The sequence below is a fragment of the Lithobates pipiens genome, unplaced genomic scaffold, assembly GCF_037356315.1.
Source record: "Lithobates pipiens isolate NorthernLeopardFrog02 unplaced genomic scaffold, aLitPip1_a1.2 Scaffold_27, whole genome shotgun sequence".
NCBI classification, from domain to species: domain Eukaryota; kingdom Metazoa; phylum Chordata; class Amphibia; order Anura; family Ranidae; genus Lithobates; species Lithobates pipiens.
In genome coordinates, this window is record NW_027507788.1 from 184,281,985 (window position 1) to 184,426,163 (window position 144,179).

Genomic DNA, 144,179 nt, shown 5'->3' on the forward strand with positions numbered 1-144,179 from the left:
AAATGTCCCGTGTACATGAAGTCTTAATCATCTCTAGAAATTACTTTTCAACTTGAACAGAAAAGTATCTTCCCAAAACTGTTACCTGGTGGTGGGAACAATTGCCTAAAATGTCTTTGTATACAGCCCTGGCCAAATGTTTTACAAATGACACAAATATTAATTTTCACAAAGTCTGCTGCTTCAGTTTTTATGATGGCAATTTGCATTAAGAATGGTACAAAGAACAATTTGGTGACGAACAATGTCTTTTCCAGCATGATGCAGCACCTTACCATAAGTGGTTTGGGGAACAAAACATCAAAATTTTGGGTCCGTGGCCAGGAAACTCCCCAGACCTTAATCCCATTAAGAACTTGTGATCAATCCTCAAGAGGCGGGTGAAAAAAAAACCTCCAAAAATTCTGACAAACTCCAAGCATTGATTATGCAAGAATGGGCTGTCATCAGTCGGGATGTGGCCCAGACGTTGATTGACAGTATGCCAAGGCGAATTACAGAGGTCTTGAAAAATAACAACAGTGCAAATATTGACTTCAGTATACCATAGTAACATCTGACAAAAAAGGTCTGAAAACACTGAAGCAGCAGAATTTGTAAAAATGAATATTTGTGTCATTCTCAAAACTTTTGGCCAGGTCTGTACTCTACTTTAACAGTACCCTTTACTGGAAACACTTGAACTCCAACAGTTGAAGTGGTGTCAACATACTTTGGCCATATAGTAAATGCGATGGTCAAGTATCCACACACTTTTCTCCACATTCTCTAATGCTGCTTACACACGACCGGACTTTCTGGCAGAAAAGATCAGACAGAATCATTTCATCTGATATTCCGATCATGTCTGGGCTTCAACTGACTTTTTTTTTCAAAAAATCTGAAGGACCTAGAAATAGAACATGTTTTAAATCTTTCCGAAGGAATCAATTCCTATTGGGAAAACCGTTCGTCTTTATGCTAGTCTGACGGAACAAATACGACGCAAGAGCAGCTATTGGCTACTGGCTATTGAACTTCCTTTTCTAGTCCCATTGTACGTCATCGCGTTCGAAACTAACAGACTTTGGTGTGATCGTCTGTAGTCAAGTCCATTCGGTCAGAACTCCGTCGGAAACTCAGTCGGATAAACCATCAGAGTTTATTCTGACAGAAAGTCCGGTCGTTATATTAATCAGCGATTCTCAGCCAGGGTTTCATGGAACCCTAGGGTTCCTCCAGAGGTTGCTAGGGATCTCTTGAGCTGGGACTAATTGACCACCCATTTAATGGTGTCTAGTCTACATAGTTCCTGGACCAGCACCACCTGGTAGAGCAAGTGGCATGACATCAGTGATCCTTTTAGCTAGCATTCTGACCATTACTGTATAGGGGGCATTCTTCTTGCTTATTACCAATGTAAGGGCTGTTGTTCCCACTGACTGTTAATGAATTGATTTTATCTTGCGTTTCCTGGGACTTTAAATCTATTTCAAGAGTTCATCCAGGGCTAAGAAGATTGAGAAATGCTTGCATAAGCAGAATGTACCCTTACATACCCTTGTACCATCCAGATATCATTTTAAAGTAACTCTGACTTGACTTTTAAGTGTAGGTCCATTTTAAATTGTTGCTAATGATGCCAGGTCCCTGGGAGGCCCGACTCCGACCTTGATTTAAGAACATGTCTTGCTGTCTCACTGGAAGCATTATCTCATTGTATTTATAAGCTACCAGAAGCTTTCATGCTCACATTTTTGTTATATTGTATGCGGCAGTTGTGTGTGTGGTAAAGAGGAGATGTCATAGGGTCTGGTTCATATTTTGCACCAGGACCCAGAGGAGTTAGCTATGCTGCTGGCTGTATATTGAATTTCCGCGACACTTTCACTGGCTGGAAGTGAAGCAAAACTCTGGTCTAAATAAAAATCAGGATAGTGTTTTAATAAAGAGCCATTGAGACCACTAGATATATCCTAGTAACCTAATACCGTACTTGCATTGCAGTAGGAAAACAGCTATATCTGCAAACGTGCCGTGTACTCTCAGGCCCTGGCCATTGGAGCTAACACCAAGAAGGGCTTTTCCTCCTCAGGCTTGGGTGTTTCCTGGTTTAGACCTCCTTAAAATTAATGTAAACTAATTTATTTTATTTGGACCCTTTTGGTGTGATAAATGTAGTATGTCATTAAAAGAATTTTGTTATATCTGCTAGATAGTTTAAAAAAAAAAACTGCCCTCCCAGAATTCCTTCTGTGCTCTCTGCCTCTGCTGACTATTATCACTTGGAATATTTTCCAGCTCCCTCTTTGGACTATACCTCCCTCTGTCGGGGGGTCGGTAAGCCGTCAATCGTGTTCCACCCATTGACTGCTGGTAGCCGATGCTTTGCCAGTCTTTCTCCTCAGCCTCCATCTCTCTCATCTTCACTGCAGGGCAGAAAGCAGAAGGCAGCATAGTACTGGATTTAGGATGGGAGCAGGAGCTGCTTCAGTTGACCTTGTGGCTTAACCAGCAGGTGACTGGTTGCTAGGGCACCGGACAGTCCTAGCAACCAGTCACCGTCTTCTTATGTAAAAAGTTAACTCTGGCAGCTCTTGCTCTCGCCCTCCATCCAGTACTGCGCTGCCTTTCACTCTTTGCTCTGATGTACACCTGTGTAAGGTAGGAGAGTGCTACCTACACATTGGTGTGTGTTTTAGAGTTTGTGTGTGTGTGTGGGGGGGAGGGATGTGGAGGGGACAGAGGACACTGTTTTGGGGGGGCACAGGACACTACTGTGGGGGGGGACAGGACTCTACTGTGGGGGGAGGTCATGTAAAGTGATGTTGGGGAGCAGAGGATACTACTGTGGGGGGAGTGATGTGAAGGGGGCATAGGACACTACTGTGACACACTATGTCTTCATGCCAACTTTTTATTTGGGGTTTGATAGTTTTCGGAAGGGGGTGTTCAAAAGACGGGTGCCTTTGATTTTCTCCATGTTGTCCAGGTAGATCTCAACCCTGCTCTATGTTATAGAGAAAAAAAGAAGGGATGTAGTTCTGTAGATCTGTTCCAGGGAGACAACACTGTTCTTCCATACATACAGCACAATAAGTGATTGTTGTCACCTTTGGACAGAAGTATGTACTGGCAGGATCATTAAAGGGGTTGTAAAGCTTTGTTTTTTATTTTCTAAATAGGTTCCTTTAAGCTAGTGCATTGTTGGTTCACTTACCCTTTCCTTCGATTTCCCTTCTAAATTATTTTTTTCTTGTCTAAATTTCTCACTTCCTGTTTCTCCTCAGTAAACTTCACACCATCATCCGAGCGGTGTTTAGTCAGCCAGAACAGCTTACTGAGGAGTAACAGGAAGTGAGAATTTCAGACAAAGAAAACAAAGAAAAAAACATTTAGAAGGGAAATCGAAGGAAAGGGTAAGTGAACCAACAATGCATTAGCTTAAAGCAGTGATGGCAAACCTATGGCACGCGTGCCACGGCTGGCACGCAGAGCCATCTCTGTGGGCACGCGAGAGGGTCCTGGTTCACGGTGGGGAGAACATGGCAGCAAACTAACTAACATGGCAGGAAATTAACTGCACGAGTGAGTGGGTGGCTCCGCAGCCTCCGCGCGGAAGGCTACAGACCTGAGAGCACGCGAGGGAGAGAAGCAAGCAGCGGTGAGGTGCAGGAAACTGTCTGCACGAATGAGTGGGCGGCCCCACATTCTCCGCGTGGTAGGCTACAGGCCTGACAGCACGCATGGGAGGGAGAGAAGAGCTTCACTGCTTCATTGTATGGTTGAAGAGGGGCGCAGCAGCCCTGGCGCCTTCTGGAGCTTGGACTCCTCAAACCTCCTTCAACAGTGAGGCCCGGAGAACAGACTGACCGTGGGCCCAGAAGACAAGGACAGGCGAGAGGCGCAGGCTGTGAGGGAGCCGCTGGATGGAACAGGGATGGAGACAGGTACTGGGCACAATTATACACTGAATACCTGCAGACAAAGACTGGGGCAGGGAGGCAGAGCAGGGATTGCAGATAAGGACAGAGCTAGAGGTCTCCCTTTCTCTCAGCTCTCCTCTTTTTCAGCCCCCGTGTCCCCCTCTTTCTGCTCCCCCTCTCTCTGTGTCCCCTCTCTCTCTGTCCCCCCCCTCTCTCTCTCTGTCCCCCCTCTCTCTCTTTCTCTGTGCCCTCCCCTTTATCTCTGTCCCCTCTCTCTCTCTGTGTCCCCCCCCTCTCTCTCTCTCTGTCCCCCCCCTCTCTCTCTCTCTGTCCCCCCTCTCTCTCTTTCTCTGTGCCCTCCCCTTTATCTCTGTCCCATATCTCTCTGTGTGTCCCCTCTCTCTCTTTCTCTGTGCCCTCCCCTTTATCTCTGTCCCATATCTCTCTCTCTGCCCCCTCTCTCTCTCAGCATCTCTCACACTCCTCCCCCTCTGTGTCCCCCCTCTCTCTGCCACCCGTGTGTCCCCCCTCTCTGTGTGTGTCACCTATCTCTATCTGTCCCCCCCCCCTCACTCTCTGTCACCCTTCTCTCTCTCTGTCCTCTCTCTCTTTCACTGTGCCCTCCCCTTTATCTCTGTCCCATATCTCTCACACCCTTCCCCCTCTGTCCCCCCTCTCCCTTTTTGTCCCCCCTCCCCCTCTCTGTGCCCCCATCTCTCTGTCCCCCCTCTCTCTGCCCCCCATGTGCCCCCCCTCTGTGTGTGTCCCCTATCTCTATCTGTCCCCCCCCCTCACTCTCTGTCACCTTTCTCTATGTGTCCTCTCTCTCTCTCACAGCCCCCTTTCTCTCTCTCTCACAAACCCCTATCTCACAACCCTCTCTCTCTCTTACACACACCCCCATCTCTCTCACACACCCCCTCTCTTTTTCTCAGCACCCCTCCCTCGCGAATTGCCGTTTTGGCACTTTACAACACAAAACCAACTTATTTATTTCAGTTTGGGCACTCAGACTCAAAAAGGTTCGCCATCACTGGCTTAAAGGAACCTTTTTAGAAAATAAAAAAACGAACCTTTACAACCCCTTTAAGTAAAAATAAGGCTTGAAAAACTGAACTAAAGCAGCTACCTTATCTTAGTATAAATTCCTATGGGGCATCCACTAGAAGGCTAGTGACACCAAAATCTTGTCAACTGGTCCCCTAGAGGTCTCCCCATAGGAATACTAGGAGGAGAAACACTGTTGCAGCAACGAAGACCAAGAAGGAGACACACTTAAAAGTAAAGAGGAAAAAAAGGTGTTGAGTAGAGGTGCAATTTAATATTTCTGACTAACTTGAAGATCCTTCTGGCAGAACACGTCATTAGTCTTTTTTAATAATAAAGTGGCTCTGCTATGTGCAATGCTGCATTAAACATACATACTATTTGTAATACAACAGTGGATGCCACATAGGAAAATCAACCAATCCAGTGTCTGCATTTACTAAAAAAGACATCAAGGGACTGGTTGCTGTAGATGACACAGACACTTTATACTTCCCCCAGTTTATAAAAGGCCTTAATTTTGAATGAACCTATCTGATTCTGATACGTGGAGTGGGTGCCATATATAAGTGATCAGTTCTTCTTTTATAGTCTTTCGTATATAAGGCCCAGAGTGAAGCCGTTTGAAGACCTGAGGAGATGATTCAGTCAGCCTGTGAGAGGTCTGAACCCCCCCCTGGACAGGCCCTGCAGCCCCCCCATAACCTGAGCGATGTTGGCTAAACATGGGTAATCTTGACCTCCTTTTATCTTTATGTTTAATGGTGAAGTGGAGTCTTTTACTCAGTGCCAGTACGGGGTTCCCTGCCAAGCTCTGTTGAACATATCAGCACACAGATGTGACTTGGTGGGGAGCAGCACCTGGATTTAATGAACAGATGTTAATAAATACTCAGATCTGTGATGCCATTCCGCGTATCCAGCTCTTTGATCACACACTAATGGCTGTCAGTCTTTTCTAGACTTTGGCTTACATTATGACGGCTGGAGCAATCGTTAGCGTTGTTTGGGAAAGAACTGTGCCAATAATATATATCTGCTTATTAACCTGGTCACTGGGATGAAGGCTGTGCATCCTACTTAGCATGTAGGAGTGAGTAAGAATATGACAATCCTAAAGGCCCATTTAAACTGCAATGTATTACCGCATGTTGTGTTAACATGAGTTGTCTCCTGCGTTACTTCTATTCTGGCACAAGATGCCTGATTTTTACAGGTTAAAAAACATTGAGAGTCATTCAGCCTGAAAGACTGAGGATAAACTACACATGGCCTGCTCCCTGCGAGGGTGTCATCGTGTTGCCCTTCATTCTTTGTGTAGTTGCACAGAAAGCGACACTAACACCATCACATCATTTGCACTGCTCTCTGCAATCTCTGGGGACTCCAGGGGGAAAGAGGGGCACCTGGTTGCTGTAGTTCTAAATGAGTTAAATGCGTTATCATCTAATTTACACATTTGAGGCTCTTTTTCTTTTAATGACGCAATGTCCAGCACTCACTAGCGAGCCTGTCATAGGCGTGAGGACCGGATGTGCCAGGTGTGCCTTGGCACACCCTAATCCCCCTGCTGCTTGGCCTTGCCTTTTGCAGAGAAAGGGACTGGGGAATCTGTGTCCTCACTCCCTTTCTCTGCTTCAAAAGTGAGACTCAAAAGCTAAGACCCCTGACATTTCACCAAAGCCCCCAAATGGGGCTCCTAAAAAAAATTGTAAATAATTATAACTACTGACACCGTCCACTGCTCTACTGACACCAACCTCTGCTCTACTGACATTGTCCACTGCTCTACTGACACCAACCTCTGCTCTACTGACATTGTCCACTGCTCTACTGACACCAACCTCTGCTCTACTGACATTGTCCACTGCTCTACTGCCATATACAGTGGGGGAAATAATTATTTGTTCCCCTGCAGATTTTGTAAGTTTGCCCACTTACAAAGAAATAAAGGGTCTATAATTTTTATCATACGTGTATTTTAAATGAAAGAGACAGAATATCAACCAAAAACCCATTAAAAAAACACAATACAAATGTTATAAATTGAGTTGCAGTTCAGTGAGTAAGGTAAGTATGTGATCCCCTACCAACCAACAATAATTCTGGCTCCCACAGACTGGTTACAGTATGTGATCATGTGGTACACAGATTAGTCCTGTCAGTTTAGGAAGGTGCTCCTAGCAACAGCTCATTATGTGTATAAAAGACACCTGTCCACAGAATCTCTTTCTTTCATTTCACCATCATGGGCAAGACCAAAGAGCTGTCAAAGGACATCTGGGACAAGACTGTAGACCTGCACAAGGCTGGAATGGGCTACAAGACCATCAGCAAAAAAGCTTGGTGAGAAGGAGACAACTGTTGGAGCGATCATTCACAAATGGACGAAATACAAAATAACCATCAATAACCCTTGGTCTGGAACTCCATACAAGATTGTGCCTCATGGGGTAAGGATGATTATGAGAAAAGGGAGGGATCAGCCCAGAACTACATGGGAGGAGCTTGTGAATGATCTTAAAGCAGTTGGGACCACAGTCACCAAATAAACCATTGGTAACTCAGTACTGTGCTATGGATTTAAATCCTGCAGCACCCGCAACGTCCCCCTCCTCAAGAAGGCACATGTACAGGCCCATCTGAAGTTTGCCAATGAACATCTAAATGATTCAGAGAAGGATTGGGAGAAAGTGCTGTGGTCAGATGAGACCAAACTTGAGCTCTTTGGCATTTCCTCGATTCGCCTTGTTTGGAGGAAGAAAAATTCTGACTATGACCTATCCCTACAATCAAACACAGAGGTGTAAACATTATGCTTTGGGGCTGTTTCTCTGCTAAAGGTACAGGCCCTCTTTGCCACATTGAGGGGCCAATGGATGGGGCCATGTTTTGTAATATCTTGGATGAGAGCCTTCTTCCCTTAGCCAGAACATGGTTCTGGCTAAGGGAAGAAGTCAGCATGACAATGACTCAAAACATACCACCAAGGCAACAAAGGAGTGGCTCAAGAAGAGGCACTTTAAGGCCATGGAGTGACCTAGCCAGTCTCCAGACCTTACTCCTATAGAAAATGTATGGAGGGAGCTAAAACTTTGAGTTGCCAAGTGAAAGACAAGAAACTTTAAGGGTTTAGAGAAGATCTGTAAAGAAAAATGGAACAAAATCCTTCCTGAGGTGTGTGCAAATCTGATAACCAACTACAAGAAACGTCTTATCTGTGCTTGCTAACAAGGGTTTCTCCACCAAGTACTAAGTCGTGTTTTGCTTGGGGATCAAATATTTATTTTACTTACTGAACTACAACTCAATTTGTAACATTTGTATCATGTGCTTTTTCTGTATTTTTGGTTGATATTCGGTCTCTATCATTTAAAATACACCTATGATAAAAATTATAGACCCTTAATTTCTTTGTAAGTGGGCAAACTTACAAAACCTGCAGGGGATCAAATAATAATTTTCCCCGCTGTATGTATATATATATATATATATATATATATATATATATATATATATATATATATATATATATGTAGCGCCAGCTCCTGAAGAGCATGCGCTATGTGTTTTGTCATTTAACCTTACCCTTGAACTGCAGTTTGGTTTTGGGTTCAATTATTCTAAATTTAGACCTCTGCACCAGTCTAGCTGGACTGCCTGGTGTTCTGCCTGACCATAGGTGGCGCTGTCATCATGGCAGGGTCCATAACACAGTCTAGTTGGGTGCATTAAGGTTATTCTCTCTCGCAACCAGCCCAGTGGGAGTTTCACTCTTGCTGTGTCTTCTGGGAGAGGGTACTTAAGGTGCGCATAGCACACTTTTCGGGGTTCTGGTCCAGAAGTGCTTTCTGACTGTTTGGTCCTGGTCCTCCTGACCAGCCCACAGGACTGCCATGGCCTGGGGTGCGGATCCACCCAACTTCAAACCTCTGGGCTGGCTAGCCCAAGGTAAGGAAACTGAAGGAAGGATTCCGAGTGGGTCCGGTGCCGTCTCGGTTAGTGGCGAGTCTCAGCATCTGTGAAGGTTTCCAGGGGAGGACTCTTAGGGAGAAGGCCACGCAAGGGTTGGCTTCTCAACAAGAGCCTGGACAAGTTGGAAGACCCCAAGTGAATCCAATCTCATGTGGTATCGCTGGACCGGCTGCAAGACACTGGTACCATACGAGGGTTCTACAAGTTGTCTACAACCTTTCAGTTTTACTATGTGGCAGAGACTTGCTTTGATTTAAACACCTTTTTGGCTGCTAGACCTGGTGAGAGAAGGACTATCCAAAAAGGGTGAGGATCCAGCTGTGAGTGGCTATTCTCTGGATTTCCTGATATGAGAGATGTGTTTTTCCATACTGACTTAGCACTAAGAGTACCTGGACTTTTCCTACCTAAGCCCTCTAACCCTACGTTGAGAGACTGTGTTTGTTAACTATTTTTTGCAAATAAACATCCCTTTGAGTGGAAACCCCTAGATGCGCACAAGGTGAAGAAGGTAACGGTAAGCCTAATTAAACAGCCGCTCCTTCGGGGGTCAGTGCTACATATACACACATATATATATATATATATATATACAGTATGTCACAAAAGTGAGTACACCACTCACATTTTTCTAAACATTTTATTATATCTTTTCATGTGACAACACTGAAGAAATGACACTTTGCTATAATGTAAAGTAGTGAGTGTATAGCTTGTATAACAGTATAAATTTGCTGTCCCCCTCAAAATAGCTCAACACACAGCCATTAATGTCTAAATCGCTGGCAACAATTGGGCCCAATTAGCCATTTTCTCTCCCTAGTGTCATGTGACTCGTTAGCGTTACAAGGTCTCAGGTGTGAATGGGGAGCAGGTGTGTTCAATTTGGTGTTATCACTCTAAAGCCCCGTACACACGAGAGGACTTATGTCCGACAGACTTCCGAAGGAGTTCCGTCGGAGTTCTGCTGGAATTCCGACGGAGTTCTGACAGACTTTTCGGCTGAGCGGACTTGGCCACACACGATCACACTAAACTCCGACGGATTAGAACGTGATGACGTACGACTCGGCTCGAATAAGGAAGTTCATAGCTAGTAGCCAATAGCTGCCCTAGCGTCGGTTTTAGTCCGTCGGAGTAGCATACACACGAGCAGATTTTTCGAAGGGGACCGGGTCCGGCGGAGTTCCTTCGGAAAAATTTTAAGCATGTTCCATATTCTAAAGTCCTTCGGACTTTGGCGAGTCAAAAGTCCGTTGCAGCCCACACACGATCGGATAGTCTGACGGACTCAGTCCTTCGGACTTTGGATGTTGAAAAGTCCGCTCGTGTGTACGCGGCATAACTCTCTCATACTGGTCACTGGAAGTTCAACATGGCACCTCATGGAAAAGAACTTTCTGAGGATCTGAAAAAAAGAATTGTTGCTCTACATAAAAATGGCCTAGGCAATGAGAAGATTGCCAAGACCCTGAAACTGAGCTGCAGCAAGGCCATACAGCGGTTTAACAGGTCAGGTTCCACTCAGAACAGGCTTCGCCATGGTCGACCAAAGAAGTTGAGTGCATGTGCTCAGTGTCACATCCAGAGGTTGTTTTGGGAAATAGACGTATGAGTGCTGCCAGCATTTCTGCAGAGATTGAAGGAGTGGGGGGTCAGCCTGTGAGTGCTCAGACCATATGCCACACACTGGATCAAATTGGTCTGCATTGCTGTCATCCCAGAAGGAAGCCTCTTCTAAAGATGATGCACAAGAAAGCCTGCAAAAAGTTTGCTGAAGACAAGCAGACTAAGGACATGGATTAGTGGAACCATGTCCTGTGGGGTGATGAAACCAAGATAAACCTATTTGGTTCAGATGGTGTCAAGCATGTGTGGCGGCAACCAGGTGAAGAGTACAAAGACAAGTGTGTCTTGCTTACAGTCAAGCATGGTGGTGGGAGTGTCATGGTCTGGGGCTGCATGAGTGCTGCCGACACTGGGGAGCTACAGATCATTGAGGGAACCATGAATGCCAACATGTACTGTGACATACTGAAGAAGAGCATGATCCCCTCCCTTCTGAGACTGGGACAGAGGGCAGTATTCCAACATGATAACGACCCCAAACACACCTCCAAGATAACCACTGCCATGCTAAAGAAGTTGAGGGTAAGGGTGATGGACTGCCCAAGAATGTCTCCAGACCTAAACTCTATTAATCATCTGTGGGGTATCCTCAACCGGAAGGTGAAGGAGCGCAAGGTTTCTAACATCCACCAGCTCCGTGATGTCATCATGGAGGAGTGGAAGAGGACTACAGTGGCAACCTGTGAAGCTCTGGTGAACCCCATGCCCAAGAGGGTTAAGCCAGTGCTGAAAAATAATGGTGGCCACACAAAATAAAGACACTTTGGTCCCAATTTGGACATTTTCACTTAGGGGTGTACTCACTTGCCAGCGGTTTAGACATTGATGGCTGTGTGTTGAGTTATTTTGAGGGGACAGCAAATTTACACTGTTATACAATCTGTACACTCGCTACTTTGCATTGTACCAAAGTGTCATTTCTTCAATGTTGTCACATGAAAAGATAGAATAAAATATTTACAGAAATGTGAGGGGTGCACTTACTTTTGTGAGATACGTTATATATTTATATATATTATATATACACGCATGTGTGTTTGAGCTTTGAGGTGCATACTCTAATACAATCGGCTGCGCACACCTAGGGAGCCTGTCCTGTTTCTAGTGAAACAAACACATGGACAAAATAAGTCATTTTGTGTTTCTTCAATGTAAAAGCTTGTACAAATGCTGGAAACTTTCTGCAAGCATTTTATTTTCCTCTTGGCCCTAGACTGATGTAGGACAGTTCATGGTTTGGGGACCTGCCAGACAGGTGTGGACAGAGCAGGTGTTCCTAGTGCGTTCTGTACCATAAAATGGTTAACATAGAGCCATTAACAGTGAACTTATATGGAATAAAAACACCTGACGTCTTTCTCTTAATGGCAATAATTCAGCAAATGGCTTATGTGGCCTACAACATGTCATGTAAAAAAAGAGTTGTGTTTAAGGCTGACATCAAGTAATATGCTGAATGTTCATGTAAAATGCAGCTGCTTTGCTGACTCTTGCCCCACAGGATTCTGGGTGTGTATTTTTAATATGGGGTTACTATGTAGCACGTTTACAATGAAGTAACTTCATGTGGCTGTTTTGTGAACTTTGCTGTGTTCATTTGGGTAGAGACTGTGTGAATGGCACCAAATGTTGAACACACTGCAGGCATATCCATTTGTCATCGTGTAGCAGTTTATGGTCAGGATTGCATATGCTGCCTCTTGTAGGCAGGTGCAGTCTGCTTTCTCAAACAAAACCAAAGAGAGTTCCCAGCTCAACTTACCAACCAGCCTTCAACCAACCACATTTTCCTGTCTAACAGTATCCGTAAAAGTAGGGGTTTAGTTTGCACACATTTGCAAATACATGCGTAAGCTGCAGAGCCACTTCACGGCACCCCAGTATCATCTGCAGTCCTAACGCTATACATTTTTGTGAGCCTCCATAGTAGAAGCACATGCAAAATAATGGATAGATAGAGGGCAGGTGAGCCTGGAGGGAGCCCACCACTCCTTAAAGGTGTCCAGTGGATCCCCTCACCAGTATTCCAGCAGTAAAAACAAATGGCCACTGCCCCCACCTATAACTGGCCTTCGCAACAAGGAGCAAATGGAAGGGCGATGCAATTATCAAACAAAATCAAAGAAAATTCCTTTCTCAACTTACCACCCAGCCTGCTTTCTCCACTGTAGGTGGTGAGGAATTCAAGAGGAACATGATTCCTCTATGTTTTTCTGGGTCACCTTCCCGGTTGGATGCTGCTGTCCCATGCCACTCTGGTGGCCATCTTGGGTTAGGCAAAGTCTATTTAACCTCCCTGGCAGTATGATTATTTCAGATTTTAGGTGCTGAAAGAGGTACAATTATTTTGCATGAAAATTTGTCATTTTATATTGTAGTCCTGTAATTCTTAGGAATAACTCACTTAAATCTGTCCAAACAAGAGTCTAGTAGACATCCCGGGTATGATAAAGTTTGAACAATGAAATCATAAATTATATTATAATAAACAACTATAAATAATTATACCAAATAATAATATAATAATAATAAAAAATATTCAATATTTGCTCAGTTGCAGAATTATCGCTGTCATTACTTTTCAGTATTTGATGACGGATCTCCCCACAAATCACTATCGCTCGATTCTGTGAGTGATTATAATTTATTATCGCTGTTTTCTAGCTGGTCTAAAACCACTTTTGATGTAAAGGGATGGTTTTGGTTGCTATGGACAATCTCCCAGTTTCCAGGCAGAAAGAACAGTTTTTAGAATATAAAACTGAATGCAGGGCACTGGACAGAACACTAGGGACAAAGGGGATGTGAAATAATTACATACAGCAATGTGATCTGTAAGATTACATTATACTGTATGTAATGTGTGTGTTTTACTTTTTGAATTTGGCTCCATTCTCCATTCCCATGCGTCGCAACGCTTGCAGGGAACGGAGCTCGGCTCTGTGATAGATCGAGCGGAGGACGAGCCGCTCACAGTGCGGGGAGACATCGCTGGATCCAGGGGACAAGGTAAGTATACTCATCCTGGATCCAGCGATGCGATCCCGAGTCTGGCTCGGGGTTACCACTAATGGTACTGAATTTTCACCCCGAGCCAGACTCCGGAATACTGCCAGGGGGGTTAAGACCCTGGCTCCTGGGCCTTGCACGCATTTCGCGTATGGATAATGCAGGGACAAGTCACCCATCTGACAGGGACAGTGATTAGCAGCAGCAAGAGGTTCGAGATGAGTAGGGAAAGGATAGGGACACACCATCTTTCCTTGAAAACCATCCCCACCTGGGTACGGACTGGCCAGGCCAAATTCTGCTCTTCAAAACAGACGCTGTCTGCACATCTGAGACCTGCTCCAATCTACACTGCTGTTATATGCTGTGAGTATTGCCGGTCAGGTGCCTTCCCGACAGGTTGTTATGAATTACTGGATTCTGCATTAATACAAGTTCTGTTCTCTTCAATTGCACTCTGTGTGTTAAACCCCAATCGGTAATCAATTTTAAACTTTTATTGGGAAAGTCACATTTAGGAGCTGGCTTTTTTGTGCTTGATTTCATGGTAGTGGTAACCCAACTCTCCCCTCTACCTCCAGTGGGGGTTTCATTACTTGCCATTCAAATGCATTTATTGGATAATTGGTGATTGAATAGTTGACCCACTCAGCCCTTCTGCTCCCCGACTACTCAGGTACTCCATTACAGCAAAAAGTCCTAACCCTATGTAAGGATTATGTAGGAAGGCTTGGGAGCTTACATGGGGTTAAATTCTACCTCTTTGGCAGGTGCCAATGTTCAGGCCTGGAGATTGGCTGGGATTTACCCAAGACACTGACAGAGCAATGGAGGGGGCAGGGAAGGTGGGTATTTGTGGGTGTGTGCATATGCCGATAGATTCGCTGTAAAGCAGAACTGAGCCTCCAGGATGAGGTCAGAGGCTGGTGAGGCACTGGCTAGTATCAGAGCCAGATACACACAGGTTACATACACCGTGAACATTAGAGTGAGAGCAATAATTCTAGCACTAGACCTCCTCTGTAACTCTAAACATGTAACCTGTAAAAATGTTTAAAGCGTCGCCTATGGAGATTTTTAAGCACTGAAGTTTGGCCCCATTCCATGAGTGTGCACAAATTTAAAGAGTTACATGTTAGGTATCTATTTACTTGGCATAACATCATCTTTCACATTATACTAAAAATCGGGCTAACTTTAGTGGGTTTTTTCATATTCATGAAACCACCATGGATTACTGGAACCATGTCCTATGGTCTGATGAGATCAAGATAAACTTATTTGGTTCAGATGGTGTCAAGCGTGTGTGACGGCAACCAGGTGAGGAGTACAAAGACAAGTGTGTCTTGCCTACAGTCATGCATGGTGGTGGGAGTGTCATGGTCTGGGGCTGCATGAGTGCTGCCCATACTGAGGAGCTACAGTTCATTGAGGGAACCATGACTGTCAACATGTACTGTGACATACTGAAGCAAAACATGATCCTCTCCCTTCAGAGACTGGGCTGGAGGGCAGTATTCCAACATGATAACGACCCCAAACACACCTTCAAGATGACCACTGCCTTGCTAAAGAAGCTGAAGGTAAAGGTGATGGACTGGCCAAGTATGTCTCCAGACCTAAACCCTATTGAGCATCTGCGGGGCATCCACAAACGGAAGGTGGAGGAGCACAAGGTCTCTAACATCCACCAGCTCCGTGATGTCATCATGGAGAAGTGGAAGATGACCCCACTGGCAACCTGTGAAGCTCTGGTGAACTCCATGCCCAAGAGGATTTAAGGCAGTGCGGGAAAATAATGGTGGCCACACAAAATATTGACACTTTGCGCCCAGTTTAGTCATATTCACTTAGGGGTGTACTCACTTTTGTTGCCAGCGGTTTAGACATTAATGTCTGTGTGGCAAAAGAGAGAAGGGGCGGGGCTAGTGGGACTTTATATGAGGTAACGAATGGGTAAATTCATCTACCTCCATCCCTGTTATATGCAAAGAATTTGCAACATTGGCAAAAAGAATGTTGGGACTTTATATGAAGCGCAGCTAAGAAAACAAAGGTTAAAATCACGTGATCATGGGCTCCAAACACATAAACATTACGTCAAAAAATGTATAATAATAATAAATAGTAGTATAGTTCAATAGAATCTAAATAATTTAATTATAAATAATAATGACGTATTGCATGACAAAAATGTAAATAAATATTGAATTATAATAAATAATAATACAGAATGATAAATATCGTAGTATACAATTCATGGACAACATGATTTGGTTGATGATAACATTATAAAGTCAGTCTATAGATAAACGAAACATTGGTACGCGATAATGTAAATATATTAATTCATAGACAACAATCATGCGCTTCATATAAAGTCCCAACATTCTTTTTGCCAATGTTGCAAATTCTTTGCATTAATGTCTGTGTGTTGAGTTATTTTGAGGGGACAGCAAATTTTCATAGTTATATTGTAGGTGAGGTTGAAAAAAAGAGTCCTTCAAGTCCAGCCTATGGAATTTACATTGTTATACAAGCTGTACACTCACTACTTTACATTGTAGCAAAATGTCATTTCTTCAGTGTTGTCACATGAAAAGATAGAATAAAGTATTTACAAAAATGTGAGGGATGTACTCACTTTTGTGAGATACTGTACTTTGTGGATGAAAGGTGCTGATGCCTGAGCCTTCATCCTTTGGTGAGTGAGTATTTACCATCTGTGACTGAAGTCTCCCCCTTCTCTCACAGAGAGTGAGTACACTAAGGTGAGGGGGACTCAGATGTAAGGGGTGCTCTGCAGACTCTGATGTAGGGCTTGCTCCTGTTTTGTGTTTTCTTATACAAAAGGCATTATTCAACTTTACTAAGAGCTGCACAGTTTGTTTTCATCAACAGGTGTCCCTTATCTGTATAGGCAGTTTTGTGGTAAAGGTCCCCGGACCAAGTCTGTCCCCAGTTTTGTCCCCAGATTCAGGGCCGGATTAACGTAGACAAGGCAAGTTTTATGTAGTCCTGTACCCAGAGCTCTGTGTATTATGAAGTCCTGTATCCAGAGCTCTGCGTATTATGTAGTCCTGTGCCCAGCGCTCTGTGTATTATGTAGTCTTGTATCCGGAGCTCTGTGTATTATGCAGTCCTGTGCCTAGTGCTCTGTGTATTATGTAGTCCTGTATCCAGAGCTCTGTGTATTATGCAGTCCTGTGCCCAGTGCTCTGTGTATTATGTAGTCCTGTATCCAGAGCTCTGTGTATTATGCAGTCCTGTGCCCAGAGCTCTGTGTATTATGCAGTCCTATACCCAGTGCTCTGTGTATTATGCAGTCCTGTACCCATCGCTCTGTGCATTATGCAGTCCTGTACCCAGTGCTCTGTGTTTTATGCAGTCCTGTACCCAGCGCTCTGTGTATTATGCAGTCCTGTGCCCAGCACTATGTGTATTATACAGTCCTGTGCCCAGCGCTCTGTGTATTATGCAGTCCTATGCCCAGCGCTCTGTGTATTATGTAGTCCTGTATCCAGAGCTCTGTGTATTATGCAGTCCTGTGCCCAGCGCTCTGTGTATTATGCAGTGCTGTACCCAGCACTCTGTGCATTATGCAGTCCTGTGCCCAGCGCGCTGTGTATTATGCAGTGCTGTGCCTATCACTCTGTGTATTATGCAGTCCTGTGCCCAGCGCTCTGTGTATTATGCAGTCCTGTGCCCAGCACTCTGTGGTACCCAGCGCTCTGTGTATTATGCAGTCCTGTGCCCAGCGCTCTGTGTATTATGCAGTCCTGTGTCCAGCACTCTGTGGTACCCAGCGCTCTGTGTATTATGCAGTCCTGTGCCCAGCGCTCTGTGTATTATGCAGTCCTGTGCCCAGCACTCTGTGGTACCCAGCGCTCTGTGTATTATGCAGTCCTGTGCCCAGCACTCTGTGGTACCCAGCGCTCTGTGTATTATGCAGTCCTGTGCCCAGCGCTCTGTGTATTATGCAGTCCTGTGCCCAGCACTCTGTGGTACCCAGCGCTCTGTTTATTATGCAGCCCTGTGCCCAGCGCTCTGTGTATTATGCAGTCCTGTGCCCAGCGCTCTGTGTATTATGCAGCCCTGTTCCCAGCACTCTGTGTATTATGCAGCCCTGTGCCCAGCGCTCTGTGTATTATGCAGCCCTGTGCCCAGCGTTCTGTGTATTATGCAGCCCTGTGCCCAGCGTTCTGTGTATTATGCAGCCCTGTGCCATTTGCCAATAAAAAAAAAAATATATATGTCCCTGGATTTAATTTTAAAAATCTGGTCCCCTTAGGTAAAGGTGAACTATTTCTTTAAGAAAAAGCAGAACATAAAAAAATGGAGCACAAAATGAATCCCACATCGGTCAATTATCTTCCTTGTTTTTGTTTCTGTAGTGAAGCCATATTGGTTGCTATAAGAAAACACTTGCTCCTGTTTTGTGTTTGTTTTGCTCTTTGGGACCTGTTTTCCATCCAACTGCTTTTCTGTTACCTGCATTTTCCTAAATCATTCCCATTCTTTTTAATGGTAGTGTTTTGAATAAAAAAAAAAAAAAATGAACTTTCCTTTGGCCTCATTTTTATCAGCAACATATTTTACACCGTTGCGTTCTCTCACTTCGCTGGGGGGTGTAATAACTAAAAGTATACATATTGGCGCTGGCGAGAGAACGAACGTTTCTCCTTGGAAATTATCAGCAGGGGCTCCCTCCATCCAAAACACATGTTTTTTTTTTTTTTTACCACTGTTCCTGTTATCTTGAATATTTCCTGCATGTTTGTTGCCATGGCAATGCTCTCACTGAGGATGGACTGTTTACTAGGCCTCTAGGACATGAAGCAGGCATGTGTTGTCAATTTCCAAAATAAAAAAAAAAAGTGAAATTTTTCTTGCAATCGTCTTTTTTTTTTTTTTTTTTCTTCAGAACAAACCAAGACAAGAACCATCCCTTCCGCTCTGTTTCTTCTTCTCTGCGTTTTCAATGCTATCCTGGCTCTCGCTCCCCTTCAGAGAAAGTTTTTTTGGCCGCTGAGTAAGAGTCACTGGGCAAAGAGCCACAGCGGAGGGGCTTAGCTGAGAAGGAAGAGATGAGTTAAGTGTCTACAGGCTGAGCTGAGCGTTAGACGGGCGAAGCAGCGACGGGAGACACTGCTGGGCTGGCGAGGTGAGTGCCGCTGATTTTTAATTACAATCACTCAACAAAAGATATTTTAGTCGCATAGTGGGAATTGGAAACATTACCTGGGAAACCATATATATCTTTTTTTTTTAACTAAAAAAAAAAAAGCTTCAAGAGGACAGCATGCAAATGGTTGTAATCTGTAAACTTACACAAAATTTGAAAAAAAAAAAATCATCTTTAATAAGAAAATATTTTTAGATTTATCAACCCCCCAAAAAATCAAATAAATTGTTGAAGAAATTTAGATTGTAAATAAAAATGGGACAGGTTCCTATTTAATTACATTGAGCAAAGAGCAGTGACCTACATCAGGGTAATACAGTTTTATGAAAGGCGAATTCTGATTGGTTGCTGCTGGTTACTGCACTATAGGGGTTGATTTACTAAAAAGTTTGGTGCAGCTGTGCACGGTAGCCAATCAGCTTTTCACTTCAGCTTGTTCAATTAAGCTTTGACAATAAAACCTGGAAGCTGATTGGTTTCTATGCAGAGCTGCATCAGATTTCGCACTCTCCAGTTTAGGTAAATCAACCCCTAAACCTCAATCGTTAAGCCATTTTTTGCAAAATGTTTTTTTTTTTGGTACTAAGAGATGTAGGCTGGTGTGAATTTCTAATAATTCCAAAAGGAAGAATTTAAAAATGGTTGAAGTTGCAACTGGTGGCAGGGATCATCTGGGCAGCTTGAAATATGGAAAAAATAGAAGCCAAGAGGACCTGTCATAGCATACCACTAATCCAATTAATAGCAAGAAAATAGTCTCTGCACTGTTTAGCCAATGACCATGAAGTAACAATACACTGGGGAAGCAGTGCTCTAGTTCATTGTTTCTCAACTCCAGTCCTCCAGGCACCTCAACAGGTCATGTTTTCAGTATTTCCCTCAGACGAAACAACTGTGATAATTACTAAGGCAGTGAAACTGATCAAATCACCTGTGCAAAATAATGGAAAGCCTGAAAACATGACCTGTTGGGGCGCCTTGAGGACTGGTTTTGAGAAACACTGCTCTAGTTCATGGGTACTGAGAAGTGCCAGTATGACATTCTGGGAGTCCCAGTACTAACACAGGTTGCTCATAGGAAAAAAAAAAGTGCTATGCATGCAATAATTCACTAATTGAACAAAAGGGGTTGATTTACTAAAACTGAAGGGTGCAAAATCTGGTGCAGCTGTGCATGGTAGCAAATCAGCTTCTAACTTCAGCTTTTTCAATGAAAGTGATTGTAAAGTATTGTTTTCTTTTTTTTTTTATAACAAACATGTCATACTTACCTCCACTGTGCAGCTCATTTTGCACAGAGTGGCCCCTAAACATCCTCTTCTGGGGTCCCCCGGTGGCTCTCATGGCTCCTCCCCGCATCAGATAACCCCTCAAAGAGTTACCCTGCGGGCGCGCTCCCGAGTCCAGCATTTGTGTCCGCAGACACGAATGCCAGACTCAGCCCTGCCCACCCGCATCATTGCATTTGATTGACAGCAACAGGAGCCAATGGCTGTGCTGCTATCAATCTATCCAATCAAGAGCCGGGACCCTGTGAAGAGAGGGACATCGCGTCCCCGCCGAGGGGATGGAGGGGCTCAGGTAAGTAAAATGAGGGGGCGGCGACTGCCACGTGTTTTTTTACTTTAATGCATAGGATGCATTAAAGTGAAAAACACGAGGGTTTACAGCTTTGGCAAAAAAATCTGGAAGCTGATTGGCTACCATGCACAGCTGCACCAGATTTTGCACTTTCCGGTTTTAGTAAATCAACCCCAAAATGTTTCTGCTGAAGCTGTTATCTGGAATGATGTCATGGTCTACAAGCCATTTTGAACAATGCACTTGACCATCCTGCAATGAATGGCACAGCATCAAACTCTCCCAGCTTTCTGCTGTAAAGTCGGATGATTTAAATAAAAGGAGCTTAAACCATTGGTTTTCCACTGCTGGTGACATTTTAAAAAGTCAGCCTTAGGGCCATATCAGATGGACGATTTTTTTTATTTTTTTTGGTACAATGCTTTTTTTTCTTCCTAAAGGAATCATAGTCTTTTTCTATGGAATTGCTAACTCTGGTGGAGTTTGGGCAACATTTTATGTCAATGTCCACAGTCGCTCTGCAGTCACCTCTATGGATTAGCTACACCAACCCAATGCTGTAGTTTACCCAGTTTAACTTGTAGCAGCAACAAATTTCTTCTTAGCGACAAAACTGAATTGCTGGCTGCAAATTCCTGTTAATTGCTAGCATTAGAGGTTCGTAGCAGTATTTTATCACTGCTACAAAATCGCCTGTCTGACATGGCCCTAAGGCTGGTGTCAGATGGGGGGAATTGCTCCCTTGCTAGCTGAGGTAGTGAGATGTCACGCCCATGGATGGTGATTGAGATTTATCAGCTTTCTGGGGAGAGATTCAGCTGCTTCACCTGCCAATAGTGAGAAAACCACCAGCATTGTAATTGACATGGGGCAGGGGGATGCAATCAGGGCAGACAGGCATCCTCTTAGCAACTCTGATGCTGGTGATTTTGTCGCTAGCAACAGCTGAGGCAGCTGAATCTCTCCCCAGAATGCTGACAAATCTCAATCACCATCCATGGGATTGACATTCCACTACCTCCGCTAGCAAGGGAGCAATTCTATTGGGACAAACGAGCAACCTCTTAGTGATCTTGCTATTGGTGGTTGCAACCAATCCCCAGCAGCAGGATTACTAGTGACAGAGTCACCCATCTGCCATCAGCCTAAAGCCTATAGATCAGTGATGGCGAACCTTGGCACCCCAGATGTTTTGGAACTACATTTCCCATGATGCTCAACTACACCGCGTGTAGTGCATGAGAATCATGGGAAATGTAGTTCCAAAACATCTGGGGTGCCAAGGTTCGCCGTCACTGCTATAGATTATCTGCAGATTTTCTATGGTTAGATGGAAAAAGTGCAACAGATTTCTCCATGTTCACTAAACTGTGTGGATGGAGGAATCTCCCACTTTTTCCATCTAACCATAGAACATCTGCAGATAATCTATAGGTGTATGGCAAGCTTAAGGCTACACTAAAGCCCCATACACACTATCAGTTTTTCTGCTTTTTTGTCTTCAGATCTACCAAAACCATGTAGTTCAGGGGCCTGCCTGATTGCATACAAATTGAAACTCCCGAGGTTTGACTTCATATTATATGGTTTTGGTAAATCAGCAGAAAATCTGATAGTGTGTATGGGGCTTAAGAATTAAACCTCTTTGCTACTTGAGATTTAACTGCTTGTTGACAGTTAACCACTTGAGCTCCAGAAGATTTTACCCCCTTTGTGTCCAGAGCATTTTTTTGCTATTAGGCACTGGTCTACTTTACCTTGTAATTGCGCGGTCATGCAATGCTGTACACTAACAACATTTATATCATTTTTTTTCTTCACAAATAGAGCTGGTATTTGATCACCACTGGCTTTTTTATATGTTTGTGGTATAAAGGAAAAAAGAGTATACATTTTTAAAACAAAAACTATATTTTTTACTTTATATTATAAAACATATCCAATAAAAAATAAAATGAAATAAATCACATTTCTTCATAAATTTAGAGCAAAATGTATTCTGCTACATGTCTTTGGTTAAAAAAAAAATCCAGAAAAGTGTATATTGATTGGTTTGCAATGCATGTAAGTTATAACGTCTACAAACTATAAGATATATACTGGAAATTTTATTTATGTACTGTATTTATTTATTTTTTTATACTACTAAAAGCAGTGATCAGTGACTTATAGACGACAGACAATCTGACACTAACACTGAGTGGGAACTGGCTAACTGCCAGAGACAGCTTCACTGACACTAATACAGTATACAGTGCTAATAATATACACTGACACTGTACTAATGGCACTGACTGGGAAGGGGTTAAAATCTGGGTTAATCATAGGGTTAAATGTGTACGGTGAGCTGCTTTTACTAAGGGATGAGCCAGTTTTTATTCCCACAAAAACCAGCACATCGCTGCTGTCAGAGGAGAGCTTTGTGCAGAGCTCTCTCCTGTCACTTGCTCCGGCTATCGGTGATTCTTGGGGATAAATCATTGGCCAGGGACCGGTGATCGGCATGTGCTGGAGCCAGTAACAACACAGCTGGGTGGGTGCACACCCCTACCCGGAAATGCACAATCATGTGTGTATGTATATATATATATATATATATATATCTATGTATATATATATATATATATATATATATATATATATATATATATATATATATATATATATGTGATTCTGCACAGCTGGCCCGCACTGTAGCAGTAAAACTACAGTGCGTGGTCAGGAAGTGGTTAACCTTGTTAGCATTATATTGATTTCAATGTGCTGGAAATGAGGTTGCTGCCAACAAGCAGTCACATGTCTTGTTAGCGAAAAGATTTTGGGCTCTTTCACACAGGCGTGGGGAAAAAAAAGGTGGTTGGGTTGGATATTTTCTGCTTCTCGACTGCCTACCAGCGGCACTCAAAAAATATGATAAAATAGGGAGGGGATAGAGGTGTATACACTGCAGTGATAGCATTGCCCTGTGTTGCAGCAAAATTAACACTACCTGCAAAGTTTGACAGGCGTTGGTGCTTTGCCACTGCTTTCAACTCCATTGAAATGTGCCACAAGCACACTGTAAATGCACCTATGGTGTTTACATCACATTTAAGGCTTTGCTGCAAAGCCTTAAAAGTGATCATTTCCCATTTTAGCATTGTAAAAAAACATATGAGGAGCATTGGCTGACCTGACTTGAATACCTGTGCAACACGTTCAAAACGCACATTAATCAGTTAAGGACGGCCCTATAGCAGATTTACTGCTACAGGGCAATCCTCCTATGCACAATCACACACACACACATATATATATATGTATGTGATTCTGCACTACCGCCTAGGGGGCATGTGCACACTACCAACAGGCTGCTTCTGCTGTGACGGGCACTGGATGTCTCTGGATGTCTGGCGGCACCCGCCGATTGTCAAGCATAAACACAGAATGTAGCTCCATTACAGGGGTGGACTGACAACTCATGGGGCCCCAGACAATAGGAGATTATGGGGCCCCCAGGCAATACGAGATTATGGGGCCACACAGTATACAATCACACAGTATACACAGACGTGTTTCTATCTATTGGCTGAGAAGGTACTGGAGAGGTGGGGCAGCTATAATGTCAGGATTTTTAGACCAAAAGGATGTCGGTAAGGGACATTTCAGAGACAGATGTAAAAATAACACAGATTTTTACATACTGTCCCTGGTTTTACTGAGGCTGGCAACCCTGATGGGGCCCCCTTGTGGCTCGGGGCCCTCGGGCCCAATGGTCAGTCTGCCCCTGCTCAGTTCTGATAGGGGGAGTGAAATAAAATCCATCACATTTCTTAGTAAAAGCACCTTGCACAGTATAATACACAGTAACACTGGTTAGACAGACAGTTAACCCTTTGATTGCCGTAGATGTTTAACCCCTTCCCAGCCAGTGTCATTAGTACAGTGACCGTGCATATTTTTAGCACTGATCACTGTATTTGTGTCACTGGTTCCCAGAAAGTGTCAAAAGTGTCAGTTAGTGTCCGATTGGGTGCTGCAATATTGTAGCCCGGCCATAAATAAGTCGCTGATTGCCGCCATTACTAGTATAAAAATAAATAAATACAAATTTCAGTATATATACCATTGTTTGTAGATGCTATAACTTTTTAAAACAAACTAATCAATATACGCTTATTGGGATTTTTTTTTTTTTTACAAAAATATGTAGCAGCATATATATTGGCCTGAATTTATGAAGAAATTCGATTTTTTTAATCTTTTTTGTATTGGATGTGTTTTATAGCAGAAAGTAATAAAAATGTTGGGCTTTTTTTTTCAACATTTTTGGTATTTTTTTGTTTATAGAGCAAAAAAATAAAAATGCAGAGGTGATCAAATACCATCAAAATCTCTATTTGTGGAAAAAAAATTCAATAAATTTTATTTGTGTGCAATGTTGCACAATCGCGCAATTGTCAGTTAAAATAAAGCAGTGCCATACAGAAACATTGGGCCAGTTCATGAAGGGGGGGGGGGGGGGGGTAAATCTTCCGGAGGTCAAGTGGTTAATGCGATAGGGGTGTTAATGCTTGTTAAAGACTGCTTTAAAATTCCACGCTTGTGTGAAAAATTCCTGACTGCCCTTGTAGCCCTTGCCTAAGCAGTAACTTCTACATTGCTTCAATCAGCTCTACCATGCAGTGTCCCTGCTTCACATATGACAGGTTCATACCTTTGCAGTTTGCATATTACAAGTGGATTTTGCGTTTTTCAATACACATTTTTTGATCCATTGAATTCAATGGAACCAAAAAAACTGAATAAAGGTCCCTGGCCCTTTTCTATAAAATGCACTGATGTGAACTACATCCATAAGAAACCATGTTAAATGGAGTGTAGTGTGTTTCTGAAAAACTGAAAACGCACTTTAAAATGTATGCATCTTATTGACAAAGGTATCTGAAAATGAAGAAACCCTTAGCAATCAATTAGCGCTCAGGATGCTGGTGAAAGGTAACACCGGATTGGCTGTTTTAGGTTGCTGCGCTTAGTTCACCGCGAATGCACATTTGCACAACCTCGTTATCAGCCTCCCCCCCCTCCCCATCTGTGAAGTTCACAATAAATCTGGCTGCTGTACACTTTGAATCGCTAGTGTCTACGATTCCTTCTCCTTAAACGATCTTCCCCAAGCTCCTCGTATATGATTTCAAAGATAATTTGGCCTCGTGCCCTCAGCTGTTAACCACAAAATTGCTTTATTTGTTTCTTTTAACACTTGTAAAGTAAATTCATATTGTATCAGGAAGATAGCGTGTACCCTGGACCAGATGTTAGATCAGGAGCTGCGCTAGAAGCCCGGGAAGCCTGTGCGATTTTGCCGTCATTGCATTTTCAGACGTCAGACGGATAACAAAGTTGTGTTTATTCTCTTTAACAGTCTGTTGTAGAACTGAGAATAAACAAGCGTTAGCCTTTCTGCTCTGCAAAAGAACTTAGCTCAATGCGGCTGACGGGACAGAACGGAATTCTGCTTCCGCCATGGGTAATCTGGGACCCATTAGATGCAAGTCCGTTCTCTTCCAGCCCCACATAATATTTCTTCTTATCCCTGAGCGTCAATGCTTGTTATGTCTGGCTATACATCCCACAGACACGGCCCTTGTTTTCTGATTACGTAGCCTTCACCTGTTTCCAATGTATAGAAAACCTTCTGGTCCTGGACGTAAAGATGAGTTATTTTTTTTGATAAGTCTGCGTCTTTTTTTGGAATGCAAAGTCTTGACTGTTGAGAAGCTTAGTCTTGTCTTAACCCCCACTTATTTAAACCACAACAAAACCTTGCCCCCCAAAAAGACACATAGACCACTTTAAGTTGGAAGTGGGGCAAGGCCACAGCTTTATTGAACATCTTAGTTTAACCTCCAACATACAAATACCATGCCAGTCACAGTTATACCGTGAGCATCTATAACCAAACCGTATAGTCTAAGAGGCCTGTCTCCACCATCAGTGTGAGACAGGCATTAAACTGACCCCATAATTGACTTGAGGGCATAGCCCATGAAGTAATATCAATTGTTGGCAAGGTAAAACCACCAAGGAAGCTGTGACAAACACCCAACCGGCAGTTGGGTGGTCAACTCTTGTGACGTCAACTTCTCTTGAAAGTAGTGGGACGTGGCTCTGCGTAGCCTTTTATAGAGTTCCGGCTCCACCCAGTCACCTCGTGCCATTGTAGCCAATCCCAGCGGAGCCACTCCGACTCTCTGATTAGGTTGACGTCCCGCTTGGTTGCCAAACATCCAGTAGTCGAGGCTCCCTTTCCTTAGGGTGGGCCGGGTCAAGGGGCCTTAATTTTGTAAGATTCTGGGTTGTAATATTGTAATATGTGTGTATAACTTATTTCCTTATTTCTGTATATTTAGGTAATCTGTGGTATTTCTGGATCTCAAGGGTCAGACTATATAGTTGTATTAAAGTGGAGTTCCTCCCACTTTTACAAGGTGGTCTTAAACTAAAGACCACCCCTCGTTTTTGGATATCTATAGATTTTTATTTTTTTTCTTTCATACCTTTTTTGAAGTACAAAGTGTACTTCCATCCTAGCTTGGCCACGGTACAGGGCGTCATGTCCTCTTCTACAGTAAACCCTCCTTCTTCACCCCCGTTACCTTCTGGGACCTGTGTGTCCCCCAGAAGACGAGCTGGCCATTCACAAAGTGCCACGCGACTTGTGCATGCGCAGTAGAAAACTAAGGTTTCCCTTAGTTGGAATGGCGGCACCTGCACCCGCGCTGGTGGATGAATCGGCCTCGGGGGGGGGGGGGGCGACATTGCAGGCTCCCTGGACAGTTAAGTGTCCTTATTAAAAGTCAGCAGCTACAGTATTTGTAGCTGCTGACTTTAAAAAAAAATCATTTTTTTGCCGCTTTTAGGTCTTTTGCACACTGCAGCTTGAAAAAGATAAAATACAGCCCATTATTTGTGATGTACTTATGCATACAGGTGCATAAACAAGCGCCATGCATTTTTCAATAAAAAAAATAAATAGAAAAATCTGCTTTTTTTGGTCAGTAATTGTGTGCAAATGTCCATTTAAATATTGTGCAGTACAAGAACGCTAAATTTGCGCTAGTGCATATAAGTGAAAATACGTGCAAATACATACAAAAGAAAAAAGTCTGAAAAAGTAGATGCTTAAACAGGAGTATCATGTGCAAGAGGCCTAATTGAGGTAATTCTGGATACACATATACAAGGATTAGGAGTGTGTCTATGGCCATGTTTTGGCCATCCTCAAACTGTTCCCTCAAAGTTGAGAGCCTGAAATTGTCCAAAATGTCTTGGTATTCTGACGTCTTAAGACTTCCTTTCACTGGAACTAACGGACCAAGCCAAACCCCTGAAAAACAACCCCACACCATAATCCCCCCTCCACCAAATGATTTGGACCAGTGCACAAAGCAAGGTCCATAAAGACATGGATGAGTGAGTTTGGGGTGGGGGAACTTGACTGGCCTGCACAGAGTCCTGACCTCGACGCAATAGAACACCTTTGGGATGAATTAGAGCGGAGACTGCGACCCAGGACTTCTGGTCCACATTGCTGCCTGACCTCACAAATGCTCTTCTAGAAGAATGGTCAGACATTCCCATAGACACCCACCTAAACCTTGTGGACAGCCTTCCCAGAAGAGCTGAAGCTGTTATAGCTGCGAAGGGTTGGCCAACTCAATATTGAACCCTATGGACTAAGACTGGGATGCCATTAAAGTTCATGTGTGTGTGTGTGTGTGAAGGCAGGCGTCCCAATACTTTTGTTAAAATAGTGTATGTTTATTCATGGCCTCTTTAACTGTCTATGTGCCTATATATTTGTGTTATTACTGAAAATATGGACACTATAAAGTCAACCTTTCATTAAATGTGTGGGATGAATCAATAGGTAAGGTCAGTCTTTTCACATTGTTATTATTCTGGACCTCTTACTTGTCCACGAGCTTCTACTTCCAAACTCCTTCTCGTAAACTAAAGCCGGTGTTCTGCCAGAATAGGCGACCCATCAGATTAGCTAACAGAAGTGACGTTCCGTCAGCTGATTACTTACAGAGCAGGCGCAGGTTTGGTAATCTGACAGATCACCTGCAGTCATAAGGCGCCAGCGGACATCTTACTACACCCAGCTACGTCTTGAATTTGCAGTAAAGCATGCTTGTTATACTCACTGTGGAACCTAAGCGTTTGATCCTGTCTTCTCTGTTCCTCTCCTCCTTCCACTGTCCCCATCCATCTGCTGATAGTACAGAGCCTTGGAGGCACTCTGCACATGCTCAGTTTCTTGTGTATTTCTTGTGTATTGCTAGAGAGTTTTTTTTAATGTTTTTATGGGGGGGGGGGTGGAGGCTGCATGTGATCAGCACAGGGCCAATCAGCACTGTCCAAACAGAGGGTCAGGGGTCATGCTGCCTAATAGGACTGTCAGAGGAGAATGAAAACCTCTCCTACAAGCTTTGGCCAGTGCCTGGCCGAACACTAATAGCAGTCACAAGACTACTATATACTGCTGATGAGAAAAGGACGCATACAACCATTTTGATGAAATTAACTTCACATCAGATTCCCCCCTAAGGGCAGAGGTCCCCCCGTCACAGAGTCAGAGTTTCCTATAATATCAGAGTCTCCCCTAAACATAGGAGCCCTACATCACATCAGAGTACCCCCATGACATCAGACTCTCCCCATTATAGTCCCCCATCTATTATCACTCTCCTCTCATCCATCTCTCATGATCCAGGGCAAACTGGATCTCCTGTTCGTGGCACCCTGGGAGAACGTAAATGGCACCCTGGTTGAGAAACACTGAGTTAAAAAAATTAGCAAAAGGTACAACACATTGAAGCACTACTAAATAGGAAGCACAGCAACAACATGAAAAACAAAAAACAAAGTGAACTAGATTTATTGCCTGTAAAATAAAAAGTTACGTAGTTACATATAGCTAAATAGTAGGTGAGGTCGAAAAAAGACACAAGTCCATCATTCCAATCTATGTGTGTGATTATATGTCAGTATTACCTTGTATATCCCTTTTATGTTGCGGTCATTCAGGTGATTATCTAATAGTTTCTTGAAGCTATTGATGCTCCCCGCTGAGACCACCGCCTGTGGAAGGGAATTCCACATCCTTGCACCAAGCAAAGTATGGACTAGTCACAAAAACCACAGTATATTCACCATGTATAATGTGCTAAACAATCCAGTTGGTTCCTCATATGAATTCCCAGTCATGACACTATCTGCATGGAGTTGGCGTAACCCTCCCTGTGCCTGTGTGGGTTTCCTCCGGGTACTCCGGTTTCCTCCCACATTCCAAAGACATGCTGGTAGGTTAATTGGCTCCTGTCTACATTGGCAATGCTATGTGTGCATGTGAGGTAGGAACTTTATGACGATGTGAATGTACAGTATGTAAAGCGCTGTGTAAATTGTTGTCACTATATAAATACCTATAAAAAATGTAATTAATAATAGCCAGCATTCCATATATAATCCGCAGATGAGCATATTCCCTCCATGACCCGCATCATGCTTGCGCATATCCAGAGAGAGTCAGTCTCTGAGGGTCTTGAGGCACTCAGCTTCGCTAAACCAAACAAGCTTTTGCCAACGTACGGCCTCATTCAAAAAATTTGGAATAAGGCAAAATACCTACACCAGGTAACAGGGTATACAAAATATAGCCCGATATGGCACAATAACAACTACTTGGGGCTAGCCAAATTAGTGCATGGCGTTAGATGGAAGGTATATGGGATAGTCTATATGTTCCAGATCTTTAAAGAGGAAGTAAACCCTGATGGGTTTACTTCCTCTTTGTTTCCCTGCAAAGGCAAAGCATAATGGACTACTATGCATCGCATAGTAGCCCATTATGTGTCACTTACCTGACACAGGAGCCAGCGATGTAACCGCTGTCCCCTGTAGTCCGGCGCATTCATCTTTTCGGTGGGGTCTCGCAGCTCTGCCGCTGTCATTCGGCGGAGCCGCGATGACGTCACTCCCGCGCATGCGCACGGGAGCCGACACGCGTGGCAGCTCCATTATTGGAAATGCCGCGCTCAGTGCGCCTGCGCGCCACTGTCTACGGCGCATGCGCCGTAGACAGCGGTGCCTGTCTTCGGGCAAATATCTCCTAAACCGTATAGGTTTAGGAGATATTTCTTGGACCTACAGGTAAGCCTTAATCTAGGCTTACCTGTAGGTCAAAGTGGTTTGTAAGGGTTTACAACCACTTTAAGGATGGTGTCCTGCTACTTTTTGCCTCCCTGCAGGCTATATATTCATTACCTGCCCATATGACTTTTATTATCTGCACCTATGGCATGTGGTTCGGCTGAGGGGAGCTGCACAAGATTGGCATTTATCTCCCACTCCTATCTTTAATCTAATTCAAACAGCTGAAAGCTCTAATGAAACATACGCGCAATCGGACATTTCGACGGACTAGGTAATCCGTCGGAAAATTCGACCGTGTGTGGGCTCCAGCGGACGTTTCTTTCCCAAAAGTCCAACAGACCTAGAAATAAAACATGTTTTAAATCTTTCCGTCAGATTCAAGTCTGGTCGACAAATCCGCTCGTCTGTGTGCTAGTCCGATGGACGAAAACCAACGCTGGGGCAGCTATTGTCTACTGGCTATGAACTTCCTTATTCTAGTCCGGTCGTACGTCATCACGTTCGAATCCGGTGGTCATTTAGGATTGATAGTATGTGGGCAAGTCCGTTTGTTTGAAAGTCCGGCGGACCTCCGCTGCAAATTCCGTCGGAACTAGTCCATCGAAAAGTCTGATCATATGTACGCGACATTAGGGTTTTATCTCTCAATGCTACAGCATGTTGCTGTCTGAATTCCAAAGAGGTCACCCTGGCAAGGCGATTTCAAGTTTGGAGAGGGACCCGGGACCGATATTGGGTGAACAATGGGAGGAGGCGTATCAGGCTGTAGTAACCTGCTCCCTAAATGTGGTTCAGACCCAACTATATATTCTTCTATGCTCTCACTATACTCCCCTAAGCCCCTATACACACGGTCGGACATTCCGTCTACAAAATCCGTTACTTCTAGGTTACTTCTAGTAATGTGGAAGTAATCCAGATCCCCCTAAACACAAGTCCTGGGTGGCCTTTGTGGCCAAGGCTTTGCTCCTAGAAAACTCCACTTATACATGCCGGGGTTGTCCCGGCAAGTTTGAAAAGCTTTGGGGAAATGGCTGGATACCCCCCTGGACTTAGCCCAAAGGAATTGGTATACCGGAGAGTGTTGGTGTGTCCGAACAGACCATAATAGTCAGAGGATTATTTTTGATTTAGACAATTTTATGTGATTTAGTTGCACTTAAGGTACAGCTTTTGATATGCATTGCAAATGTATTTCATTTTGCCTATGTAACTACAGTTGTTGGTTGTGCCAGTGAATGTAACTGAGTAATGCATTATCTTATTATTGGACTCTAATGTTATTTGTTTATCACAATAAACATTTTCCTGATTTAAAAAATAAAAGAAAATAAAATAGGCAGCATTTAAGGATTAGTAGCCCAGACTGCAACCAGGGTGGCTTTACAGTCCAGCTAGAACCTTATTAGGAACAAGGTGAATGACAAGGCAGGCAGACATATCCGATGACCATACGTTAGTCCCACAGCTCCGATATGTTCCGAGGCTCCACCTCTTCCTCAGATAACTGCCACTTACAGTACTTTACCTTGTAACCTCCCTTCATTCCACATATCCCAGTGGCCTTTTTTTTAATTATTATTAGCTTTTGATTGTGGACTTTGGGTCACCCCTCCGGTGAGTGCACCCTGTGTTGTGTTAAGTAGGAAGCATAGTCTGCATATGTAATACGGGAACATGTAATTATAATGTACCTCTGTTGTTACAAATTAGACTTTTAAACAAGATTCTTTAAACGTTAACACCGATTAATAGGATTATTTACTTTTGTTTCCATGTATATAGTTATGTTTTTATTTTCTCCATGATTTGATTATTGTAATTTTTATTTTCTCCCTTTCTGTCTTATCCTCTGAATGCATTTTTTACTTTTCAATTACTCACCATGGGTATTATGTGAAATTAGGGAGCACAGAGAACCAACGATTTGTTGGAATCCCCATACCCTGTTTGTAACTGCCCTTGATGCACTGCGCAGCTCATAGCAGCTTTTTTTTGTTTTTTTTATGATTAGCCCCATTTATGACAAATGAATCAATAAAAAAAAAAAGAATAAGCACCAATATCATTCAAATATGAAAAGATAAGCTAAAAGATAGATAAGTTAAAAAAGTCACCCCACCCTCCATGCGTAATAATTTGGAAAGATACAGACAGGTGAAAAAAATGTTGTCTCTCTTTTATTGATCACATGACCAAAAGGTAAGACATTACTCACAAGATTTTATATGTTGGGAAGATCGAAGTCACTGATTGGCTGAATGCCTAAGCGTCATTCCACTAAGCCTCTTCAGCAGAGACCATGTGACCAGCATTGTGGCATTTGGTTATATGAACAGTACCAAAGATGAGTTCACAGACTTCAAGGCCAAACCTGACCTTTGCCTTTTACATGGCTATACGAGTGTTAGTATGATGAACACTATAGTCCAGCCTTTCTCAACCTTTTTAACATGGAGGCAAAGAGAAAGAGTTTTGATCTCAGGGAACATCAGCTAATAATTACTATATATATATATATATATATATATATATATATATAATTATACAAACTGTTGACGCTGTATAAATCCTGTATAATAATAATTTTATAATATATATATATATATATATATATATATATATATATATATATATATATAATGTATGTATGTGTATATGATAGATAGATCGATCGATATAAATAAATATAATGAACCTTAGTTGTTAAAGAATCATAAAGAACTGGGAAGTTGGGAAGGCAAGATCTGGGAAGATCTGGGAAGGAAATCACCCAATCACATGCAATGAAAATAAAAAAATAGAAACAGCATTTTTGCTTACACATTAGATTAGATGATGGAAGTCAGCATAGCTTTACCGCACTCACTAGGCTTTGGGACAAATTCCGTTACAAAATGTAACTTCCTTTGAAAAATGTACAGTTTATTTGCCCTTAATAAATCAATCCCAATGAACCCTATGTGTCAAAAAACCCTGAAAGCATAACAGTTCATATTGCACTATCCAACAATCTGATTGAAACATTGGGACTGATTTACTAAAAGCAAATACAGTAATACCTCAGATTGCGAGTAACGCTGTTTATGAGCGTTTTGCAATGCAAGCTATTATTTTTTTTAAATCCTAATTCCGTTTGCGAGCGTTGTCTTGCAAAGTGAGCAGGATTCAAGCCTCTGGGGTGTGCAGTATCACATTTGGCCAGAGGTGCGGGGGCGCCAGTGACACTCTGAGCCGTTCAGAGCTGCTATGAATCACTCAGAAACACTCGTTACTGACTGTCTCTGAGCCTCTCTGAGTGCATCCGAGCAGCTCTGAGTGTTTCCGAAAGTCTCCAGCACCCCCCACCTCTGGTTACATGTGGTACTGCATACACTAGCATTGCCACTGGAATGTATTATCTGAGTTTCCATTATTTCCTATGTGGAAACTCGCTTTGATATACGAGTGCTTTCGATTACAAGCATTCTTCTGGAACAAATTATGCTCGTAATCCAAGGTACTACTGTAGGCTGTTCACTTTGCAAGGGAAGTTGCCCCAGGGCAAAGTGAATGTGGTGAAGTTTAACTTTGTATAGAATACCCAATCAGGTGCAAGGATAAAAAAAAAATTTTTTGCTTGATCGTGATTGGATGATGGAAGTCAACAGAACTTCACCTCGTTCACTGACCTCTGGGGCAAAGTTAACAGTCTATTTGCCTTTAGTAAATCAATTCCATTATTTCATTAGGACTGATTTACTAAAGGTAAATAGGCTGTTCACTTTCCAAAGGAACTTACAATTTGCAAGGGAATTCAATGAATGAGCTGAACCCCTGCTTATTTCCATCAGTTAATCGCGTGCAAGCAAAAATACTTTTTTTTTCTTTGCATGTGATTGAGTAATCTATGCGAAGTCAATTTTGACTGCATTTATTAAGCTACAAGAAAATTCTCTTGCAAAGTGTACATTTCCTTACAAAATGAACAGCCTACAGTATTTGCCTTTAGTAAATGAACCTCTCTTTCCAAGCAGTCATGTTCCAGTGTAGGACTGCATCTGATTGGTGGCTATGGGGCAACACAAGCAGTTCATATTTTAGGAACTAAACTCCTTCCTCAGATTACCCCATTGTTTTGGAAACGTTGATCCATTTGCAACATGGCCTGTATAGTAAATCCAGAAGATAATCTTCCACTTGTAATATATTCCCACAGATGCACAGAGATATCCCCCCAGTACACAATGTACACAGAGGTAATTGAGCAGAAAAAAAATCTACTGCAAAGCATTTATGGTAAGCCTGGGAGAGATTAGCTTCAATCATTTCCTGCGTTTTCCTCTCTATTCGCTGATTAGGTCACTGGCTTTATGAAGGAAATTTGCATGCCTTGATAATTATTCCTCTCGAGAACATCAGCTGAAATCCCTCCGACCTCCCAAAAGTTCCCGTCTTCCTTTTCCATCTATAGAAATCTGTCCCATTTTCCTTGTTCTGGACAGGAAAGAAAATAATTACTGGATAAATCTGTCTGAAAGGGAAGTGTCTGTGTTGCCTATAGCAATATTTGTTGGGTTTGTTTTTCCCCAACAGAGAGGTTGTCATGGGCAGTATGCATTCGGGGCAAATGCTTCCATTCTGGGAATTTGTCTCTGGACGCATACTGCCCTAAACCTAACCGTCCAGTCCTTTCCAGCCCCAGCAGCTTTCAGCCTCTAAGCCCTTGTACACACGGTCGGAGAATCTTTCGGAATGAGTCTTATCGGACCGTGTCGTCAGATAATCCAACTGTGTGTGGTATGCATCGGACTGATTCCGTCCGAATCTCCGTCCGACCAAATTTTCCAACATGTTGGAAATATTTCCCGACCAACTGGGCCGGACGGACCTAATCCGATCATGTGTAGAGCATTTTCATCGGACCAAGTGCCACGCATGCTCAGATCAAATTCCTACATCAAAGCTATTGGCTACTAGCCTGAATGTAGTCCCATCGTAACGAAATTACGTCATCACGTTCTGAAAGATCTGATTTTTCGCTAACTTGGCCCGACCGTGTGTATGCAACAGTTTCGGACACAATCCGTCGGACTAAATCCGACGGGCAAAATCCGACGGATTTGGTTGGCAAAATCTCCGACCGTGTGTACGTGGGCTCAGAGTTTAACAGTCTACCACAAAAAGCTGGTCAGTGCTCCTGTGCCTTACGCCCATACCAAAACTCCAGGATCTCATGCACTGGGGCTAATTGTCCAGTGTGCATGTGGACTTAAGTAGAACTACATCTGGGCCTTCAAACGTTTTAAGCAAAGGGACAATTTACTGTCCTTCAGGCTTCAGGGGGGGCCGGAGTGTGGCTAGTAGGTGTGGAAAATGCCCACATCAGTGCCCCATCATTGTTTTTTATGAGAGAAATAGTGCCCCCATTTATGGTGCCAATAGGGGGAGTGGTGCCCCATCATTGGTGTCAGTTGGTGGAATAGGGCCTCAAGGGCCAGATAAAGGCAAGAAAAGGGCCACATTCGGCCCCATGGCCACAGTTTGGAGACCACTGAACTACAGAAAATTTCATGTATGTGTTGTCAAATTAAATTTCTTCCCCCCACATGACAGCTAATCACCATGCACTAGCACAGTCACATGAGAGTTAAGCCTCGTACACACGATAGGATTTTCCGCAGACAAAACCTCAGACTTTTGTCCAAAGGCGTGTGCCTGGATTTTGTCTTGCATACAAACGGCAAGGATTTGTCGGCCAACAAACACGAACGTAGTGACATACTACATCGTTTTTCAGCTCTTTAGCGCCACCCTTTGGGCTCCTTCTGCTAATTTCGTGTTAGTAAAAGTTTGGTGAGTGTTGATTCGCACTTTTCATTTCGCGCTTTTCAGTTCGCGCTTTTCATTACGTGCTTTTCCGTTCGTGCTTTTCAGTTTGCGCTTTTCATTTCACACTTTTCATTTAGCGCTTTTCAGTTCGTGCTTTTCAGTTCGCTTCTGAATGGCCGTTTGTCAACCAGATATGTTGTGGAATCTGAGGAGATAACGTGTTATTTATTATTGGCCTTGGAGTTATTGCTTTGACCCAAGTCCAGTCCAGGAACAGGAGAAGGAGGAGTTTTTGGACCAAAAATTGGTTGCTTTATTAATTGTGACCAATTATGTCATATACCTTTTCTGCGGGAGCTTCAAGAAAATAATCCAGAGGTTTTTTGGAATTATCGCAGGATGATGGACCCCTGCTTTCACCAACTCTTGGCATTGTTGACCCCCTATATTTAAAAGCAGGACACATGAATGAGGCTTTTATTTTATTTTTTGGTTGAATAATAATGATTTGATTTGTTATATTTTCTATATTTTGGATGCATCGAATGCACTTTTTGGTTACGTTCTGTTGGCAGATAGCATGTCTAATTTTATTTGTTGTTATTGCGCATTAAAAAAAGAAAATAATCTGTAGAATAATACTTGGCTATGTGTAAATACAATGTAAAATTATCAAGGGACACCAACATAGCTGTATCTTTGATCTTAAAAACTACGGGATAATGGTGTTTTGGTAACTTGCTCAAACAAAAAAAAGCATAATAATATTATTCTTGATATGACTAGAAAAAAAAAGCTTTTGAAAATTTGTTTGCAATAACTCCATCAGTATTACCAGCAAAGCAGCTTCATTATTATCCCATTAAAGAAGAGAATAGTGCGCTGCATTTCGGGATTTCATAATTTGCCACGTCATGAATGTTAATTCTCCATTATGAATGCTAGTTTACAAGACCGACCGCTTCTGGCTCGTCCTTGTTTCCGAGCATGCATGTTTGTACTTTGGACTTTTGTCCGACTGACTTGTGTACACACGCTCGGAAAATCCGACAACACACATTTATCCGTGGAAAATTGTAAAACCTGCCATCCATCCAATATTTGCGGAAAATCCGACAACAGTTGTCCAATGGAGAGTACAAACGGTGGGTTTTCCGCCAACAGCCTGTCATCACGCATTTTTCATTGGAGAATCTGATCGTGTGTACGTGGCTTTAGAGTACAGCTGGCCAGAAGGAATGGGTCGAAAATTCAAGCTGTGGCTGGCCACCTGGCTGAACAAACTTTAATTGGGAAATGTCCTTTTATTGGCTAGTCAAGACATTATATGCATAGGCCTTATTTAAAAGGCTTACTGAAGCCTACTAAAAACTTTCTAACAGTAAGTACTTCCGCTAAGATCTGTATTCACTGTTCCCGGACTTGAGCTTAGATTGGGTCTGTGCTCATGCCCAATGTTGTACACTGGCATTAGAGTGCTGTTGCTGGCTCCGCTATCTCTTAGAGCAGTGGTCTTCAAACTGTGGCCTGGATGCAGCCTTTTGCTTTCTTTTATCCAGTCCTTGGAGCACTCTCATCCACTGACACCAGCAACAAACATAATTCCTCCCACTAATACCAATGAATGGGGCAAAGCTCCTCCCACTGAAACAATTGGTGGGGCACAATTCCTTCCATTAACACCACAGATAGGACATTGTTTACTCTCCCTGGCCTCACTAAAATCTGAAGGACAGGAAACAGACCCTTTGTTTGGAAAGTTTGGAGACCCCTGTTCTAGAGAGCTGCTTAACCACTTGCCGCCCGCCCTATTACAAATTGACGGCGGCAAAGTGGTTTCATAATCCTAACCGGACGTCATATGACGTGATTAGGATTATGAGCCGCTGCGCGCCCCCGGGGGCGCGCATCGCGGCGATCGTTGTTGCGGGGTGTCAGTCTGACACCCGGCAACTACGATCTCGGTAAAGAGTCTCCGACCAAGACTCTTTACCATGTGATCAGCCGTGTCCAATCATGGCTGATCACAGTGTAAATGGGAAGAGCCGGTGATCGGCTTTCCCTCACTCGCGTCTGTCAGACGCGAGTAGAGGAGAGCCGATCGGCTGCTCCTCTGACAGGGGGGGGTCTGTGCTGATCGATTATCAGCACAGCCCCCCCGAGGATGCCCACACTGGACCACCAGGGACACCACTAGACCACCAGGGAAAAGGTAATAAAAATCCATAATCCTCCCTAGACCACCAGGGTGCCAGTCAGCACAATGGGTGCCAATCAGTGCCCATAATGGATGCAAATCAGTGGCCACAATGGGCATCACTGATTGGCATGCATTATTGTTTGGCACTGATTGGCATCCATTACTATAACACCGATGCCGCCTATGAGTGCCCACCTGTGCCGCCTATGAGTGCCCACCTGTGCCGCCTGAGTGCCCACCTGTGCCGCCTGAGTGCCCACCTGTGCCGCCTATGAGTGCCCACCTGTGCTGCCTATCCATGCCCACCTGTGCCGCCTATCTATGCCCACCTGTGCCGCCTATCTATGCCCACCTGTGCCGCCTATCCATGCCCACCTGTGCCACCTATCCATGCCCATCCGTGCCGCCCATCCGTGCCGCCCATCCGTGCCAGCTATCAGTGCCAATTTGTGCCACCTATCAGTGTCCGTCCGTGTCGCCCATCCGTGTCGCCCATCCGTGTCGCCCATCCGTGTCGCCCATCCGTGTCGCCCATCAGTGCCGCCTATCAGTGCCACTTCATTGGTGCCACATTGGTGCCCATCAGTGCCACCTTATCAGTGCCCATCAGTGTAGCCCCATCAGTGCCCATCAGTGAAGGAGAAAACGTACTTATTTACAAAGTTTTGAAACTGAAACAAAAAAAAACATTTTTTTTTTCAAAATTTTTGGTATTTTTTTATTTGTAGCGCAAAAAATAAAAACCGTAGAGGTGATCAAATACCACCAAAAGAAAGCTCTATTTGTGGGAAAAAAATGATAAAAATTTCATTTGGGTACAGTGTAGCATGACCGCGCAATTGTCATTCAAAGTGCGACAGCGCTGAAAGCTCAAAATTGGTCTGGGCAGGAAGGTGTTTAAGTGCCCTGTATTGAAGTGGTTAAGGGAACCTTAGAAAACAGGATGCTTTAATTAATATGTAATTCAATTAGGAAGTCAGGGGGCTGGACCAAGTGCTGACTTTCTAGTTGAAGTCAATATTTGCATACAAGAACACCCCAGACTTTATGGCTTCCAGAGAGCTCTAGGAGATAACGGAGTCCTCACGCCTACACTAACATTCTAGTTCTGGTTTATATCAGCTGACATGAGTACAGATTCACTTTAAGGAGTTCAAGAAAGCCCCACAAAGCTTCATAAATGCTTTGTAAACACTTCTTAAATCTGACACTTTTTAGACTAGCTTACCCAAGCCAAGTGTACATGACTGTGTGCATGATACCTAAAGTTTCCAACAGACATAAAAGAACTTTAGCCTTAACTGGTTGGACTGGGGAATGCTCACGGTTGATCTGGGGAACATGTGTATGTCTGTAGACTTCCCATCTGCCCCTTGGCCGAGTTTGCTCAGGGAAAGTTTGCTTGGCTGGGGTGGCTGATCGCTGTTGCTTTCCCCCACAAGACATCCAGCGCCATTGCACTCCCCCTCCTTCCTCCATAGGCACAAGCGTGCACATTTTCCTGATGTGAACTATCGTGTTTGTATAATGATTGTTCCTAAGAACACTTGTTTGGCAACCAGACCTGCTTGTAATGTCCAATGTTTGTAGGTAGTGTTAGGTGTGACCTCAACAAGTCACCTATTTGTCAGGTTATGTTACCGTTTCCCAATTGTTAGTTAGAGTTCTTATCTAAGCAAAGAGACACGGAGGTATTCAGTATTTCTGCTCAGAAGTCCGTGTTTAACTCTGACTCTCTCTGACTCTGAGCTCTTTATTACTTCTTTTATAGACAGAAAAGAGCAAACATCAGCAATGTAAAAAAACAACATTTTTGCAAAGAAAAAGCAATTCTCCGGGTGTTATCAGCTGATAAGACAATCTTCTGGGCGTAGACTGCTTTTTAGGGCTGATGCGGCCTCTTATGCGTACGTGACTAAAGATGACGAGTCCTTATTTTACTGAGAAGGATAAAGAAATACAAGTATTTAGTAAGACATATTGTCAACCATTTTGTTTAGACATACCTTAATCCTTACATTTCCCCCTTTGACATCACCCCTCCCTCTTGCCCTGGGTCCACCTGAACAAGTTCTAGTCGGCCTATATCCAGAGTACTCTCCCTGACCGCGAGTTGTCAGAGGGGTATACACCCATCCCCCTGGACAGTACCAACATCTAAAATTCAGGAAGAGTGGCTTTTCTGCAAGATGGGTGATGTCAAGGATCTAAATCCACCTATCTTCACAAAAGTTCCATCTTTTCCGCATCATTTACCTTGGCTTTCTTGCAAAAGCACATGAGCAGTTTAAAGCATGCATAAAAGAAAAATACGAATAAGAGCACCACTATAATCGTCATTGCTGCCTTCTTAACCCAAGAGAATAACCCTGAGAAACTAAAAGTTCCACCAAACGGATCCCAGTCGCGACCAATATTTCGGGCCTTCTCTTGTAAATTCTTTACTTCCGTACGGTGTTGTGCAATGATGTCATAATAGTCAGGTACCTCAATGCTGGTGTTATGTATCCAAGTACAGCACTCATAGTCCTCAGTAGTTTCACAGAGTCCTGTCAGTGCTGCACTCATACTTTCAATTGCTAATTCATGTAATTCTAATTGTTGTCTGATGGCTCTGGTCTCCAGATTTAACTTAGTAATGTCATCAGAGTTTTTCTCCAAAACATCATTAATAATTCCTGTATAGTTATTTAGTCGTTTCATTAAGTCTATACCCCATCCTGTCCAGGACGGGAACCAAGCCCATGCCATGTCCTTCTTCAGGAATATTTCTCTTTTACTACGATACCTGAGGGGATATCTAGGGTGCATGCTAGCTTCTAATAGGTGATCACCTCGTTCATCACCTACTACTCCCATTACTGGTACTAAACTTGCGAGGTAGCACCATCCCTGAGCTCTTCTAGGTATCCAAGTATAACATTTATCCTCACAACAGATATATATATTATTTCCCAGTGCTACTGATCTACTACCGATATTATTTCTATAAAGGGAGGTGTATCCATAAAGAGATAGGTTACTCACTAACCACCTGGTGTTGTTGTCTGAAATATTACCGAGGAACTCAGCTAACGATTGGTGTGTGTGGGTTATACTAGGGTAGAAGACCGTGTTTTTCCCAGGAGTAGCTTTTGGTATGAAAATGGACAAGTTAAATTTGCTGTCTTGGCATTCTCCATTTCCTCCCGTTGTTTTCCCTAGGTTGAAACACCAATCAGGGGAAAAGGCAAGGCCATTTGACTTAAACATTACTGTCTCGCTGGTATTTGTTCTAATTATGTTAATGCTACTGTTAGCAAGATCAGTATAGTTTATAGGACCTGCCATCAGTGGTATACTTGCTGTGCTGGGGTGTAATTTGCTACAAATCCAACATTTCTCATATCCTGACTTCTGGGCATAAGCATATTTAAACTTCAGTAATAACATTTTTTTAGAAAATCCTTCATCCTTGTGTATTTTATTCTGTGAGGTAACCAAACTATTAGCCAGGATTACTGAAACAATAAAAAGATACATGTTGTCATTTGCCAACTGGCTCCTTTTTACAGTGAGAAGCGTGGATCCAGGTAGGTTTCCCTTCCAATTTCACTGAGGTTGCTGTAATCAATAGCACCTGGAAAGGACCTTCAAACCTTGGTTCCAGTGTCTTTCTGGTATGTTTCTTTACATACACATAGTCTCCTGGTTGTAGATCATGAGTACCTGTGACAGAATTAGGGTCTGGAAGAGAAGAATACACACTCTTGTGGATTTTAGTCAGACGCTGTTGCAACTGTATTACATACGTAGTTAACCTATCACATTGCAATTGCATACTTTGAGGAAAATATAAACCTAATCTAGGTGCACTTCCAAACAGTATTTCATATGGGGATAACCCGGTTTTTCCTGTTGGGGTGTACCTAATAGAGAACAAAGCTAAGGGTAGGCACTCAGGCCATGGTTTGTTCAACTCCTGCATGGCCTTTTGTATTTTCAGCTTGATTGTACCATTTACTCTTTCTACTGATCCTGAACTCTGTGGGTGGTAAGGAGTATGAAAACTTTGTTGAACCCCTAACATTGCCATCACATTTTGCATTATTTCTCCCGTGAAATGTGTCCCCCTATCTGATTCTATTGTTTCTGGGAGACCAAACCTAGGTATCAGCTCAGTAATCAGTTTCTTGGCGGTGGCTTTTGCCGTAGCTGATTTCACAGGATAACTTTCGGGCCAGCCTAAAAATAGGCAGATGCACACGAGAACAAATTCAAAGGGGCCGCTCTTAGGCATTTGTATGTAGTCAATCTGCAGTCTCTGAAAGGGATATTGGGCCCGGACCTGATGTTTACGTGGGGTTTTCACTCTCTGTCCTGGGTTATTAATCAGACAGATTTGGCATGCAGCACAGTAGTTCCTTGCAGTACTACTGAATCCAGGGGCTAGCCATCCTTGGCTTACAATCCTATACATAGAATTGGAGCTGACATGAGTGGGTAAGTGGACAGCCGCTGCCATTGCGGGGTATAGAGAAGCGGGTAGACATATTTTGTCTCCTTCTCTCCATACATTGTCAAGGCCTGGTGCAGCTCCCTCCTTAACCCAACGGTCCTTCTCAATAGCCCCTGCTTGTTCCTGTAGTTCGATTAGCTGCTGCCATGTGGTTTCGGGCATACTCACCTGTACCGTGGCTAAGGTCTCAGGGCTTACTTCCCCTAGAGCTGCCTTCTTTGCAGTTAAATCTGCAAATGCGTTTCCTTTTGCCTCAGTTGTTTTTGCGCTCGTGTGTGCCGCTATCTTCATGATGGCTACTCTTTTAACCTTTTGAAGATTGTTCAGGACTCTTTTGATTCCTTCACCATGTTTAACAGGTGTGCCTGCTGCTGTAAGGTAACCTCTAGCTTTCCATATGTGGCCATAATCATGTGCAACCCCGTAGGCGTATGCGGAATCAGTGTAAATGTTCCCTTCTTGTCCCTCTAAGTGTTCTAGGGCTTTCTCTAGAGCGGTTAGTTCCGCTTCTTGTGCCGACATGTGTGCTGGTAGTGACTTTGCCTCAATTACCTGTGTGTCCGTTACCACAGCATAACCTGTGTGATATTTACCTTTGTCATCGGCAAATCTACTACCATCTATGTACAGTGTGTGTTCTGCATTTGCAATGGGTATGTCTGTGACATGTGGGAACCCCGTGGTTTCTTGTTCCATAAGTTGAAAACAATCGTGTTCATCAGATGTTATGTCCTGAAACGAAAGTGTGTCAGAATCCTGAGTATCTTGTGCTGTATCTACACCATTATCATCATTACTCCCCCCTGTCAAATCTGTCTGTAATGGTAAAAGCTGTGCTAAGTTAAAAGAAGTGCATCGCTGAAAGGTAACATTGGGGGGTAGGAGCAAAGTGCATTGTAGACGCAGCTGCCTTGCCATTGATATGTGTTTTGGCTGGACCTGTGACAAGATGGCGTGTATGTCATGTGTGGTATGTACCACTACAGGATTGTCTAAGACAATTTCTGAGGATTTGTCAATGATAATTGACACTGCTGCAACTGCTCGTACACAGGATGGTGATCCTCTAGAGACAGGATCGAGAGCCGCCGAGAAGTATGCTACCGGCCTTTGTTTGATGTGTTGTTGTGTCAACACCCCTGTTGCGTGTCCCGTGATTTCAGCAATGTACAAATGAAATGTTTTGGTATAATCAGGGATCCCGATCGCAGGTGCCGAAATTAGTAACCTTTTTAAGGTGCTAAAAGATTCATGACCTGCTTCTGTGAGTACATAGGGTACTATTTTCAAGCAATCATATAATGGCTGCATCAGAGAACTGGCATGTGGTATCCATTGTCTACAATATGACACCATTCCCAGAAACATACGAAGTTGCTTAAAGTTGCGTGGGACATTCATTTGTCTTATGGCCTGGACTCGGTCTTCAGTGAGGTGTCGAGTACCCTGGGATATACAGTGGCCCAAAAAGACAACCTTTTTCTGACATACCTGTAACTTAGTTCTATTCACCTTGCACCCTTTTTCAGCCAGGAATTGTAACAGTGATAGAGTGGCTTTTAAACAAGTATCGTTATCCGGACAACATAACAATAGGTCATCTACATATTGCAACAATACACAAGTGTCAGGCGGTAGCCATTCCCCCTATTTTTACTTTTTAAGGTTTAGTCAGTGGGGCATCAGTCAGGAGTCCGTCGTAACCACTTATGGGTATGGTGTCACGGGACGTCATGTGTGGAGGGACTACTGAATCAGACAACAGACTGCGTGACGCTCCTGTGTCAACTAAACAAGGAATATGTTTACCTTCCACCTTCATCAACATGTGGAGCATTTTGTTCTCTGATTCAGCTAGGACTGGGGCAAGTCATGCGGTCGGATCGTCCCTATCATTGGTACGCCTCTGTCTGTAGTCCCTCGTGTCTCTGTCCGTGTTTCCTTCCTGTTCGTCTTTTATCCTTTTCCTACAGTCTCTTTTTATATGTCCCACCTTGTTGCAGTAATAACAGGTAAGAGGTTTACGGGAGGAATTCCCTCCTTCATTGACCCGGGCAACAGTGTTAACTCCCGGTGTCCTTCTGGGTTTAGTTTCTGCTAAATCAGCCTCTATGCCTTGTGCTTTCTGCAACAATGTTCCTCTGTCCCGTATGGCTCTCCATTCGGGAGTACATGCCTTCAGTTTGTCACCTATTTGGGGTACTAGTCCTTCCATAAACTGTCGATTGAAAGCCCTAATGGTGACGGGTAAGGCTAAATCTAGACCTTCGTCAGCCATCATGCTTTCCATGTTGAGGTAAAATTCTGTAACAGTCTGACCTGGGGCCTGTTTTATGGGCGCTGTCGAACCCCTTTCCTGCTGTTTCCCTTGGCAAAATTCTCGTAACTGAGCAATAAACAGGGGTCTAGAGTCTATATGACGGGGGTGTATTCCTGGTGGATCTGCCGCTGGATCCCCTTGTGGTCTATGTGGAGCAATTTCATTCATAAATTGATTAAACATCGTTAGTGTCATTTTATGTCTACACAAATCTTCCCCATCTTGCCAAGTTGCTTCATGTGTGTCTAGTAATTGTGTCACGAATCTACAGAATGCGGCAGGTTTTGCTACGGGATCAGGAGCATTCTGTATTAATGCCATAAGAGTGTCAGCCGACCAAGGTGTCCATGTCCTCAGAACGACTTGTCGGGTCACTGTAGGTGGCTGTCCTGCTTGACCCGCGTTTGGATTATTTACTTGTATTACCCTAGTCCGACTATGGACTGGAGCTACGGGCTCTGGTCTTTGAGCGCCGCAATGCACACATTCCTGTGCCCAGTCTGGGTTCTGGGTACCGCATACTCGGCATACCCACCCTCTTCCTCTTAAGGAAGGATAAAGTTTTGGTCTTTCATTACCTGGTGTGGTGGTGTTATAAGGAGGTGGAGTATCTCCCGTATTTACCCTATCGCCGGGAGCAGAAGGAAGACTTTTGTGTCGGACCTTCATATCCCATCCACCCTTTTCCTGACAATACTCCCATCCCTCCTCTTCAGCCCTGTTGGAAACCTTAATTAAACATTGTATTTGTGATACCCATCTGTTCTGCAGGACCTCCCCCTGTCTGTCTCTCTTTATATTCTCCCAACCTTCTACACTTAGCCCATTTTCTCCATCCATTCCAAATTTCTTGAGAACCCTATTCGTGCCCTGTGCCTTATCCTTCCCATACAACATTGTAATTATGTCTTTAACAGCATAACATTTCTGAGATTCCTCCTGGGGTTTACCATGTGTCTGGCCCATTTTGACAGTCCTGCCTAGGTGGCGTTTGGATCACTTACTAAGTGTCTCGTTGCCTTCTCCTCCTAGGGTGCCAAAATACTAAAAACCTCTCCTGGATGAGATTTCTGAAATCGAATTACCTTATATGCTAGCCAACTGACAAATATTATGACCAGACTGACGGCTACAACATATACAAGCATTCCCTTTTGGTGGCCAAACACATATGACTAGGTCTCCGGGACTTTGTGGAGACCTTTATTCCCTTCCCATTACCATGGAATCTCTCAGCATTCGTTTCTTATTCCTGCTTTATTGAGGCAGTCAGGACTTATACTTTCAACCCGTTTTTAGGCTCATGAATCAAAAAGCGTATATCAAACTTAAGTGTCGGACCCCCAAAGTACTCTTACGAGTTAAGGGCGCATTCCGTTACCCATTGGGATGATATATGTTTCAATTCACACCATACAAACAGGGCTTATCTCAGTCACAACAGACAGATGACAAGTAAAATATTAAGTTCAAGACCCGCTTACTACAGAGGTTGGTGTTTACCTGAAGAACAATTCAGACAGATCAGGTGGGCACAAATCTAAGAAGCACAGAGTTTATAAGAAAATAAAGCTTTTCTTACCTGCGCAGGATTTGTCTGTGGTTCTTGATGTGCCCGGCCTTTTTGTTCCGTCCTTATGTTCGTTCGCCTCTTGTAGTTTCTTTCTGCAGGTCCCTGTTCGCGGCGCCAGAAATGTTAGGTGTGCCCTCAACAAGTCACCTATTTGTCAGGTTATGTTACCGTTTCCCAATTGTTAGTTAGAGTTCTTATCTAAGCAAAGAGACACGGAGGTATTCAGTATTTCTGCTCAGAAGTCCGTGTTTAACTCTGACTCTCTCTGACTCTGAGCTCTTTATTACTTCTTTTATAGACAGAAAAGAGCAAACATCAGCAATGTAAAAAAACAACATTTTTGCAAAGAAAAAGCAATTCTCCGGGTGTTATCAGCTGATAAGACAATCTTCTGGGCGTAGACTGCTTTTTAGGGCTGATGCGGCCTCTTATGCGTACGTGACTAAAGATGACGAGTCCTTATTTTACTGAGAAGGATAAAGAAATACAAGTATTTAGTAAGACATATTGTCAACCATTTTGTTTAGACATACCTTAATCCTTACAGTAGCTTAACACTGGACTTAACACTCCAATGTATTTCTTTTTTTTTCAATTGATTGGCCTTACATATAAAAAAGCTACTCTTGCTCCAAAACTCACCCTGTATATTCCATAGGCACTGTCTCCTGCAGACTTGACTCTTTGCAACGCAGTGCCAGTCCTCTTCTGGGTTGAATCACAGCCAGCATTATTTAACCCACTTCCTATGAGCCCAGGATGTCAGGGCCCTGGGGGCTGCATTTATGTTACTGCTCTTTGCAGCACCTAGAAAAAAGGTGTGCATATTGATTTTTTTTTTATTTATATATAGGGGTGCTCCAATAACAGAAAAAAACAAAAAAAAAACTGGGGCAGGGCAGTGGCTTTAGACTAAACAATATCCAGTGGACAACCCCCTCCTCCTCAAAAAAACTCCACTCCTTTGGTCTCTGTGATTGTACTCTTTCACTGGTTCTCATCCTACCTATCCCACCGCTCCTTCAGTGTCACTTACAACTCTACTTCCTCCTCTCCTCTTCCTTTCTCCAGCGGGGTCCCCCAATGTTCTGTTCTTTCACACTGTAGAAATGCGAGAACCAGTGCGATTCCAGCACCAGCTCTCGCATCGCATCTCGCCTGCAGGCAGTTCATGCTGCCCTCTGCGAACCGCTGTGGGTGTCCATACAATGTTAATAACACCCCCAGATCGGTTTGCAGATTGCAGTGCGAACTGTGGATTCAGACAGGAATCGGATCGCATGGATGAGAACACGTGAACATGCAATCTGATTCTGGTGTGGGAAAAAAAAGTCCCTATATCTTTTTTGTGCAAATCCAATGCAAAGTTCAGCCATACAACTGTATGGTTGAACTTGCATTGCACAGATATTGCATGTGATCAGCAGTGTGGGTGCAAATCACATGTGATGTCTGTGTTCGCTACAGTGTAACCCGGCGACGGGTTGGCAAGTGATTAAAGTGGTTGTAAATCCTTACAACACACTTTGACCTACAGGTAAGCCTAGATTAAGGCTTACCTGTAGGTCCAAGAAATATCTCCTAAACCTATTACGGTTTAGGAGATATTTGCCCGAATACAGGCACCGCTGTCTACGGTGCATGCGCCATAGACAGCGGCGCGCAGGCGTACTGAGCGCAGCATTTTCAATGATGGAGCTGCCGTGGATGTCGGCTCCCGTGCGCATGCGCTGGAGTGACGTCATCGCGGCTTCGCCGAATGACAGCGGCGGAGTTGCGAGACCCCATCGAGAAGATGGATGCGCCGGACTACAGGGGACAGCGGCGGCTTCGCTGGCTCCTGTGTCAGGTAAGTGACACATAATGGACTACTATGCGATGCATAGTAGTCCATTATGCTTTGCCTTTGCAGGGAATTAAAGAGGAAGTAAACCCATCAGGGTTTACTTCCTCTTTAATTACCAATGGTATTTGTGATATGCAGCATGAAGGGGTTAATGTGTATTGTCAGTGCTGCATTAGTTACAAGTGGCAGTTAATGAACCCCTTTGTGTTGCATTAGTGACATCAGTGTTAATTAACTGCTGCAGCATGCAGGGCTTAATTATCACTGACACTTGTGCCACTAATGCAACCCAAAGGGGTTAAATAACTGCCACTTGTCACACTGCCCCGATCATACCCTCCACACTCCTCTCCTGTACATACTGCCCCCATCATACCCTCCACACTCCTCTCCTGTACATACTACCCCCATAATACCCTCCACACTCCTCTCCTGTACATACTGCCCCCATTATACCCTCTACACTTCTCTCCTCTCCTGTACATAATGCACTCATCATAACACTCCTCTCCTTTACATACTGCACCCAACATACCCTCCACACTCCTCTCCTGTACATACTGCCCCCATCATACCCTTCACACTCCTCTCCTGTACATACTGCCCCATTATACCCTCTACACTCCTCTCCTGTACATACTGCCCCCATCATACCCTCCACACTCCTCTGCTGTACATACTGCACCCATCTTACCCTCCACACTCCTCTCCTGTACATACTGCTCCCATCATACCCTCTGCACCCCTCTCCTGTACATACTGCCCCCATCATACCCTCTACACTCCTCTCCTGTACATACTGCCCCCATCATACCCGCCGCACTCCTCTCCTGTACATCCTGCCCCCATCATACCCTCCACACTCCTCTCCTGTACATACTCCACCCATCATACCCTTCACACTCCTCTCCTGTACATACTGCCTCCATCATACCCTTCACACTCCTCTCCTGTACATACTGCCTCCATCATACCCTCCACACTCCTCTCCTGAACATATTGACCCCATCATACCCTTCACACTCCTCTCCTGTACATACTGCACCCATCATACCCTCCACACTCCTCTCCTGTACATACTGCTCCCATGATACCCTCTGCACCCCCTCCTGTACATACTGCCCCCATCACCCCTTTCATCCTCCTCTCCTGTACATACTGCACCCATCATACCCTCCACACTCCTCTCCTGTACATACTCCCCCCATCATACCCTCCACACTCCTCTCCTGTACATACTGCCCCCATCATACCCTCCACACTCCTCTCCTGCACATACTGCCTCCATCATACCCTCCACACTCCTTTCCTGTACATACTGCACCCATCATACCCTCCACACTCCTCTCCTGTACATACTGCCCCCATCATACCCTCCACACTCCTCTCTTGTACATACTGCCTCCATCATACCCTCCACACTCCTCTCCTGTACATACTGACCCCATCATACCCTCCACAAATGTTATTTAATCACAAAACTATATCTATAGTGTATACAACATAAAAAAATGCTGTTCATTACAATGTACAGTGGTAATGAATTTAATGTACTACAAAAAAAAAAATATTTGCCATGCTAAAGTGTTCGGGTTTGGCTTGAAGAAAAGGTGGCAACCCTAGCCAAGACAGGATTAGGAGATGGCAGTCGGGCGGAGATTTCTCCGCCTGAGAGGGAAGTGAAGGGCTCGTCCTTGCTTGTGCCGGGTGCAGAATCGCATGGCACATCATAGCAGCTCTGACTGGCTGTGCAGTATTCTAGCGCAGCCTGTGTGTACAGTCTAGCCACTTCCCCTGCGCCCCCCTTCTTCAAGTAAATTGTCCCGCCCAGGGCATCCTCCCCTTCCGCCCCTGCCTTGTACCTGCCCTGCATCTCAGTAGCGAGCAAAAGAGGGCGGTTACATTCCTACATACAGTGGGACCATGGTGGATGAATGTAGCCACCCTCTAACAGAAAGTTGGATCACAAAAAAAAAAAAAAACGTTTGGAGATTTGGAGGAGGCTGAGAGCAATAGAAGGGACTTTTTGAGTTAGGAATAGAAATGTGAATAGGATTTTCTTTAACCACTTACTGACCACCCACTCGCAATGTGCTGTGGACAGGCTGCCTGTACAGGGAAAGTGATGTACTGGTATGTCTGTTTCTGGGTTTAGGGTGCACACATGTGAGCCCCCTCCCACCGACACCAGCTGTGATTGTACACAGCGGGAGTCTGTCACCAACTGTCTGCAAATGATTCACATCTCTTGTGTCCAATCACAGCGCAGAGCCCTGTGTTGACAATCAACACAGCGCTCTTTACAGAGGGAAGAATCTCTTTGTTTCTTATCCCTGCAAAGCAGGGATAAGAAACAAAGAGATATTTAGTAAAAATCACCACACATTACACATTCTTACACTTTTAACCCCTTGATTACTCAAGATGTTAACTCCTTCCCAGCAAGTGTCATGAGTACAGTGACAGTGCATAGTATTAGCAGTGGTCACTGTATTAGCACTGGTGAGGTCAGTGGCAGTTTGTCAGTTCCCACTCAGTGTCAGATTGCCCCCTGCACTATCCCAGTCCCACTATAAGTCGCTGATCGCTGCCATTAGTAATATAAAAATCCAGTATATATACCATAGTTTGTAGACACTATTACTTGCATGCAAACCAATCAATATACACTTATTGGGTTTTTTTTTTGGCCAAAATGTATGTAGAATGTATTTATTTTTTTCTGTCTTTTTTTGGATATATAATAAAAAAATGCAGTGGTGATCAAATACCACCAAAAGAAAGCTCTATTTGTGTGAAAAAAAATATCTACATTTTGTTTGTGCACAGTGTTGCATGACCATGCAATTACCAGTTAAAATAGTGCATTGCTAAATAAAAAAAAATGGCCTGGTCATGAAGGGGTTAAAACCTTCCAGAGCTTAAGTGGTTAAACCAGAGTTTAGCGTCACCTTAAAGCAAAAGTATACCCATCCATAAAACAGTTTCATTTACAGCACGTGCCGGAAATGTAACACTCCCATTGGTTGTGCTCTCAACCAAACGGTCAAACCATCCAATGGCTGGTGTCATAATTGATTACATGTGCAGCACCATGGCAGTTGTAGATTAAACAGAGGCAAAGGTGGCAGCCTCCTTGGCCGAAAAGATAGGGGGGGTTTACTTACACTTTAACAAAGGGGGGGAGGGGAGTGGACATACAGAGTGGATCTGGGGTAGCTGCACACCCTGATATGAAGTTAGAAAAAAGGTTAGCAACGATTCCCCGTGGGGTTTTTTAGCAGCAATTTGAGAGACACAGGATTTCATAAAATACAAGAATTTTATTAACAACAAATGATGCGATAGTCGCACATCATGAAAAAATGGAAATAGTTAAAATATGAGCTCTGGTATATGCAAAAAGAATGCAGATATTGATGAAAAAATATACAATCTCTCACATAATTTATCTATACTTAAATCAATGATTTTAACAGTAAGTTCCCATATTCATAATTCAGAGAACCATTTGATATATGGAAATTCCCCAATGCATTTCAACCTAGAACTAATAACTAGGGATGCACCGAAATTTCGGCCGCCGAAACATATCAGCCGAAAATGGCCCTTTCGGCAAAAAGCCGAAAGAGAATTTCCGCCGATACTGGTGCCAAAAATTAGGCGGGGCTTGGCCCCGCCCCCCATCATAGGGGTGTCATTCTGTCTTTATCTCTCCTCCTCCCAAACCCTCCTCACCCATGCTGCAGTCAGCCTGTGGGGTCTCGCTCTAAAGTCCCCCTCTCCACAGCGGTGGCTGCATATGGCTCCTCAGCTGATGTGTAAATCGGCTGTGCAGGAGCTGGGCACAATGTTTACTGTGAAAGTGAAAGCAAAGGAGAGGCGTCTAGCAGTGTGTGCTGTGCTCTCTGCCTCCCCCTAGGGTGCAGTACCCAGCATGGAAATTAATGTACAGAGCTGCAGCTGCCAATTAAAAAAAAAAGACTGTGCATGTTTATATGTATGTGTGTATGTTTATATGTGTGTGTGTGCGCGCAAGTATGTGTTATATGTGTGTGTATGTTTATATATGTGTGTGTGTGTTCGCTTTTTTATATGTGTATGTTTATATGCACTGGTGAGGCGCAGGCAGGCTACATGGCGGGCACTGGTAGGCTGCTGGGCACAGTGAGGCTGCATTGATCTCCTGTAGCATGTCCGCAGTCTCTGACCAGCTCCTGTACCATGCCTGCAGTCTCTGACCAGCTCCTGTACCATGCCTGCAGTCTCTGTCCAGCTCCTGTACCATGCCTGCAGTCTCTGTCCAGCTCCTGTACCATGCCTGCAGTCTCTGTCCAGCTCCTGTACCATGCCTGCAGTCTCTGACCAGCTCCTGTACCATGCCTGCAGTCTCTGACCAGCTCCTGTACCATGCCTGCAGTCTCTGACCAGCTCCTGTACCATGCCTGCAGTCTCTGACCAGCTCCTGTAGCATGCCTGCAGTCTCTGACCAGCTCCTGTAGCATGCCTGCAGTCTCTGACCAGCTCCTGTAGCATGCCTGCAGTCTCTGACCATCTCCTGTAGCATGCCTGCAGTCTGGCCATCTCCTGTAGCATGCCTGCAGTCTCTGACCATCTCCTATAGCATGTCCCCAGTCTCTGACCATCTCCTGTAGCATGTCCCCAGTCTCTGACCATCTCCTGTATAAAAATATTTTTAAAAAATAGTCCGTTTCGGTATCAGTGCTGTTTCGGTATCGGTTTCGGTTTTCGGGATCAAGGAAGATTTATTTTCGGTATCGGTTTCGGCACCAAAAAACCCATTCGGTGCATCCCTACTAATAGCAGTCTTCTTCAGGGGGTTCTCGTATTTCTGTTGATACAGCAAATGGATAATTTTAAATATTAAGCAAAATTAAAGTGGTTGTATAGTCATTTTTTTACTTTTACCTACAGGAAAGCCTATAATAAGGCTTACCTGTAGGTAAAAAAAATATATCCTAAACCTTTATGGTTTAGGAGATATTCCCCTCGCAATGCGCCGCTGACTGCAGCGGTGCATGCGCACAGGGGATTCTCGGCTGGAAGGAAGAAATCGCGGCTCCGGCCACTCACAGCGCCGGAGCCGCGATACCCGGAAGAAACGCAGAGGGAACATGTCAGCTCCCTCGGCGTGGATCGGGCCAGATGTTGGGGCCTCGTTCTAAGGTAAGTATTTCATAATGAGCTAGTATGCGATGCATACTAGCTCATTATGCCTTTTCCTTTGCAGGTGAGAAGAAAAAAAATCTGCGGGTTTACAACCACTTTAAATCATCAATTTATAGGTATCTATTGAAAACAGCAACATTTACCCTTTCCATCAAATACATGCATTTGAACCAGAGACTAAATTATGTGAGAGATTGTATATATTTTCATCAATATCTGCATTCCTTTTGCATATACCAGAGCTCATATTTGAACTATTTCCAGTTTTTCATGATGTGCGACTATCGCATCATTTGTTGTTAATAAAATTCTTGTATTTTATGAAATCTTGAGTCTCTCAAATTGCTGCTAAAAAAACCCACGGGGAAACGTTCCTAACCTTTTTTCTACTTACACTTTAGGACCACTTATGCACATCAGGCAGACTTTTCAATAATTATTTCATAAAAATGGACAATTAAAGGAAAAGTCCAGCCCAACATTAAAATTTCTACATCTATAGACATCCACGATCTAACACTAGCCTATCTAACCCTATAAAGAAGGAATCAGTATACATACCTTTTTTGAAGCCGCTCCGGTCTCCATCCCACAACGGTGTGGGGTGTGTCTTCTGCGCCCGCTTCCACAGTGAATCTGCCGCTGACAGCTCAGCGTGGGACCGGACCAGATCGGCTTCAAAAAAGGTATGTATACTGATTTCTTCTTTACAGGGTTAGATAGGTTAATGTTAGATCATGGATATCTAAAGATGTAGCAATTTTAGTGTTAGGATGAACTTTTCCTTTAACCACATGCCGACTAGCGCACGACGATGTACGTCAGCCCAATGACACGGCTGGGCAAATGGGCGTACAGGTACGCCCCCTTTAAATCGCGGCATTATGGGCCGCCGCATACTCCGTGACCGGGTCCCACAGACTCGACGTTCGCCGGGGGCCCACGGTCATGTCACGGAGTGGCAGGTTGGGGAGATGCCTATGTAAATTAGGCATTTTCCTGTTCTGCCTAGTGACATGATGGGGATCTTCTGCTCCCTGTCATCGGCTCCCTGACATGACAGCAGTGATCACTGTCATGTCATTGGTAGCCCATCCCCCCCACAGTTAGAATCACTCCCTAGGACACACTTAACCCCTTGATCTTCCCATAGTGTTTAACCCCTTCCCTGCAAGTGTAATTTACACAGTAATCAGTGCATTTTTATAGCACTGATTGCTCTATAAATGACAATGGTCCCAAAATAGTGTCAAAAGTCTCCGATGTGTCCACTAAAATGTTGCAGTCATGATAAAAATCGCAGATTACCACCATTACTAATACAAAAAATGAATAATAAAAATGCCATAAATTTATCCCCTATTTTGTAGACACTATAAATTTTGTGCAAACCAATCAATATACGCTTATTGTGATTTTTTTTTTTGACGAGCAGGCGCTATGGTTTTTGAAAAGTTAATTTGCCTGAAACCACAGTTGGTTTTCAGGAATATTTTTCAAAATTTCTGGTTTCAGTACCACTCCAGCTGGGTTGCATTGGGTTCTCCTTGACCGCAGGTGTCGCTGTCACCGCCGACAAGAGTAGAAACGCAGTCTAGCTGGGTGTATTGAATGCCACTAGTAGGGATGAGCTTCGAGTCGAACTCATGTTCGACTCGAACATTGCCTGTTCGCCTGTTCAGCGAACAGTGAACAATTTGGGCTGTTCGTGGCAAATTCGAAAAGCCGGAACACCCTATACAAGTCTATGGGAGAAATCTAAAGTGCTCATTTTAAAGGCTAATATGCAGATTACTGTCCTAAAAAGTGTTTGGGGACCCGGGTCCTGCCCCAGGGGACATGGATCAATGCAAAAAAAAGTTTTAAAAACTGCAGTTTTTTCAGGAGCAGTGATTTTAATAATGATTAAAGTGAAACAATAAAAGTGTAATATTCCTTTAAATTTCGTACCTGGGGGGTGTCTATAGTATGCCTGTATGCCAACTGAATCCCCGCAGTGTCTCCGCAGTAGAGACAGAAGACGGATGCATGTATGGACAGCGCTGGACTGAGAGATCCCCCCGTCGCTGGATCAGATCAGCCATCGCTGGACCCCGGAGAGATGATCATCCGTCGCTGGATAGCAAGAGTGAATTACCACCGCTGGAATCTTTTTTTAATTTTTTTTATTTTTAATAAAGGAATTTTTCAAAAGTGTGTTTGTCTTATTTAACCATTTTTACATTTTCTTTGTGAAATGGTAGGGGTACTTTTGTACCCCCTTACCATTTCAAAAGGGGGGGCCGGGATCTGGGGGTCCCCTTGTTAAAGGGGGCTTCCAGATTCTGATAAGCCCCCCGCCCGCAGGCCCCCACAACCACCGGCCAGGGTTGTGGGGATGAGGCCCTTCTCCACATCAACATGGGGACATGGAGCTTTGAGGGGTACAGACCCCCAAAGCATCCTCCCAATGTTGAGTGCATGTGGCCTGGTACTGTTCAGGAGGGGGGGGCGCTCTCTCGTCCCCCCCTCTTTTCCTGCGGCCTGCCAGGTTGCGTGCTCGGATAAAGGGTCTGGTATGGATTTTTAGGGGGACCCCACGTCAATTTTATTTTAAAATTTGATGCGGGGTTCCCCTTAATATCCATACCAGAACTGAAGGGTCTGGTATGGATATTTAGGGGGACCCCACGTCAATTATTATTTTTTATTTGACACGGGGTTCCCCTTAATATCCATACCAGACCTGAAGGGCCTGGTAATTGAATTTAGGGGAACCCCCACGCTTTTTTTTTTTTATCAATGAATGAATTGTCGGCTAATACAGAGAACACTCATTGAGTGTTCTCTGTATTACGGAGCCGACAATGGAAAGTGATTTTAAAAGACTTTTTTTCCTTGCAAAATGACACTTTGTGCAGGGACAGTTCTAAGAACGGGAAACATGCGCCCCTTCACAGGCATACTATAGACACCCCCCAGGTACAAAATTTAAAGGAATATTACACTTTTATTGTTTCACTTTAATCATTATTAAAATCACTGCTCCTGAAAAAACGGCCGTTTTTAAAACTTTTTTTTGCATTGATCCATGTCCCCTGGGGCAGGACCCAGATCCCCAAACACTTTTTAGGACAGTAACTTGCGTATTAGCCTTTAAAATTAGCACTTTAGATTGGGAACGTTCGAGTCCCATAGACTTTAATAGGGTTCTAAAGTTCACACGAAGTTTAGGTCTGTTCGCAGGTTCTGGTGCAAACCGAACAGGGGGGTGTTCGGCTCATCCTTAGCCACTAGTTCTCTCGGAACCAGCCCAGTGGGAGTGTTTTCCTGCTGTGCATTCTGGGGGTGGTATTTAAGGTACCGAGGCCACATGCTTTCGGGGTTCCATCTTTATTTTCTGTCTGTTTAGGTCTGGTGGTCCTCCTGACCCAGCCCCATGACTCTCCTGGCCTGGGGTGCGGGACCATGCATCTCGAGTCTCGGGGGGTCGCTGGCCCGAGACGACACAACTGCAGGGACAGGCCTGACTGGATTTCGGGGCCTATTAATCCAAGGGTGGTCCGGTGCCGTTTCATCTGAAGGGAGAGGCCCAGCAACTGAAGAACCCCAGGGGAGAACTCTTCAGGAGAAGGCCGGGCGCAAGGCTGGTTTCTCTGAAGGAGCCTGGAGGCTCAGTTGAAGGACACTACATGGATCTACACTCATACAGTATCGCCGGATCGGCTGAGAGAATATGGTACCATATGTTAGCTCTTTAAATGTATCTACGTCCCTCAACTCTGTGGCAGAGACTTTGTCGAGCACCCTACCGGCTGCTAGGCCTAGTGAGAGGAGGTCTATCCGGGGGCTGTTAAATCCAGTTGTAAAACGGTCTTTATTCTCTGGATTTTCTCTAAGAACTTCAATTATTTTTGCAATCTAAGTATCTGAACTCACTCCTAACCCTCTACCCTTTATTGAAACACTCTGCTTCTGTTCCAAATAAATAACCCAAAAGAAGATTCAGTGTCAGTTTCCATATTCTTTGGGCCATCTATCACGGGAATCCCTAGATGGAGAAGTAAACAAGAAGGTAACGGTAAGCCCAATAAAACCAGCAGCTACTTCGGGGGTCAGTGCTACATGTAGGAGAATACATATTGGCCTAAACTGAGTAAGAATTCTTTTTTTATATTTTTCTTTGGGGATATTTATTATAGCAAATCTAAAAAATATTGCTTTTTTTTTCAAAATTGTCAAAATTGACGCTCTTTTACTGTTTATAATGCAAAAAAAAAAAAACACAGAGGTGATCAAATACCACCAAACGCAAGCTCTATTTGTGGGGAAAAAAGAACGTCAATTTTGTTTGGGAGCCACGTCGCACGACCGTGCAATTGTCAGCTAAAGCGACACAGTGCTAAATTGCAAAAAGTGCTCTGGTCTTTGGCCAGCAAAATGGTCCGGGGCTTGAGATTGATATTAAAAGCCTAGCGGTATACTTAAATTCTCTGGAGTCCACCCATCATCGAATCTTAGGTTTTAGGTGGAATTATCCTTAAATGATGCCAGCACAATTTTCTGTTACGAGACGGAGCGTACGTAAGAATCGTCGCCAAAATGGCTTAGAAGATGGCGCATAATGAACATTTTCAACTGGAAGCTTTCTAGGGGATCTGTGAGCTTTGGACACTCACATCTGCTAATGTTTTACAAGAGAGCATCTGCAGAGCATTCTGAATCAGTGAGAGCGCAGATACAGATCTGTGTGTTTAGCAAAAGCCTTTCCCCCAAATACAGATACTGGAATGGATTAAATAACATTCTGCAGCCTATAGCAACACTATTTTGGCACAGATGGCCCAAATGTACAATAACCAGACTTGGTACTAAAAGTGCTATAATTATCAAAATAAGTGACATATACGATGCGGCTGTCAAAAGCATTAACCGCTTCAGCCCAGAAGATTTGGCTGCTCAATGACCGGGCCATTTTTTGTGGTTTGACACTACGTGGGTTTAACCGACAATTGCGCGGTCGTGCGACTCTGAACCCAAACAAAATTGACGTCCTTTTTTTCCCACAAATAGAGCTTTCTTTTGATGGTATTTGATCGCCTCTGCGGTTTTTTTTTTTTGTGCTATAAACAAAAAAATAGCAACAATTTTGAAAAAGACGCAATGGGGGTTATTTACAAAAAGCAAATCCACTTTGCACTGAAAGTGCACTTGGAAGTGCAGTCGCTGTAAATCTAATGACCTGTACACACGGTCGGAATTTCCAACGGAAAATGTGCGATCGGATCGTGTTGTCGGAAAATCCGATCCTATGTGGGCTCCATGGGACTTTTTCCGTCGGAATTTCCTACGCACAAAGTTTGAGAGCAGGATCTAAAATTTTCCCACAACAAAATTTGAAATTCCGATCATGTGTAGACATTTCCAACGGACAAAGTGCCACGCATGCTCAGAATAAATTAAGAGACCACAGCTATTGGCTACTGGCCCGTTTATAGTCCAGACGTATGTGTTCTACGTCACCGCGTTAAGAACGATCAGATTTTCCAACAACTTTGTCTGACCGTGTGTATGCAAGACAAGTTTGGCACAAAATCCGTCTGAAAAAATCCGATGGATTTGTTGTCAGAGTGTCCGACGGATCAGATTTTCTGAAGATTTTTTACCAAAATCATATAATATAAGGTTGCCACCTGTCCGGGATTCACCCAGACAGTCCAGGTTTTGAATCATGTGTCCGGGTTTCAGGTGGACTGAAACCTGGACACATTATTCAGACCGGGCTGTGTCTCCCAAAGTATGCAAAATAGGCACACACAAATCTATTGTCATCCGGGAGCTGCAGGCGGCTGTCTGTGGGTAGTTTTGGCATCACTGGGGGGCAAGGCGATGTCAGAAAGAGCAATTTGACTATACCCACTGTTCGCCATGGCGCTCTATCTGCACCACATTACTGCTCTCCTTGGGGAATCCAAAGGTGTCCCAGGGTGATAAAGAGTTTGGATTTGGCTTGAAGAGAAGGTGACAACACTAATATAATATGAGGTCAAACCTTAGGCGTTTTAATGTGTATGCAATCAGGCAGGCCCTTGCACTACATGGTTTTGGTAAATCTGAAGACAAAAATCAGCAGAAAATCTGATAGTGTGTATGGGGCTTTAGGGGTAGAAAATGAAATGAAATAAGGGGAAGCTCTGCTGATTTTATCATCCAATCATGTGCAAGCTAAAATGCTGTTTTTTATTTTCCTCGCATGTCCCCCTCGGATCTACAGCGACTTTACTTCCAAGTGCACTTTCAATGCAAAGTGGATTTTACTTTAGTAAATAACCCCCTATATCTTCTACTTTTTGCTATAATAAATATCCCACATTTTTTATCAAAAACATTTTTTTTTCCCCACAGTTTAGGCCGATATATATTCTTCTACATGATAAAAGGGAGTAATTATGTGAGACTTTAAATGAGGGCATGCCATTTTAAGAGAAAGTGACAACATAAAAATTTAAGTACAGTACATGATTTATTTATTACAATCTAGAATACATATCAGATATTTTGTATCAAAAAGATAGTCACCAGACTTACACTAAATATGCTGCTCATAGCATGCAATACAAATGAAAAGTAGACATGGCAAATATACATGGTATAATATAATAAATCGATTGACAGACAAATGTAATAAAAACAAGTAACTGTTGGCATCTAGCGGCACTCTACGCGTTTCCTGACGTTACAGCCATTCATCAGGAGTGTTATGAAGTAATATACTAGGAAATAAAGAGCAGAGATTAATGATAGTACCCTTAGAATAAGGGGGGACAGGGGAATTATGTCCCAACAAGGTGGAGATAGATTGGGATACTTACTACACAACCTCTATTCTTCTACATATTTTTGGTAGAAAAAATATCGCAATAAGCGTATAACGATTGGTTTGCACAAAAGTTATAGCATCTACAAAATAGGGGATAGATTTATGGTATTTTTATTATTATTATTTTTTTTTTTACTAGTAATGGCGGCGATCTGCGATTTTTATCGAGACTGCGACATTGTGGCGGACACATCAGACACTTTTGACACATTTTTGAAACCACTGACAATTAAACAGCGATCAGTGCTATAAAAATGCACTGATTACTGTGTAATTGCCACTGGCAGGGAAGAGGTTAACACTAGGGGGTGATCAAGGGGTTAACCGTGTTTCCTAGTGTGTGTTCTGAACTGAATGGGGGATGGGACAAGCTAGGGGAAGAGATAGATCGGTGTTTATACTTTGTATGGACCCACAATCAGTCTCTTCTCCCCTCAGAGAACCGGGCTCTCTGTGTTCTCTGTGATCCCGATTCTCGCATGCCCCTAGTGGCCACAAATGGAAGCAACGGGACTGACTAGGAGGAGAGAGAGATCAGTGTTCATACATGAACACACGATGAACACACGATCTGTCTCCTCTCCCCTGAAAGAACCTGGTATCTGTGTGTTTACACACACAGATCCTGGTTCTCGCTCTGTCACGAGCGATCGTGGGAGCCCCGCGGTCATCGTGCCCACCAGGCACTCGCCCCTAGTGGCCAAAAGGCGAAGGGATGTAAGTTAATGTCGCTTCACCCAGCCGTGCCATTCTGCCACAATAAAACTGCAGTGGCTGGTCAGCAAGCGGTTAAAGTGACGCTAAACTATATTGTTATTCTTCATAATAATCAATACATATTCACTACTTAAAGCAGTAGTAAACCGCAGGTCGACGGAAAACAAAAATCCCCTGCAAGGCAACGTCATAATGTGCTAGTATGCATCGCATACTAGCACATTATGAATGACTTGCCTTACAGTAAAGCCCTCCAGCGCCGCACTGCCATCGATGAGAGGGCTGACATCTTCCCCCGGTCTACCTTCGGGGTTTGCGTCCTCCAGCTACCGAATCTAATAGTAATGTCTTTATCATTATCAGTCAGCTGCTGCACTTGAAGGGCTCCAATGAGGAAAGTGTCAGAGAATGCATCCCTTTAGGCCTGATTTCCCTTTGAGAGTATTTCACCAAAAATGACATTTTTGTTGCAGTGAATGTCAAAAATCGGACTTGTATCCTAGTGCAGACTTCTGGGAAAATCAGTAAGCCAATCACACAAGCAGGAAATGACATATCTGGGGGAGTGTGGGGGGGGGGGCACCATCTGTTTATAGAATGCTTCCAGGTTGCCATATTGCATTTTACAGAGCATTACAGAGCTGCAGATTGAATAGGGAGACGTGTATCGCAATTGTATACGCTATGTTATTTTTTTTTTAATTTGCCATTTTTTCCCCCCGAAAGTGGAGTTGCCCTTTAGGTTAAGTTAATATATTGAAAGCTGAACCCCAGACAAAACGGCTAAATGCACAGTCAAGATACCTATAAGGGATCTGTCTTACATGCAAAAAAGATTTACATTTCGGTCCCTCCAGGCCAAAAAATTAAAGGGTAACTACACTTTCATGGGCAAAAAAAAGCAAATAAAGAAAAAATAATTTAGCATGTACAATTGCGATATAAGTCATATTGTAATTGAATGTTATTAAAAATGACCTTTCCTTTTCAATCTTCAGCCGCTGTAATTTAGCAGTTGGCAGTTAAGTGTGTCCTAGGGGCGTGTTACTAACTGTGGGGGGCTGGGCTGTGTGTTAGTGAACACTGATCTCTGCTCCAATCACAGGGAGCAGAGATCAGTGTCACTTGTTGCTAGGCAGAATGGGGAAATGCTGTTTACTTCCGCATCTCCCCGTTCAGCCTCCCCGTGAGACGATCACGGGTATCCCCGCGGCTATCGAGTCCGCGGGACCCGCGACCGGACACACGGGGGTCCCGACCGCCAGTTGACACTTTGCTAGTGGTTTGATTACTGAAGATAGCGTAACACTATCTATTGTATTATTAACATATTTTTATAAACTTTGACTTGATATACAAGCGATGTCTTGATATAAGAGTAGTGTCATGTCACAACTGAGTATAAAAGAGAAGATAGGCGCCTCTAAGTGTAGCAATATGGCTACATTTAATGAAAGTACAACATTTATCAACTCATATGGTTGATGATTAAAACAGACACATCTAAGTATACAGGCATCCGGGGTAAAGATGTCCACATAGACCATCCCCCGCACCGCCATTGACGTTGTCCCTACACTTTATGGTTACACAACCTATCACATTACTATAATCTTTTTATATGGACTATAAACTGAAGGACTTATGAATAAATGGTTGTGGAATCCTCTGAGTTTCCATTATTTCTTATGGGGAAATTTGCTTTGATATACAACTGCTTTGGATTACAAGCGTGCTTCTGGAACGAATTATGCTCGTTTTACTGTAATTCCAACGTTACTCACTGTCCTCTCTTGATCCTTCCATCTTCAGTGTGGGCAACTGAAGCCTGGACGTATTTTCTTTGGGGATATGGTGCAGCTGGCTACCCAGCATGCACCTCCCGACCTTGCGCCTGTGCAGCGTGAAGAAAGCGAGGCGCACTCAGTGTGGCACAGAGGATGCCCATTGGCTCCTGGGATTGATGACACATATATCCCAGGAGCCAACAGGCGGGAGGATATGACGTACATCACAATGCTTTAGGAAGCCTAAAGGTAATTAAACTTTGGAAAAAAATATTCCAAAACATTGATGGCATAGCGGTAAGCAATGCCTGGGGCCAACGTGAAAAAATAGGGTGGAACTCCGCTTTAAGCAGAAAAATTCTTGGTTGTTAATTTTTCACATTAGAATGCTAGCTGCGACATGATTTTTTCGTGCCACCATTTTGCTTGTAGGGATTGTAGCCACATTAGTGCCCTTGCGACAGAAACAATTAAGTACTGTCTGTGATATTATTATTATTATTATGCAGGATTTATATAGCGCTGAGAGTTTACAGACAGGGCAGACAGCACAATTACAATAATATTTAGTGATACTATTTTAATTTGCACTAACATACAATTTTTTCAGAACAAGTTTTCGGGGTGTGTCAACTTCTTCAAGGTCCAAGCAGTACGAATTAATACTAATACTAATTATAATAATAATAATATAATATAATACTAATTCAAAAACTTTTGGCAGAATGATAAAAAAAAAAAAAACATCTTGAGAGAAAGAAGATGTTTGTGCCACAATCAAAATTGCCTGATCCAACATGCTGTTTTTTCTAGAAAATGATAGCACAATCATATGCACCATTTTGTTTGTTTCGATTGATGGAACATTCGGTTTTCGCCTTGTCTATGGCCGGTCTTAGTGATAGGGATTTGACTCATCATGGAATAGTTGCATTTTCTAGACACATTGCAAGTGAAAAAAAAAAAAAAAGACAATTATTTATTGTATTTTTATTTTTTTTGGGGGGGGGGGGAAATAAACCAATCGTGCTGCAAACCTAAAGCCTCGTGCGCACGGTACAATTGTTGGAAGGGGATTGTCTGTTGATAGACTGATGTCCTAAAATCTTACCGTTCGTACGCTCCTTTTGACAACTGTTGTCCAATTTTCCGCCAACAAATGTTGGATGACAGGCTAGGAGATTTTCGGCAGACAACAGTTTGATGTCAGATTTTCATATGCTCAGTACACAAATCCGTCACACAATAGTCGAAAGTACAAACACGCATGCTCGGAATCAGTGCTCACCAAACAGGAAATTAGCATAAGCGGCCCAAAGGGTGGCACCCAAGAGCAGAAATTCCTCATAGTACGTCACTACGTTCATGTTTGTGGCACGACAATTGTGTACAGTCAGTATGCAAGACAAGATCCTGGCACACGCCCTTAACCACTTCAATACCGGGCACTTAAACACCTTCCTGCCCAAACCAATTTTGAGCTTTCAGCGCTGTCGCACTTTGAATGACAATTGCGCGGTCATGCTACACTGTACCCAAATAAAATTTTTATCATTTTTTCCCCACAAATAGAGCTTTCTTTTGGTGGTATTTGATCACCTCTACGGTTTTTATTTTTTGCGCTACAAATAAAAAAATACCGAAAATTTTGAAAAAAAAAATGTTTTTTTTTGTTTCAGTTTCAAAACTTTGTAAATAAGTACATTTTCTCCTTCACTGATGGGGCTACACTGATGGGCACTGATAAGGCAGCACTGATGGGCACCAATGATGTGGCACCAATGAAATGGCACTGATGAGGTGGCATTGATGGACACTGATATGTGGCACTGATAGGCGGCACTGATGGGCGACATGGATGGGCGACACGGATGGACACTGATAGGTGGCACAAATTGGCACTGATAGCTGGCACGGATTGGCATGGATGGGCGGAAACAGATGGGCATGGATAGGCGGCACAGATGAGCATGGATAGGCGGCACAGATGGGCATGGATAGGCGGCACAGATGGGCATGGGTGGGCACTGATAGGCGGCATAGGTGGGCACTGATAGGCGGCACAGGTGGGCACTCATAGGCGGCACAGGTGGGCACTCATAGGCGGCATTGGTGTTATACTGTACTAATGGATGCCAATCACTGCCAAACAATAATGCATGCCAATCAGTGATGCCCATTGTGGGCACTGATTGGCATCCATTATGGGCACTGATTGGCATCCATTGTGCTGACTGGCATCCCTGGTGGTCTAGGGAGGATTACCTTTTCCCTGGTGGTCTGGTGGCGTCCCTGGTGGTCCAGTGTGGGCATCCTCGGGGGGCTGTGCTGATAATCGATCAGCACAGACCCCCCCTGTCAGAGGAGCAGCCGATCGGCTCTCCTCTACTCGTGTCTGACAGACGCGAGTGAGGAAAAGCCGATCACCGGCTCTTCCCATTTACACTGTGATCAGCCGTGATTGGACACGGTTGATCACGTGGTAAAGAGTCTCCGTCGGAGACTCTTTACCAAGATCGTTGTTGCCGGGAGTCAGACTGACACCCCGCAGCAACGATCGCCGCAATGCACGCCCCCAGGGGCGCGCAGCGGCTCATAATCCTGATCACGTCATATGACGTCCAATCAGGATTATGAAACCACTTTGCCACCGTCAATTTGTAATAGGGCGGGCGGCAAGTGGTTAAGACAAAAATCAGACGCTCGGTTAGCCAACAATCGTACCGTGTGTACGAGGCTTTACATATTGAATGTTGGCCGTTATGGGATTGTGGTGTCATCCTGCTGGCTGTGCAATGTGGCAGGAGTGTGTGTGAATCACAGGAAAGCCCAAACAGAATCACAAATAATTAAATCAGGTAACTCGAAACATATGAATTTCAAAAAATTTTGCTCATATCAAACAAATATGACAAAATGCTTCCAATTGTATGTTTACCACTTCAGCCCCGGAAGATTTGGCTGCTGAATGACCAGAGCATTTTTTGCGATTTGGCACTGCCTCGCTTTAACTGACAATTGCGCGATCGCGTGACACTGCACCCAAACAAAATTGACGTCCTTTTTTTCCCACAAATACAGCTTTCTTTTGGTGGTATTTGATCACCTCTGTGTTTTTTTTTTTTTTGTTTTTTTTGCACTATAAACAAAAAAAGAGCGACAATTTTGAAAAAAAAAAAATAAAGCAATATTTTTAACTTTTTGCTATAAGAAATATCCCCCAAAAATATATAAAAAAACAAATTTCTTTCTCAGTTTAGGCCGATATGTATTCTTGTACATATTTTTGGTAATAAAAATCACAATAAGCATATATTTATTGGTTTGTGCAAAAGCTATAGGGTCTACAAAATAGGGGATAGATTTATAGCATTTTTTTTTTACTAGTAATGGTGGCGATCTGCAAATTTTATATTGTGACTGTAACATTATAGCGGACAAATCAGACAATTTTGACACATTTTTGGAACCATTGGCATTTATACAGCAATCAGTGCTATGAAAATGTACTGATTACTGTAAAATTGTCACTGGCCGTGAAAGGGTTAACACTAGGGGGCGATCGAGGGGTTAACTGTGTTCCCTAGTGTGTGTTCTAACTGAAGGGGGGATGGGACTAGCTAGGGGAAGAGATAGATCGGTGTTCATACTTTGTATGAACACACGATCAGTCTCTTCTCCCATCAGAGAACCCGGACCTCTGTGTTCTGTGTGATCCTGGTTCTCGCGCACCCCTAGTGGCCACGAACAGAAGCAACGTAACATGATGGCAATTCACGCAGCCGAGCCATGTTGCCGCAGTAAAAGTGCAGCGGCTGGTTGGCAAGCGGTTAACAGACCAAAAAGAGCAAATAATAAACATTGATTGTTTATCTTTCATACACTTTCAGCTGTATACACAGGGACAGATTTTCCACTAGGCACAGTAGGCATGTGCCTATAAGGGCCATTCCTAGATGGGTGCCCATCAGTATGAGTTTTTTTTTTACATTTAACCCTTTTGCTGTCAGGTCCGTATGTCATACGAACCTGACAGCGGGGGGGCGGGGGGGGGGGTGGTGTTTCACACACAATACGGGGGCTCTAAAATTGACAGGCAGACTCCTGCCAATCGCTTCCACACACCCCCTGTACCGGCACTCCCTTCTCCCTGCATGTGCCCACGCCATGTATCCTGGGCTCCGCTTCCCCATCTGCGGGCCTGGGACCAACATGGTGGGTGCTGGCGGGTGGAGGGGAGGGGAGGAAGAACAGCGGACACACACATCTGCTCTCCTCCCTTTCTTGTTGGTGACCCGGAAAACTGTGTGTGGGATGTCCCTTCTGGGTCACCCTGTCACTTTTTCAGGATAGCATTGCCGGGAAAGAAGTGCAATCTGCATTGCATTACATTCATTGGAGAACAGGGTCATGGAAGAAAACCTGTCACCTTAAAGTCATCACATAGGGGACATTTTGTCTTCTATGTAATGAAAAAAAAAAAAAAGTTTAGCAAAAAATTTACTTTTTTTTTTGCAAACAAATAAAGTTACACCCATGCACATGAAATCCCTCCCCCAAGAAAATGTTGAGCCCCCCCACCCAATTGATTGATTGAGAGCAATAGCTCTACCACAAGACCTCCTCCATAACACTAAACTGATGGCATATAGGGGGCTTTTGAAGCGTCGCCAATAGAAAATATAGAATACTGAAGATTGTTGCCATTTCATGGGTACGCACAAATTTAAGGTTGGACATGTTGGGTATCTCTTTACTCGGTGCAACCTCGTCTTTTATATTTTACAAAAAAAGAAAAGGGTAGTTTATTGCATCTGTTTGCAGTAAAATTAGTGTGTTTTTTACTGAAATTCTAAGTTTCCTAGACCTTTGTGGTCATTTATGAAGAAGAAACAAGTCAATCTTCTGCCTTGTACACACAGTCAGACTTTGCGATGGAAAATGTGCGATCGGATCGCGTTGTCAGAAAATACGATCGCGTGTGGGCTCCATCGGACTTTTTCCATCAGAATTTCCGACACACAAAGTTTGAGAGTAGGAGCTTACATTTTCCTACAACAAAATCCGATCATTTAAATTCCGATCACGTGTAGACAATTCCAATGGACAAAGTGACCACAGCTATTGGCTACTGGCCCGTTTTTATAGTACGTACGTGTTGTATGTCACCTCGATCGGATTTTCCGACAACTTTGTCCGACCGTGTGTATGCAAGACAAGTTTGGCACAAAATCCATGTGAAAAAATCTGATGGAATTTGTTGTTGGAATGTCCGACCGTGTGTACGTGGCATTACTGTCTTTTTTTCGTGTGTGTGTGTGTGTGTGTGTGTGTGTGTGTGTGTGTGTGTGTGTGTGTGTGTGTGTGTGTGTGTGTGTGTGTGTGTGTGTGTGTGTGTGTGTGTGTGTGTGTGTGTGTGTGTGTGTGTGGGCACTTTAGTAATTCTCTGCCTAAAGGCTCCTGAGACGTAGCTCTGGCCCTATGTATACATTGAGAAGTGTTGTATCCAGCATAGTTAAGTATCAACCTGGAATCAGTCTGGACACCAATGATGACATGATTGTCAATCCCCACTGGGTTACCCGAGTCCTATGGAGCAGCAGAAGGTCAGGGGGGGATAATACCTTTAAACACAACTGTATATACAGCGCCTGGACTCAAGGACACTGCCGCTGCTTTGTATGGTCAGGATTAGTGCAGGCCAGGCATGTCACACTCAGCTGAAACAAGGTGCTGAAATGCATATGATAACATTGTTAGACAGCACATTACAGGGTTGCACTTAAGACTTGCAAATCTGAAGATTATATTACCCTTTATAAGATATAGTATTCGTTTTAAAAGGAACTTCGGGCAGATATAAACGGTATTAATACATCATTAAACATTTTATTTCATGAAAGCAGTGTAAAGTTCCTGAATCTGACATGGTATTAGATTGGGGGAGTGAAATGCAGCACAGGGAGCCAATATGTTTCATTGCCTATAGGAGGAGAGAACAGTGACAGAGAGATGAGCTCATCAGTCTGCTGCCTCTTTGTTCACTGTCCAGTCACTGCCTGCAAGCAGTGTTGCCAACTGTCAAGCCGCGTACACACGGGCGGATTGTATGGCCTACTTAGTCCGTCATACAATCCGACGGACAGTCCGTCATACTTTCGAATGAACGGACTTGACCACACACGGATGCACAAACAGTCCGTCGAAAGCTTGCGCGATGACTTGTACAGCACGTACGACGGGACTAGAAATAGGAAGTCCAATACACAGCAATGCAACCTTCCGCCGTGTAAATCCTTTCTGAGCATGCGCCATTCTTAGCCCGTCGAACTAGCCTACTCACGAGCGGATTGTCCGCTGAAACCAAAGTATGACGGACAGTATTACGGAAATTCCGAAATACTTAGTACGCCAGACTGCGCGCTGAAAAAGTCCGCTGAAGCCCACACACGAGTGGACTGTCCGCTGAAATGTGTTTCGACGGACTAAGTAGGCCATACAATCCGCCCGTGTGTACGCGGCCTTAGTGTTTTTACTGGCAGCCGGTAAAAAACGGGCACTTTTGCCCTGCCAGTAAATGCCAGTGACAGAAAAAGGTTGGCAGCAAAAAATATGGCTGTGACGCTCGGCTCGGCATGCGCAGTACCGGTCTGGAGCCGGCCGAGACCATCTGAGTGCTTGATACAGTGTGTTTGGGTGGCGCCAGCAGGAGGCGGATCTGGTGGAGGCAGTGCCTGAGCATTTTGTGTGATGTCATGGTGCATGTCATGGTGCAAAGCTGAGCTGAGTGGCCGGAACCTCGGGTGCAGGACAGGAGCAAGGCAAGCCAAGTGTAATCTAGTGACCTCCTGTCATTTCGTGACTCCAATACACCCCAGAATATCTAATGTAATCTAGTGACCCCAGTGGACCCCAGTGTGCCCAAGACTCTAGTGCACCTAAGAACATCTAGTGTCATCTAGTGACCCCAGTGCACCCCTGTGCGCCCTGAGACGCTAGTGCAGTCTAGAACATCCAGTGTGATATAGCACCCCAATGCTCCCTTAGACTCCAGTGCACTCAAACATTCCCTGTCATCTAGTAACCCTACCTCTGTGACAACTATGTCTTTGCTCAGTCATCAGGCCTGCTATGCTTTACCTTTAGTAACCTCTGCTGCTTAGCTACCCTCAGGTATGCTTTTTCAGTCAGCTGAACTTTCCTTTTCTCAGTGTATATAGACCTCTCTGTCTGTGACACTCCCTTTACAACATTCAGCCTCCAACTCCAAATATCTTCAACCTCCTGGTAAATTTTTATACCGTAACATGGAGCCATAAAATCAGCCACCCCTGTTCCATTGAAGCTTACCTTGAAGATCCTCAGAGATGACATTGCCATTGTGTCAGCTATATAGTTACATAGTTAGTCAGGTTGAAAAAGACACAAGTCCATCTAATTCAACCATAAAAATAAATAAAAAATAATATCATACAATCACATATACACAATCCTATACCCAGAGTTGATCCAGAGGAAGGCAAAAAACCCCAGCAAAATATGATCTAATTTGCTACAGCATGGGAAAAAATTCCTTTCTGATCCCCCGAGAGGCAATCAGATTTTCACCGGATCAACTTTACCTATAAATATCAGTACCCAGTTATATTATGTACATTTAGGAAATTATCCAGGCTTTTCTTAAAGCAATCTACTGAGCTGGCCACAACCACCTCTGGAGAGAGTCTATTCCACATTTTCACAGCTCTTACTGTGAAGAAACCTTTTCATATTTGGACATTAAATCTCTTTTCCTCTAGCCGTAAATAGTGCCCCCTTGTCCTCTGTGTTGACTGTAAAGTGAATAACTCAACACCAAGTTCACTATATGGACCCCTTATATATTTGTACAAGTTGATCATATCCCCCCTTAATCTTCTCTTATCAAGAGAGAATAAATTCAGTTCCTCTAATCTTTCCTCATAGCTGAGCTCCTCCATGCCTCTTATCAGTTTGCTTGCTCTTCTCTGCAATTTCTCCAGTTCCCCAATATCCTTTTTGTGAACTAGTGCCCAAAACTGAACGGCATATTCCAGATGAGGTCTTACTAATGATTTGTACAGAGGCAAAATTACATCTCTCTCTCTAGAGTCCATACCTCTCCTAATACAAAAAAGGACTTTGCTCACTTTGAAAACCATAGCTTGGCATCGCATGCTATTATTGAGCTTATGATCCACCAAAACCCCCAGATCCTTCTCCACTACGGATCTTCCTAGTATGTATGATACATGTATATTCTTAGCCCGCAAGTGCATAACTTTACATTTATCAACATTAACCACTTGCCGCACGCCATATAGCAGAATGACGGCGGCAAAGTGGTTTCAGTACCCTGACTGGGCGTCATATGACGTCCTCAGGATATTGAGCCAATGCGCACCCCTGGAGCATGCATCACGGCGATTGTTGTTGCGGTGTGTCAGTCTGACACCCCGCAACTACAATCTCGGTAAAGAGTCTCTGACGGAGACTTATTACCACGTGATCAGCCGTGTCCAATCATGGCTGATCACAATGTAAATAGGAAAAGCCATTGATCAGCTTTTCCTCACTCGCGTCTGTCAGACGCGAGTAGAGGAGAGCCGATCGGCTGCTCCTCTGACAGGGTGGGTCTGTGCTCATCAATTATCAGTGCAGCTCACACTGGACCACCAGGGATGCCACCAGACCACCAGGGATGCACAGCACCAGGTATGCCACCCTAGACCACCAGGGATGCCAGTCAGTGCCCACAATGGATGCCAATCAGTTCCCATCACTGATTGGCATGCATTATTCTTTGGCACTGATTTGAATCCATCAGTACAATACATTACACTACAATGCCTCCATTCAGTGCCCATCCGTGCCGCCTATCAGTGCCCATCCGTGCCGCCTATCAGTGCCCATCTGTGCCGCCTATCCATGCCAATCCATGCCACCTATCAGTGCCCATCCGTGCCACCTATCCATGCCCATCCATGCCGCCTATCCATGCCAATCTGTGACACCTATCAGTGCCAATTTGTGCCACCTATTAGTGCCCATCCATGTCACCCATCAGTGTCACCTATCAGTGCAACATATCAGTCCCCATCAATGCCACCTCATCAGTGCCACTTCATTGGTGCCACCTCATCAATGCCCTCAGTGCCGCCTTATCAGTGCCCGTCAGTGCAGCCCCATCAGTGCCCATCAGTGAAGAAGAAAACGTACTTATTTAGAACATTTTGAAACTGAAACAAAAAAAAAATATTTTTTCAAAATTTTCGGTCTTGTTTTATTTGTTTAGCAGAAAATAAAAATCCCATAGGTGATCAAATACCACCAAAAGAAAGCTTTATTTGTGGGAACAAAATGATAAAAATGTAGTTTGGGTACAGTGTTGTATGACCGCGCAATTGTCATTCAAAGTGCGACAGCGCTAAAAGCTGAAAATTGGTTGGGGCAGGAAGGTGTTTAAGTGCCCTGTATTGAAGTAGTTAAACCTTATCGCCCAATTAAACAGTGCATGGAGGTTGACTTGTAAATTGGAGACAACCTGTAAGGACGTTATTCCACTGCATAGCTTAGTGTCATCTGCAAAGACTGAAATGTTACTTTTAATCCCAGACCCTATATCATTTATAAAGATATTAAAAAGTAAGGGTCCCAACACTGAACCTTGGGGTACACCACTGATAACCTTAGACCATTCAGAGTAAGAATCATTAACCACTACTCTCTGTAGCCAGTTTCCTATCCATTTACAAATTGATATTTCCAAACCTGTAGACTTTACCTTACACATGAGCCGTGTGTGTCAAACTGTATTGAAAGCTTTTGCAAAATCCAAGTATACCACGTCCACAGCCACCCCTCTGTCCAAGTATACCTCATCCACAGCCACCCCTCTGTGCAAGTATACCTCGTCCACAGCCACCCCTCTGTCCAAGTATACCTCGTCCACAGCCACCCATCTGTCCAAGTATACCTCGTCCACAGCCACCCCTCTGTCCAAGTATACCTCGTCCACAGCCACCCCTCTGTCCAAGTATACCTTGTCCACAGCCACCCCTCTGTCCAAGGGTTTACTTATCTCCTCATAAAAAGAAATTAGATTTCTTTGACAACTTCTGTCTTTTATGAATCCATGCTGTCTGTTGCTTAAAATATTTTTTTCCAGCAAGAACTCGTCTATTTAGTCTTTTATAAAACTCTCCAGTATCTTCCCAACTATAGAAGTTAAACTAACAGGTTTATAGTTACTTGGTAAAGACTTTGTTCCCTTTTTAAATATAGGCACCACATTGGCCCTTTGCCAATCCAGGGGCACTATTCCAGTCATTAAAGAGTCCCTAAATATTAGATACAATGGCTTTTAAATGACAGAGTTCAATTCTTTTAGGATCCGTGGGTGAATGCCATTTGGTCCAGATGCTTTATCCACATTTATTCTGTCTAAATATTTCTGGACCATATCACTTTTGAGCCATTGTGGATCATTTGAAGCTGTGTCAATACCATCCCCATTATAGACATGAGCTCCCCCATGCTTATTTGTATACAAAGAACTGAAAAAAGTATTTAATAAATTTGCCTTCTCTTTGTCCTCAGTCACCCACTCTAGATCATTTCTTTGACCTTTTTACTATTAATATATTTGAAGAATTTTTGGGGGGTTTGTCCTTCTATATTTTGCAATCTGTTGTTCGTTTTGAATTTTTGCATCCTTGATTTCCTTTTTACATATTCTGTTACATTCTTTTTAACATTTAAATGGTGATAGTGTTCCTTCATTTTTTAAAAATGTTTTAAAGCTCTTTTCTTACTGTTTACAGCCTTTTTAACTTTGGCTGTGAGCCACATAGGTTTTATTTTTAGCCTTTTAAACTTATTGCCCATGGTGATATACCACACTTTGCAGTGAGTTCACATACAGACTTTTTGAAGAATTCCAATTTCTGTTCTGTGTTCATCAATGCCAATATTCCCTCCCAGTCTAAATCTTGGAGAGAAGCTCTCATCCTTGGAAAATTTGCTCTTTTAAATTTAAGTGTTTTTATCTTTCCCGTGTTTTTTTTTTTTTGCTTACAACTGACATCAAATGAAATCATGTTATGGTCACTGCTACCCAAATGTTCATCTATATGAATATTGGTAATAAGCTCTGCATGGTTTGAGATTACCAGGTCCAACAGAGCATCATTCCTAGTTGGGGCCTTAATAAACTGGACCATAAAATTGTCCTGTAATAGGTTTATACATTTTTGCTCTTTAACTGTTCTTGCAGTGCTACAGTATTACTCCAATCACTTTCCAGGTAGTTAAAATCCCCCATAATTATCACAGTCCCAGCCCTTGCAGCCCTTTTCATATGTACAAGGAGCTGTGATTAACTTCGAACTACGCACATCTATATGCAGTTCCACCCATAATGCTTCAGCCACATCACGCTAAATGCACTATTTCATTAGCATTTCCAGGTAACATATAGGCTTCAACAGTAGCCTTATGAATGTATGTTCATTTGTCACTATAGCTCTACTGTAAAGCCTATTTTTATTAAATCTGGTATTTTTAAAAATATTTTTATAGTAATATTACCAAGTTTGTGAGTAACCCTTCTTGTTCCATTCTACCTGTATAGACTTTTTTTTGTTTTCTTTCTTTCCAATAAGAAATGTTCAGTTTTGTCTTGGTGCCATGGAGAACTACAGGCACATGTTCCATGGTGAGTGATAAGAGTGTAGATATACCCCTCACTGGTGCTGAGAATTTTTTTTTTCAAGCAGCTTTAACAATTCTCATTGGATAAAATGGACACATTGGGGGGATTACTAAAGGCAGATAGACTGTGCAGTTTACAAGTCCAGTTCCACTCTGCAAGTGCAGTTGCTCCAAAGCTTAGCAAATGTGGTGAAGCTCTGCTGACTTCCATCATCCAATCGCGTGCAAGCAAAATATGCTGTTTTTGTATTTTCCTTGCATGTGATTGGGTATTCTTTGCAAAGTGAAGCTTCATTTCATTTATTAAGCGCTAGCGCACATTTCCTTACAAGTGTACAGCCCATTTGCCTTTAATAATCAACCCCCTTGTAACTGTGTAGCCACAATGGAACTAGCTGGTAATCATTTATACAAAGTTGATTATTTCACTGACCTCCCTCGCAGTATAACAGTGTTTGACACCATGACCTACAGCAGTTCGATGGGATTCCTGCCTGTAGATGTGCTGGTGGCACGATCCTTCCTGAAGTTTGGATTATCTGATGAAGGGTTAAATGGCCCTGGTGTCAGATAGTACCCACTGCCAAGCCTAAGCCAGGCCTGTTTACAATAACCGTGTGAGGTTTCAGCCTATAAAAGGCAATGTAGACCTGCCGTGTGTGAGCGGGAATGTAAACGTTTGGAAGATTTGTATGTCTACCATATACATTGAGGAACTGAGGAGACCTCGTTGTAAGAAACAAACTTGTCTGGGGCCTTTCGCTCTCCTTGAGTCACTTCTTAAAGAGGAGTTGATTGAAGTGCACCTGTGAACTCGCAGAAGTGGATTTGGGTTAATAATAAATGGGCATATATCAGGAGCCTGCTTTTGTACACATAGGGGTTGCTTTCCTAAAGGCAAATAGACTGTGCACTTTACAAAGAGCAGTTGCACTCTGCAAGTACAGTTGCTTCAGAGCTTAGTAAATGAGGTAATGTTTCACTTTACAAAGAATACCCAATTACGTGCAAGGAAAATTAAAAAACTGAATTTTTGCTTGCACATGATTGGATGATGGAAGTCATAAGAGCTTTTTCTCATTTACTAGGCTCTTGAGAAACTGCACTTGCAGAGTGCACAGTCTATTTGCCTTTAGTAAATCAACCCCATAGTGTTATATTAGGAAAGGCATAACAGATTCTCTTTTATTATAAGTTATGTGTCCTGATAGCTTGGTGACTAACAGATGATCTGTTGTGTGAATCACACAATACAATTTATGACTGAGGCTTGATTTTATCCTATGACAGTTGTTTGGCATTAGTGACCACTGTTGCATCTTTGATTGATGTACGCCATTAAAAATACATTTTTAACCCTTTTTTACAGACAAATGGGTGAATGCTGCCGAAGTGACACAGGAATCAAGCGATCGAACAAGGCTGAATAGTGAGTATTACATATACAGTAGTCATTCTCTGCTATTAATTTGCTGGGTATATCTAAAGCCAATATACACTATATTACCAAAATTGGGATGCCTGCCTTAACACGCACATGAATTTTAATGGCATCCCAGTCTTAGTCCATAGGGTTCAATATTGAGTTGGCTCACCCTTTGCAGCTATAACAGCTTCAACTCTTCTGGGAAGGCTGTCCACAAGGTTTAGGAGTGTGTCTATGAGAAAGTTGACCATTTTTCCAGAAGCGCATTTGTGAGGTCAGACACTAATATTGGATAAGAAGGCCTGGCTCATGGTCTCCACTCTTATTCATCCCAAAGGTGTTCTATCGGGTTGAGGACAGGACTCTGTGTAGGCCAGTAAAGTTCCTCCACCTCAAATTTGCTCATCCATATCTTCATGGACCTTGCTTTGTGCACTGGGCCAAATCATTTGGTGGAGAGGGTATTATGGTGTGGGGTTATTTTTCAGCGATTGGGCTTGGTCCCTTAGTTCCAGTGAAGGGAACTCTTAAGACATCAGCATACCAAGACATTTTGGACAATTTCATTCTCCCAACTTTGTGGGAACAGTTTGGGGATGGCCTCTTCCTGTTCCAACATGATTGTGCACCAGTGCACGAAGCAAGGTCCATAAAGACATGGGTGAGAGAGTTTGGGGTGGAGGAACTTGACTGGTCTGCCTAGTCCTGACCTCAACCTGATAGAACACCTTTGGGATAAATTCGAGTGGAGACTGGTCAATGCCAGGAGCCTGGCAGAAAAGATGGGTGAACTAAAGATACTGTTGTACGAGGAGGATTTGGATTTTGTGGGAATTTCAGAGACCTGGTTCAACAGCTCTCATGATTGGCTGGAAACCATTCAAGGGTTTTCCCTTTATCGCAGGGATTGGCAGGGTAAAAAAGGGGGAGGGAGGTGTAATCCTTATGGGTAGAGCTCCAAAGGGATGAAGCTAAGGGGAAAATAATACTGGGAGTATGCTATGGGCCCCCTAACTTGAGGGAGGAGCAGAGGTGGACCTCCTATCACAATTTGGATTAGCAACAAGGATGGGAAGTGTCATAATGGGGGATTTTAGTTATCCAGACATAGACTGAGTGGAGGGAAACACGCATTTGTCTAAGCCAGTTCCTAAATGTCTTGCAGGACAATTTCATGGGTCAGATAGTAGATGCACCAACTAGAAATAAAGCGTTACTAGATCTACTGATTACCAACAATACAGACCTGATCACGGATGTGGAAATACGGGGCAATTTAGGAAACAGCGATCACAGGTCAATTGGCTTCAGTATAAATCACACAAATAGAAAACATAAGGGGAATACAAAGACACTGAGTTTCAAAAGCGCCAACTTCCCTAAACTACGAACCTTGCTAGAAGGCATAAATTGGGATAAAAATCTTAGCAACAAAGAACACGGAGGAGAGATGGGTTTGCTTTAAGGTCCGTTGGCATGGACCATAGAGTGCAACCTCTCTCCTACTGGGCGCAGCGTGGAGGTGTTAGAGCCTCACCTGCCAGCTGCCAATAGCCAGTGAGGGAAAGTGGGGAATGCATAACCCCGTCCCCTCATATGAGGTATGGGGGTTGCATTGTGTGTGTGGGGGTGGAAAGCAGCAAAATGCACCTTTGTATAGACAAAAAAATTTGCACTGGCCCTGGCAGTAGGTCCCTTGGCAAAAGTTAATTGACTGATCAACTTTTGTTGAACGGAGCGGTGCTTGAATTTCGGTCAGTGGGAATTTTCAATTTGTTAGTTTTTTTTTCTCTCTGATCTTTTAAAATGTCAAATGTGGCACACATGAAGCTGTAAGGAGCACACATTCGGAAACATTGATTTATAAAGAGGTTGTAATGGCAATAATCTCTAGCAGTCCCATGTAATGTGTCGCCAGTCCCCTGAAGCATGTCTACAACGACTCCTTTATTTTAGGGCTGGCTTAGCCCTTCCTCCTCTGGGCTGGCCGCTCAGCTGTCGGCTAATTGGCAGCTCTCTTCTCTTTCCACAGTCACCAGCTGTTCCCAATGATGCTCGTCTGACCTGCCTATTTTAAGCCTTCCAGCTCACTCTTTCCTTTGCCTTCACGTTGGTCACATCACTAGGAACCATCTCCTGCTGTTTGTTTCAAGACTGGGTTGCTGACATCCCTCCTGGCTTATATCCTGCTTGCAGTTGCTCTCCTTGGATCCCTGATGTCTGGACTGGCTGATTACCCGATCTGGTTTATGAACTTTGGACTGGCTGACTACCCGATCTGGCTACTGGACTCTGGCTATGCTTGATCACGCTTTTTTCTATTTACCTTTTTATTTTTATTAATAAACAGGTGTGATTTGATTGTACTTCTGTCTCTGTCTGTTTCATGGTTCCTGAGAGTATGCGAAGGCCATGAATTCAGAAGATACAGTCAATCCACTTGTTGGTAATATTTTTTCCAGATTGGATGAGCAAGATCACTGCATGGATCAGTTTCCCTTGGCATTACAAACGCTCCTGTATCGCACGACTCACCTGGAATCCCCCACGGTGGCTGCTCCGGTACAACCTGAGTCGCAGGCCGTCCCTGCTGCGCCAGTCTCTGTGCAGGCACCCGCCTCGAGTATGACCTCTATAAGAGGTGGTTCTGCTCCGCTTCCCCAGCGATTTGGGGGCTATCAAGTTCAATGCAGAGGGTTTCTCAATCAGGTTGAAATATACTTCGAAATGCTGTCCCAGGCGTTTCCCACGGACAGAAGCAAAGTAGGTTTCGTAATATCTTTACTTTCTGAGAGAGCCTTGGCCTGGGCTAACCCTCTATGGGAGATGCAAAAACCTGTTGTCTTGAGTTACCCTCAGTTTGTGGCCTCCTTTAAAAGGGTTTTTGACGTTCCCTCACGCTCCGCTTCTTCTGCCAAGTGCCTCATGTCCATCAAACAGAGTACGAGAACTGTTGCCGACTACGCTATTGAATTCCGTACTCTGGCAACAGAGGTTGCTTGGAACAATGAGGCCCTCGTGGCTGCTTTTTCTCATGGTCTCTCGGATTCCATCAAGGATGAGATAGCAGCCCGAGATATACCCACTGTGTTGGAGAGCTTGATCTTGTTTGCCATCCTCATTGACTCCAGACTCAGAGAAAGCCTTTCTCTTAAGGAGCGCTTGCGGAAGCCTCCTGTACGTTTGTCTCTGAGCTTTCTAGTCCCACCCATGCCTCCCTCACCTCCCATGCCTCCTGGTACCGATTCGGTCAGTGAAGATGAACCCATGCACCTGGGCTTCACGCGTCTCTCTGCGCATGAGAGAGCCTTTAGGAGGAGGGAGAGATTGTGCCTTTATTGTGGCCAGGCAGGTCACTTTTTGAAGTCTTGTCCTACCCGTCCAGGGAACGCCCGAACCTTGAGGTCCTGTCATGAACAGACCTTAGGTGGCGTTGTTTCGTCCCCAGTTATCCAGAAGAATAAGCCCCTTGTTTTGGCCATCCTTTCTTGGGCTGAGTCGTCCATCGAGATACAGGCGCTAATCGACTCTGGGGCTGCAGGCCTGTTCATTGATGCTGCATTTGTTTTGCAGCACTCAATTCCGCTGCAGCTGCGTGACACTCCACTTGCCATTGAGGCTCTAGACGGGTGAGCGGTGAGTGGTGAACTGAGACCTTGTATAGATTATAGGGGTCTCAATCATGTCACAATTAAGAATGCCTACCCGATTCCATTGATTACAGAATTATTTGACTTCCTCAAGGGAGCAACAGTTTTCAAAAAGCTTGACCTGAGAGGGGCATACAATCTCGTGCGCATTAAGGAGGGCAACAAGTGGAAAACTGCGTTTAATACCAGAACAGGCCATTATGAGTACCTGGTAATGCCTTTTAGCCTTTGTAACGCCCCGGCAGTTTTCCAGGAATTTATTAACGATGTCCCCCTCGATGATATCCTCATATTTTCCAAGTCCCTGGAGAGCCACCACACAGATGTATGTTGTGTACTTCAGAAACAAAGGGAGAACAATCTCTATTGTAAACTGGAGAAGTGCGAGTTCCATCGTGAACAGGTTACATTCCTGGGCTATGTCATTTCCACTGCTGGTTTTTCGATGGACCCAGAGAAACTGTCGGCAGTCCTACAGTGGCCTCGACCCGTGGGTTTACGTCCTCTGCAGCGTTTCCTGGGCTTTGCCAACTACTATCGGAAGTTTATTCGTAACTTCTCGTCTCTGGTCAAGCCTCTGACTGATATGACCAGAAAGGACGGTAACCCACAGAGTTGGTCTCCGGAGCCCAATAAGGCCTTTGAGACTCTCAAGGCTGCCTTTGTTTCTGCTCCTGTGTTGGCACATCTTGATCCTACGCTGCCTTTTATCCTAGAAGTTGATGCTTCTGAGACTGGAGTTGGCGCCCTTCTGTCTCAACGTCCTAACTCTGAGAGCGCTATGCATCCGTCTGGTTATTTTTCCGAGAAATTGTCACCTGCTGAATGCAATTATGAGATTGGTGACAGAGAGCTGTTGTCGATCATTTTAGCCCTGAAAGAATGGAGACATCTCCTTGAAGGAACCACTGTGCCCGTTCTTATTCTTACTGACCATAAGAATCTTACATTCTTTTCTGAGGCTAAGCGACTCTCTCCCAGAAGAGCGTGATGGGCTCTTTTCTTGTCAAGCTTTAATTACATTGTCTCATTCTTACCCGGTACTAAGAATGTAAGGGCTGATGCCTTGTCCCGACAATTTTCCTCCACTTCCAAGTCGGAGTCGGTTCTGGTTCCTATGATTCCTCCTGATCGTATCTTGGCTACGGTTCACACCAGTCTTACTTCTCCTTTGGGTGACAAAATTCTTGCTGCTCAGGTCCATGCTCCTCCTGATAAACCTTTTTTTATAATTCTTTATTTTTGAGATTTTCCAAAATTTACAGACAACTATAATACGTATATAAACCATTTCACATAATAATAAATACAACATCATTTCTTATAAAGGTTGTCTTCCTTTTCCCTCCCTCCCCCCCCCTTCCCTCCCCTCTCTCACTCGATCCTGCTCCATGGGATTCCTTTTAACTAACATTCCACCATCTTCAAATAATTTTCAGTTTTACCAAATAGTACCCAGAGACGCCATTTATTCTGGTACCTCTCCTCCATGTTATCCAGTTTATACATTGACTCTTCAATAATTCGTGTCCTTTCTAGTCTTTCTGCCCACTCCCTCATCGAGGGAGGATCAGATGTTTTCCATTTTAACGGTATCAATGATTTAGCAGCGTTTAATAAACAGGGGATCAAGGAATACCCATATTCCCTCTCTCCTTTTTCTATATCATGAAATAGGCATACCCATGGATCCTTCCTAATCCTTTCCCCTGTTATTTCAAAAATAGTTTCTATTACTTTATCCCAAAATATCTGTATCTTAGGGCACAGCCACCATATATGAGCGAATGAGCCCTCCCCCAAACAGCCTCTCCAACATGACCGGGGGGTCGCACTACATATTTTATTTCCTTGTTGTGGGGTTATGTACCATCTTGTTAAAAGTTTATATGACATCTCTCGTGTTTGTGAGTCTACAGCAACCGAATAGGTTCGTCTAATTATCCTATTTCTATGATAATCATTACTTAAGGGCCCGATTTCGCTTTCCCATTTTTCTAGGTAGGGGGGATAGTTTTGCTCTATTCTTTCTATTAGGATTTTATAAAGTTTTGAGATCCTTTTTTCAAGGCACTGACGGTTCACTAATAGCTTCTCCAGTGGTCTAAATTGTTCCTTACCCCGTAGTGGCTGTGGTAGAGACTGAATGAAATAATATAATTGATAATATCTCCATTTATCTAATGGTTTGTGACCCCATTTCCCTATAATTTCCTCATATGTGCACATCCTATTTCCTTCCATCACCTCCTGTAATTTAATGTTGTCTTTCTTAACCCATCTACTATAATATAAATATTCCTCTTGACCTGGGATAAAAAATTTAGTGTCCAATAGTGGCATTAATGGTGAGTTGTGCTCCCAGTTATGTCTCTTATTTATAGTGTCCCATATCTGAAGTAAGTTTTTTGTCAGTGTGTTTGTGCTATGGCCTAATTCTCTGTGTTTTGCAGGTATCCATACTATTTCCCCTAATTCCCTTCTACTTAACTTAATTTCTAATTCAACCCAATCCTTTCCCTTTTTATTGTGTATCCAATCCGGGATTCGTGAGATTGCTATGGCCTCATAATACTTTTTGAGATCCGGCATTGCCAGCCCTCCCCTATCTTTACTTCTTATCAGGGTATTCAGTGCCACCCTCGCCGCTTTTTTTTTCCATATAAATCTATTAATCAAAGTTTTTAGTTTATTTAAATAGACCTGTGGTAACACTATTGGGATCATTTGGCATGTATAGGTGAAAATTGGTAAGATAAACATTTTAACTACGTTTATTCTACCTGTCCATGATAGAGCTTTATATTGACACCTTTCCAAATGTTGTTTAATTTTATTTAGTATGGGTATATAGTTGGCCTCAAACAGATCACTCATCTCTGCTGTCAACCTTATTCCCAAATAGGCCAGTTCCCTCCCACACCATCTAAAGGGGAATTTAGATTGGAGGATGTTCTGCTCTGTTGTTGGCGTATTTAAATTCAAAATTTCAGATTTAGATATATTAACCTTAAAGTTAGAGACCTTCCCATATTTTGATAATTCTTCCATTATTGCTGATATGGAAGACCCAGGGTTGGAAATATAGAGCAAGAGGTCGTCCGCAAACGCTGCAACCTTGAACTCCCTCTCAGCAGCCCATATCCCATGGATGTTATGATTCATCCTTATGGCCATCAGCAGGGGTTCAAGCGACAATATAAATAATAATGGGGATAACGGGCAACCCTGTCTTGTCCCGTTGAACAACTCAAGGGGGCAGGACAGGGTCCCATTTATTCTTATTTTAGCCTTAGGGTGGGTGTATAGGGCTTCTATCCAGCTCCTCATCCGCTCCCCTAATCCATACCTTTCCAGCACTTCAAACAGGAACCCCCACCCCACTCTGTCAAATGCCTTTTCCGCATCTATTGTCATGAGAACCGTGGGGGCACCCCGTCTTACAGCTTCTTGGCATAACATAATGGTCTTTAGTGTGTTATCCCGCCCTTCTCTTCCTTCGATAAATCCAACCTGATCCTGCAGTATCCACTCTGACACATGTGGTCCTAATCTTTCAGCGATAATTTTTGCAAACAATTTAATGTCTGAGTTTAGTAAGGAAATTGGCCTATAGCTTTCCACTGTCGTTGGGTCCTTTCCCTCTTTCAAGATCAGGACCACATGCGTCAAGAGTGTTTCCTCGCGGAATTTTTCGCCCTTCCCCACTGCATTAAAATAGTCGCATAATTTTGTGACTAGCTGTTTTTGGAATTGCTTGTAATATGAGATCGGGAAACCATCGGGCCCCGGGCAGCCTCCCTTAGCTGTATTTTTGATCGCCCTCTCAACCTCCCCCCTTGATATTGGGGCTTCTAGTGCTTCCATTTCTATTTGCTTAGCCCTGGGGATATCTATCCGATTTAAGTAATCCTTTATTTCCTCCCCTACTCGATTCTCTACCCTATCCTGTTGCCCGATATTATAAAGGCCCTGATAATATGTAAAAAATGTGTTCACAATATCATCTGGCATATTTTGTATGTCCCCCTCAGCATTTCTTATTTTTGGGATAAAAGTTCTATTTTTCTTTTCCTTCACCCTCCTAGCCAACCATTTACCTGATTTATTCCCCCATTGGTACCTTTCTCTTCCCAAAATATGGTAGGCCGTTCTCCTATCCTGCTCCAAGCAATCATCTAGCTCTCGTTTTTTTGTTATTAAATCTTGAGTGTCCTGAAGCCCCCATGGTCTCCTCATCTGTTCCAATCTCTGAATTTCCTCGTATAATAGAGTTTTCCTCCTCTCCCTCTCTCTCTTTTTCCCTGCGCCGATCCCTATTAATACCCCTCTTATAACTGCCTTATGCGCTTCCCATAATACAGGGCTAGAGGTTTCCGGTATGTCATTCAGACTAAAAAATTGTGCAATCTCATGCTCAATCCTGTCTACTGTATCTTTATCCTGTAATAGAGATTCATTCAATCTCCAATTCATCCTCGGTCCATGATCCCTCCCGATCTCCAGCTGGATCAACACCGCTGCATGGTCTGAAACTGTTCTTATCTTTATTTCAGCCTTCTTGAGTGCCCTTAGAAATGAATGTTCCAAAAAAATATAATCTATTCGGGAGAAAGAACCATGGACCGAGGAGAAACATGTATAATCCCTATCTTTTGGATGTAGTGTTCTCCAGGTATCGTATAATTGATATGCAGTTAACGCCCTTAAAAACATTCTCTGTTTATGTTCAGATATCCTAGGGCCCACCCCTGTAGTATCTATTTTAGGGTTCATACTCCAATTGAAATCCCCTGCCAGGATTAATTTCCCTTATTTAAAGTCTTCTATTTTATTCAATACTTTCTTCAGGAATCTACCCGTATTCTTGTTTGGGGCATAAATATTGACAATTGTACATTTAAAATTAAACAGCCTGCCTTTTAGGCACAGGTAACGCCCCTCCTGATCCACTAGTCGCTCTTCTAGGTTAAACCTCGTTGTTCTACTAAACCCTATCGCAACCCCTCTCGAATAGGGGGATGGGGAATCCCCATAAAACCCCACCGGAAAATTAGCCGAATTCAATCTAACCCCAGAAGTGCATGTTATGTGCGTCTCTTGAAGACATGCTATATTTGCGTCCATGTATTGCAATTCGTCATTTATCCTATATCTTTTCCTTTTTGAATTTAAACCCCTTACATTATAAGTGATAACATTAAGGACTACCATACCTCTCTACCCGGGTAATTCCCCCTCTTTCTTTTTTTTTTTTCTTTTCCCTTCCTCTTTTTAAGCGTCTAGTGGATCCAGTGGTACCTGTCCCCACTAGCCCTAAGGGAGGACCGAGTGAGAGCCCCAAAAAGCAACCTAAAACCACCCCCCTCCCTCTCCCTCCCTCCCCCCCTCTCCCCTCCCTACTCCCCCCTTGTCCTATAACGGAACATCTTATGAGACTGGGTAGGACACCCCCCTTCCCGTTAAGCCTATGGCACTGGTGGACCGATATTTGTGTTCGCCGCACCCCCATAGTGTCCCTAGGGCTCACACCCTTATCCGCCCGAAACTCCCCCCGCCTCCCCTCCCCCCCCCCTCCATCTCCCCTCCCCCCGCACTCCTCAGCTCTCAACGCTGCCCATTAACTCAACTCATTTCTAATAATCTTCTTTCGTCTCCAACTACTCGGTCCATCCTGCCATTTCCTCCCCTGGGTGCTATTCCCCTCCCCCCCTGATACATCTTCACAACCCCATTCAATCTGTGGGGCAGGGTGTATACCTAACTGCTCACAAAATTCTGGGAGGTCTTCTGGGAAGCGTAGAACTGCAGATCGTCCCTCTTTCTTCCCTGTGAGGCATGCTGGAAATCCCCATTGATATGGGATGTCCGCCGCTCTCAATAATTCCGTGAGTGGTTTTAAGCATCTCCTTCTTCCTAGTGTCTCCCCCGCTAAGTCAGAGTAAATCTGCAGTTCCATGCCCTCATGGACCACCCCAGACTGTATTCTCACTCTTCTCATTACCTGCATTTTTTCTGCTACATTATGAAATCTCACTATAACGTCTCGAGGTGCTTCTGATCTAACCCCCCAGGGACGTGTCATTCTGTGTATTCTATCAATTTTCAAAGGGGCTGTAACTTCCTTATCCACTAGAGGGTTAAAAATCTGTTGAGCTATCTCTCCAAGGGCGGAACCGCTATGTGTCTCAGGGAGACCTTTTATCCGTATGTTCTTCCTCCTGCTTCTATTTTCTTGATCCTCCAACTTATATCTAATTGTTCTATTTGTCCTCCGGAGGGCTGTTATCTGCTCTAAAATTCCGTCCATCTTACGCTCTTGGGTCTCAACTCTATTTTCTATCTCCTCCACTCTCCCTAAGACCAAACCTATATCGCTTCTTATTGTTGCGATATCCGCCCTTAGAGAGACCTCCATTCTCGAGAACATCTCAGAGAGCATCTCCCTAATTTGTGGAGGCTGGGGGGTTTCTTTGTGACTATCTGAAACCATTTCTTCTGCCTCTCTGTTAACCAACTCCACCTCTCCCCGGGGATTATTCTGATCTGCTCCTTCATTCTGTGGGTTTACTCCACTTTTTTTTTTTAAGCTCACTTGACTTTATGGCAGGATTTTTTACCCCCCTACCCTCTTCCCCCTTCTGTCTACTTGGGCCCGAGCGGGATGGTTTTTCTGACCTGGGGCTACCGATCTCTTCATCCTCTCTTATACTAGAATTTGCAGCCAGGTATTTTTGGATTTCGACCGGGCTTGCAGCCGGGGTGATCGTCTTACTTGCTTTGCCTGCCTTTCCCTTCATTTTGGCAGGACCAAGACCCTCCTCCCACTATCTATCGATCACCAGGTTATTCTCTTTACTATTTTCCCCCTCCCTTTTCTTTCCTTCCCCCTCTTGCCCCCTATCTCCACCCTAATCTAATATACCTCCCTCCCAGACCGTTGAAAATCTCCCAGGGGTCTAATACCACCCACAATGAGGTACAATTAAATCAAAAGTATCGACAGCAGCCACTAGCTTACTTTCACAAAAAAAACACAAAAAAAAAAAAAAAGGATGGGACATAGTTCAATTGCTTTCCACGCCACAGGTAAATCATCTGTCCAAGTCCATACCGTATATCTCCACGGTTTACCTATAGCGTAGTAAACTAGGCAACGAAAAGTTATTGATATTAATATTCTTATGGCTGTTATAATGAGTACGTCTTATACTGATAATAAATTATCCCGCCTTAACATCAAAAAGCAAGGAACGGTATCAAATATATCCAGTCCTTTAACTGTTGAATGGAGGCAAGCAAAGCAATCACACAGCAAGAGAAGGTTTTAAATGCATTTTCCAGTTTTCCTCACCAGAGAAACTCCTACATCAGATATCAAACATCAAGATGTCTCCAGTGTCTACTGTTCAGTACAGCACAAACTTCACCTTTTGGTTATGTACATATATATTCGGCCGTTCTTTTATGTTCAAAAAAAAAGGGGGGTTTAGCAGATGAAGCAGGTTCCAGCAGCAAACAGATTATTACTTTTCCTCTTCTTATCTCTTCCCCCTCTCCTCTCCAACTACATTTAAAGCCTAGCTGAAGCAGGTTTGGGGCATGCAGGGGAAATACTGTCCTTCGGGGGTCCGCATTCAGAAACAGCCTTCTTGTTCCATAAAGGAGGGGGGGGAGGGTACACACAAGTAAGCCTAAGCTATAACCAGGGGGGGTACCTTCCTGTCTGGTGTACTGTCCGTGTATCTCCTATGTTCCGCAGCTCCAGCAAAATTCGCATAGAGTACTACCAGTCACTGTTGTTTTCCTTCAAAGTCTATTACTTCATCTCAAAATAGGTATAGGACGATGTTCACCATAAGCTCCCCACTGTTTACTCTGAGGGGGCTCCGCAGCACATATGCAATATCGAAGCTTCACCCATATAAAAAAAACTTCATCAGTATAGAGATATCTTGGCTTTTAAATAATCTTCAACATAGTTTCCATCTGAGATACTAATGCCCTTCTTCCAATGTGTCTGTAGGGGGTTACTGTATTTCCTGGGACCCTCACCAGTCGCAGGTCTTCCTCCACCTGACACTGCCACCAAGCTCCCCCTACAGATACCACCAAGCAGAGATACTGTATAGCTGACTTAGCCTTCACAGGCTGATAAGCTTACCACCTCCCTGGTGCAGCCCTGAGGAGTCAGTCCCAGCGTCCCGCCATCAGCATTATCTTCCAGAGGCCCTCTTTCATCCCGGAGCAGCTTGAGGAAGCGAGAGTCAACGAGGATGTTAACGTTCGGAGCATCAGCCGGCATATGCAGAGTTAGCAGCAGACGGAGAGCGGTGGGGTCCTACTTAGTCATCCCGGTATGGCCCCGGCACCTGTGCCTGCTTCCCGGTCCGCTCGTTCTCTCCGACCGGACCGTATCCCCTCCGGAGACCATATCAACGGTGTCAGCAGTCCGGTCCATCCGTAAGACCCGAGGGGCTGAGCAGTACGCCGCGCTCCATGCGGCGTGAGGTGAGGGGTAGTGAGGGAGAGCGGGGAGGACACGGAGGAACGAGCTACAAGGCCACGCCCCCTACGTCATGACGCAATCCCCCGACTGTGTTTCTGTCACCTCCTGATAAACCTTGTGACCGCTGCTTTGTCCCAGAGAGTCTCAGTACTGCAGTGCTCCAGACTTATCATTCTCCCAAGGCAGCTGGCCATCCTGGGAAGAATCAATTCATTTGGGCCATCTCCCAACAATTCTGGTGGCCTAGTCTACGGCTAATTTTACTGCCTCCGTAGCTGCCTGTCCCGTGTGTGCTCAGAGTAAGACTCCACGACACCTTCCAGTGGACCTCCTACAACCCATACCCAATGGAGAGAGGCCCTGGACTAACCTGTCTATGGATTTCATTGTGGAATTGCCCAACTCCCAAGGCAACACTGTTATCCTTATGGTGGTTGACCGGTTCTCAAAGATGTGTCATTTTATTCCACTTAAGAAGTTGCCCACCTCTAAGGAACTGGCTTCCATTTTTTGCTCGGGAGATCTTTTGCTTACATGGGCTACCCAAGGTGATTGTCTCGGATAGGGGCAGTCAGTTTGTCTCCCGGTTCTGGCTAGCCTTTTGTGCACAGTTGGGAATCCAGCTTGCGTTCTCTTCTGTGTATCACCCGCAGTCTAATGGGGCCACAGAACGAGCCAATCAGTTCTTGGAGCAATTCCTACATTTCTATATTTCTGACCATCATAACAACTGGTCTGACCTATTAGCTTGGGCAGAGTTTGCTCACAACAGTGCCTTGAATTCTGCCTCCCGATTGTCTCCATTTATGGCGAATTATGGTTTCCAACCTTCCATGTTGCCTGATTCGTTTGTTCCGCAGAATATTCCTGCATTAGAGGAGCATCTCCATGGTCTTCGTTCCACTTGGGTACAAGTCCAGGAGGCTTTGCGTCATGCTAATTATAGGTACAGACTCCATGCTGACCGCAGACGCCTGCCTGCGCCTTCCTACCAGGTTGGGGACAGGGTCTGGCTGTCATCTCGCAACCTCTGGCTTTATGTTCCCTCACTGAAGTTTTCACCTCGGTTTATTGGGCCTTTCCGTATCCTTCGCAGGATTAACCCAGTAGCTTACGTGTTGGACCTTCCTCCTAGTATGCGCATCTCAAATGTGTTTCATGTCTCCTTATTGAAACCATTGGTCTGTAACTGATTTACCACCTTGTTGCCACATCCTCACCCTATTCAGGTTGAGAACCATGAGGAGTATGAGGTACAATCCATTGTTGACTCCCGTAGGTTCCGTGGGCACATACAGTACCTGGTGCATTGGAAGGGGTAAGGTCCGGAGGAACGTTCCTGGGTTTTATCCTCTGATGTACATGCCCCTGTCCTCCTCCGGAGTTCCATAGACGGTTTCCCCTCAAGCCCGGTGGCCCTCCGAGGGAGAGGGGTCATTGAGGGGGGGTACTGTCAGGGCTGGCTTAGCTCTTCCTCCTCTGGGCTGGCTGCTCAGCTGTCGGCTAATTGCCAGCTCTCTTCTCTTTCCACAGTTACCAGCTGTTCCCAATGATGCTTGTCTGACCTGAATATTTAAAGCCTTCCAGTTCACTCTTTCCTTTGCCTTCGCGTTGGTCACATCACTAAGAACCATCTCCTGCTGTTTGCTGATATCCCTGCTGGCTTATATCCTGCTTGCAGTTGCTCTCCTTGGATCCCTGACGTCTGGACTGGCTGATTACCCGATCTGGTTTATGAACTTTGGACTGGCTGACTACCCGATCTGGCTACTGGACTCTGGTTATGCTTGACCACGCTTTTTTCTATTTACCTTTTTATTTTTATTAATAAACAAGTGTGATTTGATTGTACTTTGGTCTCTGTCTGTTTCATGGTTCCTGACACTTTATCATGTTTACTATCTCTGACCATGCACTAAAGAACTTCCCGGTCTACAACTACTATATCTTGTTCACAGTCTCTGACTATCCCCTGTAGCATGTCTGCAGTCTCTGACCATCGCTTGTTGCATGCCCCAATCTCTGACCGTCTCCTTTTGTATATTTGCATATAGGTATATGGGTATATTTGTTTCCAACAATTTTCTGTAGATTTACATTCAATTAATATTATGTGTGCTGTTTGGTGATATCGGGAATGTCGACCACCACGGCTCTAAGGCCAAGTTTAAACTAGCGCTAGCCTTTGCTACTCCTCTAACTAGGAGGTGATATGTTGCCTCCAAACTACCTGTTTTAACATTGTAAATTCTGTATTACCACGTGCGCAACCGCAGTGCATTTGCAGATGGACCCTTGCACTTAATTTGGGGGCATTTGGCAGTGAACGTGGCGGGGGGGGGAATTTTTGCTACTACAGTGAAGCAAAGCATTACAACACGTGTACAACCCTGTCCGGCTGCCTTTTGCAGCTTGCAGGGTGGTAAAAACGCTGTTTATTGCCTGTTTTTACCACCCACTGACCACAACTGTAATCAAGTCCTAACTTTCCTTCCTATCCAAAACAATATAAACCATTTTGGCTGGAGTGGAGCTTTAAATTGTTATTATTGCACGCTTTCCTCCATAGGTGTGTGCAGCCTATTGCATTAGGGTGTACACCTCAAAGCTCATACCATACCTCCCAACAATTTAAGATGGGAATGAGGGACACCTACTAGCAAATGTATGTAGGCATAGGCCACGCCCCCTTAAAGTGGAATTAACCCAAAAAAAGGTTAATTAAATCCACAGGGGCTTTTTTTTACCACTACTATTACTTTATATTGGCTTATTAAATTTACAAATGCAGCAATTTAAAAATTGGATGAAAGGTTTAGCACTGGGAAACACTTTCTGAAAGATAAAAAGTGAATTTTATATACAACTATATGGATCAGACCAAAATGAGGGACAAATGAGGAATGAGGGACAGAGGGACATTGCTCCAAATCAGGGACAGTCCCTCAAAACCAGGGACAGTTGGGAGCTATGCCTCCCCGTATTATGGTGAAGAAAGGGAAGCATTCTGTAGTTCTAACACGTTATCTAGTCCTAATAGACTCCCATTCCTGGGGTAACAATGCTGCTACTCCAAAAGATACAGCACAGTGAATGTTGTCACCCTAGAACAGCATACCTCCCTACATTTTGAGATGGAAATGAGGGACATCTACTCACAAACCTATGTAGGCATAGGACACTCCCCCCTGCCACACCCTCTTAAAGGAGAATAGGAGAATTAACACAAAAAAGGATAATTAAATCCACAAGGGCTTTTTTTCACCACTACTATTACTTTTTATTGGCTTTTTAAATTTACAGATGCAGCCATTTAGAATTTGTATGAAAGATTTAACACTGGGAAACACTTTTTGAAAGATAAAAAGTGCATTTTATATACAACTATATAGATCAGACCAAAATGAGGGACAATTGAGGAGGATAGAGGGACAGAGGGACATTGCTCCAAATTAGGGACAGTCCCTCCAAATCCGGGACAGTTGGGCGCTATGGTCATACAGACCTTTCGCCTTTCTCTGCAGCCTCAGTTGCACTGGGCAGGGAATGCATGGGAAGTGTTCTGTGCTGAGTGGCTTCCTGTTCATTCACAAACTGAAGCATACTTCACACAGTTTACTATGCTTCAATTATGACTGAACACAGTGAGTGAGTGTGTTCATTTAGAAAAGGAAGGGGCTGGTAAATGACATATTGATTAGCACATTCGCCACTTACCCCGCAGCCATGGGAAGATGAGGGAAGACAGCAGCACTGGCGCAACACGAGTGAATGCCTGGGCTGTAGGGAGAATCTGCACCACCCAGAGTGCCCAGGCACCCAGGCACCCCCTGTGCACGCTTATGCTTTCATCTTCACTACAGGCTCTGTTATTGCATGCTGTTATTCACAAGCAGAAGCTGGGAGACAATGAGACTCCACAGTCAAGCAATTGACAAGGCAGCAAGTGTCAGACTTGACCTCTGACTGCTGACTCTCAGAGTCAGATTTAAACAAAGTAGAAAATCAATAAGGGGCAGATATGTATTTTAGTGATTTAAAGCTGAATATTTAATAATCAAGTCCAGTCCACTTTTAGCTTTTTTATTGTTTGCATATTTAGTTTTTGCTTTTGCAAATTTGAACATGAGCTCCCGACTATAGATGTTTGTAAAGTGAGTGCGGCCAGACAAGGACACTTGTACTGTGGGAATGCACTATGTCCGGTATTAGCACATACCGGCTACAGATTCCATTCTTTGCAGTTCCCCCGGGCGACGTTCAGCAACTCTTGCTATCAGCCCTGGTTGATCTTCCGTCCCCGGTGACCCTGCCTCTACCGTCCGCCTGAGCGCATTGCAAAAGAATGAGCGAGGAGCAGCCAGTACGTGTTTTAATTAAACGAGCAGCTGGAGAAGGGAGGCTTTATGGGGCTCTGGTCTCTCCTAAAATATCACAGCTGTACAATACTTTCCACATTAAATGCCACTTCTAACCGCTTTCTGTAAAACAATTTGGGGTATTCAACTATAATTAGCTTTCCAGTAACGTCCCAGGAATTTAAGAGATTGGCGAAAAGCGACAAAAGGTGCAAAGGTAACGAAAACATTTTCCTAAGATAAAGTCAATGAAATATTTTTTAAACAACAGCTCACATGCACGGCCCACTACTGCCCGACCCTACACGTGCCGGCAAAGATGAAGTCATTTTACACTTTATGGGTCAGTCCACCCAAACAGGGAAATCTCAGTTTTGGATAGGAACTGGCGTGGTTCAAATAATACACTTGATGCCCCATTTCTAAGACAGCGTTATGGCCTTACTGTGGCCATACCTCTTCTTAAAGCGGAGTTCCACCAAAAAATGGAACTTCTGCTTTAAGGGAGGTGACCCCCTGACATGCCATTCTTTTTTGCGGGGGAGCTGGTCTCTTTTCAGCGGGTCCCAGCTCCCACTTCCTCCCGGCGCACCGTGGCACCGGAAGGGAGATCACCTCTCCCTCTTCCCTCTCGGCAATCATCTGGGACACGTCACAGGTCCCAGATGATTGCTCGACAATGCTCAGTGAGTGCCCGGCTGTGAAGCCACAGCCGGGCGCCCAGACTTACAATTCCGGCACCGCAGAGAGGAGGGGGGGGAGGGACAAGCGGGGCTTCAGTCCTCCGCATCGCTGGACCCAGGGACAGGTAAGTGTCCGATTATTAAAAGTCAGCAGCTGCAGTATTTTTTTTAGCAGAACTCTGCTTTAAAGAAAAATTAACATTAAGGCCTCTTTCACATGGGCCGTCTATGGATGCTGCCGGACAGGGTTGCTGACAAGGCAGTACAACCAGCACTCCTGTACTGGGCGTGGGTCCCATCAGTGCAAAAGGGGGGCCAAGCACCTGCTGAGCAGGAGGGCTGGCTGTATTGTCTTATTGCAGACACTAATCCTCTTCTGTCTCCCCCTGTAGCACTGCCAGCTTCTCGTCCTTTTTCTCCCTCCTGCTTCACTGCAAAGGGATTGGTTCTAGCACATGCACCCCTTCCATCTGCTGTCCAACCCCCCCTGTGTGCCCCTTTCCCCTGCAGTGCTTCCGGCTTCCCTCCTTACCTCTCCTGCCAGCACACAATTGGTTGTTTCAGGAGAGGGGAGTGGGCTGGTAAATATGTAATTTATTGGCCCCTTCCTTTCCTGAAGGAACACAGCGAGTGATCAGTACCAATCACCCCTGTGTCCATTCTTCACTTAAGCATTGTAAACTGTTTACTATGCTTCAGTTTGAGAATGAGCAAGAAGCCTCGGAGTGCTTACAATTTATTCATCTGTGCAGCTGAGGCTGCAGAGAAAGGGACTGATATACCTATATCCTCAGTCACTTCCACCCGGGGGAGGCCCTGTCAGGTAGGCTGTATGGGGCCTTATGATTTATAACACCAGCCCTGCTGCCAGACGACAGGTCTGTGTCTGATCCACTTATGCAGAGGGGACACAGCCTGCTCTGCTCTATTGGCAGTTGGTTGTACACCCAACTGCCCTCCGATCCAATCCAGCCAACTGGAGGGAACTAATCCCCCATCTTTATTTTTTGATTGCATGTCCAGCTTACCCTTCCCTGTGCTATCCAAAACTTAAAAATATTTTCTTGATTTGGTTTACACTTAAAAAATGTACTTGTTGCACTGTACATACAAATTCAACATAAAGAGTAATCTCCCCCCCACTCCAAAAAGTTTATATCAGCAGCTACAAATACTGTTAGGGCACTTACCTGTCCAGGCATCCAGCGGTGTTCTCACCCGAGCCGATTCTTGAATCAGCTCTCTGGTGCTGGCGCCGCAATCTCGGACAAGGGAAACCAGCAGTGAAGCCTTGGAGCTTCACAGCCAGTTTCCTACTGCTCATGCACGAAACGCACTGCATCGTATGGGGGGAGGGGGGGCAAACTTCCAGCTCACTTTGCCACAGAAAAGTGAGCCAGAAGTGGGAGCAGGTACCTGTCAAAACCAAGTATCCACCCCCCCCCCCCCCCCACCAAAAGGGGAGGCAGACATGCGGAGCTTCCCCTTTTGGGTGGAGCTCCGCTTTAAGAACAAACCTGCAGAACCTTAAAAAAAATCTTGTCATAACCTGACTATGTAATTTCCTAGATGTGTGATTAATCAGAGCAACACCCTGCAATGTACCATACCAACAAGGGATCGGTACATGTAGAGCAGTCAATGGGTTGTGATATTTCGTTGAACAACGAGGGCCAGAAAAAGTCCTCCTGATTTTTAAGTCCTAAATACTCTTCTTTCTGCACAATAATTCCTTTGAATAATGCAAAAAATCATCCTCTTAATATAGTTGGTGGTCTGTAATATCAGCTAAGCCAAGTTTTGTTGATTTGCAGAATACACATAAGGTCTATGCCCTTTAGACATCTTGGATATTGCCAGTTTGGAGGCCACTGCAGTTAGGGTCATCCGTCACCTATGCAAGGCTTTCAGACCTCCTTAATAGTAGGAATTGGGTATTTTTACATAAACCTCACTGGTGTTAAACTCCCTGCAAATCTTCTTCATTCCACTACTAGTGATATATTTTTAATTGAAGCAGAGATGTATGTGTCAACAGATCTTTTATAAAAGAATTCAGTTATAAATTTAATGTAATCCTCAAGGAGGAAACAGTCCAACTTCACTGGAGTAATACCTTGCTGTGGTTTTATTTTGTGACCACAAATCCCATCTGCCAATTCCAAAGTAATTTCCAGGAATATGCGGCTCCAGAGCTGGGGCATCAGGTGCATGCCAGCCAAGCTTGGCAGGATCTAGAAGAAGGATAGCCAGCCTCCGGAGTCCAGCTGTTGTGGAACTACAAGCCCAGTGGACAGCTGTGACTGGAGGGATGGAGTTTTCTGCGTACAGCTGACTTCCTGTTCAATAGTCTCCTCCGTTGGCTTGTTACATCAAACAAGAGTTGTGCTGAGCATCCCTGCAGATGTTTAAACATAGTAAAATATATCTGAATGTTGGAACCTCTAAATAACCTCTACATAATTTTAACATCTTGTGGGTTTTTTTTGCTTTTGGGTAGCGTAGGGAAGGGTTAAAACCTCTGTTAACTGTTTTGCTATCTGTGTCCGGCTGTACTTCTCCTATGGATCACAGGAGTGCAGTTTGTTTTGCACGCCTGTGACCCAGAAGTCGGTCCAGGCTCCTGTGACCCAGAAGTCGGTCCAGGCTCCTGTGACCCAGAAGTCAGTCCAGGCTCCTGTGACCCAGAAGTCGGTTCAGACTCCTGTGACCCAGAAGACAGAAGTCAGTCCAGGCTCCTGTGATCCAGAAGTCAGTCCAGGTTCCTGTGACCCAGAAGACAGAAGTCGGTCCAGGCTCCTGTGACCCAGAAGTCGGTCCAGGCTCCTGAGACCCAGAAGTCGGTCCAGGCTCCTGTGACCCAGAAGTCGGTCCAGGCTCCTGTGACCCAGAAGTCAGTCCAGGCTCCTGTGACCCAGAAGTCGGTCCAGGCTCCTGTGACCCAGAAGTCAGTCCAGGTTCCTGTGACCCAGAAGACAGAAGTCGGTCCAGGTTCCTGTGACCCAGAAGACAGACGTCGGTCCAGGCTCCTGTGACCCAGAAGACAGAAGTCGGTTCAGGCTCCTGTGACCCAGAAGACAGAAGTCGGTCCAGGCTCCTGTGACCCAGAAGTCGATCCAGGCTCCTGTGACCCAGAAGACAGAAGTCGGTCCAGGCTCCTGTGACCCAGAAGTCGGTCCAGGCTCCTGTGACCCAGAAGTCGGTCCAGGCTCCTGTGACCCAGAAGACAGAAGTCGGTCCAGGCTCCTCGTCATCACGACCAAGGAGTCGGGATCATCCAGATCCCTGGACCGACACCTGGCTCAGCCTCTCAGCGAGCCGGTGAGATGCTCAGCCAACAGTTCTCGCCACCTCCACTGTTCAGCACTCCAGTGAGCGAGTAGGAGGCAGAGCAGAGAGCTGGTGACTGACAGTCACCAGCTCTCTTCTCACGGAGCAGTGAGAACTGAGCGATTGGCGGTGGTCGATCGCTTGGTTCTCAGTGTAGAGGCACCCTGAGACAGATGCAGCATCGGATCGATCCTTACCTAGGTAAGTATAACTAAAATAAAAAAAAACAGAAACCCATACTTCTCTTTTCATAACAAAATGCTATAGTGGCACACATCTATGCTGCACAGGGCTAAGGTGGACTTTCCAGAGCTATGACTTTGAGCTGAATGGAGGATAGCTATACAAAGTAAGTTAAAATGATTGTAAACCTCAGACATGAAATATGAACAAAGCACATTCCTCTATAGTGTGTACTTGTCTCAATCCAGAGCACTAAGTGTCATTTCTGTCTGCTGCTTCATTCCTCTGCTATCAGCACAAATCACTTCTGACAGGTTTTCCTGACGTCAAGAGAAAAATGGTGACAGGGGAGGGACCTCCAGCAGATTTACAGCCTCGGCTGTGTGAAGGGAGGGGGGGACTGTGTGCTGTGTGAAGGGAGGGGGGGACCCTTCCCTCCAATCAGCTCTCCTCACTGAGCTCTGCAGAGTGTTACTTCAGCTCTCCGCCACCTTTTTTCTGCACTCTCAGACAAGCTTTATAATTCTGCCCTTTGAGCAGATGTAGAGAAAAATGCAGATAAACAGGTACAACTTATGTGGGAGAATTTGTTTCATCTATATGTATCACCTGAGGATAGTCCCTTCATTGGGTATATATAATGCCACGTACACACGACTGGACTTTTCGAGGGACAAGGTCCGACAGACTTTCAACGGAGTTCTGACGGAGTTCTGACAGAGTTCTGACGGACTTTCCGAATGAACGGACTTGGCCACACACAATCACACCAAAGTCCGACGGATTTGAACGTGATGACGTACGACCCAACTAGAATAAGGAAGTTCATAGCCAGTAGCCAATAGCTGCCCTCGCGTCGGTTTTTGTCCGTCGGACTAGCATACACACGAGCGGATTTCTCGGTAGGAAATGGGTCCGGCGGAGTTCTGGCGGAAAAATTTGAAACATGTTCCATTTCTAAAGTCTGTCAGACTTTTGCAAATCAAAAGTCCGCTGCAGCCCACACACGTTCGAATAGTCTGCCGGAATTGTTCCGTTGGACTTTTGATGTTGAAAAGTCTGGTCGTGTGTACGTGGCATAAGGGTTTACAACCACTTTAAGTCAGATAATTTTCATAGCAAATTCATTTAAAGTTAAATGTTGAGATTTCTAAATGTGCCCATAAGAGAATATAGTCTAGTAGTTGTGGGGAACAAAAAAAAATCAGTCGTGTCATGTTGAATCATGTTGGAGTTCTCTGACTGGTCGCCATACTTTGACATAAGCTGGCACCAACACATTTCTACACTATATTACCAAAAATATAAAAAAATAAAAATAAGAGCTTCAACTCTTCTGGGAAGGCCATCCACAAGGATAAGGAGTGTGTCTATGGGAATGTTTGACCATTTTTCCAGAAGCGCATTTGTGAGGTCAAGTACTGATGTAGACGAGAAGGCCTGGCTCGTAGTCTCAACTCTAAAGCCGTGTACACATGACCAGACTTTTTGACAGCAAAGGTTTGACGGAACTAATTCGTTCAATTTGATCATGTGTGGGCTTCATCGGACCTTTGCTCTTGAAAAATCAGATTGGCTTTAGATTTAGAACATGTTTCAAATCTTTCCGACGGACTCCGGTCGAAAAATCAGTTCGTCTGTATGCTAGTCCGATGGACGAAAACCAACGCTAGGGCAGATATTGGCTCCTGGCTATGAACTTCCTTATTCTAGTCCAGTCGCACCTCATCACGGTCAAATCCGTCAGAAGTCCGCCAAAAGTCAGTTGGGAAGACCGTCGGACCTAATCTGCTGGAAAGTCCGGTTGTGTGTACACAGCATTATTCATCCCAAAGGTTTTCTATTTTTGTTGAGGTCAGGCCAGTCAAGTTCCTCCACCCCAAACTCGCTCATCCATGTCTTTATGGACCTTGCTTTGTGCACTGGTTCAAATCATTTGGTGGAGGGGGGATTATGGTGTGGGGGGGTTGGGGTTGGCCCCTTATTTCCAGTGAAGGGAACACTTAAGGTGCCAGCATACCAAGACATTTTGGACAATTTCATGCTCCCAACTTTGTGGGAACAGTTTGGGGATGGCTCCTTCCTGTTCCAACATGACTGAGCACCAGTGCATGAAACATAGTCCATGAATGAGCGAGTTTGGGGTGGCGAACTTGACTGACCTGCACAGAGTCCCAAACTCAACCAGATAGAACACCTTTGGTATGAATTCGAGCGGAGACTGCGAGCCAGGCCTTCTCGCCCCCATCAGTGCCTAATCTCACAAATGTGCTTCTGGAAAAATGGTCAAACATTCCCATAGACGCACTCCTAAACCTTGTGGACCAAAGAGTTGAAGCTATTATAGCTGCAAAGGGTGGGCCAACCCTTTGCGACTAAGACTGGGATGCCATGAAAGTTCACGTGTGTGTAAAGGCAAGTGTCCCAATACTTTTGGTAATATAGTGTATATGAGTGTGCCTCTTCTATAGACCTGACATGCACATGGGCCATAAACATAAATGTCTGTAAAAAAATCTTTCATATGAAATATTGTTCAGCAGTTGGACCCTGCATTCATGGATGATATGAAGCTTGTAGGTGGCTGCAGAGGTATCAGGACCTGTGACATCCTATATAGGAAAAATGGTTCTTCTGCAATAACATTCAAACTCAGGAGAGAAGAAAGGTTGGCCCATCAAACTTCAAATGACAACCATAATTCAGCAAAATCAATAGGGACCTCTGAAGGATTATCTCAATTTCCAGCCCTCAGGGTGTCCTGTGTTCTCTGTAGAAAACAAAATCATTCCACCAAGTTCAGATGATTGTGATGAGGGACGTGTCGCCTTTGATCTGTAATAATCTGACATCAGAGGAATGTTCAGAGGAGGATTACAGAAGTAGGTGGAACTGATGGAAACACCGGGAAGAATCACCATACAGAAGATGAAATGTATGAAAGGTTCCTGTAATCTGGACATCTCCAGGACAATGGGGGTCAAAGTAAATCGATAACTTGTAGTCTGTAATAAAGAGTTCTCCTTTCCTAAGAAGAAATTCAGGTGTCGCCAAATCCACAAGGGCCTTTGTAGTTGTTCATTCAGAAGTCACACTGTATTTTGTAAATCTTAGAGTTTCCTTGAAAAGATTGAAAATCATGGTAGATGTCTTTATCAAGGGGATAAAGGTTATGCAGCCTTACCTTATAATCATTTTTATGGTTATTTACATAGGAATGTTAGGGGTCTAAGAGAGGTAGATATTGGGCTTGTTAATGTTACCGCTTTCGGTGCAGCTATAGTCCACAGCAGGCTACCCAGCCTCAGTTTTCTCCCACTTTGTAATTTTAGATTAGTGGTTTAGGTACAGACACACATTTATAGTTAATGTACAAATTAAATCTGAACTCTAAATATTGTAAATACTGAAGATATTTAAAACAAAATAACCAATGATAGGTATCCTTTAAAAAATGGGTGTAAGTACCGGAATTTGACTTCAGGTCAATCGGGGAAGAATCCAGAGAGACGCGACCCTATGCTTTCCCTCCTCGTCAGGAACCTTTTCCTATCACTAGTACTGTCCCTCACAGACAGGGTACCTTTCCCTACTCTACCCACTTGCATCAAGCATGCCAAACCCAGGAGCCAGGGTCTTAAATAGACTCTGCCACACCTAAGATGGCTGCCAGAGTCACAGGGATGCCCAGCATACAATTGGATCGCTGCCCCAGTGATTGAGGAAATCATAGATAGAGGAACCCTGTTCCCCATGACTTATTTTCCCTCTGCATTGCCACTGTGGTTGAGTGCCACTTGCAGTGGAGGCAGCAGACTGAACCTGCCTACATGCTGACAGCAGAAGAGAGCAGAGTGAGTGGAAGCTTATTTTTCCTATTCTAGCACCTTCATGGTCCAATCACAGGCTGGGTATGTAGAGGTGACCATGTTATATTGCTTAACTGCAATACCAGTGGTATCCAAGCTGCGGCCATTTGCTCGCTTTTATCCAGCCCTTGTGGCACTATTTCCACAAAAGTTTTGTATTGAATTTTTTGCATAGATTATACAGGTAGTACCATATAAAACACAACCAAGATGAAAGTACATGGTTCCACCCAGAAGGACACATGAAGTTTAAGGTCCAGGAGAGCAGGAACCAACATATGTTATCTCCACATATACTAACCAAACAGTCACACACAAAGACGTGAAGTGCTAGGGTGTAATCTCATTAAGGGGGACACTCCGCAGTGTCTTACACGCCTGCTACTTCCTGATGGGATGGGAGATTTCACATAAAAGTATTCAGTATATCTTCTGTAAGTACTATAACACTAGCAAGGAATGGGAGAGGCGTCCGACTACTAGGTCGGCACCCACTTGAAAAGCTTTTTGTCAAGTACAATGAGAAATAAAGAGAGAAAAGAAAGTAGAAGAAAGGAAAAAGGGAAGACGAAGGAGAGAGGACAGGGAAAGGGGGGAGGGGTGAGGGGGGCACTGAGACGGAAATAATTGGGGAGGGGGTGGGATCACTACCAGCTACCCTCCCAATATGCTTAGGGCACTATTTCATTCACTAATACCAACAATGGGGCATAATTCCCCCCAATGACACCAATGAAGAGGCACTATTCCTCCTAATGACACCAACGATGGGGCACAATTTCTCCCAATGACACCAACAATGGGGCAAAGTGATGATTTCACTATTCCTTCCAGGGACACCAACAATGAGGCACTATTCCTCCCACTGAAACAAATGATGGGGCATTATTTTTTTCCCACTGACGTCGGGACCTTTTCTACTCCCAAATAGCCATAGTTCGGCCCCCTCTCAAGTCTGAAGGATAGTAAACTGGCCCATTGTTTAGAAAGTTTGGAGACCCCTGGGAGTAAATCTCAGTACTGAATTAACAGCAATACAAATTGTTTGGCAGGCAAAACAGCTGCCATATATTTATTTCAGTTGTGTATTTCACTGATTATCTGGAGTTCCATCTTTAAATTATAACAGAAGATGCAACGGAATAGGATTTTCCCTTCAGGGGCATTTAAAGTACATGTAAAGCCAAGCACTTAAATCTCACATAAGGTGTAACATAATTTTGAAAGTCATTTTTCAAAAAATATTTTTAAATATACAACTTTAATTTAAATAATACCTGGTAATCCTGCCATGAAGGTCTTTGTTTGGGAACTTCCTGTTATAGGGTTACAATGATCTTCCCCTTTGTTCTAGTTGTGGTCCTACGTTGTTGTCACCATATTACAAGAACTACGAATGGATACTACAAACATCTGTTCCTACGCACATTAGACAGGCATGGTCTTCTGTTGTCACCATCAGAAAACCATCCCAAGAAATAATGAGCAGTAGCTACTGGAGTGCTTTTGGATAGGAAGGGGCTCAAAAGAGGGAGTGGAGACACCCTAAGAGCCGGTTCACACAGGGGCAACACAACCTCCCACGCAACTTTTGGAGGCAACTTGGACACGACTTGTCAGCACGACTTGGGGTGACTTATAACACAACTTTAGGTCGCCCCAGGCCGGGCTCCTCCGCTGTCTTCTTGCAGCTCTTTTACTAGCGGAGGAGCCCGGTCTCCCCCGCCCTCTGTCCTTCTTCTCTCCTCTCTCTTCTTTCTTCTTCCGATGTTGACCCAGCACTGTCTTCTGCTGTACTGGCTTGTGCAACCTCACACGGTGGCCCCGCCCCTATATGATGTCACAGTCCCAGCATGCCTGGGGCTGTGACGTCATATAGGGGCGGGGTCACCGCGTGACATCATCCGGTGACCACGCTCCATACCTATATAAGTCACCGCGCACGTCCCACAAGCCAGTACAGCGGAAGACAGCAGCAGGTCAACATCGGAAGAAGAAAGAAGAGAGAAGAGAGAAGAAGGACAGAGGGTGGAGGAGACCGGGCTCCTCTGCTAGTAAAAGAGCTGCAAGAAGACAGCGGAGGAGCCCGGAAGAAGACGCCGGAGAGCTGGAGAAGATGCCGGACACTGGGAAATGAGGCCGAACAGAGCGGAGAAGTCATCAGAAGACCCCCGACGTCAGAAGAAGACCCCCGGAGCAGCTTAATAAAAGACTTTTAAGACTTGTGTTGTGTTTTTTATTGACATTTTTTCACCAGGTGAATGGGTAGGGGTACGATGTACCCCTTACTCATTCACATAGGATGGGGGGCCGGGATCTGGGGCCCCCTTATTGAAGGGTTGTCGGGAAAAGGCCCTTGTCCTCATCAACATGGAGACAAGGTGCTTTGGGGTGGGGGAGGCCGCAGGGCACCCCCCTTCCCCAGAGCACCAACCCCCCCATGTTGAGGGCACACGGCCTGGTACGGTCCAGGAGGGGGGGGGCGTGCGCTCGTCCCCACCCCCTTCCTTACCGGCCAGGCTTCGTGCTCGGATAAGGGTCTGGTATGGATCTGGGGGGGACACCACGCTGTTTTTTTTCGGCGTAGGGGGTTCTCCTTAAAATCCATACCAGACCTAAGGGCCTGATATGCTCCCGGAGGGGGAACCCACGCCAAATTTTTTAAATACATTTGGCGTGGAGTTCCCTCTCGAGAGCTGATAATTCTTTGAGAGTCGCCTCCATATAGATGGAGATCCGACTTGGAGGCAACTTCCATTGAAATCAATGGGTACCAGTCGATTAGAAGTTGGATAGAAGTAGTACAGGAACCTTTTCTGAAGTCGGAGCGACTTCAGTAGTGTGCATTAAGACGGCTCTCATTCACTTACATTGATTTTTACATGTAGCGCGACCTAAGGCGACTAGGGGCGACCTGAAGTCGGATCTGAGTTGCCCCTGTGGGAACTGGCTCTAAAGCCTGGTACACACTATTTGTTTTTTTCCGTTCAACCCAGCGGTTTGAACAAGAAAAAAACAAAAACTGTCAGCCACGGTTGGTCTCCGACACTGAGCTGTTGTGTTCTGACAGAGGGACGGCCACCCCGCCAGAACACTCCGATCATTGCTCTCCACCATTGGCTGATAGCGTTGATCGCAAGCCAGTCGACTGCTGCTTTTCTAGCATGCTCGTCAGACAGAAGCCGGCCACACGGGCCTAATGTTGGTCATTTTTTTTAACCTGCTAATGTCAGGCGACATTTGGCCCATGTGTATGGGGCTTAAGGCAGGAGGTTCATTACTGGCCATATCACCAACTGGGGGGGGGGGGGAAACGCCTAAAAAAAGAAAATGAATACAGCCGCCACATCTAATAATTGGTAAGCTGCATTATATTCCATTTTTATTTTTGGTTTAATACCACATTAACTACCTCCTAAAATGACATAGGAATGGAGAGCAAGCATTCCCAAAAGCCAATACAGACTGGTGATTTGATCCTCCGTCAGTTTTTACCGTGTTGGTGGCATGTCTCATCACTGTGGGAAGAGTTATTCTTTAAAGCAGAGTCGGGGCCCTGAGCCATGTTCTTCTCTGTTTCTTTTTTAAAGTTAGACATCAAACCGCAATTCAAAGAAAGCATTTCTCATCTGTGCCTTGTGCTTTGACATCCTGCCATCCTTGAAGCATAATATCAGATTATGGCCTCCTCCCGATAGCTTGTACAGACTCCAGTCTTTGCAGACGTGTGGCTGACTCTTCGCACAGATCATTGGCGTCTATACGTCAGCCAAAGTGTAATATTTGTTCTTAACTGGTGGTCTTGGCTGCTGTCCTTACGCAGTAAATTTTCAAGATAAGTTTAATAACTTACCACATATCAAGCCTCATGGTGGAGGATGGGCCCAGTTTAAAGCAAGCCCACCATTTCGCCTTGAATATTCTAATGCTGATTTTACAGAAAATAACATTGCAGTACTCTCACAAATAAAATAAAGTTTATTGGTAAACAGAGATGAGCTTGGGTGTCCTCCGAACGGATCTCTAGCCAAACTCTGACTCTAGCCCAGGGGTCTCCAAACTTTTTAAACAAAGGGATAGTTTACGGTCCTTCAGACAGGGGGGAACAGTGGGAGTAAACAATACCCTATCTTTGGTGCTATTACGAGGAATTCTGCCCAATAATTGGTGTCATTGGGCCCTATCTGTGTCATTGGGAGGAATTTTGCCCAATCATTGGTGTAATTGGGCCCCACCGTTGGTGACATTGGGAGGAATTCTGCCTCTTCGTTGGTGTCCGTGGGCCCCATCATTGGTGTCATTTGGAGGAATTCTGCCCCATTGTTGGCATCAGTGGAAGGAATTATGTCCTATTTTTGGATGAAATCGTGCCTCAAGGGCCAGATAAAAGCAAGCAAATGGCCACATCTGGCCCCTGGGCCACAGTTTGGAGATCACTGCTCTAGCCCAAAGAGGGGGGGCTGCAGTACAGGAATGACCCAACCTTCAGCTCACTGGAGTAATAAAAAGCTCAAGTTTGGCTTGAGATGAGTTTGGTGGGGGCTGAATAACACTCGTCTACATAGTAAAGTCCAGTTTCCTTCTGTGTGTGAAATTTAATTGCAAGAGCTATTACACTAAACTGCATGTAGCCATGATTATAGCTTGGTCGCTATATTTACTTCTTCATTCATATCACTAATGCATATTAACAGTGATTTCACAGAATTTCTTGCAGTTTTCTGAGAATTTGCAGTATTAGTGTATAGCTAGAGTAGGGACAGTTCAGATAGCGTCAGTGTAGTGACGGTTGAACACCATCTGTTTGATTGCGTTACTGCCAGTTTAACACCATTTACTTCTGTGTGCGTTGCTGCCAGTTTAACGCCATTTACTTCTCTGTGCAATGCTGGCTGTTTAAAGCCATTTAGTTTTGCAAGCGTTACTGCCAGTTTAACGCCATTTACTTCTCTGTGCGTTACTGCCATTTTAACGCCATATCGTTTTGTGCGTTACTGCCAGTTTAACGTCATTTACTTCTCTGTGGGTTACTGCCAGTTTAACGCCATATAGTTTTGCGCGAATTACTGCCAGTTTAATGCCATTTACTTCTCTGTGTGTTACTGCCAGTTTAATGTCATATAGTTCTGTGCGTCATTGTACAATTGGCACATTATATTGCAGTATATTATAGTGTATCCGTGGAGTGTGTCTGCGTAGTGTGAGTACTCAAATTAAAGTACACCAAACACCTCTTTACGTTGATTAAAGTGCATCTACATACAGATTTCAACTTCTTTTTTACATTTGCTTATAAGCACCGCCCCCTCCCTCCCAATAATGTCTGGGAGGACAACAAGAAGAGGCACTGTAAGGGGGCCAGCCACAAATGTGTCCACTGGCAAAGGTGGACGTGGTGGTCAGTCCTCAGGCAGGGCATCATTTTCTCTGTTTAGTGAGTTTGCCCGTGCTATCCAGCTACAGCATGCAGAGGAGGTAGTGGACAGGCTTACTAAATCTTTCTCATCCTCCTCATCCTCTGTCACACAGGCAGAGACAAGTGTGCAGTCCTCTGCAGTTGCCAGAGTGGATAAACCTGCCTCCTTGTCCACATCTATTCCTGCCATAGCCCCAACATCAACCATTGAGGAGTCAGCTGAGTTATTTGACCACAGCATCAGCCACTTGCGCCTTGATGATGCCCAGCCATTACTGGATTCAGATGTTGGTTCTGAGGTTGAGGATGACAGGAACATGAGCCTAGAGAGAAGGAGGAACACTGGTAGACAAATTGGCATTCATGTTCCCCAAGCCGCAGCGTATTGCCAAGTTGTCTCTAGTGGTAATGATGAAGATGGAGAAAATGGAGTTGCTGATGATGATGATTAGGTCACTGTTGCGACTTGGGTTCCAGATAAAGCAGAGGAGGAAACTGAAGGTGAGGCGGCACAACCCCAATGAGGCCGACATCAAGAAAGAGTAGAGAGCAGCCATCCTATTCCATCACATTCTGCAGATGTTATCTCCCAGACCACTCCCCAAAGCTCAGCTGTCTGGGCCTTTTTCAGCACAACTGCAGCAGATCGCACTGTTGCTATCTGCAAACTGTCTCAGGCACATCAAAAGTGGCAAAAACGCCAACCATTTGGGTACCACATGCTTAACAAGGCATTTAACATCTAACACAGCCCATTGGCAAGAGCACCTAAAAGCCACACAAGAGGGCCAAAAATCTGGCCCTTCTCCTTACCCACTTCATTCTGTCGTTGCAATACCGAGTCATTACCTCTCAGCACCCTCCACTGACAGGGATGATGGTATAGCACAGGGTGTCCCAGGTCCTAGTAGCAGATCTGCCAGCAGCACACCACCAGCTATAGACGTAAGCCGGCAAATTGCCCCATCTGCTGCAGCGGGAAAAAAATACAGTCCCTGCCACCCACATGCCCAGCGTCTGAATACAAGCTTGTCAAAGCTGTTGGCTCTCCTACTTCTGCCTTTCAGCCTGATGGATTCTGCCCCCTTACGTGAATTCACACAATGTGCTGTACCACAATGGCAGATTCCCAGTTGCTACTACTTTTCACATAAGGCCATTCCATTTCTCTACCATCACGTGAAAAGGAATGTTCTGCCATCGTTGGGCAAGGCAGTCAGCCATAAAATCCACCTTACTGCTGACACGTGGTCCAGCAAGCATGGGCAGGGATGATATATTTAGTGCACAGCACACTGGGTAACGCTGCTTGCAACTCAAAAGGATGCAGGACAGGGCTCGATGCTGCAGCTTATTGTGCCCCCACGTATCCATACAGCTGGTGGTGATGATAGCAGACCTATGAGCTCTACCCCCTCCTCCTCCTCCTCTGCCACCTCCATGCCCTCCTCTGCAGATTTGTCCTATGAACATCATGTACCCCCCTAAGCGTTCAAAGGTTTATAACCAGAGTCAGGCTAAAAGGTGCCATGCAGTGCTTCAGCTGGTGTGTTTAGGGGACAGGAACCGCAGCAGAGATTCTTGAAGCTCTGCAGGGACAGGCCCAGAGGTAGTTCACACCACGCCAGCTGGAGCCCGGAATGGGGGTGTCCGATAATGGCTCAAATCACCTGTCCGCCCTTGACAGGGAAAGTTGACACATGTGCCATACCTGGCACATGTCCTCAATTTGGTGGGACAGTGTTTCCTAAGTACATACCCAGGGTTGCAAGATGTACTAAAGCAGGTCAGAAGAGTCTGTAGCGATTTCAGGTGGTCATACACAGCCAGTGCTCGGTTGGGTGAAATTCAGCGGGAACATGGCCACCAGGTGGAACTCAACTTTTGGAATGCTGCAGCGGATATACATGCAGCAGAGGCCCGTCAATGAGTACCTGTGCCAGTACGGCACAACGACAGGCTCAGGCTCAATGGCTGATCATTAAGGATGTCCCTGTTGTGTTCCTTCTGGAGCAGACTCTGCGTGGCATTATGGACAGGGCACTGGAGGCAGAGCAGCAGGAGGAAGAAGAGGACTTCCTGTTCTCTCAAGGCCCACTTTATCCAGACACCATCATTCCTATGTCACAGAACACACGGGAGGAGGATGAGGAGGAGGATTCTGGCACTTTCATAGGCTTTGAAGAAGAGGAAGACATGCATCAAACTGTAGGCTTTCCAACCCCAGGACCCTTGGGAGTAGTATGTGGCTGGGAGGAGGAAGTTCCAGATGCTGTCATCCTGAGTAACCCAAAGGAGTATGCTTCTCAAGCTTCTGCAAATTTGAGGTTCATAGGCAACCTCATGCTTCAAAACCTGCAGACCCAGGACCCAAGAATACGTGGCATAAAGGAGAAGGATGATTACTGGATGGCAACCCTCTTTGTTTACCATTATAAGGGGAAGGTCTCAGAACTCATCTCGTCCCCACAGAGAGTGCAGGAGGATGAAGGTATTCAGCCATCATGGCTTCTTCCTCTGCACTCTTTCCCATAATCTTTTACCATATGGTAAAAACAAAGTCTCTACTGTGTAGAACAATAAAGCTCCTGGTCCATCACATATTTGCCAACTGTCCTTCTTTGTGTTTGACAGTCTACTTGAAAATGATCCTACATTCCCCATGTATAACAAAATGGTCCACCAGGCAGGGAGTAGCCCATTTCTGCAACCAATGGCACGCTAAGTGCACCGTGATTCTTTCCTATCACAAGAAGCAGCTGTTACAATTTTTCTCCTGGACTTTTTTTCTTCCTGGTTACTAAGCCAACCTGTTTCTCATTACCCCATTTTGTTGTTAGCATGGAGTTGGTACTAGGGCCTGTTTTCCATCACTGGAGCCTGTAGGCACACACTCTTTGGCACCCAGAAGAAAATACTCTTAGTTAGAATCAACTCTTTCACACAGAACATTTTTAAGAACAGAGATAAGTGGTCAGAAAAATAAGTGCTCAGTAACTGTATAGGAAAAAGTTGCCTCTTTCCATCTGACATCTATAGATATAATTATTTGATTAGAGGTCAGTATTGCCCTGACTGCAGTGCAACCAGATGAGAGACCCTCAATATAAAGCTGCAGGACCATTCTCTGTGTTGCTCCCAGGGACCATGTGATGGGGCATATGGGACCTTTGTAGACATGTAACTATCCTAAATTATCATGGGTGTCAGCCTTTCATACCATGTGCAGTCACCTGTGTTTTTGTGCACCACATCAATGCAGGTCACTGCAAAGGCACATAGAGGACAACGGTTTTCTATGTGCCTTGTAACTGAAAGTAAAGATATAAAAAAAAAAATAGTTGTTAGTAATTTGACCCTTCCAGTGACCTGTTCGGAGGAGTTTTTTTACCTCTCATCTAGATCTATCTGAGGCCGCTGGGCTTCAAATTTCTGTCCCCAACTTTCCTTTTCTAAAGGCACAGCACCAGAAATTGGAGTTTGGACAGACACAGGGGTAGGGATGAGGGAAGAGGTGCAGATCGAGCCCTCTCTCCTCTCCCATCTGTGTTTGAGAGGGGGGGGGGGTGACTATTAGTGCTGGCTTTGGGCAGTGTGAAGGAGGGTAACAGACACTCTCAGCTTAGACAACTGCAGCCAGCAACCCTGCTGGGAAGCCATAGTCCATTCTGAATAATATGTCTGGGTTTCAGGTAGTCTGAAACCCGGATGAATGATTCCAAACCCGAACTGTGAATCCTGGACAGGTGGCAACCCTAGGATGTCCCCTCCCACTCACCATTCACAAAAAGCCTTGTATTTTTATGAATGAAAGCAAAAAGCTTCCTCTGGTTGGCTGAAGTGGAGCTTGTGACATCACTTGCCCACCTCTCCACCTCAACCAGTTAGAGGAAGCCTTGTATTAATTCATAAAATACAAAGATTTCTGTGATTTGCTGAGCAGCCTGAAACACAGCACTGTATACTGTATACTATATATATATATATATATATATATATATATAGTTGATGCTACATACACTTTTTAAGTGGGCACATCTGTTAGTGAAGGAAGTCGTTTGCTAGGACCAGCTTGGCTCAACAAAATATTTAAAGAATATGTAAACCCAAAATTTGATATTCCTGATATGTGTTTGCTGTACCATCTACCAGGGGCGGACTGACCATTGGGCCACTCGGGCACTGCCCAAGGGCCCCATGCCACTAGGGGGCCCCATCAGGGTTGCCAGCCTCAGTAAAACCAGGGACAGTATGTAAAAATTTGTGGGGTTTTTTTTACATCTGTCTCTGAAATGTCCCTTACCAACATCCTTTTGGTTTAAAAATCCTGAGATCATAGCTGCCCCACCTCTCCAGTACCTTCTCAGCCAATAGAAACATGTCTGTGTATACTGTGTGATTGTATACTGTGTGTGTGTTTGTGTCTACTGTGTGGCCCCATAATCTCTGATTGCCTGGGGACCCCATAAACTCCTATTGCCCAGGGGCCACATGAGTTGTCAGTCCGCCCCTGCCATCTACTTGTATGAAAAGTATCCTGTTCTCTATGTATTGCTTCCTTTGTGTGAAATCCCTGGTGTTCATGATTTCCTATCAAAAACTGACCACACTAAATTTGAGAGCACACTATGGTCAATTTTTTGGCTGTGCTAGGAACTCAGCCTGCTCTCCTCCAATGATCAGACTTGTCCTGACACTACCCTGCACAGCCATTCACCGGAAAGTTCAGTGTGCTGCTGTTTCTCCTCCTTGTGCAGCTGAGAAGAGGGGGTAGGTTATCACTTAAAAAAGGGGGATAAAAGGTATTTATAATGTTTTTTTATTATTTGTACCTAAATAGTGTTGCCTTTCATTTCTATTTAAAACTGAATGGGTTGTTTTACAAGGTGAGGGTTTGCATATACTTTAAAGTTAAATGAAAGCTGGGATTGGTCGTTGATGCTCTGTTTTTGCAAACATGGAAATGGTTTCTTGCAGACAAAAGATTATTCTGCTGAACCACCTTACCAGCTACCTCTCTATTCCCATATGCCCCAGCATAATTCCAGTTAGAGAGGTAAACTATGACCATCTACATCAGCCAGAACTAGTTCCTCCAGCTACAACACTGCCAGTCCTGCGCTAATGCCACACTATACGCTGCCCATGCTTCCCGCAGAGTGTTGAATGATCTCATCACAGCAATGTAGAAGTGTGACAGAGAGCAGAGCAGGACTGACAGCTGTTAATCTGATCACGTTGGTGCCAGTGGATTTGCTAGAATACGTAATTCACTTAATAACATTGCTTTGTTATTTTATATGTTTTGCCTGTAGGAATTTGGCACTCAGACAGTCTGTCTCCCAGCCAGCTGCTCCAGGTAAGCGCGCCATAATGTTACTGTATGTAGCAGATGAATGTAAATATATGGAATACATGACATTTTTAATATGAGAAAACTTTGCCTGGTTTACAAAATTAGAGGATTAGACACAAGGCTTTCTCACTTCCCGATTAAACAAATCAAATGCCTTGTCCATACAGGGCAAAGCAGCAGGTTCACCTAAAGTAGAGTTCCAGGTATAGATATCTTATAGTTACATTGGTCCAGCTTGGACTAATATAACTATACATATACAATAATTGGCCAATCCCCCAAGTAGACACCACTGCTCCAGTGATCTCCAGTTGCTTCCAGGTCCTGTGCCGAGCAGCTGGCCTGCTACTTACTAAACGCAGGAGGTTGGCTACTCAGTAAGGGTGCCATTCACAGAATGCTGTGCATTTTGTAAATGGATGCAAAGCGTTCTGTGATCGGACAAGGTAAAGAGTGTGACCTCGCTGCCCTGCCTTTCCGCCTCATCATAACAGAGAACATTTTGCATTCATTTACAAAAAGAATGGTGCTGGTGTTGAGCAGCCGACCTCCTGTGTTCATAATTCTTCAGGCCATGAGACCCAGAAGCTAGTGGAGACCTCTGGAGTATCTGTGTCTACTTCCGTGATTTGCAGCTTTCAGGGGCATTGGCCAGGTATGGTATATGTGTAGTTACACTGGTCCAAGTTGGACCAATGTAATTATATGTAAAATGATCATATCCGGAATTCATCTTTACCCCGGGCGTACGCATATATGTGGCCACTTGGCTGGTGGGCCTTATCATTATGCGTTCCTGTTAAAACAACTTACCATGCTAAGAGCGTGCTTCCTGCACACTCCCAGCATAGTAGCCAGCAGGGATCTGTAAGCCCCTGATGCATACTTGCGATTGAGAGCTTTCTGACCATGTGACCGCTTTACAGCCAAACACAGCGGTCACACGACCCTGCTTTTAGAACTCTTAAAGGGCCGGGAGGCAGTCAGCGCAAAGAGGTTAAATGCCCCCCTCTCTAGTAGCACATGCGTTTAAATTTTCTTATACACCACTCAGTTCAGCCACCTGCAGCAAAGAGCTGAGAAAGGCTGTCATTAGTCAACAACAGGTATACTTAAAGAGTAACTCAGCTTTTCTTGGAAAAAAAAAACAATCCCTCTGGGTGATAAATTTCAATTGCATGGATATTAACATACTTTGTAAAAGATTCCTACCTGTTTCTGCTGTGGAGGAGAAGCTGTTTGTTTCTCTGTGCCCTTTGAAGACTGATTCTAAATAGAAGGGGTTGGTTCATCTGATGCACTCTCGGTGTTCTAATGAGAAAACTGCAGTGTCTGCATCGCTTTAAAAGTAATAAATCCTTTGGAAGTATCTCACCAAATCTGAAATTCCTATTGCAGGGGGTACCTAAAATCTGACTTTTATCTTAAAGTAAAGACTTCTGGGAAAATATAGTGAGCCAATCACACAAGCAGGAAATTATGTTTCCTGGGGCGTTCTGAACACCAGTAGTGTACAGAAAGTCTGTGGGTTGCTATATTGCATTGAATTTTACCCCAAAAAAATACATAAGTTGCAGATTAAAAAGAAAAGGTAAGTTTTAGTAACATTAAATAACGACACGACTTGTGTAGCAATTGTATATGTTATATATATATATATATATATATATATATATATATATATATATATATATATATATATACATACAGTGCATATAACAAGTCTACACACACCCGTTAAAATGTCAGGTTTCTGTGATGTAAAAAAAATGAGACAAAGATAAATAATTTCAGTACTTTTTATACCTTTATTGTGACCTATAAACTGTGTAACTCAGTTGAACAACAAACTGAAATCTTTTAGGTGGAGGAACGTAAAAATAAAAAAATAAAATAATATGGTTGCATAAATGTGCACACTTTATACTTTGTTGAAGCACCTTTCTCCCACACACACTTAAAGGGTCATTATTATTATTATTATTTTTTAATGATGAGTAGCTTGGGGGGGGGGGGGGGGGGCTCCCCTGTGCCCCCTATTGATGAGCTACTACCACTAAATTCAACCTTGGTTTCATCAGACCATAACACATTTTCCCACATGCTTTTGGGAGACTTCAGATGTGTTTTTGCAAAATGTAGCTGGGCTTCAATGTTTTTCTTCCTAAGAAAGGGCTTCCGTCTTGCCACTCTTCCCCATAGTCCAGACATATTAAGAATACGGGAGATTGTTGTCACATGTACCACACAGCCAATACTTGCTAGATTTTCCTGCAGCTCCTTTAATGTTGCTTTAATGTTGCCGTAGTCCCACCCCCCCCCCCCCCTAACAGGGAATAGAGAGATCTCTAGGAACAGCAGATCTCTCTCTACTTTCCTGACAGAATGGGGATCTGTCTGTTTACATTGACAGATCCCCGTTCTGTCCCTCGCAGGAGCGATCACGGCCGTCGACCGCGCCAATTGGCTCCAACATATTGCAGTGGGCTCACGCACCTCCTATACCCCTTAAAGCGCCCGCCGTACAGCTATGGCGATTAGTGCATGGGAGCCAACCTGCCGATTGCTGAATGTGATTGCTTAATTCTAAACACAGCTACATCCCCAGCTATAAGAGGGTGTGTGTTACTTATGCAACCACATTATTTATTTATTTTTTTACTCCCCCCCCCCCCCCCCCCTGAAAGATTTCAGTTTGTTTTCCTACTGAGTTGTACAGTTTATAGGTTTACATTAAACGTGGAAAAAGTTCTGAATTGATTTATCTTTGTCTCATTTTTTTACATTACAGAAACTGCTTTATTATGGCACAATTGAAAGTTTTTATACACATGATTACGTAGGTATCCCATTAATATTACAATTGTACTGTTATGGTAACAAGGGGCGTAACATAGGCAGGCTAATTCTAATCAGGATTTGAAAGAATGCAAACATGTACTGAAAACATTATTATTGCCGTGTGCACAATGAGGGCAGTGTGCAATACATATAAAATAGAATACAATTATACACAGAACTTACAAATTTACTTTAAAAAGGGGAACTACAACCAAATATGTTTATTTATTTAATTTAGTTTTGGATGTAATGGAGAAGAATTTGAACTCTCACTAAGAAAAAGCTTTATTTTCAATGCTTTAAAGCTGAACTCCAAGTATGCTTTTAATTGCATACTTACATTGGTCCAACTTGGACCAATGCAAGTATGCATATCTCATACCTGAGGGACTGCTGTGGAAGCTGCTAATCACTGTGATGTCACAGCCCTTCCTCTCCTCCTTATCCAGTAAGAGAACACTTTGTATTCATTAAAAAAATATATAAGACAGTCTGTGGATGGGGGCAATGCTGAGCAATGCATGCGACTCCCTGCTTGCACTGGACCCAGAAGTTGGCAATGATCACTGCAGTAGTGTCAACTACATATTAAACATGATATGGATATATATATATATATATATATATATATATATATATATATATATATATATATATATATATTTTTTTTTTATTTTTTTTTTTTTTTGGAGAAACTATATTATGTATGGATATACAGTATATATAAAAATTACATTTTTATTAATTTTTTTAATTTTTACACATTTGGTGTGTGTAGTTTCTGTCTTTTCCAAGCTGTAATGATTCATCCAACCCCCTAAGTGTTTGCCTCAAGATTGTAAAAATCTAGATATGCTAAATGTCCCTGGAAGTTCTGCTGGCAGCCATGAAACTGGACTGCAAATATTGAAGGTGTGACTGTTTTTTCAATTGCATAATGTGTGAGTTATCCGTAGTGAGACTCGGCTCTCTCACAGCAGAAAGAAGGGTGTTGTTTGATAATACTGAATATATTTTTCCTCCAGGAGCAACGGTAAACTTCCGTATTCCATATACTACAGTATATAGCAACATCTCAAACAGCCAAGGACATGACAGATACCATACCTCACTTCTGTTTGGGTTGAGTTTTTAGCTAAAATCAGTCTGTTATTTTATTCTTTTTATACTGTATTGCCAAATTCCATAGCAGTTTTCATAGACCATTCTTGTCAGTTCTCGTAGAAGGTCTAGGTCCTACCACAATCAATAGTATTGCTTGGGGGAAATTTTACAGTGAGCTTTACAAAAAAAAGTCTGACCCGTAAAAGAAGAGGCACTATACTTGAGGGCAGGGACTGATATGTAAAGTAAATGTAAATACATGTAAAGCGCTGCGTGAATTGACGGCGCTATTTAATAGACATGTGCATTTAGTTCCAGTCTGAATTTTAACGAATTTCAACATATTCGTTAATTCAGAAATATCCGAATTAACAAAAACCCGTTTAACCAATTTTTCCGAATATTCATAAATTCGTAATTCAAAAACACAAAAATTTTAAAATTTCAAATAATATCTAACTAATAATAAGTTAACTATTAATAACTATTAAATTATAGGTTTTGGAATATCCTTTCAAATTTGGCTGTTAGTGAACGTAACAAATACGAATTTATCCGAAGTTATGAATTATCCAAAATAACGAATGCCACATCTAAACAAATGGAACGTAACAAATTAATAATAATAATAAAAACTTTTATTATTATTTATTATTAATTTGTTCCGTTCCATATGTTTAGATGCAGCATTCATTATTTTGGATCATTTGTAACTTCGGATAAATTCGTATTTGTTACGTTCACTAACAGCCAAATTTGAAAGGAAATTCCAATACCTATAACTTATTAGTTAATTATTATAAGTTAGTTAGTTATTCTTTCGAATTTTCTGATTTTCTTTCTTTTTTTGGGGGATTTTCAAATTTACGAATTTACGGATTGCGATCATAACGAATGACCCAAAAAATGAAAAAAAAAAGCAAAAAAAAAACAAATGAAACTAAAACTAAAACAAACACATTTTTCGGCAGTGCACATTTCTATTATTTAAGTACCTCATAATAAATAAATAAAATATACTTGTCTTTCTGTCAGTCAATGACTTGAAGCATCACTACTTTATGGCCCCTTTGAACAGCTGGATGGGTGGATACCTGCTCCCCTGCCTCAAGCAATGGTTTTCCCTGCTGGTTCATGTCCTGCAGTGACATACGAGCCATTGGGAGAAACCACTGTGTTCAGCAGGAGGAGCAGGTGGGGAAGCGGGACCAGAGCGATGCTTGCTTCTTAGTGAGACTCGTAAACAAAACTCAAGCTGTCAGAGAATTGACAGCCTGGTTACATGGGACACAAGTTGCATGTGCGGGCTTGTTCACACAGGCGTACTACAGCGTACACCCGCGCAAGGCCCGTGTGTGCCTGCATGGGGATGCACAGGTGTTCCTGCGCAGGAAGTCCCATTCATGTCGATTGGGACACAGTAGCGACAGGGATACAGCTGCTGTTCCCAGTTTGAAAGTTGTATGCATGCGGGTCCCCAAACACACAGTCTGTATATCCATAGCTGACCATAGGTAATCGCTCCATGTGGGATTACCTGTGAACAGCCAACAACAATGTCAGCCTGTCATTGGCATGTAAAGAATTCCGGAAACATACGGGTGTACCTGTCACAGAAAGACACTAACCTGGGTGGAGCATAGCCCTAATTGGCCATGTGCATGAGCTCAAGATAGAAACTTGATTTGTTTTAATACTGACATGCATGTTTTGATGCCTGTGCTGTGTAACATTTAATTGTCCAATCAACAGGCTGGGGATAGGCGACAGCATTTTTTTTTTTTTAACTATACTAGTAGTAGTGATGTCACCTCCTAGGTTATGTGAGCAAAGTTACAAATATTGTGGGATGTAAAACGGTTCACCTGTATGCATTTTAACTGTGTATTTAAAAGCTTACCCAGCAGCAAGCTTAGGCATATCAAGGCATGGATTAATTACATATTTAGGCTATTATTAAATTTTCTTCTAGTAATGGCGGTGATCTGCGATTTTTGTCGTGACTGTGGCATTGCAGCGGACACATTGGACACTATTTTGGAACCATTCACATTTATACAGCGATCAGTGCTATAAAAATGCACTGATTACTGTATAAATGTCACTGACAGGGAAGGTATTAACACTAGGGGGCGATCAAGGGGTTAAATGTGTCACCTAGGGAGTGATTCTAACTGTAGGGGGAGGGGACTCACAAGAGGAGGAGACCGATCCATGTTACTCTGTACTGGGAACACACGATCGGTCTCCTCTCCCCTGACAGGACGTGGATCTGTGTCTTTATCCACACAGATCCTGTTAGCCCTTGTACACGTGGTCGGACATTCTGATGGAAAATGTTCGATCAGACCGCATTGTTGGATAATCCGACCGTGTGTGGGCTCCATCTGACTTTTTCCATCGGAATGTCTGACCAACAAAGTTTGAGAGCTGGATATAAAATTTTCCGACAACATGATCCGATTCGACTTTGTCCGATCGTTTGTAGAGAATTCCGATCGGTCAAAGTGCCACACATGCTCAGATCAAATTAGGAGACCAAAGGTATTGGCTACTAGCCGCAATGTAGTCCCGTCGTAATGAATGAACATCATCACGTTCCGAACTATTGGATTTTCCGACAACTTTGTCCGACCGTGTGTATGCAACACCAGTTTCGGACAAAATCCGTCTGAAAAAATCTGACGGATTTTCTTGTCGGAATCTCCGACCGTGTGTACAAGGGCTTACTGGCAATCACGGGTGCCCGGCGGACATCGCTGTCCGCCGGGCACGCGCATCGGCCCCCGAGTGACATGGCGGGCGCGTGCGCACCCTAAATGGCCAGGACGTCATATTTAGCCTGCCCAGGATGGGAGATCCCTCCTACGGACGTCATTTGACAATAGTCGGGATGTGAAGTGGTTAATAACAGATCAACTTTAAATAGGAAAACCTCAGTTCATATGATTTGCAATTTAGGTTTCCAATCAGAGTTGGCAATAGCTAAATCCATCCAGCACCTGCGTATGTGGGGGTGTAGACATTATTTGTGCGTACATACCGCTGTGACCATAAATGCCAGCAGATTGGTAATAGCAACCACAGATGCTTCTCGCCCTGATTCGGATGTGGTCTTCTTTAATCCGTAAGTACAACTGGGCAAGGCAAGTTGCCCTTGAAGTCATTATATCCGCTTAGATCGATAGATGCCTTCCCCTGTCCCACACATTGGAGGGTCGAAATGAGAGTTCTGCTTAAAAACAAAACTAGAGGAATAATAGGTTGATTTTAAAACAGACTTTTCCCTTCTTCCTGACACTAAAATCGCGATTCTCCAACAACTCGCAGTAAAACGCTCCAGGTTATTGATGCTTGAAAACTTAGAGCGTAAAATGTGTTTTCCATGCTTCAAATGAGCAACACAGCTTTTCTGGGAGTTCCATCGATCTGCCTGGAAACACAATCCACTTTGGCAGGTTTTTGGATTAGCACTAATGGATGGAAGGATTGGACTCTGTTCCTGTAATGGAGAAAGCGGGACGGTCAGTTAGCGCAGTGCAGTGAGCAGTGATTGGAACATGGCAGCTGTTTAGCCCTGGCAATTTTGATCAGAAGAAAGCGCTGCAGATATAGTAAATCTGTCACTCGGGCGACTCGAGTGAAACGTGAGTTGTGTATTTTTACAACCAAAATTCTTTAATTTGAATGCCTTTCGGTTCATCTTGTTTGCAGTTCTATGCTAAAAGATTCCACTCAAAATGTAAAATTCAAGTGGTAAAAGAAAAAAAAAAGTTTATTATATTGCAGCTTATAAATTCTTACTAAACACACAATGGGGGTTATTTACGAAAAGCAAATCCACTTGGAAGTGCAGTCGCTCTAAATCTAAGGGGTAGATCTGAAATGAGGGGAAGCTCTGCTGATTTTATCATCCAATCGTGTGCAAGCTAAATTGCACATATCTGCATTCTGTAAATCGCACATATCTGCATTCTGTAAATCGCACATATCTACAACCTGTAAATTGCACATATCTACAACCTGTAAATCTTGTTGGGGGGGGTATGCTGCCGACCACCGATAATAACCATTTTTTTTTTTAAATCTTGTTTAGCAGGGGTGGGGGTGGGGGGTCTGGGGTATGCTGCCGAGTGCCGACCACCAATAGTAACCCTGTGGATGTGGAGGGGGTACCGGCGCTGAATAAATAATGAAGAAGTGGTAAGCAGCCATGCGGCAGCCTTACCTGATCCTCTCACAGAGAACAGAGCAGTGCCGTGCCAATGTTACTTCCTTGAGTGACGTCGGAAGCACAGTCCACCGCTCACTCAAAGTGCAAGTTTATGCACTCGCTCGGCCAGTCCATCGCGTCGGAAGCTGTGGCGCGATCGGCTGCGCCACAGAGCGCTTTTTGTTGGCCAAAAGAAGCGCCTTGTCTGCAATCTTGTGATTGCATAGAGGTGGCGCTTCCTTTATTGCACTGCGCCTGGCGCCCGGCGCCAGGATACAGTGCACATAGGGAGGGAAATTTAAAAATATATATATATATTTTCTTTAAAGGGACATGTTTCTGCAGAGAGATGAGGGGAAGAAGCAAGGCTTCGGGCAGCTGCATTGCTGGATTGTGGGACAGGTGAGTGTGTGTTTATTTAAAGTCAGCAGGATACGCTTTTTGTAGCTGCTGACTTTTAATAAACACAAGAACGACTTGAACGTCGCTTTAATGGAACTCCAAATGCATTGCAATTTTGCCACAACTGTCACATGTCAAAAATGCATGAAGTTCATCACCCAAAAGGTGCACAAGCTTCTTTTGCATGACAAATGTGCATAGGGAAACACATTCAAGATAATAAGCTTCCCTATGCGCTACATGCAAGAAACGTGTATAAATCATGCTAAAAAACGAACGTTCCTTCTACATGAGATGTGAATGAGGCTTTATAGTTCTCCTGTCTTGTGGGCCCCTAAAATATGATCCTTTATTAAACACTCTGCATTTAGCACCATTGTTGGTTATTATACGACACATCAAAGCTCATCCTGTTCTGAACCCTTCTTGGCAAAAAAATCTGAGAGCGCCCTCCTGCTACACGGGGCGCCGCTGAACCCAATCTCTGTGTCCTGTACAGCAGGCGCACAGGAACGGCCTTGACATACTGTAGCATACATGGGAGCAAAGGTGGGAAAGGGGGCTTTGATCTTTGCCCACAGAATTCCCAAAGAAAATCTGTGAATGCCCCCACTCGGAGAGTCCAATAATGAAACCAGCAGGACACGATCGCTTTCCAAAGGCTGGTTTTTTGAGCTCACAGCCACTGCAATGAAGGATAGACAAAGCAGATGAATGAACGGGAAAAAAAAGTTGTTTCAGTTCTTCAGTAAATCCTTTCAGCTCTTCTCAGAAGCCAAGCTGCATTCCACAATACAGTCATCTCCAATGTGAAATAAAAAAAAAAAAAAAAATCATTATACCCAGCCCTCCCCGTAAGTGGCAAATGGTTGTTTCCAAGCAACTCATATATTGACATTTAGCACTTGGCTGAATGTGAGAATATTTTATGTATAAACTGAGCTGAGAAGACAAAATGGGTTTTCTAACCTAGATCATCAAGCTTTGTTATAGAAGGGGAAAATAGACGGTCACTGAAAATAAAAAGAAAACCCGAAGTCCCCAATTTTTTATAGTCTTTCTTTGCAATGGCAGACAGCGAGAAAACAGCTCACTGACACCCTCAAAAATGCTGTTTTCGTTTTTCACCTCTGCATTATACCAACTGGCAACGCACCTTCATTCATTATGGGAGCTCACTTTTTTATTCCTGATTCAGACATTAACCACTTACGGACCGGAAGGATTTGCCCCTTTAATGACCGGGCCATTTTTTGCGATATGGCACTGCGTTGCTTTAACTGACAATTGCACGGTCATGTGACATTGTACCCAAACAAAATTTAGGTCCCTTTTTTCCTTCAAATAGAAACAGCTTTTTTTCCTTCAAATAGAGCTTTCTTTTGGTGGTATTTGATCAGCTCTACGGTTTTTGACTTTTTGCGCTAAAAACAAAAAAAAGAGCGATAATTTTGAAAAAATATATATATTTTTTTACTTTTTGCTATAATAAATATCCCCAATAACATATGAGCAATATGTATTCTGCTACATTTTGGTAAAAAAAATCACAATAAGCGTATATTGATTGGATTGCGCAAAAGTTATAGCGTGTACAAACTATGCCCTCCTGTCCCTTCTGTATTGAACTGTACTTGAATTGTGCTGTCCCCCCTCTACATTGTAAAGGGCTGCGCAAACTGTTTGCGCTATATAGATTGTGTATAATAATAATAATAATTATGGCATTTTTATGATTATTAATTTTTTACTAGTAATGGCAAGGATCTGTCATTTTTAGTGGGACTGCGGCATTGCGGCAGACAGATCGGGCACTTCTGACACTTTTTTGGGGCCAGTGCCATTTATACATCGATCAGAGCTAAAAATAGCCACTGATTACTGTAAATGCCACTGGCCGGAAAGGGGTAAACACTAGGGGGCGATCAAGGGGTTAAGTGTTCCCTGGGGAGGTGTTTCTAACTGTATGGGACTGGGCTCACTGGAGGAGGAGAGAGAGATCACTGTTCCTGATAACTAGGAACAGACGATCTGTCTCTCCTCCCCTGATAGAAGGGGGATCTGTCAGTTTATACTGACAGATCCCCGTTCTTCCTGTCTCTGGAGCGATCGCAGGTGGCCTACTGGTTGGCTCCCCCGCTCATGAATGGGCGAGCGTGCACCCACAAATCGCCGTGTACACGCCTGTCGTACGATGCTGATTCACACAGGGGAGCCAACTTGCCACAGTACAACTGCGGTGGATGGTCCATAACTAGTTAATCTAGAACTGCTGTATGATCTTGCCCACTGTGCTGCAGCTCAGTTTCAGGGTCTTGGCAATCTTCTTATAGTGTAGGCCATCTTTATGTTGAGCAACAATTCTTTTTTTTTTTCAGATCTTCAGACAGTTCTTTGCCATGAGGTGCCAGTGTGAGAGAGTGAGAGCGATAACACCAAAACACACCTGCTCCCCATTCACACCTGAGACCTTGTAACACTAATGAGTCACATGACACCGGGGAGGGAAAATGGCTAATTGGGCCCAACGTGGACATTTTCACTTAGGGGTATACTCACTTTTGTTGCCAGCGCCTTAGACATTAATAGCTGTGTGTTGAGTTATTTTGAGCGGACAGCAAATTTACACTGTTATGCCCCATGCACACGGTCGGATTTTTGTAAAATGTGCGATCGGATCATGTTGTCAGAAAATCAGACTGTGTGTGGGCTCTATCTGACTTTTTCCATCTGATTTTCCGACGCACAAAGTTTGAGAGCTGGATCTAAAATTTCCGACAACAAAATCCGATCGCATAAATTCCGATCGTGTGTAGACAATTCCGATGGACAAAGTGCCACGCATGCTCAGAATAAACTAAGAGACGAAAGCTATTGGCTACTGGTCCTGTTTATAGTCCCGACGTACGTGTTCGACGTCACCTTGTTCAGAACTTTGTGCGACCGTGTGTATGCAACACAAGTTTCGGACAAAAGCCATCTGAAAAAATTATACAAGCTGTACACTTGTACGGGGTGACGTAAGGGGTGTACTCACTTTTGTGAGATACTGTATATATATATATATATATATATATATATATATAGTATAGACTGTATGTGCATGTATATATACTGTATATATACACAGTATGTGTGTGTGTGTATATATATATATATATATATATATATACTCAACTGATGTAATTTTATATATATATATATATATATATATATATATATATACATCTATCTATCTATCTATCTATCATGACAGCAGTTGAGTGTATAGACATGGCCTTCCCCTCCTCCTGAGTAGTCATGAAAGACCCCCTGTGTATAGGGCATTGGCTCATTCCTGATTGGTCACACTTAGGATCTCCGCACTCCTGTCCTGTATCCATGAAACACGATCCTGTCACTGCAGGGGCCGGGGTGGCGGGGGGGGGACACCATCCGGGGGTCAATACCAGAAACTCAAGCTAGCCTTGGAACTGGTGCTTCACGTGTCACATCTTCCACATACGTGTCAAATAAATCACACATACAAGTCATACGATACAGGCTCATTATCAGCATGCCATTACACACAGCCACATCATCCATGAAAACCAAATGCACACTTTCAGTATATTGGCTTATACAGAGAAATGTGCACAGAGCAGTCACAGGCTCAACTTATCCTTGACAAGGCTTGCCAACCCAAAATGTATTTATTATGGCTCACCTCGCCCTGAAAATTGGGGAAAGCATAACAACACGGAACGACCCGCAGTCGTATCATGAGGTTTATATTGTCAGGGTTTTATATCTTTACTAGTAATATCTTAGTCATTTTCTTTATTGACACAAAATGATGGTATGTGTATTAGGAGCAATGGTTGGGTGACTGCTATGTGTACATAGAGACCTCCTTACTAATTTGGAGGGCCCTCATTAAATACATTTTCACTTGTGCATTAAATGTAAAAGCATATTTAAATACCTAAACCCAATCTCTAAAATCATTGGTATGTTCATGTAATTTTCAAAAATGGTTTTAGTTGTTTAGTTTTTTTTTTAATTTGCAGCTTTTTTTGGAAAATAATTTTTTATTATTTTCAAATTAATTTAAAGTTTTCATTAAATTAATATTTGGCAGTCCTGACATACCGATCCTTGTTCAGGCACGTCCTGTTATGGAGTGACAACTGTCTCCTGGTTGTGTTCATGTGGTTTCACTTTGTCGCCCAAGCCCACAATGAAGGCTACAAGTGGCCATTTCAACACACATTTTCCCTGACTTACGAAATGAACACAGCCAGCAGTTCATAGTGCCATTAATGCCGCGTACACACGATAAGACCAGAGTACTCCGGACAATCCGCCCGTGTGTGGGCTCCGGCTGACTTTTTTTCCCCAAAAGTCCGGAGGACTTAGAAAGAAGTTTTGACTCAAAAATTGTCTGCCGGACTGCGAGTCTGGCAGACAATCCGGCTGTCTGTGTGCTAGTCCGCCGGACTTTTGAAATGAACGGACTTGCCCACACACAGAGGAAAGTCTGTTCATTTTGAACGTGGCTCCAGGTAGACGGGACTAGCGAAGGAAGTCAAAAATTTACACCTTGCTAGCCCCGTCACCTGGTATGGACTTAAAGGGGAAGCCCTACGCCGAAAAAACGGCATGGGGGTCCCCCCCAAAGCCCATATCAGACCCTTATCTGAGCATGCAGCCCGATCAGTCAGGAAAGGGGGTGGGGACGAGCGAACGCCCCCCCCCACCTCCTGAGCCGTACCAGGTTGATGAGGACAAGGGCCTCTTCCCTTATCGGAATCCGGGAGCCCCCTTTAATAAGGGGTCCCAGATACTGCCCCCCCACCCTATGTGAATGAGTATGGGGTACAATGTACCCCTACCCATTCACCTGGTGAAAAAAATGTAAATGAAACACAAGGTTTTAAAATAATTTATTGCACAGCTCCGGGGGTCTTCTTCCGTCTTGGGGGGGTCTTCTCGCCGGACTCCTCCGCTATCTTCTTCTAGCTCTTTTACTAGCGGTGGCCCGGGCTTCTGTCACCACCACCTTCTCTTTTTCTTCTTCTTTTTCTCTTCTTCTTCCTTGGGAGGTTGACTCGACGCGCTCTCTGGCCGCAATGACAGGGACGCATTGTGCGGCGACTTATATAGGCACAATGGGTGGGGTCACCGGGTGATGTCCCCGCCTCTTATGATGTCACAGTCCTGGAGGAAAAGTCCTGTCGTGTGTGGGCAGGTCCGCTCGTTCGGAAAGTCCAGCAGACCTCCGCTTCAAAGTCTGGCGGTTTGTCCGCCAGGATAAGTCCGTCGGATAGTCCGATCGTGTGTACGCGGCATAAGAGATGAGTCTTTATCAAGCCCTAACAAGGGTCTTCTATTAAATCCTATAGAGAGTATAATAATATCCACTGCTCAAGCCCTCAAGAAAAGGGTTTGCAGTATTTGATGCTCTTAATAAATGTTTCAAAAAGACCTCTAATGCCCTGTACACACAATCAGAAATTTGGCCAGCAAAAGATCGATGAGAGCTTTTGGTCGGAAAATGCATGTGTATGCTCCATTGGACTTTTGCTGGTCGAATTCCTGCCAGCAAAAGATTGAGAGCAGGTTCTCAATTTTTCGGTCGGAAAAAGTTTAGATCGGAAATTCCGATCGTCTGTACAAATTCTGACGCACAAAATTCCTACACATGCTCGGAAACAATTCAACGCATGTTCTGAAGCATTGAACTTCATTTTCTCGGCTCGTCGTAGTGTTGTACGTCACCGCGTTCTTGGCGGTTGAAAGTTCAGCAAACTTTTGTGTGATGGTGTGTATGCAAGCCAAGCTTGAGCGTAATTCCATTGGAAAAACCATCTAAGTTTTTTCCGACAGAAAATCCGCTTGTGTGTACGGGGCATTAGAGATATAAACCTTTCTACTAGGTGCTCCTCAATACCCACCCCAGAGTTTATCATCTGCTGAATGCTCCTTTTGCCATGATCAAAGAACTAGCAACCTAGGACCATAACAAACTCCACATACACTATACCTTTGTCACCAATCGGCCCCCTTAGAAGAAGACTTAATTCTATATGTATCAAACCGCCTCTCACTTCTATCATTCTAGTGTTCTCTCACATACACATGAGTTACTATTGGGGACAGTCTAGTAGCGTATTTAGGTTTTGTGCTGCCCTAGGCCTGACTAAACTCGTGCACCCTCTAATTTAAATATGACCCACCCCTTCCTGTCAAGGCCACACCCCTTGCTGTTTAAGACCCGCCCTGAAATTTTCGAGCGGGGACACTAGTTCTGAGGACCTGTGGGGGGGGGGGCAATGGATTCCCTTAATTTGCATAGATTTCTTCTCACTTCCTGTTTGGCTATGGGGCAGGAAATGAAGGAAAATATCTGCAATGGGACAGAGATGGTAAACTGACAGCAGCTATAACCCTCCCTTACCCTTTCCTAAATGAAAAAAAAAAAAGTGTTGCCCATAGTTCTACTTTAAGCACACATTTCTGATAATTTTATAGAGAGGACTGAGAAGATATAACCATGCCAATGTTGCATCAGAAAATATATAGCACAGTGAGGAAGGTTTGTGGTCCAGGATGATAGGACAGTCAAAATTAGAAGACTGGTGCTACACTAACAGAGTAAGCCGGCAGGGACTCTTTCTGTGCTGCCCCCCCTGCAAAGTGCTGCCCTAGGCCTGGGCCTTGTCGGCCTAGGCCAGGATAAAGCATTGGGACAGTCCAGATGGCACCAGGGCAAGAAAGCAGACACAAACAATGATGAACAAAAGCGGAGGGTCCAAACTCTTTCTTTGTGCAGAGAACCTCTCCAGCCTCTGACGGGAAGACTAGGGGAACAGTTGGGAAATCCATATTTGTTTTGGAAAATCCTGTTCATAGTGAAATGATCGTTAAAGACATACTTGTGGTCATCATAAACCAACTGAGTTCTTAGCGCACAGCAGTGGAGTTACTGGAAGACGAGGAGAAGGCATTCGTAGCAAACATTCTGCAGCCTTTGTACCTCAGGGATCGCTCTGGAGTTTGGCTTTCCCTAATTTCAGCAAAGGGTCATGGGAGAAATGCTATTGCTGCCTCTGTCCTATCTTCCCATATCCTAAGATGAACCCTAATAAACAGAACTTGTACCTTGTAGCAGTGTCAGAAAACATTACAAAGCAAATTACCCGTGAAACTATGGCCGCGGTCCAGCCTCATGTACTGGGATGGAATAAAAATGATTTATTGCACGTTTATGATTCATATAAGTGATTGGAAAGTTATTTGTGTTTGTGGCTTATTGCTTTATTCTTTTGTTATTTTACATTATTGGGTGCTTTCAGTGAACTTTTATTTTGAGTTGCAGTTTTTGTTGCAGGAACACCTTTTATCTCCTTGCGGTAAAAAAAATAAAAATATGTATAGAACTATTTTTTTCTTTCTAATCAGGTAAAAAAAGTATAACTCAGCAGGTCACTTTCTCGCTGCTCCTTAAAGTGGTTGTAAACCCTTACAAACCACTTTGACTGTGACTTGCTGTCAGGCGCACTGGGCATGTCACTGCTAACGGTGATATGCCGTTAGTGGCGGCTCCCATGCGCATGCGCGGGAGAGACGTCATCGCTGCTCCGGCGCTGTGAGTGGCCAGAGCAGCGATACCCGGAAGAAGATGGACGCTCCGTGCTACAGGGGACATCGGTGACATTGATGGCTCCTGTGTGGGGTAAGTGACACATAATGGGCTACTATGCGATGCATAGTAGCCCATTATGCTTTACCTTTGCAGGGAGACAAAGAGGAAGTAAACCCGCCAGGGGTGATCGCGGGCGTGGGGTGGGTGGCGCTCTCTGTGATTACAGTGTCCAGAGGATTTAAGTAAAGAGCCAATGAGTGGCTCTTTACCACGCGATTAGTAGTGTCCAATCAAAGCTGATCACAGATGTAAATAGGAGCCGGTTATCAGCACTCCTTTCCTCAATCTGACAGCATGAGGAGAAGAGAAGAGAGCCGATAACTGGCTCTTTAAAAGGGACATGTACATTGATAATCAGAGCCAGTGGTGTCTGGTACTCCATTTTTTGGGAGAAGCAGCAAACTAACCCCCACCCCCCGTCACTTTTTTGTGTAAAGTGGGTGGGTTCAGGGCGCAGAGCCCAACCTTTTTGAAGCCAATTAGCACCTCAGACTCTAATCATGTGCTTAAAAAAAAAGCAATAGAAACCTATGAGTAAGGCGCACTGCATGGAGATTAGGAGAAGGCGCATAGAGATCAGGGGAATGGTGCCCCCCTGCACCCCTTATGGACTGGCCACCGCTGATCGGGGCGCTAATTATCAGTGTCCTGGTTTTCAGTGCAGTCCCAACAGTGCCCACCAATGCTGCCAATGTGTGCCACCCAGTGCTGGCAATGTTTGCCCATCAGTGCTGCCAATGTGTGCCTCCCAGTGCTGGCAATGTTTGCCAACCAGTGCTGCCAATATTTGCCCACCAGTGCTTCCAATCAGTGCCCACCGGTACTGCTAATGTGTGCCCACCACTGCTACCAAGAAGTGCCCATCAGTGCTGCCAATAAGTACCCATCAATGCCCCCTCATCAGTGTCACCTATCAGTGCCACCTACCAGTGCTCACCAGCAAAGGAGAAAAATTACCTGTTTTTCAAATTTTATAACAAACTTTGAAAATAATTTAGTTTTTTTTTCGAATCTTTTTGGTCTGTATTTGTAGATTTAGCAAAAAAATAAAAACCCAGTGGTGATTAAATACCAGCAAAAGAAAGCTTTGTTTGTGTGAAAAAAAAGATACAAATTTATTTGGGTACAGACCGCGCAATTGTCATTCAAAAAAAATTGGCCTGGGCAGGAAAGGGGCAAAGTGCCCAGTAGACAGGTGGTTAAAATTAAACTGATCAAAGACCATTATAGTTTACTTTGCACTGGGTCTGTCTGATGAGGTTTGGCCTAAACTCACTGCCATTAGATGGAAGACCAATTGTAGTGTGTCCCAAGAATTTGTTGCCGCACTGACAAGTGCAAAGCATGCATAGATCGTTATGGATCTACATTCTGTCATACACTGCTCTGTACAGCCAACATCCATCCTCACTTGCAGAACAGTCACCTCCTCATAACCAGTCATCAATGGCAATGGGGTAGCGGGCATTGAAGAGCAAATGATCCTTCCATGATTTTGAGTCGCCATTGTTTGACAGCTCCATTCACAGATGTCCGCCAAAAAAATCCCATGGCTTCCAAAACCCAAAGTTCTCATGGAACAGCCTCAGGTCTCTTTAGAAAAACAGGGACAAATTGCAGAGCCCGTAGGCTAAACAAAGAATAATCCAGAGAGACAATGGACACGACAGAGACCTTGATGAGATAACGAGGCCTGTGCTGAAAATGGTTTAGGAGGACCTGTCAGCGTAGGAACAATGCCCTCCTCATAACGTGGAGACGCAGGGAGGTACAGCAGGTCTCGGAGATGACAGATCCTCAGCTCACCTCTTTCAGGTGCAGAATAAGGAGCAGATTGTGCCCGGCTATTATGATAGGAATACAAATCAGTATTCTGTTTCCTGAGCACAATAGCAAATACCTCTGGGAACGCAAAGCCAGCTCCGGCCTTTGTGCCTTGGTAGATTTGTGCGCCTTAAAGTAGAATGGCGCTAAGTACTATAAGTATGTATAATAAGAGCCTAACATAAGACCACACCTAGAAATAATCAACTTACATTTTACAGGTTCCCTGTACCTGTTTTAGCCAGAAGCACATAGACAAGTTTGAATACTTAAAGCATAGCTCCCAACTGTCCCTGATTTGGAGGGACTGTCCCTGATTTGGAACAAAGTCCCTTTGTCCCTCTTTTCTCCTCAATTGTCCCTCATTTTGGTCTGATCTATATAGTTGTATATAAAATGCACTATTTATCTTTAAAAAAGTTTTTCCCAGTGCTAAACCTTTCATTCAATTTCTAAATTGCTGCATTTGTAAATTCCAAAAGCCACTATAAAGGAATAGCAGTGGTAAAACAAAAAGCACTTGTGGGTTTAAAGTGATTGTAAATAATCACCTTGTAAAACAACCCATTCAGTTTAAAATAGAAATGAAAGGCATAACATTTTTGTATAGATATAAAAAAACATTATAAATACCCCTTTTCCTTTTTTATAAGTGATCACATTCCCTCTGTTGTCAGCTGCATAAGAGCTGGGGGGAGGAAAAGCAGCAGCACACTGAGCTTGCTGGTGAATTGCTGTACAGTGGGGGCGTGTCAGGACAAGTTTGATCATTGGAGGGGAGTACACGGAGTTCCTAGCATAGCTAGAGAACTGACCATGGTGTGCTCTCCTGCTTAGAGTGGTCAGTTTTTAATAGGAAGGCAGGATCACCCAGGATCTTGCATAAAGGAAGCAATACAAAGAGATTGTTTTCTTTTTTTCTCAACAAAAGTGGAGTTACTCTTTAACTCCTAGGTGCCGACAGTATGCAAATATGCGGCCTCTCAGCTGGTGGGCCTTGGCGCAGAGTGGCTGCATATCTGTGTACCAATTAGTCGGCACAGCTGTGCCAAGAGGACGCGCCCTGCGTGCTCTCGCTGCAGTTACTAATGGAAAGCTTCCAATTACAAGAAGCTTTCCGATCAAGTGATCACTGTAACAGCCAATCACGGTGGTCACATGATCATAAACCCTGCCCTGCCTGGACCATGGTGTGCTTTCCTGCTTAGTGTGGTCAGTTTTTAAAAGGAAAGCAGAGGGACTGGCAGAATCACATAAAGGAAGCAATACAAAGAGAATAGGAGACTTTCTCATACTAGTACATGGTACGGCAGCCACATATCAGGAATATGACATGTTGGGGTAACAAATACTTTAAATAATCTTTTATTTTTTTGTAATAATTCACCTTTAAGGGGACGTGGCAGGGGGTGTGTCCTGTCCCTAAATTCTTTTGCTAATAGGTGTCCCTCGTTCCCATCTCAAAAAGTTGGTAGGTATGCTTAAAGAAGAATTCATGGATATTTTATACATAGTTACACTGGTTCGGCTTATTCGCAGGGCTGTGATATCCTTTCGTCGTCTGCTGGAGTGTGGGCATTGGCGGTACTCTTTAACCCCTAGGTGCCGACTGTATGCAAATATGCGGCCTCTCAGCGGGTGGGCCTTGGCGCAGAGTGGCTGCATATTTGCATACCAATTAGTCAACACAGCTGTGCCAAGAGTACGCGCCCTGCGCGCTCCCACTGCAGTTTATTGGCGGCTAATGGAAAGCTTCCGATCGAAAAAATCTTTCCGATCATGTGATCGCTGTGACAGCCAATCAAGGTGGTCACATGATCATAAACCCTGCCCTGCCTCCTGGCATCTGAAACCTCTTAAAGGGCTGGGAGGCGCCAACGCAAAGGGGTTACAATGGCATTTTAGAGGCGCTATTCGGCCACTAGTGGAGCACATTTAACCCCTGCTAGCGGCTGAATAAAGGGTTAAATGCGCCCGTTTAATGCTGCTGCCAAAACGCTTTGCAGGCAGCAGTGCCCATTTATTTCAATAGGAAGGAGATGTGTATACACCGCTCCTCCACCGCCCCAATGATGCTGCTTGCAGGACTTTTTTAAATGTCCTGCCAGTGCAGATTCCCAGTATGAAAGCACTCCGGCTCTCACGCAGGGAATGTGTTTTTCAGGTACTTTACAGGCGCTATTTTTAGCCCAAAAGCACATGGAAAATGCCCCAGTGTCAAAGGGGTCTAAGAGGTTGATTTACTAAAAGGAAAATAAGCTGTGCACTTTACAAAGTGCAGTTGCACTCTTCATGTGCAGTTGCTCCAGAGCTCAGTAAATGAGATAAAGCTTCACTTTGCAAAGAGTACCCAATCCCATGCAAGGAAAATAAAATAAAAAACAGGATTTTTGCTTGCACATGATTGGATGATGAAAGTCAGCAGAGCTTCTGCTCATTAACAAGACCCCTTTCACACTGGGGAGCTTTGCAGGCAATACAGCGCTAAAAATAGAGCCTGCAAAGCACCCTGAAAGAGCCGCTGCTGTGTCCGGGGCTTTCACACTGGAGCGGTGCGCTGGCAGGATGGTAAAAAAAAGTCCTGCTAGTAGCATCTTTGCAGCAGTGAAGGAGCGGTGTGTATACCGCTCCTGCCCATTGAAATCAATGAGGCAGCGCTGCTATACTGCCGCAAAGTGCCACTTTGCAGCACTTTGCAGGGGGTTTTAACCCTTTTTCGGACGCTAGTGGGGGATAAAAGCGCCAGTGGGTGAATACCTCTGCAAATACGCTGGTAAAGTGCCACTAAAAATAGTGGTGCTTTACTATCGATGCCGCCCCTGCCGCAGTGTGAAAGAGGCCTAAGCTTTGGAGCAGCTGCACTAGCTGCAGTGCACAGCCTATTTGCCTTTAGTAAATCAACACCTAAAGCCGTCAAAAAGCTACTAATTTGCACATACTATTATCTTTTCCTGAAATGTGGTCAAATAAAGATCTATTTTTTTTTATAGACGCTAAGACCCCCTTTGTTGTGGTCTTTAGGCAAATTGGCGCTGATTTACTAAAACTGGAAATTGCAAAATCTGTTGTAGCTGTGCACAGAAATCAATCAGCTTGCAGGTTTTATTGGCAAAGTTTAATCAAACAAGCTGAAGTAAGAAGCTGATTGGCTCCCATGCACAGCTGCAATAGATTTTGCACTCTCCAGTTTTAATAAATCAACCCCATTGTCTTTCACATCAGAGTTCTTCTTTAATACGGTTACATGTCCAACATTGTGTGCTGACAGAAAAATGATGAATGCGTTTAAACCATTAGGAGGTTCCATAGAGAACAATGGTGAGAACTACAGTTATACATAATCTCCCCCATTCGGTCCTCAGCGATGAGGTCATCATTGCCCGCACTGAAAGTACAAGACCTGCTCACTGTAATGAATCATAAAACTATGTGCAAAGCCCTCTGTGTGTGGAGCACATGGAGAATATCCTTCCATTGCTCAGCCTGGGAGATATAAATGCAGCTCCTCAGATGGGTCTCATTGCTATCACACTGGTGACTTCATCCTGACCCGTTGTGTTGAAGCCTGCAGTCCTGGGAACAATGAATGGTGGCATTTCATTTTTTCATTTGACATGCCCTTCTATTTACAGTTTATTTAAAAGGGGGAGATTTTTCAGCCCATTCACATTAAACACGCGTGCATAACTTACTGTATGTGTACGAGCACATGTTCTTTTACAAATAAACATTGGATACAACATACATCTACTACAAGATTCACAGAGCATATATGGGTTTTCTAAAGAGAAAGCACAAACGGGGCTGTTAACTTTCAGACTATATCTGCTTTTTTAGATCTTTGCTTGGAATATTCTTCACGAGTCAGGTAAGAGGCGAAAAAGTAATTCTTCTGACTTACTTATTTACTTGTGTCTTTAAATGTCAACTTGAGCTACTGAACTCTGTAAACAAAGTTTTTTTTTTTTTTTTTTAACAAAGCAGATTAGTATAGATATAGAAACGTGAAAAGGAGCCCACAATTCCATCTACTGGTGTAAGAAAGATGTATATACTTACTTGTAGCGGCCATAACCCTTGTCAGGGCGGCCTTGACTTTTGGGCTTACCGGTTACCTCCGCTTGGCTTGTTCTTCCAGGTCTAGGGGTTCCCAGGGTTAGCACCCAACAACTTTGGACAGTGACACCATAAAAGTCTTTTAGAAAAGGTTTTTATTTGCAGGGGTAACATCCAACAAACAGTCTCGTATAGGAACAGAGGGCAAGGGTGAAGAAACTCAGGCACCTTGAACTGCTAATCATCAGAAAGTTTCTAATACCACCCATAGAGTAGCCACTCACAGCTGGGCGCTTCAAAGCTGAACAAATCTCTAGCCAGAGATTATGGCAGTAAGCACTTTGATCCAGAACTTGTGAAATCTCGGACCTTGAGTAACTTGTAACAGAAAGTGAACAGGAACCTCTTCCTCAGTACCTGGAACATTCTCTGTCTCCTTGGCAGTACTGGAAAAGTGTGGATTCGTTAGTGTCCTTCACAACTCAGCATCCAGGCACTTCTCAGGATGCCAGCTTGTTGGCCCTCCTCCGAAGAGTCCTCCCCCGGTCGCTTACAGGAGCTGTGGTGCCCCTCCAAGCCGAGAGCACACCCGGACGCCTTGAATCCTCCCTCAGTTACTGCGCCTCAGACCAGCCGGTTCTGAGATTCGGGAACAGACGGATCCTTAGCCCAGACCAGGCGGGTCTATTGGGGTTAGTCAACTGAAGCATGTTGCGGAGCCTCATGGGGCTACCCCGGTCCAGAATCAGGAACAGGCCGCTATGGCCTCACGAACAAACCCAGAACACGTGACTTCAACATCTTAAGTACCCTTCCCCAGACTCCTCAGCGGGGCCTGGCACACTGGGAACACTGATGCCCAAAGCGTCCAACCAGGCCTGCTTCTGGGCCTGTCATGTGCACCTAACTGTACACATGACCAGGCAGAACTCTAACACAGCACAGCCAAACTGATGTCAATGTTAAACCTACATAATTAACCCTCAGAACCCCTTTACTGTTCTGAGGCAAAAATTAAATTTGAACATGACAGACACCTTGTCCAAAGGGTCATCGCTACATACCTATTTTCAGGCTGCTCTGGTTCCAGGAACTTCATCCGGCTCCCATTGTGTCAGTCAGCGGCAGCTGCAGGGGAGAGGAGGGAGTGGTGACAAAGAATGGGCCATAGGAGCCTATGGGTGACATCACGGCTCTCAGGCATTCCAGCCATTGTTGAGCACTTTCTTCCCTCCCCTGCAGCCTCTGCTGACTGCCACAGGGGATCGTGTGACCGGATCAGAGTGTGCTGTAAAAAGGTAGGTATATACATCTTTCTTACAAAGGCTAATCAGCACCGGTTTTAGGAGTTATGGAGCATTTTTAAGACTAGCTATGTTTAGCCTGGAATTCTAATTTAAAGTTGTTGTAAACTCTTCCATATACCCAGTGAAGTGACTGGCCTCAGGTGATACAAAGAGATGAAACAAATCCTCCTACATACATTGTATCTGTTTATCTGGAGTCTTCTTGTCGCTACATCTGAATTTATTAAGCTTGTCTGAGAAGTCATAAAAAAGGGGGTGAAGAGCTGAAGCTGCACTCTGCAGAGCTCTGAGAGCTGATTGGAGGGAAGGGACCCCCCCCCCCCCCTTTACACAGCATGCAGGAACAGGGCTGAGGCTTTCAATCAGCAGCTCCCTCCTTGCCTGTCACCTTTTTTCTCTTGGTGTCAGTTAAACCTGTCAGAAGTGACTCATGCTAATAGCAGAGGAACGAAGCAGTAGACAGGAATGACACTGAGCCTCGGTTCACACTATTGCGATGGCAGACATCGCATGTAGTGCGCAGCACACTGCTGTTTACATTACATGCGATGTCTGTGCGGGTGCGATGTCAGCCATACAGATAGTATGGCTGATATCGCAATGCATTCCGTGCAGACAGGCACAGGACCCTTTTTTCAGTTCGGACCAGAATCGGTTCACATGCGTGTTCACGCATATGCGATCCGATTCATGTCCGATCTGTCAGTTCGCAGTGCGATATGCGAGCTGAAATGGGGGCCTCGTTAACATATAATGACACTCCCCAGCAGTTCGTATATGGCAGTGTGAACTTCCCTGCGTGCCGAGTGCGATGCGGGAACCCGAAGTTGATTCGCAGGGTTCTCACATCGCAATAGTGTGAACCGGCCCTTAGTGCTCTTAGTTGAGACAAGTATGCACTATAGATGGATATGCTTTGTTCATATTTCACATCTGAGGTTTACAACCACTTTAAGCTGTTACATATCTGCAGAAAATTACAAATCTATGTATGCCGCAGAGTATCACCCCACATCTGGTACCATAAGGGTAATATGCTTTCTTGCAGTGATGCCAGCCGCTAATGAGGAAGTGATTTACGCTTATGCAAAGTACCAAGCAGCATGATAATGCTAATTAGGGTGACGGCTGCTCTTTAATTAAGCCGCAATTCCTCCCAAAGTGGCTTTTCTCATGCAAATCCGGAGGGGTTGGCTGACAAAACAGCTTTATTTGGCAAACGCTGCACCTTCTTCCGAGCATCATTGTTGTGAGGGTGGCGAATGTATCGCCATTACTCACCCGATTCTTGTCCATGCCAGGGTTCCCGCCAAAGAACTGTTATCGGCTTGATCAAAATGTCATTAATTATTGAGCCTGTCCTTCATGTTGATATACATACCTACATCAACGGGGGTGGCCTGATAAAAGCAAGCGATGCAGCCGTTTCAAACATGGCTTGCGTTAATTATGTAGAGGCGCGATAAAGAGCATTTGCGGTCACTACCACATAAAGGGACCTTCTAAAAATTCAAGGAAATCTGTTTGCGACCGATAGCTTTTTGTATACCTTTTAAAATAAGGAAAAAATAAAAATTGTATCGTGCAAGCATCAGCAATGTTCCTCAGAAAAAATGAAGCTCCGTTCACACCTAAGCGATATGCTGCACATTTCCAGAAACGTTCAACATGAAAATTCCTGTTGTTCCTATTGTCTTCCACCTGAGTGCTGTTCTGCTGCTTGTTGCATTAAAAAGGTATGAGCTTATTTTGGGGCAGAATCATGCGTTTTTGGCCCCATAGACTTCAATGGGAGCAACTGAAAACAAAAGACCAAAGACATTTAGGAAATTTTTTGTGTGTTTTTGCACTAAGAACACATCTCTTCCTAGCAATATTTGGCTTGTGAACAAAGTGAATGAGTCCTGAGTGTCCAAGCATGGAAACTTTCACCTGCCTAGTAAGGAACCTTTACAATCCTAGTGATGCCCATTACAAGGACCCATGGAGGGCAGCAGATGGCCTGGAAAAAATGGATGTAGCACCCTCCTAGTTAAGTTGCCAGGAAGCTAGGCTTATTTTGTTCTTTTTTGATCCAAAGGCTGTAGAGCAATGGTTGATTGCTTTTGGCTGATGTGGGTCTTACAGAGTGCAGGTTTGATTGCTCTGCCCTGGCTTCCAGAGGCTTCTGGAACATAAAGGGTTGGGCAAGGCAAATCTCAACCTGAATATTTATTGTGCTCCAGCCAATCCCAGGGGAGGTGTGCCCAGATGGTTACTGGAGAGCCATATAAGTAGTCTGAGACATAGAGCAGCAGGATTTATTTTGTCTTCTCCTCCATATTGGGGGAGATCTACCTGACTAGGTGGGGGTGGCTACCCCCCACCTGGAGTAGCTATTCTGGTATCAGCTGCCATTCACCATGGTCCCAGCTGTGGAAGAGCTGGGGGTCCTATGTCTTAGGATCACTTCTGGAGCTAATAAAGGGATTCCTCACTTGGTGTCTGATCAATACTGTAAAGAGGCATCTGGTGATCTTGAGACATCTGTGAATGCTGCCCAGGGTCGCAAGTGCATGCTGTATTTCTCTAGGTGAGCAAGCCTACAGTGGCGTTACTAGGGTCAGTGTCACCTAGTAATGTAAAACATGGTGTCACCCCATCCTCCCTAATTACAAAAACAGAAATTTTTGAAATTTATTTTTTCCAATCTGCTCAGCTTTGAATGGAGATCACTCACTGTGTCCAATTCAGAAAAAGAAAGGGCCATTAAATTACATATTTACAGACCCCTTGCCCCACTCTTCATCCACCTGTATGCTCACCAGCAGCCAGCGGGAGAGGGAAGCTGGCGGTTCTGCGTAAGCATGGAGGGGCCAAGGCACATGGGGAATCAGATGTGGGCAGCAGAGGGAGGGGGATTGGTTTGGTGGGGCGAGAGGACAATAACAAAACGATGCCCTGTGTCTCTCCCTCCAGCAGCTGAAATCCAGTGGGAGGGGGAGAAACCGGCTTCCAGCTGCTGGTGGGAGAGGTACAGACACGGGGCATTGTTCTGTAATTGTGTTCCTGTCCTACAAAGATGATGACAATATTATATCTCACAGATGATCATGCTTTCCTTAAGCCAAAACAAGGAAGAAGGAGAGGTCATCGATGTCTTGTTGCTATTGTGGTCGTTACTCGATCATTATTCATATCTTGGTGCTATATTTGTTGCTGGGACTTGTAGTGCACTCGTCTAACTCTATCTACCCCAGTTAGATTATTAGTACTCGTAAAACAGCTCCCTCTGCTGGAAATGCCAGGAATGCGGTGTTGCCTAATATTTGGGCAGTTGTATGGCTAGCTTATTCCGCTCCTTTATAATGTTATAGAACTTTTATTGAACTTTGCATTTTTATACACAAGGTTTACATTCCATTCTTGTAATGGTCATCGCTTGCTTAGATCCACATTGCTGGGAGCCAACAGCGTAGTATGTGCTGAATAGTTATTTGCGGTCAGTCCTGTGTTTATTTTATTCTTAGCCTGTGGAATCCTTTGACAGGAAAAGCCTAAAACAGCAGCAGCTATTTATATAGTTGTGTGCTGAGTACACATATACAGAATTGTCTTCATTCACAACACAGCGGCCATCTTTCATGGGAACGAGGCCCCATCTTGTCACCCTGGTAACGGCGTTTACTGTGCTTGCGTTTTCTAGGCGGGTGTGTCTAGACAATTTGAAACCGACCACAAGCGCACAATCGGCCCAATAATTTAATATTGGGAGGAAAAGGAGGTGTTACCCTTAGAAACCAATCAGATGCTTTACTGATCTGCATTAAAACCATGGCAGCCAATATCAGGCTGGTTGCTATGAGTTAAAGCGGAACTTTACCCATATGATGCACTAGGAATATTCTCACTTTTTTTCCCACCTCTGCAATGTAAAAATGAAAAAAAAAAACAAACAACAAAAGAAATGTTTTCTTTGTTTATTTTTTAAAAATATTTTAGGTAGGCTGTAGCTAGGGCCACCTTTTTTTACCTAGGCCAGAATGATGTCCTCTATGCTCTGAAGCCTCCTGGAATATGTACCTCACATATCCAAAGATGCTTCAGGCCAGTGCCAGGACAAGGTCATCCAGAGCCCAGGGCGAACATGCCAAATTGCGCCCCAACCCCCAAAGATGTATGATTATGTGTCAGCAAAACATCCCCCCCACCCCCAAAAAATATTGAGCACTAATTTGCATACTCCCCCAAAGCATAAATCCCCCCTTCCTCCCTGCATAAATCTACCCCCTGCTGAAATCCCCCCTCCTGGCACAAATCTTTGTCCCTCCATCCGCTCCCTAGCTCAAAACCTCCCTCTCCCCATATGCCCCTAGCACAAATCCCCCTGAAAAGAAAACTTCCCCCTCCTAGCACAAATCCTCCACCCCTCAAAGTTCCCCTCCAAAGCACAAATCCTCTGCCCCCACTCCAAATCTACCGCTCCTAGCACAACCCCTCCCCCCAAAAATCCTGCCCCCATATTACCTTTTCTAGCGCAAACCCCCCCAAATCCTCCTCCTAGCCTCCAAGTCCTCTTCATATACCCCCCCCCCCCAACACACATGCTCCCAAATCACCACTCCTAGCATATCTCCCCAAATTTCCCATCCTAAATCAATTTTTACCCCCTGCCAACCCCCCCCCCCCCATTTTCCCGCTCCCAACACAAACTCCCTCCACATCTCCTTGTGGTGTTCCTCAATAACATTATACCACAGTGCCCAGGGCAGCCGTCCCTCCTGCCCACCCCTTGTCCCGGCACTGCTTTAGGCTTCCATTCATGTGGCTAGAGGTGAGCAGACTCGTGATGGTGGTGGGTTATTGGGGGGCTATCTGAGCCATAAAGAGACAACTGGCACCTGGTGACGTCAACAACCAAGATGGTGGTGCAGCACCCAGTGTGTGTGACAGTGGCACAGTAGATCACAGCAGGACAGTGCTGGATTTGCTTTAAGCTGGCCATACACCAGTAAAATTTTGCTTGAATGTTCATTAATCGGACCATCTCTCCAGAGAGCCCGGCCGGGACTAGTTTGCCAACCTGTCAACTCCACGGAGTACACAGCAAGGGCGGCAGAGCAGTAGCAAAGTTACCTAGTCCCATAACAGAGCAGTAGAGAAACTTGGAGTTTTGACAGAAATAGGCCTGTTGCTTACCTGCATGCAGTCACAGCACCAGAGACAAAGCGGCTGCAAGTTTACTTCGGGATACTGAAGAAAAAGAAAAACACGGTTTGGCCAGTGCGTTCCACAGAGTTGAACAGACGTCACTTCTGGTTTATCACTGACACAGAGAACCTTGAATTGACGCCGCAACTCCGAGGGAAAGCACCACCCAGCGGTGCCAATCAAAATCAAGGCCACCATATTAACGCTATGGGAGGAAGTATTCATGAGCATTGCATTGCGCCACAAAGCAGGTCAAAAGCACGCAAATTAAGCATCTTGTCTGCAATCATGTGATTGCATAGACGTCACGCTTCCCACAGTGCACTGTGCCCAGCGCTTGAAAGGACATTTTTTTATTTTTAAAGGGCCCTTTTTTTATTTTATTTTTTTGTGACTGCCTTGGGGGGAGGGGTGTCACCCGTGCGCCCCCTATGGATGGGTCGCCACTGTTCATGTGGACATTTTGAAAAATCGTTCATCAGAGCATTCCGTTCTACCAGCATTGAGTCAACTTATTTAGTTTAAAAGCCCTTCAAATTTCATTCCGACCTGCTCTGTGACTGGAATCCCAGACATACTGAACAGGCTTCTTTTCTGCCTAGAAAAACATGCATTAACATTTTTTTTTAAAAATCCCAAAACAAAACCACAATCAAATTCGTTTGTTGGAGAAAATTTCATCCATTCTGTTCCATCAAATTTTCTTATCATCACGGTTGAAAACGATCATCGATTTGACCCCACTAATCAATTCTATTAGTGTATGGCCACTCCCCCCCCCCCCCCAAAAAAAAATTGTAATATATTTAATTTGACCAATTCTAGTGGCTGCATTTGTTTCCTTTTTAGAATTCTTTCCTTTATTTTCACCTGGTGATATTGTCCAGTAAGGCAGGCCATATATGATTCATGAGAATGAATCATTTTCCCCCATCTACACATTTGTGGTGGGTGGAGTATTGTATTGTGACAGGGGTGAGGTTCCTGCTGAATCTGCCAAATTTCGAACCATCTATGGCCCGAATAAGTCTTTTATTTTTCAACTTCCTTTACCAGACCAAGCTGTCCAGGAAATATGGCAGTTAGGGGGTTGAGAGAAACCATTTATCACTGACAGGGCTGCTTACAATGTTCAGCTTTTTTGTTAGTCAAGTCCATCTGCTAGTACATCTAACACTACTGTCTCCACAGATTCCTAAAAGATGGAGTAAGTGGTGCGCTACAAATATATAAGCACATTATATTAAACCTGTGTGTAAAAAAACAATATTACTTAAAGTGGAATTCCACCCAAAAGTGGAAGCTCCGCTTATCTGGCTCCTCCCCTCTCTGGATGCCAAATTGAACACTTTTTGGGGGGAGGGTGGGGGTGGGTACCTGTTTTTGACAGGTACCTGCTCCCACTTCCGAATGATCCCACCGTGGTGAGATTACCTCGCAGTTCAGCCCCCTTCCTCCTTCCCCCGCTGTCGGGCCATGTAGAAAGTGAAGCTTACTTTGTGCATAAGCAGTAGGGAATGGAAGGCTTCACTGCCGGGGGTTCCCTTACTACAAATGGCTCTGGTAGCACCTGAGAGCCAATGGAAAAATCAGCTGGGGTGCCGACATTGCAGGATCCCTGGACAGGTAAGTGTACTAATATTACAGCTACAGTATTTGTACCTGCTGACTTTAATTTTTTTTCTGAAGGTGGCTGGACCTCCTCTTTAATGAAATATGAATAGTGAAAATTATCCTCATTCATAACTTTTATGTCCTGTACACAAGATAGGGTTTTCCGACAACAAATGTTGGATGTGAGCTTGTCGGAAAGAACATTTGTAAGAACAAATGTTGGCTAGCAGCTTATCAAATTTTCCGACAACAAATTCTGAGCGTGTGTACACAATTCCAACACACAAAAGTCCACGCATGCTCAGAATCAAGCAGAAGAGGCACACTGGCTATTGAACTTAATTTTTCTCGGCTCGTCGTACGTGTTGTACGTCAGCGCGTTCTTGACGTTCGGAATTTCCGACAACATTTTTGTGACCGTGTGTATGCAAGACAAGTTTGAGCCAACATCCGTCTGAAAAAAAATCCATGGTTTTGTTGTCGGAAAATCCTATAGTGTGTACGCAGCATTATTGTGATAATGTGAAGGACCACAACCCAATGAATATGATTCTTAGTGAAAGTCTCTGTATACTCCAAATCAATCGCCACCATTCTCCACCATGGCCAGGGAGTCTTAGGACCAGTGGTGGTGCGTCCATAAGGGCGTCCTATCAGGCGTCCAATCATAAGAGAAGACGGGAGAAGAAAACATGGAGGACAGGATACCGCACGGCGCCGTCACCCACTGTCCCACTGAGACAGGGTAAGTGCTGGGCAGACAGCGGGTGGGGGGGCAACAGGGAGCATTTGATGGGCACAGTGGGAGCATTTGATGGGCACAGTGGGAGCATTTGATGGCACAGTGGCAGTATTTGATGCCACAGTGGGAGCATTTGATGGCACAGTGGCAGTATTTGATGGCACAGCGGGAGCATTTGATGGGCACAGTGGGAGATTTGATGGCACAGTGGCAGCTTTTGATGGCACAGTGGGAACGTTTGATAGGCACAGTGGCTGCTTTGATGGGCACAGTGGTGGCGTTTTATGGCACAGTGGCTGAATTTGATGGGCACAGTGAGGCTACAATTTAATGAGTTTTTTTTTCAGAATGTTTGCACCCCCCAAAAAAATTTTGAGCACCAGCCGCCACCTCCAAAGACATGCAGGTAGGTTAATTGGCTTCTGTCCAAAATTGTCCATAGAATATGAATGGGGACCTTGGATTGTGGCTCCTTGAGGGTAGGGACCGATGTGAGTGTGCAATGTACTGTACAGGGATAGGGATAATTGTAGACACTCACTCAGGTTGAACTGGATGGACTGGTGTCTTTATTCAACCTTACTTACTATGAAACTATGAAACTACTTAGAGCTCCCGGCCAATCGGGTCTCTGGACCCACTTCCTGTTCGGCCGGGAAGAGAAGTGACGCCTGTAACTAGGGTTGCCACTTTTTCTTCAAGCCAAACCCCAACACTTTTGTGGCGCACAGTAATTTTTTTGTGTGTTTTAGTATACACTATAGGGTGGTAGTGATGCGTTCCAACCCCGCCCCCCCCCCCCAAATATTGAGCACCAGTCGCCACTGATTATTATACAGGATGTATATAGCATCAACAGCTTACAGAGCACTTTACAACATGAGGGCAGACAGTACAAGTTACAATACAGTTTAATACAGGAGGAATCAGAGAGCCCTGCTCATTAATGCTTACAATCTAAGAGAGAGGGTCAAAATAAACAAAAAGGTAATAACTGCAGGGGCAGGGCGGATGGAGAAAATAAATATAAAGTTGTTAGGGGGGGGGGCCGGATAGACCTCTCTGAAGAAATCAGTTTTCAGGGATGGTCTAAAAGTGGAGTAGGAGATAGACGGACAGATAGGGCTAGGAAGTTCCAGCGGATGGGAGAGGCTCAGGAGAAGTCCTTAAAGTGAGCATTGGAGGAGGTGACAAGTGAGCTAGAGAGCAGGAGGTCTTGACTTATTCTTTTTGCGAATTCATAAATTCTGATCACATCACACATCGATTGGATAAAAAAAAAAAAAAAATTGTAGTGCGTTTGGCTACCATAAGACCGGGAAGTCTGATCATACGAACTCTGTTATTACATTGT

General features: G+C 44.2%; 1 long non-coding RNA gene across 1 annotated transcript; it reads left to right on the plus strand.

Annotated features, from left to right (window-relative positions):
• Nucleotides 1–18,501: 18,501 nt before the first annotated feature.
• On the plus strand, nt 18,502–111,849 carry LOC143933280 (uncharacterized). The gene is made up of 3 exons (XR_013263077.1): nt 18,502–18,729; nt 76,435–76,494; nt 111,805–111,849. It is a non-coding gene; the product is annotated as an uncharacterized LOC143933280 (long non-coding RNA).
• Nucleotides 111,850–144,179: the final 32,330 nt, after the last annotated feature.